Here is a 137,348-nt window from a genome sequence, read left to right on the forward strand (position 1 = left end):
AATATGGAATTACTGAGCTCAAAAGATATATTTTCATGTGATTGTTTAGCAACACCTGCTGAAGTGCACGCTGCTCTCAGTGATCTCGGCTATCCATCATTTAGACCTGGGCAAGAGGAGGCCATTATGAGGATTCTATCAGGTATGTACACACACACTCACACTGACACACTCTCTCATAGAGTCTCTATATGTTCTCTAGACTCATGTCTGTCTTTGTCTCTAGGCCTCTCCACCCTTGTAGTGCTGTCTACAGGGATGGGTAAATCGTTGTGTTATCAGCTCCCGGCCTATCTGTACGCTCAGAGATCAAAATCCATCACTCTGGTCATTTCACCTCTTGTCTCTCTAATGGATGACCAGGTAAACAAACACCATCTGCACGAGAGGACGGCATCCAGTGTCCTGCCACACTTGTTGATTATTCATTTACAACGTTGTGTTGAGAATTTTGTGTTTGTGTGTGTGTGTGTGTGTGTGTAGGTGTCTGGCCTGCCAGCCACGCTGAAGGCGGCCTGTATCCACTCCAACATGTCAATGAAGCAGAGGGAAGCAGCTGTAGAAAAGGTATCAGATGCAATATCGGTCTCCACCATATAAAATAGGAAAGCGCGGCCATGAAGTTTATGGAAAATGAAATTAGAATTTCCGACAACATCAGCATCATTCTTCACCCCTGATTGTGTCCTTTCTTTGTTTATCCAGGTGAAGTCTGGCGAGGTGTGTGTGTTGCTCCTCTCTCCAGAGGCCTTAGTTGGTGGAGGCGGCTCTGGCACAGGCTGCCTGCCGTCTGCTCAGGACCTCCCCCCTGTGGCCTTTGCGTGTATAGATGAAGCTCATTGTGTCTCAGAGTGGTCTCATAACTTCAGGCCCTGCTACCTCAGGCTCTGCAAGGTGAATGCATGTTTGGGTGTCTGCGTGTTTCTCCCCACAGACTGCTACCCTACACTCTCTGGTGAGAGAGAACGCTTGTTACATTTGGGTAAACACAGCTGTTTGTCTGGGACATTGCACACCAGATTTCTCTATGGCGTTTTGTCCATAGTGTAGACAAAAGCTCAGTGAGGGTCAGGGAGAAGCAGGAATTGGAACAAACTGCCCCTCAACTCCACAAACATGACGGCAAATACTGAGTTTTCTTAGTAAGGTCTTGAGTCAGACCTTGGATCCTTCATATCTTTAGGAACACGGGAGCCAGGTGCAAAGGGCAGGGCAAGTGTAAAAATAAATGACCTATACTTATCAGTCATGCTCTTCATTGTTTTTTGATGACCTATTACTCACAGACTCCTGCACATCTAAAACCTCTATTGGCAGAGAAGGACTCTGTGATGTTGGAGTATCTAAGGCAATGTAGTGCAGAGAAAACAAAGAGGATGTCACGAAATTGCTCAAGACTACAGGGTTATAGTCTCTAAGATAAAGATCAAAGGGTTAGCACTGATTTCAGGACTTAATATCCTGCATGGATGGTAATGTTTCCACATGCTCATTATCCTTGTGCTCATTTCATTGAACAGTCATGGAATCGGAAGTGTAGGTCATTTTTACGAACAAATAATGTTTCTCCTAATGACAGCAGCCAGTCCTTCCAAAAAGCAAACCTGCAGCACCATTGTTTCTACAGCTATGAGTCAACTGTCTCAAATGATCCATTTTTAAGAGGATGAGTGTGATGTCCCGTGTGTGTTTGTAGGTATTAAGGGAGCGTTTGGGTGTGCGGTGCTTTCTGGGACTCACAGCGACAGCCACACTCTCCACGGCTATGGACATAGCTCAACATCTGGACATCACTGACCAAGATGGCATTGCAGTCAGATCTGCCGCAGTGCCTCCTAACCTGCAGCTGTCTGTATCCATGGACAGAGAGAAGGATCAGGTGTGTTAGATGTTTCTCTATGTATCTGCAGGCACAAGGACTCAGGGCCAGTTGCCATGTGTTTCCCTGACTCTCCCTCTCCTCCCTCTCTAAGGCTTTGGTGGCCTTGTTGAAAGGTGATCGTTTTGGCTGTCTGGACTCCATCATTGTCTACTGCACCCGGAGGGAGGAGACGGTGCGTGTGGCCGCACTACTGAGGACCTGCCTGCAGGGGGTGCTAGTGAAAGAAAACCTCCAACTTAGCAGCCGTAGCCAGCAAAGCAACTCTGCAGGGCAGAGGAAGAAAGATCTAGGTGGGAGATTTATATAAAAGTGTTTAATTGAATGATGATAAAATACTTTATTCACTCATATTTCATCTTCATCTTCCTCTACCAGCCCGGAAGAAGATTCGTAAACCACTCAAATGGCAGGCGGAGACGTACCACGCAGGCCTGTCAGGGTCAGAGCGCCGGCGTGTCCAGAACAACTTCATGTGTGGGGAGCTGAGAATCGTGGTGGCCACTGTGGCCTTTGGCATGGGCCTGGACAAATCTGATGTCCGCGGCATCGTACACTACAACATGCCAAAGGTAGGGGGTGCTGGTGTTATAATTCAACTGAAACAGAACTGGATTTCATTACATTGTATTGTCTGTTCTATGTATTTGTTTTGTACTTTGTTATAGAATGCTTAAATGTTGTTTCAGAGCTTTGAGAGCTACGTTCAGGAGATCGGGAGGGCGGGGAGAGATGGAGATCCTGCCCACTGCCACCTCTTTCTGGATCCTGAGGTGAGACTCCTGGGTCCGAAACTTTACAGTTTAGAAATAATTTGCTCTATTTAATGGTTTATGAGAATGTTATGTGGGGTTTTTGTGTGTGTGTGCAGGGTGGTGACCTTCATGAGTTGCGCCGTCACATCTATGCAGACACAGTGGACTACTTCACCGTTAAGAGACTGATTCAGAAAGTTTTCCCACCATGCAAATGTAAACAGATACACCAGAAACAACAGGAGCTTTACAAGGTGATTCTTACTGCCTGTTTAAGTGAGGGGTGTGTTGTGTTTTCCACATAAAGATGCATAAAATATTCACAAACTCAAAATGTCTCTGCGTGTATGAAGGACATTGAAGACTCTGAGCTGCTGGAGTTGATGGATGTGTGTGATCAGGAAAGCGGCCTCTTCCCTGCCGCACAGCAGGAGGTGGTACAGTCCACAGAAGCTTCTACCACACAGGTGTTTATGGCAAATTGGTATTCATTACATTTGATTTATGGGGGACAGCTCTGACCTCGAATTTGTCCTGTATGCTGAAAATGAATGCAATGTCTTTGTTCTTGTTCTTGTTGCAAGGTCTCATCACTTTCTGACGCTGAGGAGGTGCAACAGAGCGCTAATGAAAGGAAGGAGGAGGTGAAGGAGGAAGAGCATGAGGTTACAGCAGAGCCAGATGATGGTTTGGTGAAACGGCCGGATGCGGAGACGTCCGGAGCCGGTGCTTGGCTGGGGAGTAAGGAAGGGGAGAGCAGAGGTGATTGGCCCCAAGAGCGGGTGTGTCACACCCATGAAAGAGCGATCCCCATCCAAGACACGGTGGAAGCTCTGGACATCACTGAGGAGGGTAAGAGGGAAAATACACAAAGATGAAATATAGACAAATCAAAACAGTATAGGCAGATATAGATGGATAGATGGTCTCTCTCTTTCTGTTTCTCTCTCTCAGGAGTGGAGACTCTGCTCTGCTATCTGGAGCTGCATCCTCAGCGTTTTGTGGAACTTGTCCATCCCACCATGTCTGTGTGCAAAATCAGCTGCTATCATGGACCGAGACAGCTGAGGAGAATCACTAAGATGTATGAGATGTCTATGTAATGTTTTCTGAAACTGAGGTGCCATCACTTCTTATACTGAGTTTTCTTCACTGTGATGACAGCTGCCCTCCTGTCGCAGTCGTGCTGGCCAGAATGCGAATGGCAGGCGAGCGAGTGGAAACTATCGATGAGCTGGAGTTTGATGTTGTCGAGGTAGCGGACACGATGGGATGGCAGCTTCCAATGGTGAAGAGAGGACTCAGGCAGCTACAGTGGAGCACTGACCAAGGTGTGTGTCTGGACACTGCGTTTGTTATGAAATCTGACTTTAACAGAACACAGAAAGTACTGATCAGGAGCTGTTATTTCAGGTGGTGGACGCAGCGGTGTCCAAGTTGAATTCTCCTCCCTGTCCTTCTACTTCCGTTCCTACGGTGACCTTAGCGATGAGGAAATGGACAGAGTGTGCCAGTTCCTCCATAAACGAGTGCAGGACCAAGAGAAGACGCAGCTTTACCAGCTCACTGCCTGCTTCAAGGCCTTCCAGAGGTAATCACACACACAAACACACACACACAGTCATCAAAAATGAAACCTGAAGTTTGCTCAAATGATCCTGATTGAAATGATAATTGTCACTGTGTGTGTTTAGTGTTGGCTTCCGCAGTGTATTGTCCTGCGTCGACGATTTAGATGAGAGTCGCAGTCTTCAGCTGAAAGAACTTCTGTCTGAGTACTTTGACAAGCGACGTGATGGAAACATCATGTCACTGCATTTGGAGGAGCTCGACAAGTATAAGGTAATTAACCCATTACAACCAGGAGTTTGGAGGGTTTTAGTGTCTTGTAAAAACTGAGGTGTGTGTGTGTGTGTGTGTGTGTGTGTGTGTGTGTGTGTGTGTGTGTGTGTGTGTGTGTGTGTGTGTGTGTGTGTGTGTGTGTGTGTGTGTGTGTGTGTGTGTGTGTGTGTGTGTGTGTGTGTGTGTGTGTGTGTGTGTGTGTGTGTGTGTGTGTGTGTGTGTGTGTGTGTAGCTTGTAGACTGGGAGAATCAAATCCGAGCAGACATAAGAAGTTTTCTCTCCCACCGGAGTGATGAGAAATTCTCTGGAAGAGCAGTCGCTAGAATCTTCCATGGTATAAGTGAGTACAGCCACAAACAAGCCCTTGTACAGATCACCACTCCAATCACATACACTATGCCCGTATTGCATGAATCTTAAAAGCCAATTTGGATCATTTTAAGATATTTAACAAGAATGAACAGTAACCTCTAGAGGGTGCTATAGGACAAATGGAGAAACAGTTCCATACACTGTGTGTAATCTGTGTTTCAGGCAGTCCCTGTTATCCTGCACAGACCTACGGCAGAGACAGACGCTACTGGAGGAAATACATCCAGTTTGACTTTAACCAGATCATCAGAATGGCCACCCAGGAGATCATTCGCTTCAAGTGACCGACCACATGACCAGAGTCGGCATATGTGTGTTTTGGCTGCATCACTACTATTCCATAATCTTGTCATGTTTTGTCATGTTTTAAAGATGTATTAACTTAAATACTAACTTTGTGTAAAACAGTCTGTGTTCTGTGAAAAAATAAATTGTATTTTTCTAGCTTGGTCTTGCTGTAATGTTTTTAATTGTATGCTTTGCCTTACAACAAGTAGCAAGTGAAGTGGTGTCTCAGATTTATTTTAAATTTTTATAATATAACATCAACTTCGTGAATTTAGAAACCTAAAAATGGAATCATGAGCTAAAAACAAACTCAATGTGCTAACTCCTCTGTTTGCTCACAGATTTGTCCCTTCAGGCTTCAGAAAGAAAAGCGATGAAAGACGTGACCCAGAGATGAACTGCAATGAGGAAGTAAAAAGAGAATAGTATCGGGAAGCGTGGCCTTCTCCCCCATTGTCAGTGTTTAAACATGAGATAAGAATATAAATATTGACCTATAGACAAATATTTGATGCTTAAGCACTCATTTACTGACACCAGTTTCCTCTAATGTGGGTCTGTTCTTTGTTTTTGTTTACATGGAGAGCGAGACGGAGGATGTGCCAACTCTGGACTTTTTGAAGCCGGAGTTTCCAGGATGTTGGAAACCAGACAAGACAATTCTTCATCAAACTCCTCCCTTGCTGATAAAGGTCAGGTAAAGATTCCTGACATGGATCTATAAAACATGAGCTGCAGCTTCCTTTGTGGCTAAAGGGTTAGAAAAGGGTGAAGGTCAAAACTGGTATTTCACTAGTGCTTGGTCAATAGGTTTGATTGATGTGTGACATCATTGGATCTTTCCATTCATGCTAAGGAATTTCTGGAGGGTTTCCTTGCCTTTTGAGATGAGTTAACCCCATGTAGTCACACAAACAGCCATTTACTTTCAACAACAGTCCAATAAGTCACAAGACACACTATTGATACTGTTCAAAAGGCTGCTGAGCTGTGCAGTTCATACAGTTTAAGGGCTCTTGTTGGTCAGTCAGCATGCAGGTTTGACCCACAAAGTGTCAGCTGATTCATTTATGGCTACTGTACTTCCCTCTATTTTGCTGTTAAAAGCTTTTCCATCTCTTCTTTCTGGCAGCACATGACAGCCTGACAAAGTCCTTTACCCACAAAGTTGAAGTTTATGAGCAGTTTATGAGACGTTTGTGCATCTTTCTAACTTTCTAGCTGGGTGGTAGCTGGGTGGTTTAGAAGTCTGGTAAAAGATACAGATAGTAATCTGTAATATATAAGAAGCTCAAAGTTCCAGGGTTAATGTGACCGAAGCACTCATAAAACCTTTGAAACTGTATTGTGGAATCTCACCCACATTAGATTAGATTAGATTAGATTCAACTTTATCGTCAGTGAGCAAGTACAGTTACAAGCCAATGAAATGCAGTAGCATCCAACCAGAAAGTGCAAAAGTGTACTATTATATATACAGAATACAGAATATATACAGAATAAACTATATACATTATATATACTATATATACTAACTATAAATATAAATTAATAAATATGTAAATAAATAGTGCAAGGAGTCTTAGTGCAAAACGGAAGTGAAATGGAAATGATCAGTGCAAACAGAAAGTTGTGCAAATTGCAGTGGAGTGCAAGATGATGCTAAAGGGAGGATGGAGTTGAGTGGGGGAATGGAGTAGAGTTCAGCAGGGTCACCGCCTCGTAGAAGAAACTCTTCCTGAGCCTGCTGGTGCGAGAGCGGAGGCTTCTGTAACGCCTGCCGGATGGGAGGAGGGTGAAAAGTTTATTGTTGGGGTGGGATGAGTCTTTTATAATGTTCCTGGTTTTGCCCAGACAGCGTCGACGGTAGATCTGTTCGATGCTGTCCAGTTGTGTACCGGTGATCCTTTGGGCATGACTGTCCACTTAGAAAACTTAGAAAAAAACGTAGAAAACCTTAAATATCTAAATGCTGAATCAACTGCTTTTCCTTCAGCAGCATGATACCACAATCATCTGTTTTTGTTGCAGGACACTTTGTAAAGTTTCACATTGGCATTGGGCATTATTTCAAAGACAAACTTGAACCAAAGACTGTCAACGTATAGTGGCTGAGTAAGCATACATACTGTATGCGTGATGAGTTGTCAGTGGACTCTGTCCCTGGAGAAGAGGCTCACCCAAGTCGAGAAGATTACATGAGGCAGATAAATGAAGAGTCCACTCCAGACCTTGTTCACGCAGAGACAAAGATCAGACTCTCATGTAAGAGAAGAGACGTTTCTTCACCAGCAGCATTAACTTCACACAATCCATGAGCCAAACAATGTCCAGGTTACATCAAGCAAACAGCTCAGTAAAGACGCCCAAATTCAGTCATGCTGTCCGTCTACATCACATATGTCAAACTCAAGGCCCGCGGGCCAGATCCGGCCCGCAAATGGCCCCCGGGATGATATTTAATTACTATTAGAACCGGCCCGCGGCTGCCCGCTGGTGTTTTGCACGCACCAGCGTAACACTACATTCCCCACAATGCACCGCGAGCGAAAGCGTTTCTGTGCGACATCACGAGCCATCTTAATGTAATGAACCTGCAGCTGCAGGGACGGGGGCGCATCATCTCTGACATGTTCAGTACAGTGAGGGCGTTTAAACTCAAGAGTCTGTGGGAGACGCAGATGCGGAAAGAAAACTTGAGCCACTTTCCGAGCTGCCAGACCATGAAAGAGAAGCTCTCAACCGCTGTTTTCCCGAGTGCACAGTTTGCTGATAAACTCAGCGTACTTGCCGCCGACTATCGACGCCGATTTGCTGACTTTGAAGCCCAAAAAAGCAGGTTTGAACTGCTCAGCAATCCTTTTGCAGTTGACATGGAAAGCGCACCACCAAACCTACAAATGGAGTTGATTGAGCTCCAGTGTGATGACGCACTGAAGGAAAAATATGAGAGAGTGGGCGCTGCTGAGTTTGCATGTTTCATCCCCGACACAATGCCCCAGCTGCGCATCCAAGCGGCTCAGACGCTCTCTATGTTTGGCAGCACATACCTGTGTGAACAACTGTTCCCTTTGATGAAGCTTAACAAAACATCACATAGGAGCCGGCTTACTGATGAACACCTTCATTCAATCCTGAGGATTTCCTCAACTCAGAGCCTGACCCCAAACATTGATGAAATTGTACAAAAGATGAAACACCACCAAGTTTCAGGCTCAGCCTCAGACAAGTGAGCATCACAGAGCGTTAACGTATTTTCAGTTTTTAATTCAGTTAAATGTTTACATTTGTTACTATTTTCTCATTTTACTATTTGAAAGCAGTGATTGGTGAGGATCATAGAGCAGTACAATAATGCATTTTGGGTTCATAATGCATGCAATTTCATTTCTGCATTTATCTTGTTATCTTGTTATGGAACATATTTTGTTTTTGAAGGAAATTTACTTGGTTGCTGTTTGCCTGTTGAAAAATGTTTCTGTTGAAATTACTGACAGAGCCATAAGAAAATATTGCTTGATTCATTAAATGATTCAATAATATACACTGTGTGAGGTCTTGGTTCAATAGGCTATGTGCAATCATTTCAATATGTTTTAATAAACATTGAACCAGTCCGGCCCTCGACTTGTAGCAAATGTAGTTTTATGGCCCTCTGTGTATTTTACTTTGACACCCCTGGTCTACATCTACAACTGTAGACAACAAAGGTGAAATACATACTAAATAAAAGTAGAACAATAGGAGCCAACAGAATGTATTTAAACATACTTTAATGACAATATAAAATATATGCCATACTGTATATACCAACACACACACCTTTACACACATTATCCCTTCATCATAATGGCTGTGATTTGATTTCAGACACAAATGTAAAATTTACAAATGGCCTCGCTTTGTTGTTGGGTCCAGATCATCTGCAAGTTCAGTTGTATTCAGAAGCACTCTCTCCTTTCGACAGTCGCCATGCCCACAATCTATGGCCTCAAAGCAGTTAACATCTGCTTTTCAAAGACGGTAAATCATAGGCAAAATTTCCTTCACTCTCAATTCACCTTGGTGCATCATGTTAGCAAATATGGACAAGCGGTTTCTTGTTACCATCTGTAAAAGCCCTGCAAAACCCACAATAAAAACCTTTGGCTTAAAATACTGAGCCAATACCTTTTCAATACTGAGGAAACAACACTTGGCTATTGATTTTGAAACCATTGGGGTACTGATTCTGGCATTATGTATATCATGACTATGTGCATATAAAGTGTTTTTCAGTGTTTTCATGTCTTTGTGCAAACCTCTAAATTACCTCCGGTACTTCACACAACCTTAAACAACAGTGTGCACATCTGTGACTCACAGGTTAAAGTGTTTTCTTCAGCATGTGTGTCTTATTGACTTTGCATTAAAAAAAAGTGATTTGATCTTCGTAAAGTGACAGCAGCAACAGAATGCCCCACCCGGTCAGAAGGCCAACATTCTGCAACAGAAACATCAGCCAGGGTCTACTGAATCTGATGTGGATCAAGGTGGGCAGCTGCAGGGAGAGAGCAGAGAGATTGGAGATGTTTAGGATGAAACGTGGGTTTGTTTGTTTGTTTAATCCTGATGCAAAGATCTGTGAACACACTCACCATGTCAGCCAATCCCACATACAGAAAGAGACCTGCAGTAATGGCTCCAATCCATTGTGTGGTAGCGATGTCCGTGGCTAGAGACAGAGCGATGTACAGGCCGATGTAAGAGGTCATGGCACTGCCAACGTTTAAAAGTATAGCCCGGCGCACAGAAAGGCCACAGTGGAGCAAAATGGCAAAGTCACCTAGAGGGAAACAAGAGAGACATGAAGATGAACTTTGTATCCTGGTGTAATATGATGTGATTGTGTGGGTGAACCAGTGAGTGTGTGTTCCTCACCCAGTTCATGTGGCAGCTCATGGCAGAACACAGCTACTGACGTGGCCAAACCGGACTTCCATGACAGGGAGAAGGCCGCACCAATGGCCAAACCGTCTGCAAAGTTGTGAATCCCATCGCCGATTGTTATCATGTAGGGCAGCAGGCGCTGTTCTACAGAAACACAGGGGCAGAAAGTTCTGGTGAGCGGATCGCTCCGCTGTTTTTATATACAGTATATTCATGTGAGAATGTCACTCACCTCTTGTGCGCACTTGAGGTGCTGAAGCTGCGTTTTCACTGTCGTCAAAGCTGACCTGAAGGTTGACATAAGACACAATGTAACACATAACATCACACTGAAACTCTTATCTCTGTGTGTGTGTTCTCTCACCAGGTCTGTTTTGGATGCCGACTGTGATTCTGCTTTTTCTCTCTTCTTCTCCTGATACATCTGTAAAACCCTCCCATGGTCACAGTGGTGAGGCTCTGATTCATCCTAGAGAGAGAGAGAGAGAGAGAGAGAGAGAGAGATGATTTTTGTTAGGACAAAACCCCATTCAATCTGAGCTCTGAGCGGTGATGTCGACAGTCCTTACTCCGTGTTGATGCAAGTGATTTTGATGACCGTTCTTCTGTGTGACCAGAAAGAAGATCGTCTCCATCAGGTAAAAGAAATAGATCCCACCAATCACGACCAACATCTTGTAAAGGTAGTCAAGACTTTCGCCGCCCTCCTCTTCGTGGTTGTGGTCACCGCTGTCAGCTGAGTGTGAGTGTAAGCCAAGAAACTGAAGACACGAAAGAAAGAAATGCTCACTACGCCCCAAGCACATAAGCACCGTTGGACAGAATGAAATGAATGAATGAAAAACGGAGCATATTGAAATTTTCATTTAATAGTTCTGTGTGGGAGTGCGTGTGTGTGAGGTGTGGTGTAAAGGTGGGTGCACCAAAGCCGTCACAATCAATATGATACATGATCTGAACCTTTCTTCTCGCTCACCATAGGCGTCAGGTGCAGCAACGCGTCGCCGGTCAGCGAACCTACAGCCAGACTGATGCAGAACTGGATACACAGCTGGAACGCACTGGAACAGGAGGTACACAGCAGCAGCCCAATGCCTAACATGGACATTAGGGTTATGATGGTGTTGGCAACGGTTGCGTAGATGTATCCTGAAAGAGAGAGAAAGGGAATTTATTATAATTCACACACACGCACACACGCACGCACACACACACACACACACACACACACACACACTTACTGTTAGCCTCGCTGAGGTTGTCTGGATGCACAGGTTCTGTGACGTGGGCACAGGCTCCGCTCAGGATCTGCTGGACGAGTGCCGGGCTGAGCCGAGCCAAAGCAGAGCTGTTCATGCCAGACGACGCAGAGCTGTTGCTCGCCAAACCGTGTATCAGGATCAGCTCTTCGGCCGAGAAACATCGCTGGGAGGGCGTAAAAAATGAGTGTGTTCAGAGGCGGTTAGTGTCCATGAAAAAAGTCTGTGACCCGGTGAAATCCGGCCTTCATACTTTCCCCGTTGTGTGTGTGTTTTCATGCGTACCTGCGCCCAGGTGTCATTTGTCTCGTGTCCCTCAGGGTGCCCATGGTTGCTCCTCTTCCACCTTCCACCGCCGCTGTGATCATGATCAGCGTGTTCATCAGCGTGTTCTTCTTCGTGCTCGTCCCCGTGCTCTTCCCCGTGCTCATGGTCGTGATCCGTGTCTGGTCCCAGTTTCAAGATTCCCATCAGAGTCTCCAAACCTACAACGCACAAACGCAAACCCCTTAAACAAAACATAGATGCGAGTCCTGTGCATCACCAGAACTGCTAACAATCCCACAACCCAACGGACCAATAGACATTTACCACTGAGGGTGGAATTCTGGGAGCCTAAACGCTCCATGATGTAGTCCAGGAAGAAACCCTCCTCAGGCAGAGACTGAGTGGTGAAACAGCGGCCCTGCAAGGCGTAAAACAGGATGCTTCCCATAACGGCACCGGCTTCTTGTCCCTGGCCAGCCCGCGAAGCAAAGCCCTCCGCCGTGATGTCAGTGGGGGATACACAGCTCTGGTTTCCATGGTAATAAGAGAGCAATGTCAACAAACAAAATACTTTTCAATACTAGGTTTGGAGAAGTGATTCAGTTTGGATCCTTTGTTTTACCTCAGTGTGTACAGGCTTGTAGTGATGCTCCAGCTCTCGGAGCAGAGCCTCTAACCCATGAGCTTCTATGTGCTCATGCTCGTGGCCGGGTTCATCTTCCTCACTCTCTTCATGGCTCTCTCCGTGATGCTCCTCGCGAGTGACGTTGTGCAGGAAGCTCTCCGTCTCCTCTCCCCACCTTCCCTCTGCCACGGCGGCGCAGACCAGGGCGGGAGACGTCAGATACAACACACAGCCAGCAGCCACGGCGGGGAAGTCAGACACACCAACACTTAGTTCTTCATCTGTGTGTCTCCATCTTCTTCTTCTTTCCTCCTCCTCATGCTTGGAGTGATTGCCGACGAGCTGTTGAACGCCTTCTGTAAGGTTGCACTACACACACACACACACACACACCCAGACATCAGAGCATTCATACACAGGATAATGACGTGCACATGCAAACACAAAAACAAAGAGTGTGTGTTTCAAACGTCAGGCCTTTTTAGATAAAACTAAAAATAGCATCAGTATTTTTCACAATGTGTTACAATATACGGTATTGTATGATTATGGTGACACAACGATGTTCTTCTGTCACCGGGGTGTGGTCGGTCACAGCCTCTCCAGTCCAAGCTGGATTGCAGCCATCTGTAATGAGCACGCACAGGATAAGCCGGATAAATCAATGTAATTAATGAGTGACGGGACTTTATTAAACACTAAGGAGGAGCGCAAAGGCCGCGGAGTTCAAGCACTATGTGTCACCGTGGACCCTTCACACTAAAGCTAACTATTTTATTGTTTTATTGAACCTCAGTCACGCTGTTCAAAGTGCTTTTGTTCAAGTCAGCTGATTGTTTCTTCTAAGCCTGCACACTGAGTGAGGTGCATCCACACAAACAGTACACTGATGCAAAATAAGCCTTTAGCGCTGCTTATGTCATTCATATGCAGTAATTGATTTCTATTTTGCCAGAAGTGCAACTTTCAGAAAACTTTGTGAACATATGCTCATCCCAGTAACCATAGTAACTAATAGACCAACATGTTCATGTCTTTATTGAACATTATCTGATGATGGAATCTCCTTCGTAATAACCTCAACCAAATGCTTCCTGAGGAGGAATTTTTGAGCATTCCCTATTTAAAATTCCTACATATTTATAATTACTTTCAGATTGTGTTTGTCTATTATTGTGACTTAAATGAAGGTAAGACCTCTGTGTCATACAGGTGTTGTGTATGGTCTTTGTGTGTTTTGTAACCGTCACCCTAGGTGCATCTGGGTTAAAATGAGATACAGGTTTCCAGGTACCGGTTCATGAGCAGAAGTAAATGACCCTTGTGGTTTTCCTTATCATGGAAGTTCATGTGGTTACGGCATTGTGAAAAGACACTCCTGTGTTCAGGCTTATCTTAAGAGGCTGATTACACACAGCTCAGATCAGCGGCAAATGCACTACTACAGTTAATTTGCATATCATGTATAGATGTACTTTGTTTGTTTGCAAATTCACGACCTTTTTTTTCATCAATTTCTTTTCTTTTTTTAATCCTGCTTTTTTTTTATTAAGACAACTGGTATTGGGTTAAACTTCAAAAAACAAACTTCAATTAACAAAACAGGCAGGTAGGGTGCCATTTAATCAAACAGGCAATATCAAACAATTTGATTGATACTAATGATAAATAATCAATCAAATTGTTTAATATTGCCCGTTTGATTAAATTTATTATCAAACAAATTGATGTTCAACCCAACACCATGGAATGCACAATTATTAAAAGAAAAACAGGATAAAAATTGATATAAAATACAAAAACGGTCATTTGCAAACCAACTCTTCAAATGGTTCATTACAGTAAAAATCAAATCAAGTCTGGAGTGACTTTTGACAGAACAAACGGTCAAATTATACCTTAAGAAAAAAATTGATTTACATCAGAAATGGTAACAACAGACAAACAACAAAATCCGTCAAAATGCCACACAAAACTATAGGAAAATTTGATTTTTTTCGAAGAATATCCAAACAGCAACTACAATAATGGACTAAAATGCCACTAAATAGACATAATATTCCTTAATAAGAAATCCTTTTTATGATTTGCAGTTTTTGGACCTCGACCCCTCCACGGTTCGCTCTAACTGCTCACGGCTCTGTGCAGAGTTAGGCCTAATAAAACTCACCTTTTCACACGACACTTCAGCGCACTGCACACGTTTCTCCAGTGTATTAAAAAGGAAGCGAAGCGAGTCCCCGCTCAGGTAGTCCTGCCCTGGAGACACCACGGTCAACACGGCCCCGAACGCTTCTGCCACGGCGGGTGAACCCGACGCGGAACCCCGGGCAGCCAGGTGCGAGAGGAGAAGTAGCAGCAGCGGCGCGGAAGAAAACATCTTAAATCTGTTGTCTCAAAAGAAGTATATATATTTATGTACAATTTATATTATACTGTAAGGAAATGTGAGTTAAAGGAGATCAAGAAGTGCAGGTTGGTTGTATCTATGAGTCCGCACTCAGACACTTTGAGGAGCTCGGAGCTGTTCTCGGTTTAAAACCACTGCAGCTCCACCGCACCTGCACTCTGAATTGTGATTGGCTGAGATGTGGTTCGCGCCGTCCTCCGCTGCTTCACATTCTTCTCACCCGTGCAGGCCGAACAAGTTGGACCGCTTCACCTTTGGGTTTACACTTTGCCGTCTTTCCGTTTTATTGGCATTATTTTTACACAATTTTGCCGTCCTCGAGTGCTGTCAGTCATTAATCATCATCACGGTGAAGTCGTTGACATTACAGGGCTGTGACTCTGTTCCTGTTTCTGGTTTTGTAACGTGGTACTGTCCTGGTTTAGCTCTTAGCTAACAGGTCACATTTAACAACACAAAATCGCATCTCTACTCCATAAAATTCGGCGTTCCATAGGGTTCTGTACTTGGTCCAATACTGGTAAATTGTCCTATTAGACGCTCTGAAACAGTAAATATCCTAAGCATAACAACACAATTCAAACTTTATAACTTGTTCACCGTTATTGTACTTTTTTAATATAATGAATATAAACATTACTCTTCTTTGATACTGAAATCATATAGTGCAAATATTACACATAATTATAATTTAGGAATTGATTATTATTATGAATGAAGAAAGATACTGTGTCTTAAACAAGAATAGTGAATCTATTGTGTAAAGCTGTTGTGTGTTCTTCTTGACTTTGTCCAGACAGCCAGGCAGGCACACAGTCATTTGATATGCTATGATGAGTGTTCATTAAAAATAGTAACAAAGTGTTGATGGGTATGTGGCACCTAAGATCCTTCAGGACATGTATAGACATGGTATGCTGGTTTTGAAAAGTCACATAGCCACATAGGAACAAAGCAGTACTTTCCTCCACAGCTTTACCGGGAAACAGAACGTCTGTCCTCAGACTTTATAAATGGTTCAATGAGGAAAATGTTTCAATATGCATAACCATCTATTCTACAGTACAGAGATTTATTTTTTTGTTTTTGTTTTTTTATTGTGCCATCTGGTGTATTGTGTACAGTGTGCACAAACAGAGATAGCCTTATAAATGTCAAACTGAACCAAAGCATAGAATAATACAGAACTTTCACCACCAACTGTTGTCTCTACTGAAGCACTTTTTTATTCTTTCCTCTTTCAAAGGCAATGACACCGTTTACCTGAGTCATTTAATTTTGATTGACAGTATAGTTCTTGACTAAGCGATCACGGAATGCTGTTTTGCATGCTGAGGAGAACACCCTGTAGTACTGTCCTGTGTATGAACAAGGAGGGCTATTGTTCTGCATCTATTTCATGTAACTTTGAATGACGGCCACATTTGGCAGCATTTGGCAACATTCTCGTAACTGTATAATTTCTCACAACACCACGAAATGCATACCAACAGTGACCTAACATGACCTCTACTTCCTGATGGCAATGACAACTGCTGCACTCAGATGTATTATACTGTCTGCATGTTGCTGTCTGCAGACAAACTGTGTCACAGTGGAGAAATAGTTTCAGTGTGAATTGACGCACAAGAAGTTTATATTCAGTTTTCCATCTTCACCACTAGATGGCGCCAACGAATTGTATCACATTTGGTATCATTGTTTACAATTAAATTGAGATACTCTTTGCAATTTTAAGCTTAAGATTTGCTTGATCTTAAATATATTAATTGAATTATAGATGTACAGCAAGATTTTTGTTTAAAATGTTTATGTAACACATTTGTCTCTTGTTCTCTTACTATTCTCTCCTTCTCAACTGTCCTGCTGTCTTATATTATTTGGAGTACATGATCTCTCCTGTTCTCCTGCTAACCAGCTCTCCGCCAGAGACTTAAACACTAAACTAGGAGCTATAAAGAAAATCCATCGTTTATTCATGTCAGGTGTAACTTGTTTGCCAGCTGACAGTGAAGGCGAGCTCCAGCAGTGCGGTTACCAGGTGGTGTGGCTCACTGAAAAACCCACTGACCCACCGTCTTTCTTTACTGATGAGTCTCACCACTCATGAATACTTCAGCACAGCAGAGCGATATGTTCATTATGGAAATGAGCTTTCACTGCTTCTCAGTCATCGCAGCTTCCTCCAAACCTGACTGAACAATGGCTGAAATTATTTCATCCTTGCAATTAAGACAGCACTTTATTATTCATTATCTCATCCAATGCTACTTGTGTCACACAAGCACTCATCCACATTCATGTAATTATGATTGGATTGGAAGGTGCTTGTGTTAATATGCCTGCCAGTCTGGGAGATTTTATCTTTCAGTATTTCTTGGTGACAAAGAGTGTGCAAAGTGTGAGAATTTTCAAAATCTTTCTTATCTTGCAATGATGTCTGGAATGGCCTTTGTTTTGTACACAGCTTTTGGACCTTTTCACTATGATTCCACTTTCATTTCAATGTATTATTAGCACTGCATGAACATTGCTGCTGTGTTTAATATTACGTAGAATTGTGTTCTGGTCCATTGTTGGGGTCTACGTCCACGCGGTTTGTTGCTTGGGAGACTACAGGTCTGACACAGTACTCCTCCAGTGCATCCATAATTTAGAAACAGACGAAACTTTTAGACGCTCAGTAGTTCCTGTTGACACAGCTGCAGCTAACAGCAAGTGTTCACAGGTGGGATCAAATTGGCAAGGATGTCCAAAAAAAGATGGGTGGAATTCAAGATCTGTCAGACCATAAGCTGTACTGCTCCTGTCAGCAGAAGACACCGAAACCCTTCTCCTACTGCTGCTGCTGCTGGTATGTTTTGATATTATTCATATTTTGTTAACTTCTGTGAATCCAGCAGGTTGTCAGAATCAATGCTGTGGAAGTTGGAACCATGAAGTAACAGGATTGTACCTGGTGAGAGTTTTAATTTAAAGATACATCGTTATACACCAATAGAAATAACTACTTCATGTGTACGCTATCATGTTATGTATCAGTTATTGCCAGGTGGGCATGTAGTACAGCTTTGTTGGCTAATATTCAATATTTTGATTGTGATTGACATTTGCAGACTGAAGTATGCATTTATTACAATCAACCTCATACCAAGCCAATATCATATAAGCGTTATAAGACATCTCAAGCAAACTAAGATCATCCCCAGATGAGAACTCTCTTAGATATCAGCCATTCTCTCCTCCATCGCCACCTCTATGTCCTGGAAACTGATGCCTCACTTCCATGTTGCCGCAGTTCCATCTTTTGCCGAGGAAGCTGAAGCCCTGCTTATCAGGAAGTAATGTCCCGATTGTCAGAAACATGATAAGAACAGCCCTGTTAAATTAATTTATAAAGTAAAACATTTTGCCTAACAGTTTAACGTAAAACAGCAAACACATTTTTTTTAGAACGAATTTTAGTCAGAATATTTGTATTGCTTTTTTGGGGAAAGAGGCATTTTTCTGATAGTCCGTAAAGGCAGCACGGGTGGAATTCACAAGAGGGGCGTGGCTTGGAAGGTAACTGCGGGACGTCATCACAGTTGAGTCTCATGTTTACGTGGAAAACATGGCGGCGAGCTTCCAACAAGGAGACAGCTCCTTGTGAAGGCGAGTGAGAGTCTGGCTGCAAGTTTGGGAGCCCGGCGAGACGTTTGGGTCTTGTAGGGTTTCCTCGCTGCTATTTCGTATGACGCAGTTGCCCTTTGGTTTCAGCCACAGGGACCGCAGTGATGGAAAACGAGGAGAGGCTAAAGAAGCTCGAGGCCGGCAAAGCAAAGGTAGGACTCCCAGTTTCTGTGTCCGCATAACTCACATAACATTGATATAATGTGTGTGAAGAACGAACCTCGCGTATTTCACAACTTATTCTCTCATGGCTCTGCTCTGTCAGCTCTTTTCGGTCCTCCCCTTCCCGTGTCTATCAGCTGTCAGCCCCAGTAAACATGCACCTGCTTTGACAGCCGAGGTTAGCGTAGCCACAAGCTAGCCCGCAGACTCCCTTGTCATGCTGGAAGCTTTCACCTCACTACATTGTTTGGTCTTGTGACGCCGGCGTTCTGCAGTGCCTTCACCGACAACTTACCCGCTTGTCAAACTCTCACGCCGTTATCAAACACCAGCTGAGGCGAGGTTGACAGCCTGGTGGAACAGGATTTTCAGGACAGCTCCCCTCTAGCTTCAGGAAGCTTTGATCCATATGGAAAATGCTGCAACCCTGGAATTTGTAATCGTACAGCATTCTTTGGTTGAGCTGAAGGCATCTAGTGTGTGTGATAGTCATTTTTGGAGTTGGATCTTCTATATTCAGTGCAGCCTTGACCCTGCAGCATCTGTTTGGTGATTTGTACACACACCTGACACACCTGCTTTAGATGTGAAACCTGGCAGTAAGTATGCCTGTGAGTAAGTTTAAACAGTATAATATTTGGCTGTGGAAGCCGGTCAGACGAGCTGGGGATGTGGTGCCCTCATATAAATCTCATGTAGCCTAAACACACAGACATTGTTCATTTTAGACAGGCAAGCAATGCAGTAACCTGTTTGTGAAATGCCCATGATTGCCACAGGCCTCACATAGAGGTGTTAAGTTGTGTTTGCATCTCAGTTATTGGCCTTCTCCTCTTCCTTCCTCTTCTGAGAGCTGATCCTGGGGGAAACATTTGATACACACATTCTGGTGTAATCGCCGGACACTCAAGATCTCATATTGAATCTTGTTCTCTAGCTTGTGTCTTTGCACAGTGGGACATCTCATGCAGAACAGCGATCTCCTTGGTTATAGCTTTGGTATTTGTGAAACGCCATGTGTAACAAAAGGCCCCTGTGTTTAGGTGGAGTTTCACCATTTATTCAATGTCCTGACACTCCGTGAGTAACATGCCATGATAATTTAATGAGTCGCATTAAGCCAAACTGCATTGCTGTAAGAACAAGGCAAGTATAAGTTTGATCTCAGAGAGGACCCAGTGTGATTTCAGAGCCTACATGTGTGTCCCTGAGGCCATTTGTTGGTGCTGACGTTGCAAATTTCAGGGATGAATTCTGCATACAGTCAGAAGATCAGGACACTATGGATCTTGTAATGGAGCAGTGTGTATGCAGTGTGTGTGCTCTGTTGTATCTGTGATCTGCCTCAAAGACATGCGCCATCAATCAGCCTGCTTTTCCTTCAAATACAAAACATAACACCATAATATAAAAACCCAGTAGATGTTACCCAGATGTTTGGTTATTATTTAACAGATTTTTAAAATCCCCTGTGCTTGTGTTAGTTTATTCAGACAGCAGATGGTGATACACCTACATTGTCTCAGTTTTCCCAGATGGTGACAGAGCTACTCAGGCTCCAGCGCTCCATATGCTCATCCAATGTTCCTGGGCCAAATAGGGCAGCCTGACATCATCTGGAGTTCATCACAAGGCTGGGTTACCCTAGATCACACACTGTCAGCAAAACCACCAGCTTCTTCATCTTGCAACTCTCTTCAATCTGATGCAAAATTGCGAAGTCATTCCTTCCTCATTCTATGCATTCTATATTTATTATTCTATAATTGATGGAATGGAATGATCCAGAAGATACAGACTGGAGGGTATATTGTGATTAGAGGTAGGCCATGTGTGGAGGTGTAGAGAGGCACATCAAAGTTCCTATGAGCATTTTGTCATGTGGTTTTCTTAGGCGGGGGTCTTGGCCGCAACTCCCACTCTCTGCTTTCCTGTGTAGGCATCTGCATTTGTGCGGCCCTGGCAGAACCATTTCAGCCAAAATATCATTTGTGTGTTATGCCAAATTCAGTGCTGCAACAGTGGCAGACAATATTAGAGGATGGATTTAGGAATCTGATCTCTAGACTTACATCAGAGAGCGTTGCAGAGAATTGGACTCACTTCCTGTTTGCGTCCATTTTGTTCGGTACACTTGACTGTTTGTTTTGACCCAGTAGTAGAAAAGAACTAGAAAATATAAAAGCAGAAAAATAACAAAATGTTCATGTTGAAAGTCTAAAGTCTATCCCTTAGATTGGTGCAGAATTCAGTTTCCAGGCTAATTAACAAGGAGCAAACAAAAGCTTTTGCCAATATCACTCCAATCTTGGCGTCTTCTCACGGGTTGTCAGTCTCCAAATAGGCATTATTAATTACACAGAAGGCCCTACATGACCTGGCACCTGATTGCATTACTGAGCCTCTAAGCTCCTGCTGTCCCCAGAGGCGTCTCACGTCAACCTGGATGCTTTCTAGTCCCTCTGGCTCTCCCAGAGTCAAGGATTTTTCCCGTACTGTCTTCTCCAATGTAAACACACTTTAACTGAGTGTGTCTTGCGTGATTATTTTCCCGGGATGGGCGCTTCCTATACAGGTGAGCTGGCATGATGGTGACGTCCATGGCAGCAGTCTACGTGTCACAGTGTTTGTGGTGTTACTCCTGTAGCTCATAGTGTGTACATAGTGTTAACCCTAACGACTTGAGTTCACAGTAGAGCATTATGTTATAGATGTGTGTGTGTGAGAGAGGGAGGGAGGTGAGGGATAAAGTAGGTTCTTCTTCTAAATGGAGGTTTGATTCAAGTGAATGGAACGGTCCCACCTGCATTCTGCTACTGTCATCACAAATATAAAAGAAGTAACAGAATTTACAAATGAATGCTTTCTGCGATGGATACGATTTTGTTTGCTGCCGAATGAAGCAAAGTGTCAAACTTGTAATTAAATGCTGTAATGTTATCTGTAATGTTTTTTTTATCAGTTCACATAGTTTAGTGGAATCCATTAAGTAGGGAGCTCCTGATAAGATTGACACAGCATGAGGCGTTCATGGTGAGGGGAGAGAGAGAGAGAGAGAGAGAGAGAGAGAGAGAGAGAGAGAGAGAGAGAGAGAGAGAGAGAGAGAGAGAGAGAGAGAGAGAGAGAGAGAGAGAGAGAGAGAGAGAGAGAGAGAGAGAGAGAGAGAGAGAGAGAGAGAGAGAGAGAGAGAGAGAGAGAGAGAGAGAGAGAGAGAGAGAGAGAGAGAGAGAGAGAGCACAATGTGAGAGAGAGCACAATGTGAGAGAGAGAGAGAGAGAGAGAGAGAGAGAGAGCACAATGTTTCACTGGAGTTAAACAAAACTATGTAGGCTTTAGGTGAGTTGATATGTGTTAAAGCGGAATTCTGGAATAAGGCAGATTGTTACCCTAAAAGCTGAGCAAATAAGTCAAATGAAGCTGTGACTGGAACTAGTGACTCACAAAACAAGAACGGCTGTTTGCAGAGGTGTTTTGAATTGAATTGTACGTCTGACTATTTTCTCTTCCCCTTTGGTTCCCCAGTTGGCTGAGTACCGTCAGAGGAAAGCGTACGTGGATTCCCAAAAGAAGCAGCAGAAGAAGAAGAAGAAAAAGAAGTCGGCAGACGACTCGGAGGTGGACTCCCAGGGAAGGGCGGATGTGGAGCCAGATCGGCCCGAGGGTGAAGAGGAGGTTTTGGGAGAAGGACGGGATGGATCGGAAGAAGAAAAGACGCGGAAAGACCCGTGCACCACAGAGTTTACCTTCGCCAAAACCCTGCGAAGTGGAGAGACGGTCAAACACGACCAGACCTACACCATAGAGGTAGAGAGTCACACGTTTAGCTCCTGGCACTGCATCAGCGTGAACAGGGAGCTTAATATGCAGATATAAGTCGAGTGTGTGTTCGTATTTGTACCGTTGGCCATTCTCCCACGATTTCTGTTTGTATTGTCTCCCTGACCTTAATGAACGCACGTTAGCTGTCATGACAACCAGTCCCTCTGGGATCACAGAGCACTTCTGCAGGATTATTCATCAGGATAGAAAGACATAATAAGACGAATATTTGTTCTTTATTCGTATGAAATGGGTTAAAATGTGAATTCATGACTCATCTGGAAGTTTTGTTTGAGTAACCAACTCATTCTGATCATTGGAAGTCCACAGTTTTGGAGTCGGGGTGAGAAGTGTGATTGGAGCTGAATTGAGATGAGCACATGACAACAATGTTTATGTTTAGATATTCAGATGTTTGGGAAAATAACAGATCTAGACCTTTCTCGCAGTTTTTCCATTCTATCCCTCTTAATACTTCTCTCTCTTTTATCTCCACTGCACATCCTCTTCTTCTGAACCCACTGTACAGTTCATGTGATAAATGACCACAAAACTACTAGTTGCCATGGGAACAGACGATTGCTTTTTAACAGGTTGAGCTGTCTTGGTCTGTGCGACCGATTCCTGTGGCCTTGCAGTGCTTTCAATGGGCCTCAAGGCTCACGGAATATATGAATATATTTTGTTATGTGGTTAGTTTTTCATCCTTGGGAGCGACCCACATCCTCTTTATGTCCTAAAAGGCACGGGGAGATATCTCTCAGACGCAGAGCTGCCAAGAAGATCGCTGTTATGAATCACTAACAAAGGAAACTTGTGATTTGTTTTCATAAGAGGCTGAGTCACGCAGCGTTCAATATCTGTGAATAATTTATTATGCTGATAAAATAGAGTTCGGCCGTTTTGTTTCTCTCCAAAGGTTGATTCTGCTATTTTTTTCTCACCACAATTTGTCCCTAACCAAAGACTAATTGGTCCGGGTGCCGGAATCTGCGCAGAGATTACGAGTGATTCAGTTTTGCTGGTTGCTGTGGAAACGTGACAGCATCAGAGTGCCACCGTCAAGTCTTTCACAGCTTTCTGAAAGAGGCTCAGATGTGTTTGAGATTGTGAAGAGAAAACTTTCAGGATGAACACATGCATCATTCAAATTGACATAAAACGGTCTCACATCACTAAGTTGGGACATTTGTCGTACGGCAGCCATGTCACGTGTTGCGTTCGTGTTTTTGCAGTCGTTTGAGTTGATCTGCGCTGTACTCAACCAACCCAGCGCTTGTCGGGTTAAATTTCTGAGCCATGAATTAACCTGTGAATAAACTGCAATCATGTCATTACACCGTGGGAGTGAGAAAGAGCCTGTGTGTCTGAAGTAGGTCAGACACATATTTGAATGCAGTCACAGGTTGTATCATTTTTATGTGGCATTACGCACGGCAGGTGTTCTAGAATTATAATGACAAATCTTTGTTACACATCTTATGTCATGTCTCGTATTTGCTCTCAGTTTTAGAGCCCCGGTTAATGAAACTCCTTTTTGATTTGTCCTCTGTTGCAGCCAGAGAGTGAGGTGTCCACCACTGCTGACGATTATTCCTCTGAGGTGAGACTATTGTTCCTCTAAACAGCCACTACGTCTTGTTTTCTCCCCAAAGCATTTTTTTGAGCTGTAGTTCACAATTTTCCCTTCAATCAAATCAACATTTACAAAGATTGACACATTCATTTCGCTGGACTGTTGATGCGCTCACTATCTGGCGTCATTCAACATCATTCAAGTCTTAACCTCTCGCTGACAGCAGGTCAATGGGTGCCACGAGATGACGGAGAACTTAATGAGGTCCTCCAAGGATTTTGTCTGGGTACAGTAATCCAATCCAAAGTTATAAATATTTGTTGGCTTTACTAGCATATCCACTGACCGCTGGACTTTGGCGTACTGTTGTTTGCTTGCACCTTGCTGTTCTGGAAGTTTCCCTGTAACCCACTAACCAAACCTCTTTTATGTTCTACCTCCTTTTGACAATTAACCATCTACTGCTCCTACATATTAGGTATAATAAGAAACGTGGACCCGGCGCAAAATAAGTCTTGCTTATCTATCCTAAACTGCCATTTTGAAAGCGCAAACAGTGCAGGAGTAGATTTGAACAGGGCTTTGTGACATTTTCAAGGTGTAAATTACTTTGACAGCAGAGGAAGAAACCAAGAGCGGGAGGGAGAAGAATAGACAAAGAAGAGGGAGGATAGTGAAGGACTTGCAAGAAAAAGACAGCGAGTTACACAATGGTGTGTTCTCTTTAGAAATGTGAAGGTGATATTCCCACAGAGGAGGCAGAGACCCAGACAGATGCTCACTAAGAGAGGGAAGATGGAAGAGACGTGCCGAATTAAATGATTCTAATTGCAAAGTCAATATAAACACCAAGGTCAGTTTTGGATGCATTTTTCTCCCGATGCTTGAATATTTTCCTTACCCAATGGGAGGCATCTGAAAGATTGTGAGACCTCTGCAGTATCTGAAGAGAAGAAACTGTCCCTTTTTCTGATTTTGCAGATTTGGGGGCGTGGTTTTGTGTTCAGACAGGCGTTCTGTTGTAATGTGAGGGAAAGAATAACGCCAATACTTGAACGTTGCCGTGAGTTCCTTCCTAAATGCACTAAAGGGCATCATGATTGATGTTTCTGATAAAGAACAGGACTGAAGTGCAGCCTGAGGCATTTCATTCGTTCCCAAATCAGTGTCAAGCGCACGAGCAGGTTTTGTTTAATAACAGATTCGCTCTCCCTGAAAGTCGGCAGTTTTCTTAAATGATCAATAATTACCTGTGAACATATAGAACCCAACTTATTGGGCTTATTTCTGATAGCCTGCTCATCCTTACATCTATAAATAGGTTCAAGTAATCAGTGAAGTTGGTTCATCAAACAAACTCATTACCACAGGTTCCTTCAACTAACTGCTGCTGCTGTTGGATGATGACTAAGTGCAAAGCTTACTCTTTAGACTTGTCTGACGTCACGGAGGCTTGATTGAGCGACACTAACTCCTACTTTCCCTGCTCAGGAGGAGGCAGAGTCCATACCACAGGAGACCAAGGGAGGCACAACGCAGGATATGGAGGAGGCTCTGGCTGCTAAGAGCCAGGCGGTGGATGAGCTCAAACAGGAGCTGGAGGACATCAGGGCCGCCTTCGGGACTGAAGGAATACAGCAAGTAAGTGTTGGGTTACAGTATTGCATAGAACGTTTGGCTTCTGCTGCACTTAAAAGCATCTTACATTTGAAGGTATTGATCAATGGGTGTAACACAACCTATGTCCCAACCCCGTCTTTCATTTGAACAACATTCTTAGCAAACATTCATTGCACCAGGATTCTGCTCTCTCCTCTCTCTCTTCTCTCTCCTCTGACCTGTTTCCGTTCCAGTTGATGCTCAAGCCGCACGCTGTAAACGAGTTTCTGTTTCCTAATGACTTTTTTGCCGTTCTAGCTCCAGGACTTTGAGGCAGCACTAAAGCAGCGAGATGGCATCATCACTCAGCTCACTGCCAATCTGCAGGAGGCGCGGGAAGAAAAAGATGAGATCATGAAAGAATTCCTGGAGCTCACAGAGCAGAGCCAGAAACTACATATTCAATTCCAGCAGGTGGGCTCTCAACTATTATCCTTTTTTACATAATCCTACATATGTGTCCTATATTCCACTCCTACATGTTTCAGCTATAACATTGTATCCATGTGCTCCATTACATTCAGTCTTTGGTTTGTGGAGATGAAGCCCTGATGTTTTGAAATAGACAGCTGTTATTGCTCTTCTTCTTCTGGTGCTTGACTACATTCTGTTGGTGTAACGATAAACACAGCTGCAGGCAGGTGAGACGCTGAGAAACACAAACCACAGCAGCACAGCGGCTGATCTTCTGCAGGCCAGACAGCAGCTCATCCAGTATCAACAGCAGCTGGAGGAAATGAATGTGGAAGCCAGAAGGTACCAGGAGGGAAGCAGCGAACAGCGAGGGCAGATCAGCCAGCTGCAGCAGCAGATCAGCAAGATGGAGATGGTAAGTGGTTGCCAGCATTTGTAGAATATTGTAGACTGTCACAGTTTGCCTGTTAGATATCGGCTCTTTTCCATTTCATTTCCAATACAGTAAATTGTTAACATTGTTCATTTATCATGGTTTTCTTTGTAGTCGGGGAGAAGCTCAGATGATTCGTACACTCAAAGGGCAAATGAGAAAGACCTGCTGATTGCTGAACAAGAAAGGATTATTTTGAGTCACGAACAGTCGCTAATTCAGCTGAGAGAGACGGAGGAGTCTTATGCACACACACTGAGAGAGAAAAATCTGCTCATTTCGGAGCAAACTACAATAATCACAAAGCATGAAGGATCGTTGACTCTGCTGAGAGAAGAATGTGCTCAGGCAGGCAGGACTGCAGAAGAAACTTCCATTAATGAGTCAAATGAGAAAGACCTGATCATTGCAGAACAAGAGAGAGTCATTTCAGAACGTGATTGCCTTGTTACCAAGATCAAGAATGACCTGGAGTCCTCTGCCCGAAGCCTTCATGACCTCCAAGAGCAGGTGGCTGCAAAGGAATCGGAGCTTGAAAGATGCCTGGATGAATGGGAGAGCACAAAGTCTGTCTTACAAAGCTGTAAAGGTGAAATGGAGAGCTGTAAACTGGAGTTAGATAAAGAGCGAACAGAGCTGGAGAACTGCAAGAGTGAACTTTCAAATTCCAGACAGAAAGAGCGAATGTCGTCTGCTGAAATCATGCAGCTCATGGGTACTGTGGAAGATCTGCAGAAGCGCTGTCACCAGGGCAGCTTGTCTGAGGGCGACGCCCTCCAAAGAATGGAGGAAGAATCTGTGAGGAAGCTTGCACTTCTCAGGGCGGAACTGGATGAGATGTACGGCCAGCAAATTGTCCAGATGAAGCAGGAGCTTAATTTGCAACATGTGGCTAATGTGGATCAAATGATTCAGCAACATTTAGCTGACATGGAGCTTTTAAAAGCTCAACATCAATCTCAAATATCTGCTGTTAGAATGGATGAGGTGGACACACTCGATGCTAAGGTGAGGGAGCTTCAGGAGACGTTATCGGAATCTCAAGCAATGCAGAGTAAAGTCAGACATGAACTCAGCCAGGTCACTCAAGAAAAACTCAACCTGCAGGCAAAGGTGGATCATCTCCTTCAAGATCTCCATTCTGCTAAGGAAGAAGTGGAGCTGGTCTCCCGCACGCTAATGTCTCAGGAAAGCAAACACACTGAACTGCACCACCTCCAGGATACTATTGACACTCTGCAGTGCCAGCTGGCTGCTGCAGAGGAAGACGCACAAGAGGCAGAGGCTAAACACGAGTCAGAGACAACCAATTACAAGATCAAGCTGGAAATGCTGGAGAGGGAGAAAGATGCCGTGCTGGGCCGAATGGCAGAGTCACAGGAGGCAGAGCTGGAAAGACTGAGGACGCAGCTTCTCTTCAGCCACGAGGAGGAGCTCACTAACCTGAAGGAGGAATTGCAGAGGGAGAACTTCCTAAATACAGAAAACCTCCTCAATGAAGCTGCTATCAAACACAAGAAGGCTTTGGATGAGCTGAGCGTTCGTTATGAACAAGAACTGCGGTCGGAACAGGGAGACAAGGCAGGTGTTGTCACCGAGCGAGATGAGCTTTTACATCAAATTCTTGCACTGAAAGAGGAGCTGAAGATGACTCTGCAGAGCTCCAAAGGGGATGAGCTCGTCGGGCAGCTACAAGAGCTTCAGGTGGAGGTGGAGGAACTGAGGAAGGGAGGAGAAGAACGGGCTAGAATGGAGAAAGAACTTCAGACGCTGTTGATAAAGACGGAGGAGTTAGAAAAACAGGCACAAGAGAAGGAAGAGTGTTGGGCAAATAAAGTGAAAAACAAGGAAGTGGAGAACAACATGTTAATAGAATCCAATAATGCTTTAAAAGAAGAGACGGAATCAACAAGTAGGAAAATTGAGACCCTCACAGCAGATAATATTAAAATACAGCAACAAGTAGAGGAGCTCAGCGTGGAAATGGAAAGGCAGAGGACCTCTTCCTCATTTGCTGAAAAGAATTTTGAAGAGACCTATCAAGAGCTGAAGAAGGACTACAAATGTCTCATTAAGGCAAAGACACAGTTAGAAGAGCGAACGCTGAAGGAGACACTTGAGTTTGAGGCGAAGATTTCAAGCCTTCAGTCGCAGATACAGAGGCAGGAAGAGAGCAGCAGAGGCAGAGAAATGGAGGACGCAGGCAGTAAAGCTGCGATGGAAAAAGATACTACTGAGTTAATGGAGAAGCTGACTGTTACACTGAAGGAGAAAGAAAGCCTGGCTGGAAGGCTTTCTGAAGTTACAGAGAAACTGACGGTTACAGAGAGCAAAGTGGGACAGCTGGATGAAGAGTTGACGAAAGCGAGGCAAGAAAACAAGACGGCCATCGCCCAGAACAAAAGCCTAAAGAAAGAACTGGAAAAGAAAAAGGAAACTGTTAAGCCGCAGACGAGAGGGAAAGAGGGGAAAGAGAGAAAAGCCAAGGTCCAGCAAGGAGAGAAGACCCCTGAGCCTGCAGCTTCAGTTGTTTCTTCAGAGGATCATCACCTTCGGATTCAGTCTCTGCAAGGAGAGGTGGAGGCTCTCCAGTCCCGCTTACAGGCAGCTGAGGCAGAGAGAGACGGCATACGGCAGACACTGGAGGTCCAGAGGCTTACGCAGACACCGGCTCCGTCTCCAGCAGCAGCAGCAGCAGCAGCAGCAGCCCCTTCCCCTGCGGAGGAACCTGTTGAAGGACGGTCCTCCCTGCAGAAACCCACAGCCTCGGCGTCAAGCAAGCGCAAGAGACGGCAGAGGTCAAAACAAGAGCGCAAACCAGGCATTGTTCCCTCACAGAGCAGGGAAGAGAGAGGAAGGGAGGAGGAAGAGGAGGAGACAGCGGTGGAAGAAGAGAAAGCAGCTACAAGTGTCGCAGAGCGGGAGTTGCCGGCTCAGATGGAGAGCCAGGTTACGTCGCAGCACAGGGCCGACACGCAGGACTCCACAGACGGGTGCCAAGGAAACGGAGACAGAGACCACATCAACAAAAGGGTAAGCACTCACATGAATCTGCTGCTGCAGCGCTCAGCGGTGAAATGGCCCCGCCGCCTTTTCTCTGCCAGAGTATGATTAGATTAAATGTTTGTCTGAGCCATTAAAGGGCTTTTCAATAACTGCAAGGCGGTGTGCGTGTGAAAGGAGTATCCTGCAGACGGACTTCTTAACCAGATAAGGCTTCACCGGTGCATTGAATAGGTCTAAGGTGGTTTAAGTGCTGAGATGATTTCCCTGTAGTGAGTGACGTTGTTGCTGCAAATTGCGTCTGCAGGCTCGTTGGCGACTGCTGTTCTAAGATAACAGAGCATTGTGTGTTTCTAAGTTTGGGCAGACTCATTGACGTCAACTAAAGAGTGAATGTGGGACATTTTAGTGTATGTAGAAGAAACACACACACACACACACACACACACACACACACACACAGTAACAGCCTGCACATCATCGTGGAATATTAAGACTCCATGGATATTCTCCTCAGTTCTTCCAGAGCCAGTATTTCGTGTTACTATACAATATTTATAATCTGCTTTCATTGAAAGTTCCGCGTCTTCACTCTTGAGTGGCGTGTCGGTTTTTGAGAAGGCACGGAAAACACAGATCCCAGTCTTGAATCAGAATCACTTCGTCTTTGAATCACTGCTGCTAGTGTGTGTGTGTACTGGTGAAATGTGTACATTCTAGTTTCTTTCCATCCTGCAGGGAGTGAAGGGTTTGAGGTGAGGAGCCACCCCCCCCCCCCCCCCCCCACACACACACACACCCCTCCCCTGCTCACTTCTATGTATCAACCATCTCAATGTCCAAGCTGTGTCTCTATTTGACAAGGCAAATGATATCGTGCCATTTCACATCTGTGTCACATATTCCAGTTGTACCTCCTGGGTTGGAATGCTTGACTTAGACTTCAGAAGTGAAACTAGATGCTTTAATGAGGAGCTGAACATCAAACCGTACATGCTGGAAACCCTTGTTTAAAAGATGGAGCAAACAAAAACAAATTTCCCATGTATTCTATGATATAAGTTAGAATCTAGGCAACATAATATTGTCTAGATTCTGATACTTGTTTTGGAGGAAATGTGATGGAAGCAGCTAATCTGGCACTCCCTCTCAGGATGTGATCCATTATGTTGCTTTTTGCCTTTCTATCCATCCCTTTTATCCGTCCTCACTCGTGCAGGCAGTGGCAGTCACAGGAATAACAGCCTCTTCCCCCCGCTTGTTTCTTAGGTGAGGGCAAATGGGACGAGGCGCCACATGGAGCCTGTGGTGCAGCCGGGAGCGGAGGAGGAGCAAGAGACTCCCGAACATGTAAATGTCACTCAAGCTCACATCCTTCCTGTTGATTGTCTTTTTCATAGTTACTTGTTACTTAGGTGCATCCGACAAAACAGCCAAGGCAGCATTGGTATTACAGATTTCAGTCTTTGCTTGTTCAGTAGGGCGAGCGTGTAAGCAGATTCAAAATAATTAATTTGTTTTTGTCCTGTACAAAGCAGCAACAGCACAAACAACAGCACAGCCGCGCTCTGTTTGTTAGGCACCGAGTGTCCCTTATCTGCATGTTCTAAGCAGCGTCGGAGTGATTACAGGACTGAATGGACTCTACAGTGCAGCGTCCAAGTGGGGATGGAGGGGAGATTGCATCATAACAAAGCGTATTGAACACTGCCTGATTCTAAAAACGGAGAGTGCACTTTCAAGGATCTGACATGAAAGGGAACCAATTGTCGTTGTGGCCGAACCAAATTTGTGCTAATACATAATGTAAGACTGAAAGAGGGCCGGACTATTCCTTTCATTCTCTCTCTCCTAATACTGACTACAGCAGCTGGCCATAGCTGTATATCAGAAGAAAGATGATTATTTAATTATTCATCTCCTCCTGAGTAGGAGATGGATTTACTTTGTTGCATAATTTCATTAGCAAAACTTATAATGCAGGCCTATAAATTCAACTTTATTTGCACTGCAATCTCAACATGTTTCATTGTCATCCAGTTTACTGATTCAGCTATCTTTTCTGTGTTAAAGGGTGACTGCCGGCTTCAGATGGAGGCCCAGCGCATCAGTCTGTCTCAAATCCACGCTGCCCAGCTCGAGCTGCTGCAAGAGCACACGGACACTCACACACACTCCCTGGAGCTGAAACTGCAGCACCTGAAAGAGCACCATGGCCAGGGTGAGCCTTTGTATGCGCCTGTGTTTGAGGCCTTTTGATCCATCATTCATACTGGTTTCAGTTGTTCCCGCTATGCCGAGGTAATACTAATCAGATAAGCCTTCTAGGATTCTAGGTTCATACTCCCAAATATAATCAACTATAGAAATGTATTGTTGCTTCTTACAAACATTGACAACTTTTGAAATGAATTCTGTACATTTTCTCTTTATAACAGATGAGCCAAGAATCTTCAAATACAAGAACATGTTACAAGCTGTATCAGAAGAATGCAGCGAAATCATTTCGGTAAGTATACAAGCAAAAATAATAATGGTATATTATTAATAAATAGTAAGTTGTATTGTGGCATTTGTATTTATGCGCATTTCTGATGTTTACCTAACTTGTGACCTTTCTCTGCTTCTTTTTCAGTCTTTTAGAAAGATATTTGGTGAGAATGTTTTGGAGAGTATTGAAACAAAACCTCAGCAGCCCCCTTCAGTAGAAGTCCAGCGACCCCCTACAGTAGAAGTCCAGGGATCCCCTTCAGAAGAAAGGCCAGAAACTAGTGAATGTCCATCTGTCTTACTTGAGGCCAGAGGTAATTAAAGCTTTTTTTAAACAAGTAAATGAGGTGACAAATCTTATTTTAGTAACATTTTTCCCTGGCCACACTAAAATGTCATGTATTATAGAATCTATGTTTATTCACACTGTAGCGCTGTACAAGGACCTTCAGCTGGTGAAGGACGGGATTGAACAGGAACATGAACGCCTCTCACAGCTTCAGATTCTGCTGAGAGCTGACGGGAACAAGGTCAAGATTGCCACATTTGTTGAACTTTGTTTGTTTTTAGGATGAAAATAGGAACAGAAACTCTCACTAGCAATGTTGTTCTCTCCTAGATGATGGAACTGCAGATGGCTTATGATGAACTGAAGAGAAATAGTGAGGAGATATCTGAGCTACGTATGCAGGGTGTCGGCCTAGGTTCTGCTAAAAGTAAAGGTAATCCTGTCTTCCTCTCCCTTCTGACAGAAAGTTCAATCAGCTCATGTGACAGATGTGTGGTAACTTCACAAGCTGGAGGCTACAATAACAGCCCTTCAAAAGTTTATATTAATTTAACCTTTGCCAATTTGTTATTCTACCCAAAAGATGTGTGTCTTTATTTTAAAAATCGTTTACATTTCCCTCTGTGTTGTTAGACCCAGAGGAGCATGCTGGTGTGCCGTCTACCTCCCAGTGTGAGGACTTACAAAGATTGAAGGCTGAAGCCCAGGAAAAGCAGCTCCAGCTGGAGGAAAGCCACAGACAACAAATGGAGCACCTGAGGGCGCACTACCAGCAGCAGGCTGAAGAGACCGAGGAGCGTTACACCACTGAGCTCCTTATGTTGGAGCACCGACTGCAGGAGGCCACAGGCACACACGCACACTTCAGGTGATCAGTCTGGATCAAACACATTGTGTGCCATTAAAATAACAAATCCTGCAGTCTGAGTCTGAGTAATGGTTAGTATGGCAAGACAAATAATTCAACTGTATTTGTCCCATATTCAAATGACGACTCATTAGATTACAGATCTGCATTTGAAGAGTACTTCCACTGCATATGTGCACCCTCCTGTATGTCATCTCTACAGGCAATCATTCCTAGATCTAATACACATAAATGCTGCTGTGTAGCATATGGAAGCTACCTGACCCAGGCCTGCTGACAACAAATCCTCAGCTAATGAAATATTCACCAGGCAGTTAAATGCATTATACATACACACTCTTACCAGCCAGTTAACCAATAAATTAGTTTTCATGTATTCCCGATGTGTTATTGAGATAAGTGCCTGATTAAAGTCGTGTGGTCAAGGACAGGAGGTCTTGTATTGGGGTCTTGTTCTGCTCAAGGTTTCTTGTGATCTTCACATTTGCAATCAAATAGCAAATAGCAGTTTCGTTCTCAACTCAGTGCATGAAATGAGAATTTAAATGCACAGCTAGTAAGTGAGGTTTTAACAGGATAATATACAACATAATGCGTTCTCATGTCATTACTCGTATCATAATTTATTTCCTACACTCTTTCCAATCAGACCATATGTGTGTGTATGGGTGTAAACATAGCTTCTACTGCCATCTGCTGTTTAACTTTATAAATATAGTTACCTTGACGGTATCAGTCTTACTATTCCTGCAGTGAACTCAACTCTCTTGCTGGTTGATTAATAAGTCTCTAAAAGAAAATGCTAGAAATCAAAGTGTATCGAAGAAGTGTATTAAAGTATTAAAATGAAGTCTTTGTTTGATTTCAGCCTGTCCAGTGTTCCAGAATCCAGCTCTGAAAGGGTGGAGGAGCACAGAGGGGAACTTAAGGTTTGTCTGCTAAGGTTTGATTTGGTTTCATGTAAGATCTTTCATGTCACACGAATTGTATCCAAGTTCAAGCTGAAACGTGTTTATGCTCAGTAGTATGGATGGAGGCGTGCAGGCATTTACAGCCTTTAGGCTACCATGTGCCCTGAATCCAGGACACTACATAACACACCAGCATACCACCGGAGTTGTGAATTAAGGAGACAAACTCTAATCCCGTGTCTGTATGAAAGGAGGATTTAGCTTTGCACGAGTGAGCTGTCATTCTGTCTCAGTCTAACATCCACACTCCCTCCTAACGTGTGTGTCCTCAAGGCTCTTATCTCTCCATAAGAAGAGTTAGAGACTTGGTATATAAGATGTGATGATATGTTTGATAAGTATGATATGTTTATTTAAAATGGGAACCTTGAAGAACTCTAACAAGAAGCTGGGTGATGCTAAGATAAACAAGACATGGATTCAGCACCAAACAGAACGGTAGTGTGTTAGTGCTGCGTGTTCGGGTAAAGCAAGGAATCTTTTTATCCCTTTATTGGCCCGGGGGGTTTCAAGAGAACAAAATGCTGTATTTATTACAGGATAGAGTGGGCAGGGTAAGATGGAGCAATAGAGACCCCTATAGAAACTGTTTATCACAATCTGGAGGAAATGGAAGTGTTGTTTACTTCATGTCTTGTTTGCTGATGCGTCATGCGTCCTGCAGTCAGGCCTTGAAAATATCTGTTTATCTTGTAGTTCTTCTCGTCCCTTTTTTCATCCTCTGTGTTTTTTTTCTCTTAGCACGACCTTGTAAAGGAGGGACCTTCAGAGAGATCTGCAGAGCCCCATTGGTCTACAAGGTCCGTGGGCCTGACAGCACAGCTGCAGGCACTGAGGAAAGCACTGTATCACAAGTACATCCAAGAAGTGACCGCTCTCAAGGCGCAGCACAGCACTGAGCCAAGAAGAGTGAGAGAAGACGGGGAACAGGTTAGGAAAACAGAGGAGGGTCAAGAAGTGGTGCTGCCCAAGCTGGAACAGGACCTCAGAGGGGACATCGCATCGGGACTCTCTGCTGAGAGCATCTGGGCAGGAGAGCAGGCTGAGCTGGAAGAGAAGAACTGGGAGAAAGTGGAGGAGGAAGTTGCTAAGGTAGGTGTTGTTGTTTTCAGGATCAGTGTAACACAGAAAGGTTAGTCTATATATATCTCAACTTCTATTTTTCTCTCAAGTTTGACTCGTATCAACTCAGATTCACCAAAAGCAGGAATAGTAGAGATTAAACAGTGCATCAATAACTTGGTCTTCCAAAATAAATATATCCGTTAGTGGCTGTATATTAATAGCAAGAGGAGGCATTGACTGCTATATTTGCTTGTTTGGACCCACAAATGATTCCTAAAATCTCTTTTTCTGACAGGCCATAGTTCAGATGTCGGTGGAGTTTGCTCAGCAGACGGAGCTGGCTCGCATCATCAGGCACTCCAGTCAGACCACCACCTCCATGCAGACCCAGTTAGATGAGGGCAAAGTGGAGAAGAGGGAGAAAGAAGCGCTGACTGTCATCGCTTCTGTCAGCACCGGCAGCTTTCTGGAGGAAGTGGTGAGGGAGACGCTGGAAAAAGAGCTGGAGGAGAGGAACACAGAGATCCGAAAGTTAAAAGAGCAGCTGCAGAAATCCAAATCAGCACCTGAGCAGGTCAGTGCAGCTGTCTTTTCAGTGTTGCATGAATTCCGAGAATTCATTACTGTTGTGTTGGTCTGTTGCCTGTGCATTGTGTTGAAATGCTTTGTGTTACCTGGTCTGGATTAAATCTACATTACAGTGTGCATTAATACCGCATGCCTTAACACAGTTAAAGCTGTTTGATTTCTCCTTGTTTGACTCATGGATTAAAACACGTTTGTTTGTTGCATGTTTGTTGCAAGCCTTAACATAGTTCAAGATCTCTCCTTGTTTGATGCATGGTTTGAAACATATTTGTTCAGTTTTTTTGTTACACTAATGCCTTATGGGTAGAGTTTGACCCAAGCCTCATAATAAGACTTTCAACCACAAGAGCTCAAATGCATGTGAAATGCACACTCACACTCAATTTGCACTTTTGTCTTCTACCTGCTTTGTTTTGAGGAATTATTGAGAATCTATTCATTTCCAAAGAAGCATAGAACACACACACACACACACACACACACACACACACACACACACACACACACACAAATATATGTATTTATATATATTTATTATTGATGTACCAGTTTATTGAAAAAGCTTGAACATACATGATCACAATTCATGCCCATGTTAGTTTATCCACCAGTTTCAAAAGGAGGTATTGGATGTGCATCTCTCTCCTCCCTCTCTGGGTCACGCACCGGCTTTCTCATCGGTCAGCCGGGCTTTCACCAACTATTTATTGCATCATTAAGCTTTTACTGTGATAGCAGTGGCTGTCAGATCCAATGTTCTTTGTGAAATGAGTTGTTCCAACACATTCTTGGTGCTGACACTAATGATAATTTAGTGATAAGGTTGCAGGAAGTGTCTCAGATGACTTTTAATATGAAAGAAGTTTAAGTTTCTGTACTTTGTGAAACAGTTTAAGAGTAAATGCGTATGAATCGTGTTTTTCTCTTACCAAGAGAATCAATGCCTGTGCTGCAGGAATCACTTTAAGATGTCTGACAGAATGTTATGTTATCATACGTGGATGAGCTAAAGGTGAAAGGTGACACTGTAAGTTATTAAGTTTATGAAAGGGGATATGAGTGGAGAGGTTAAACAATAAATAAAATACATTTTGGCATTTCTGTGTTGCATTTCATTGTTGGATTTGAGTGTTCCACCAAAATTATAAAAAGCAAAAATATAAATATTTACATTTACAATAAATATTACATGTTGAAGAGATATAGATTTTTTAGTAAGTAAGTTTTTAGTTTTTAAGAAAGTTTAGCTTTGTACGGCACCGTTTGTCTGTTCCTTAGACTGTAAAGCAGCAGCTTTCAAAGTGTACGCAGTGCTCTGCCCTAAAAAAAGCCAAACAAAGATCCTTTGACTCAAACCAGTGTCAGTTGTGACCCATCGGCAGTCTCCACGGTGACGCAGTTTTTACAATCAATTGACATTCTGTCTGGAAAAGCAGAGATGCATTTCTGTTGTTTCTCCAAAAGATGGAGCTACCTCCTCCTTCTCCACCACCTCCTGTGAGTCAAGCACACCTGTTGCCATAGTAGCACAAAGATACTAGTGTTTAACTCGGCACCAAGCAAGCTTGAAGTGCGTCTATGTTTTGTAGTCTGTGTGTTTGTCAAAAGAAAGTGTGTCTATGCACGCCTTGTTAATGGTCGCCCAAGAAGCCACAGCATCACTTGGTTTTCAGGAATCTCTCTAACCAACAGTAGCATTTCCAATGACGGGGCTGCTGTCTGTGTTCTCTCTCCTGCCTGTCCAGGCTTTACAGAAGACACAAGAAGGTCCAGAAGTTGAGGACGATGAAGACTGGAGCCGTGTGGACAAAAAGAAGGCTGGCGGACAGACGGTGTCCTCACAGGACGAAGGGGAATCCTCTGAAAAAGACGATGTCACCAGTGAAAGGTAGTGACAGGATTTGTATGCTTGTTCTACCCAAGTAGGGAAGTCACTTTTGTGTAGAGATACAAGTATTTCTAAATGGAAATTCTGAAGCTATGTGTATATATTAGGTTATATATTATATTATTGTGTATATTGGGTTTGCGCTTTCAAGCTAACAGCTGTATGTGTATGTTAGAGCTGTAGATTACGTAGATCACAAACATTCACTCAAACATTTTCTTACACACAATCACTAATCCTAATTTCTTTCCCCCTGCTCCCCCCCCCCCTGTGCGTTCAGAAACCTCTTGCGTAAGGCCAACGAGAGGCTCTGTCAGGTCCTGGGTGATGTCCTGAAGACCACAGCAGCTGCAGAGGAAACCATGGGCCTTCACATGCAGAGTCTATGTGACTCCTCCAGTGGAGAGCATCGGGACGGCACAGGGACCATCAGACCCCATGCTGCAGGCAAGTCACATCAACAACAGTGCTACGTCGCTAGTGTTAACACTGATACTGTTAGAAATACTAAATACTATCTGTTAGAAATATATTCATTAATTAATAATAACTTAAAACATAAATCTAAGGATTTGTAAGCATTTTAGGAAACTCCAGTTCTGTACTTAGGGTTTAATTTTCCATATTGAACTTAAAAACAAAGAAAATGGTTGTTGATTCCTTATAGGCACAAGATAACAAACTCAAGGGTATTTTTCCTTTGCTGTGGATATTTGCCAACAACAACACACTCCTCAAACTCAGTGGATGGTGACTGCTTATGCCTGTGTGTTACATGCTTGCATGCAAACGATGGTCTGTGCTTTTCCAATTGTTTACTAAAAGGCAAATGAGGGCGTGCAGCACAGGCCGTGCCTCCACTTCTGTACTTTTATGTAAATCAGCTTCAAATGAAGTTGGACAGCGCTATGTATTCTAGCAAAACTCGCAGGACAACATTTCTAGGAAGTACGGAACATGGAGATGAAGACCCACAATTGTAGCCAATATTCACATGTATGACAAAGAATACTATAAGGTATACAGAGATGACAATGGAAGTGGATGGTTTGGTCCGTGTCAAATTGATTCATTTAAATAATCTAAATAAATAAAGAACTTTATATTCGTATAACCCAGTATCACATGTAATGTAAAAACCTAAACATGTAAGGAAAAAAGAAGAAACCTTGTCAGTCAGTTCAAGGAGATTCCATGTCCCAGTATGGCCAGGTGTGCATAGTAGCATCAGTTGTGTGTGTAATGGAAAAGTAATTTATTTCTATCTGTTTTTGTGGATATGCAGGTGAATCCACAGAAAGATACCAGGGCAGCAGGACTCGCACAGATGATGTCAGCATGTGGTCCGGGGAGGTGGCGGCTGCCGAGGGTCTGGAGGTGTCCCGGCAGATGATGGACAGCCTGCTGCTGGGGGCAGGAACACGGCTGGAAAATGAGGAATATGTCACGGGCATCAGCAGTCGACTCCAGGCAGCTTTGGAGAAGATGCTGATGGCCATCACAGACACCACCAACCAGGTATGGACACCGTACTGTCTGGGTTCTCTGCATACTACTTCCACTTCCGCGGCTGAATTAATCCTCCTACCAATATTGTGACTGCAGTTCAAATGTTGACAGAGGTCAGCGGTGTTCCCTGACCCGTTCCTCACAGGACTTGATTGATGCACACTTAAGATTCTGCCTGACACGTGTTGGCTACCAACATCTCGGCCTTCTTCTTGTTGTTGTTGTCACAGTTTCGTGAACATGGGTTATAATTCATATTGCAGTTCTTGTGATTAGGAAAATTCACTCTTTCAGATATCAATTCCAATGTGAAAGCAATCAATTCTTTCAGGTTATTCCCTTGTGAGCCTTGCCAGCTCATCTTCTTACTACATGGTGTCTAACACTTTTTAGAGAGAAGTTGATATTTATCATCATTTGTCAAGGAAAATTATTCAGTTTCATGAAAACACACACTGCCATATATCAGCAAACAGCTATACCATACATTTTAGTTTTGATGCAGTTTGTTGGACTTTGTTTAGTCAGGTTACGGATCAGGAAGATTCTTCATGCCCAATCCTGTTTGTCTCCGCTCGGATGTTACACAGTAAACAGAAAAGTCTCGTGACATGAAGGCTTTGTTAACACACTTAAATACCCACACTTCACATTGTTTGCTTCCTTTTAGGTTTCTATGCTCGTTCTATGGGGGCATAATGAGACTGCAGAATGCGGTTAGCAACAAAGTTGGTCCGTCTAGAATTCACACACAAAAGCGCTGGCTCATTCCCAGTGGTTGCCTATAGATACAAGCTGTATTTACATAGGGCTTTTGTCTGATCGCACAGCCTATCGTGATGGACTAAGGCAAAACAACTCCACCCACTTTTAGGTCGTCTGTGCATTGTGGCCGCTCTGACCACTGACGCAGGTTCAGAGAGATGGGCCAAGCAAACTAGGCCACTCCGTGTGTGTGTGACGGTAACGGACTGGACGGCACATCTTCCCTTTGGCTGAAAGTCAAGCATCACTTCTGGTCCAGTGGGCTCTATCTTGACGCTCTAAAAATAGCTTTAGAGACATCTCAGGCCGAGCAGCAGCGTTGTTCCACCGTCCATTCATCTCTTGAGTACATGTCGGTCTGTGTTGTCCATTTTTTTAGATAATTACACAACATAACTTGAATACCTGGTACCTTTTTGCTTTGAGTGTCGACGCCTCTTGTGGAACTCCCAAAACATGACAACAAGCTTACATGCCGCACATTCCACATTTCAAAGGCGGGCAATTACAGCACCATATACTTGTAATCAACCAATCTTGTAGCGGTTAGCGTAATGATCTCCTCTCGTCCTTATTGATTCTTCTGTGTGGGCCGTGCCGGTTCATCACGTCTTGCCTGTAAAGCATTGGAGTAAACAGAGATTGATGTAACGAGCCGGTCAGGAATGTTAAGTGTCTTTGTTGAGTGTGCTGTGAATTATTTGCCAGGGGGGGAAGGTGTTGATTCAGGATTCTCTCATTATCGCTCAGTGAGACGTGGAAATTGTTCATGCATTCAGTTTGACACGGACAGACAGAAACGGGAGGAGGGAGCAAAGGAAGTACGACAGAAAGCCTAATCATTTCTTTTTGCAACCACGCAGGGAATGAATCCGGTTTGACAAGCTGGCTTGAATACATGAGACACAGACAAGATAGGGTGTGTGTGCGTGTGTGTGTGTGTCATCTATTTGCAAATCTACCTGGTTCACTGGCCCTCGAGGGCTGAAGCCACGCCTGCTTCCCTCCCACTTTGGTGAACAGTATCCTGCTATGTGGAATTACAGCAGGAAGTGGAAGAGCGTTCTGTCTACTAAGTGAGGGAAAGTGCTGTGGAAGTGTTGGATTTTCTCTTTTTAATAGTGATTGCAAAAAAAATGTCAGAAGCCTGCGTGTGGTGAGTAAATCATAGAGGAAGAGAGAGAGAGAGGAGATAAGTAGAATGAAGGAGAGCGTAGCATCTGACAAATGAGAGATATCAGGCGTGAATGAGTTGTATGAGCAACAGTCATGCGTGGAGAGACTGACAGCAAACCTTGGAAGGGAGTGAACAGGAGTGAACAGGAGACTCTGGATCTAACAACTGTCATTTTACCGTGGCTGCTGCTCGGACGAAACAATTAAAGGGGCCCCCGGGAGCTTCCCTGCAGGTCACGGTTGCTACGGCGGTGCTGTATTGTTAATGAATCTCCAGAGAGGGGGAGAGAGAGAGGGGGAGAGAGAGAGAGAGGAAGAGAGACAGAGAGCGAGCGAGCTGGGGCAGATGCGGGGGTGTGAGACATAGTATAGTTGCTCTCGGAAACAAGAGGGTCAGAAAGAAGACAGAGAGGTTTAGTAATCCTCAGATTGAACACCAAAGAGCAGAGAGAAGCGACGGGCTTTATGTTTACATACCTTCTGCTGTCACGCCTAGGAATGCCGTTTAATCCGCCAATCCCAAATGTGACTTCCACCTGCTGCCGACGATGCCATTTTTTGGTGCTTCTTTCTACTGCGCTGTCACGGAACGTCTCAACGTAGCAGGGCAGCTTCTCTATTTACCTGGAACTTTGCTCTGCCCCCAACCAGGCAGCATGTGATTGAGATGACGTCGCATGTCACCATCTCTGAATGTTGTTTACTCTTCTTGTGTGTTCGGTGAACACATAGAGACTGTTGCTTGGAGCTATCCTCAATGTTCGCCTCTTCAACCCCCGCTGGACCTTATTCCCTTTGGTAGTTACACACTCCAGATCGGCTCAGCCTCAGAGACGGTGGCAAATGGAAGCTACTTTTGATGCCTTCAGGAGAGGAACTTCACCGTAAAGAAACAAGCTAGGAAGTTCTCCCCCGCGTTCATCCTTTACCATGGATTCCTACCGCTCCTACTGGAGGTCCTCCTTGCAGACTAGCAAGTGGATGGAAGGGGAGGATCGGGACGTGTACGAGGTGGAATCCCGGGTGCCTCTTCCCCGTCCGTTTCCACTTTCCAGCCCCTTGAATGAGAAGAACTCCGTGGTGGTGCTGACTCAAATCTCACATGTCAATCACAGAACCAATGGTCACTTTCTTAAGGTCATCTCCAAAATCTCCCTTCCCACCCCTCCTTACACGGTAAGGTTACTCAGTGCTGGGTGTGTAAACCTACCACAATGCAAACAAATACAATGTGCTTAACACTTTTAACATGCTGAAGACCGGACGATGTCAGTTTATGTTTTACTAGTAGAATTTTCCGCAGCCTGTTTTGTAAAGCCACAGATATTTTGTAAACAGACACATGGCTTCTATTCCAAGTACAACTCATGCAGGCTCTCTGTGTCTCTCCTGTGGTTCACTCATAGCAGGAGGTAAAAGATTACACGGCATCTATGTGGCAGTGTCACACCTCCACTTCCTGGTTTACAGCGTGTGGCAGTAGGACCTTTGCTCCTGCAGATAAAGAAATCTATGAAAAGAACATAATCACGTTTCCCATTTATTGCATTATAACCATTTCACAGCTGTTGCACCAGGAAGCGCTGCCTTCTGTCATCTGACCAGAAGGCTGTAATAGACTGGGATGTCTTCTAAGTCAATTATTATAAAACTCAGGAAGGATGAACACTTTGAATGTATGCAGACATTGAACTGTGTTTCCACTCCATATTGTTATGAGGGAGTATTCAGGTTACACTTGAAGCTATTTATCAAAGTTATCAGTTTCCTCTCCTGTCACAAATCCTTTACAGAATCAAACATAAATCTGTGTCCTCAAGATTACTAACTCCCCTTCCTCTCCTCTGTCATATGGGTCAGGTGACTTAAGGTGTATTTATCTGCACCACTGCTGTCATGGTGATGAAAGATGTTTACAGTGAATGTCCTCATACAGGTCAAACATTTCAGATTGTGATATCGACCTGCTTTCTAAATTTCTGCTGCTTGTGCGACTCCATCTCTCTCTCTCTCTCTCTCTCTCTCTCCTCTCTCTCCTCTCTCAGCTCGAGCATGCCCGGCTGACCCAGACTGAGCTGATGCGCGAGTCCTTCCGCCACAACCAGGAGATGAGTGAGCTGCTGCAAAAGCAGGAGGAGCTGCAGGAGCGGGCGATGGAGGAGGCCCGGGCTCGGGAGCAGCTGGCTCTGGAACTTCATAGAGCTGAGGGTGAGAGTTTGAAATTGAATATAAAACTGTGTGTGTATCTTATCCAGGTGTATTGTTTTGTTGTTATTTTATAGGAATCATCATCTGGTTTACGTTTGTGAATGAATGTCTTTGATGTGCAGCTTTATATCTACGATATAAGGGTTAATTGATAGTCTGAAGAGCTTTTTCCTGCCTCCCCTGCAGCGGGAAGCACTGCAGTAAAACAAGCATATGGAAGTAAAGTGAAAATACATGTGTGTGTTTGGGGGAGGGGGTGTTACATGGAGTGATGAGATCAGCTGTTAATAAGGGAGCGTAAAACAGTGGGACACCATCTGTGCTGGGAAAACAAATGGTAAAATGTGTGTGTGAGTCTCAGATGATGTGTTTGAATGTGAGTACGTGACAACCAAAGTATGAATTTGTGAAAGAAAGGTGTGAGTATTTTCCTGTGAGGGATGAGGAAGCAGTTTAGATGTCGGTGGGTAATTCAGACTCTTGAGGAAGTGCCTTGTCAGATCATGTTGGGCCTCAGAGCTGACGTCTCATCCATGTCAGAGGCAGCTGGTCAATGAGCGGCAACTGGTACAACCACATCCATTCTCACACACACACACCAAACACACCCACTGGGCTCACACAACAATCACTTCTTTCTGGCTTTTGGGACACTCTGAACAATGGTGAGTTACCAGCCAGTAATTTATTCACTTAGTTTGCTTTTCAGAGTCGTATCCCTGTTCTATGAGCTTCTGCCTGTCTAGTAGAGCTGTTAAAGAAGAACACACATCATAAAATCACGTGAGCATAGTTTCACTGAATCACCCAAGAAGGACAGAGAGTAACGGCATCGATGTTAGCTTCACTGCACATCATTGATTCCAGTCATTAATGGTGATTCTGTGTTAGATGTCTTTCAAGATTGTGCCTGTTAGACATATACCACAGTGGCCAAATAGAAATAAATCCCCTCCCTTTTGTCTGGATGATCAACATAGGTACCAGCTCAGGGTGCGGCCTTTTAAAACTGGTTTTATATGAACACAAGAGTCCGCCTCCCCGTGGAAAGAAGATCCTCTTCAGTGACTGTCAAAGTGTTAGATGTCAGTGAAAACACTAAACACAAAGAGACATTTTCTGGTATTCTGTTCGCAGGAGAGGAAAACCCTGAGATCTTCCCTGAAAAGCTCCGTTAGTATTGTTGACTCTTTTGAGAGATGTTTTTTGAAGTCTTTTCCATCAGCTGGTAGCAAGCAATGCACTCCTGGGATGAAGGGGTTACATTTCTCCTGCCTGTTTCAGGGTAGTAGATATGTAGTGTAGCAGTCTTTTACAATAAAGTCTATTCATCAGTAACAGACATCTTTTATACAAACACAGAGTTTGCATTGCAGTCATGAAACAGATGTTGCTTGTGGAGGGATCCCTCCCTAGGCAAACTCACACACACCACTGGTTCCTGCTCAGATGTCGAAATGAAATGATCACCTGACAGAACAGTTGACATTTATCCCTGTCATTTTTATAATACAAACAGTTCACTGAGCCATTACAAAGCCACAAAGCAGCCCATCCCAAAGTTACAACTACAGTCAGGCGTACAGTGAATGAGCAAAACGACTCTTAGAAATACTTGCCTGCTGTCTTTGCTCATAAGTGATGTGAACGCTCCCCTTACTCATAATGCTCGCTGACCTGTGACAGAATTATACAGTAATAATAAAGCAAAGCATTGTGGTTAGCTGGGTCTTCCTGTCAAGCAAAATGGGTCATACAGGATCGCTTGTTGTTTTCCATACACTTGAATTCTTGTTTGTGTGGCTCAGTGTGTTTCCCACCGCTCATTTATAAGGACTGATGCATTGTGTGTGTGTGTGTGTGAACGAGTGAGTGAGAGACATTTTTTCTTTTAGTGCTGTTTTGTAACGGTCTTGTCACTTTCAGGTGTAATTGATGGCTACACTGGTGAACGGGCTGTGCTGGAGGAGCAGCTGAGACAGAAGGAGGAGCTGCAGCTGAGCCTTGAGCAGGACCTTCAGGTGAGACGCTGCAGCTGCAGGCAGGGGAAAAACAAATTTGTTGAATGAAATATAGTAAAACAATCCTCAGGGTATAGTTTTGCATTTTCATTGCCTTCTTATTTGGCAGCAAATGTATTGACTCATTGAAATCTGGCAGTGTTTCCTGTTAGTCATCACTGAGAAAAAGAACAAAAACCAACCATTCACATTTAAAAAGATCAAAAAGGTTTCACACTTCCTTCAATAACTGAATGTTATTGCTCCAAACAGGTGACAAGTAGCCGTCTGCACGAGTTGGAGCAGGAGAGGCTGCAGATGCAGGAGGAGAGGGAGCTGCTGTCACGGCAACAGGATGCCATGAGGGAACACGCCGGGCCCCGTGAGCTTCGTAAGTATCTCACAATTCCCAAACAACAACAACAAACTTTTAAAATACATAATATGTCCACCCTCATGCTTGAAAGTCATGCAGGGCGTTTTATTTAACATCTCAGGATTCAAATTTCCAGTGATTACAGAGTGTTGATTGCAGATTAAATGATGATAAAAAATGCACCATAAGATATGAAATGTTTTAGTTTCAGTGATGTCTTGATTAGTATGAAACATCTATCTGGAGTGTCCATCTAGTTAATGTAACTGAAGCTAAACATTTGCTACTGGTGCTTGTTCATTTCTTGCATCTCACCGTATCTCCTGTATTATCAAAAAGGTTTCAATACATTCTTTGCTTAAAGGGTAAGTATCCAGTATGTGGGGGTTCAAAGCGAGTCAGGCTCTTTCAGGTACTTCCTTTTGCTTTCACAGTTTTGGCTTCTCTGTGCTTTGGCAACACAGTCACTCTTAACCTAACACTGTGAGACGGAACGGAAACACTGCCATCCTCTCTCTCCCGTCTCTGTCCTTTTTTTCCTGTCTGTGACAGAAAACCAGAGCATGTTAAACTCCTGTGCTTTCTTATTCTCCTGTAGGCCTAGTTGAAGCTGCAATGGTTGCAGCACCTGAAGCAGGTGTGTCCACTTTGAGCATGGCTCAGTTGTATCTGTGTACATTGATTGTCTAAGCTGGGTGGAGGTATATTGATCTAACTTTAATCCAGCAATTCACCGGCACAGCTTTGAGCTTGCTTGCTTGCTATGGGCTCACACACACTCACTCAGTTTGAATCACTAACCTTTGCTTCCTTTGCTTCAGCTTTTCATTTGGACTGATTTTTGCTCTAATTTGTCCTTTTTAGAGCTCTTTTTTTAGCATGATAAATTAAAGTCATGTTTTTTTTGTATATGTTTCCTAATTGTCAATCATCTTCACGTGTATGAATCACCTCGGACCTATAGACAGCAGTTGTTTTGAGTGGGATGATTGGCCGTTCCGGAATTTCCCCCTCCCTTGCCTGTAAATGCTTATTAGGCATGGATATCGCAATGTATGGACTGTCCGCGTCTTTGATCCGTCATTTGCACTCTCACTCTGCTACTGTTGCACTAATCCTGTGGGGTTTGATCCTGGGTGAGTCAGTATTGGTTGGTTCACTGGTGGCAAAGACAGGGGTTAAGGGGTAATGGTGTTGGGTGATGGTGTTGGTAATGGTAATAATGGGGCAAACTGGTGGGAAGTTGACTGAGATGGTGGAAGGTCTGAGGTTTTTCCATTTAAGTGTAATCCATCTGTAATAAGGACCATATACTGTATTACTACTACTACTACATATTCTAGATTGATCAACATTTGCGTTGAATAAGACGGCTAATAAACCTCAGACTCTTCCTTGGTTCCATCTCAGCATTCCATTCCTCACCAAAAATCAAACCTGAGTTGCTCATAGCTGAAATCAACAAATCAGCTGCTTCTACCTGCCGGGCAGTCATAACATACCTGTCCTCCTTCATCACCACATTCTGCAGACCTCCTGGAGGAGACGGAGAAACTGATGAAAGAGAAGGTGGAAGTCCAGCGTCAGGCAGAGAAGGAAAACTCCGACCTCTTTAAGCAGGTGAAACTCCTGGAGGCAGAGTTGGAGGAGCAGGTCAACCGAGTCATAGAATTGGAACAAGCGCAGAGAACCGAGAGCGGAGACCTCCAACAGCAGATCCAAGCCCTGGAGAAACAGCTGGACAAGAACAGAAGATTCCTTGATGTGAGTGGGAGAGATAATTCTTACCTGATTCTTCTGAAATATCTAGAAATACAAATACAACTGTCTGTGTTTGACATTGTGTCTCTTATTTTGGTGTGAAGGAACAAGCAGTGGACCGGGAACACGAGAGGGACTTCTTCCAGCAGGAGATCCATAAACTGGAGCAAGAGCTCAAGAATCCCCAGAAGCTTCAGGCCGGCTCAGAAAAAAGAATCAAACAGGTAACAGGAGAAATCATTGTTCTCTGCTGGAGGCCAATGACGTAATGGAGATGCACATTTCTGAATATAAGAGTGTTGTGGCTACACACACACTGAGCTCAGAGACATGCGTAAGGACAATAGAGCTCGTAGAATTACTAGAAATTAACACCAAACCTGTCGTACTAGAAGTGCTAGGCAGATGAAAAAAGAGGAGGATTCAGTGTGTGAGTATTTATAAATTGTCTAATAAATAAAGAAAGAAATTCAGTGCAGTAAAACTCTTGTAAGATGGAGGAACAGCAGGTTTGTCACTCACTCACAGGAAATCTTCAGTATTTCACAACCCGTCTCGTTTACTTCCTCAGTGTCATCACAAAACAGCAGACTGTCAGTCCCATTCAGTATCTGCTGCCAGTATCAATCGTGATATGTTCCTGTTTGCTTTGCCTGTGCTTTTATTGTCGTGAGGGCATTACTGCATTGACTGATCATTTTTGTCTTTCTCATGATGTTGCAGCTCTTGTGACAGTCGTCCATTTATGTCCTCGGAACAAGGGAATCCTAAATCTCTTTATTGTCATGACATCAAAGAACTTATTCCCTTTTTAGATAAAAGAAAAGAATACAATAAACATTAGAAAGCATGTCATTGTTCTTTTCTCTTCTGGGATTGAAGCACTCAATGTATCAGACAGACGCCTGCCGTAGTCATCGTCATAACATGTTCTTCTTCCTCTTCTCTCTCCTCCCACCCTTGAACTGTCCATCCTTTGGTCCCCTGTGCTTCTGACTTTTCTCTCCTGTAGCTTTTACAGGTGGATGGAGTAAGCTTTAAGGTATTGCCTCTAGATACATGTAGAGAACCCTCGTCCAGAGTGCATTTAGTGCATTTTAGTTGCTCCCCAACCTCAAATCATTGTCCATTCTCACTGTTTCCTCCCCTGTGTCCCCCTGATGTGGCACCAATATATAACTGAGCATGAAAGATATGGATTGGGCTTTTGTGACATAAAATACAATTCACCCTCGTTTTCTGCATATTTTACCGATATTTTACCAAAATTGATTTGTGTAGTTAGGCAACGTAGAAGGATTCCATTCTGTGCTGATGTACTCCCATAAAGGCTGTATAGGACATTCTTAGTCCCTTCAATATTTAATGAAGGAAACCAGGTCAGCTGTGTTCAAAAGACACAAGAAAACCTCTCTTTTACTTAACTTTCATTTTGAAATGGAAATAACACAGAATCCTCACAATGCTTTTATCGAAAAAACATCAAAGATGGCATAAATATCTGTGAGATTTCTGTGACTCATTCAATTTTCTCTCTTCTTAATTAGATAAGAAGGAGGAATTGATTACTTTGTAAACTTGGGTGAATATTGGAGTGCTCTCCCTGATCATAGATTATCCTTAATGAACATTTCACCCACTGATCCCACTTTGTCCCCTCGTTCATCTTCTAAGGTCTCTGATAGAGAAGCTACCAGCCCTCCTGATTGTTACTCTCCTTTATTTTTGTGTCCCCATGAATGAAGTCTCACTCCGTCTGTGCACCTCATTTCACCACCGTCCCCCCTCCTTTCTCAGGTGGATCAGCTGACCTTCCAGCTAGCTGTGATCTACCAGCTAGCTGGTGGTGGTGTCTCATTGCGTGTCTTATTAAACATTCCCCCCTCTCTCGTGTTCCCCTCCTCTTTCTCACTACTAGGTGGACCAGCTGACCTCCCAGCTAAAGGAGAAGGCGGATTGGTGCAGTGAGCTGCTGCTCAGCTCGGAGCAGCTGCGTCGTGAGTTGGGGGAGCGTGACGAAGAGATTGACAAGCTGGAGAGCCGCATCCGTGAGCTGGAGCAGGCCCTGCTGGCCAGCGCTGAGTCTCTGGAGAAGGTTAGGAGGAGGAGGGGGAGGGGGGGATGTGGGAGATGGATGATGTGCAAGAGAGGAAAGCCAATACGGCAGGAGAGAGAATCAGTCTGAACAATGGCTGTGGAGCATTAGGAGAGGGTGTGTGAGAAAATGTAGATGAGCTGACATTAGGTGCAGGGGAGAGGGAGAACAATGTGTGGGTGGATCTACCACTGCCCAAGCAGATTGCATTCCGGTGCCGCTGAGTTGTGGTTAGAAACTGTCATGATTGCCCCCCTGTGTTGATGGAGGGCTGTGGTGAGTGGAAACATAGATCAGTGATTTAATGTGTGTCTATTTGTTCTGCTGCTGCTCAGTTAAATCCAGAGACTCAGCTGCACTCTGCAGGATGTGGAACTGCATGTGTTCATTTAAGCATGTTTATTTTTCTTCTTCCTTCATGGCTTTTTATATCTTGTGAATTTGCTGATCCAGGTTGTTTCTTACACATGTGTTTTGCTGTTTGTGTGTGTGTGTGTACGTCTCAGACTGAAGAAAAGAAGCAGGATGAAGCCGTCCCAGAGACTCAACACTCCACACTGGAGGCTCAGTTACAGACAGAGAGAGAAGCTTTGGATCGCAAAGAAAAAGAGGTACAGCACCTTTCAATTTCTGCTGTGAGGGAATTAATACACATTTTTATAACAATTATATTGTAATTTGAAGGTCTTAACATAATTAAATACATTAATACAAATGAGAATTGCACATACAAAGATATTGAAATCCTTAAGCTATTATTTGGTAGCACAGATGTTGGAGCCTGTGCTGTAGCTGTGTAGCTGAGCAATACTTTTGTCCACATCTGCAGGGCATTTTATTGATATGAAGATGACGTCTCAATCGTCTCAATCTGTCGTCTTTACCTCCTACCTCAGATCTGTAACCTGGAGGAGCAGCTGGAGCAGTTCAGAGAGGAGCTGGAAAACAAGAGCGAAGAGGTGCAGCAGCTTCAAATGCAGCTGGAGATCCAAAAAAAGGAGCTCAGCAGCCAACAGCAATACCTAGAAACCAGGGATAGCATGCTCCAGGTAAACAGCCATCTTGTAGAAAGACTACTTTCATCCTCACACAGCTGTATATTTAAAAGTCCTTATTCTTCACAACTATGTGTATATTTTCAGTCTCATTTCCTGTATGATTTATCTAATCTGTGGATTGCTTTTCACAATTCCTCTCTGAAATGCTAAAGATAAGCCTCTGTTTACCTGTGACTTTGAAACTCTTGAACTATGTCACATTGTACTGTACAGCAAATTCAAGTGCTCTGGCTTATTCACACAACTGAATACTGCTCCTTCAGACAAAGGGACAACATTGAAAGCATTTTTTCACTTGTTACAAACCGTAATACCACTCACATCTTTGTTTAAGAACTGCGGATAGCTCTTAGTTCTGTTGCTCTTTCCCTATACAATAAGCAATGAATACCTTGACATTTAAGTTTGTTCCTCTCAATCATGCCTTAGCCTTTGTCACTGCCAGCACGTTTCTTCTTTGACCCATTCAGTGAATTTAAAGTTGTTTGCCACGCGGCCGTTTCAAATTAAGTGTTTATTAATAGCGATCGCATTATAATCTCTGACTTTGAAGGTGATGGAGGAGAAGGACAGGCAAATAGCACTTCTTAATGAACAGATCTCTAAACTCCAACACACGGAAACGGCCTCAGATAACAAGGTAACACAATAAATATGCCTATTAGAAATGGGCCCAGCCTATTTCCAATACGCATAGGTTTGTGGTAGTGGATCATTGTGTGTGTTCTGTGGTTCCTTCCCCGCTTTTTATTTTTTTGTGAGGGTCCATTTGTTTGTTTATTTACGGGTTGTTTTTTCTGCTTGTTCTGTCTGGGTAAGTAACATTACAGCACTACCATCTATCATCTGCTGTCTGGGGTGTCAGTGTGCTCATATGAGGTGGCTAGTTAAACATCTGAGTCTCCTTAGATAGCTGGCAATTTGATCCTGTTCAGAAATTAAAGTAACAAAAAAAAATTTAACTGCTTGAAATTGAGGCCCCTAAAAACATTTCAAACCTCAAATGGAAACTCAGATGTTTGTAACAACATGTGGAATGGCTGTGGACTTTTCAAATCTGATTCTACTCTTGTATGATGATGTCTATGTTGTAATCTTTAGGAAATTGATGAAAGGGATGAAGTGATAAAGGAGCTGGAGTCCCGGGTGGAGTGCATGCGGAGCGAACAGGAACGCCTGAAGAGGAACAATGAGGAGGAAATTGACCAGCTGAATTCAGTCGTAGACAGATTGCAAGAGGAATTGACCAATATTGCGCCGAAACCGACAACGGAGGAAGATGAGGAAGCAAAGTGCGAGCCGGACAGCAGAGAGTGGGGTCCAAGTAAAGAGGAATATGATGAAATGAAACAGAGAATGAACCTAGCCACCAAAGAGCTTGATGTTCTCCAAAAGGAGCATAGCAAGCTGTCGGAGACGTATTCGCTCTTGAGAGACGGTGCTGAAGCTGTAGCTGAAACTGGAAAACTGGAAAGCTCAGATGGTGAACTTAAAGAAGCTCTCAGAGAGAAGACCGCTGGCCTGGTAGTCATGCAGGCCCAAGTACAAGCACTGGAACAGAGTGCCTCATCCAAGGTAGACGAGTTAAGTCACCGCATCCAGGAGCTTGAGGCTTTGCTGGGTGAAAAGGACTCTGAGTTAGCCAGCTGTCGCCCCCTGTTAGAGCAAACACAAAGCTTTGCAGATGGACTCCAACAGAAGGTCTCTAAACTGGAGGACAATCTAAGGGAGAAAGTGGCTGCAGCACTTGTTAGCCAAGCCACCCTGGAGGCTTTCCAGCAGCAGTCACAAGGGTCCAAAGAGGAGCAGGGCTGGCAGAAACAGGGCCGGGAGACGCAGGGCCGGGACACGCAGGGCCGGGACACGCAGGGCCTGGAGAAGCAGGTCCAGGAGAAGCAGGGCCGGGAGACACAGAGCCTGGAGACACAGGGATGGGAGACACAGGGACGGGAGACACAGGGACGGGAGACACAGGGCCTGGAGACACAGGGAAGGGAGACACAGGGCCTGGAGACACAGACAGAGCCACAGGTCTATGCCATTTCTGACTTTGGTTTTCCGCAAATAGATTTCAGTGGAATGGTACAGGCTAGACAAGTTTCCCCAGGTAAGGTGGTCCATCTGACCCAGAAGCTTCGTGAACTGGAGGTGGGTCTTAGTGGCATGCAGAAAGACCAGGAGCTCCAAAAGCAGCTGCTCTCTAGCTCTGAGGAGGAGGTGCTGGAGTACGAGAAGAGGCTGGCTGTGCTCATGGATTTGCTCAGTCAGATGACGACCAACACCAGAGTACACCAGAGGACGCCACTGTCTGCAGAGGTGAGATTACAGAGATTCAAACACCAACACTTTAACACACTGTGATTTTCTTCCTGTTTGACTCTTTATGACTCTTTTATCAGTTGCCATCTGATGATGACCAGCCTGCTGTGTCTGTGCTTCAGAAGGAGCTTGAGGAGGTCCGAGAGGAGGCCTCGGTCACCAAAGAGCAGCTCAGTAACTACAAGGAGAGCTGCGGCAGACTCGAGGAGGCGCTCAAAGTATGCGATGTAACACAGATTTTCAGTTTATTTAATGTTTCAGGTGATTGGTGACAATAAAGATTCAATGCTTTTCTTTCTAGGAAAAAACTGCAACAATAGAGAGACTCCGGGACCAACTTCAAACGGTAGGAAGTATAACCACAAACATCCAGTTTCTAAGCAGGCATTCACGCTGGCAAACCCGGTCTAACACATCAACCATGTCCCTTTAGGCTTCAGCTGGAGGCAGTGAGGAGACTGCGGTGTCTGAGCTTCAACATCAACTCAAGAAGGCTCAAAATGAGACGGCCTCCAACAAAGAGGAGCTGAACAGCTCCCGGGAGAGCTGTGAGAAGTTACAGGACTTGCTTCAGGTAAAGAGCCAGTGGGACGGCACATGGTTGGGCCCTCTTTCTTTCTCAGGTGTTGTTGTCAGTTAAATCTGTCAGTAGAACCCTGAGCGCTTTCAAAACATTTGTATTTGTGTGGGGTTTTTTTATTTCATAGGAAGTGTTCCGGACTTTCTCTGCTCACTTTTAGGTGTGTCTGTATTATTTTGTCTTTACTTAACATTTACACATATTTGTTTTTAAAGGAGAGAGAAATGACCATTGCTTACCTTAAAGGAGAACTTGCTCAAGTAAGTAGGACCCTATTCTTTCAATTGGTTAGGTTGTGTCTTTCATCTGTCTATACCTGTTTGACCTGCTGTCCAACCGTTCACTAGGTAACCGCCGAAGTGGAAGATGGCGACGTGAAAGAGCTTCTTCAAGAGCTGCAAGAGGTCAGAAATGATGTTTCTTCCACCAAAGAAGAACTTGGCAGCTACAAGCAGCGCTGTGAGAAACTTGAGGATGAGATCCAAATCCGAGAACTCTCAATTTCTAAGTTCAAAGAGGAGCTGGAGAAGGTCAGAGCAGATATGGATACCACTCAAGAGGAAGTCAAGCATTACAGGGAGAACAGTGAGAAACTTGAAGGCGAACTCCAAATCCGAGAACTCTCAATTTCAAAGCTCAATGAAGAGCTCCAGGAGGTCCGATCAGATATGGATACTACGAAAGAAGAACTTGGCAGTGACAGGTGGAAGAGTGAGAAACTTGCAGAGGAGCTGGACACTCGAGAACTGACCATTTCTAAGCTCAACCAGGAGCTCCAGGAGGTCAATAAAGATATGGAGAACACCAAAGAAGAACTCAGCAATTACAGGGAGAAGAATGAGAAACTTAGGGATGACCTCCAAGTCCGAGAACTCTCAATTTCTAAGTTCAAAGAGGAGCTGGAGAAGGTCAGAGCAGATATGGATACCACTCAAGAAGAAGTCAACCGTTACAGGGAGAACAGTGAGAAACTTGAAGGCGAACTCCAAATCCGAGAACTCTCAATTTCTAAGCTCAACAAAGAGCTCCAGGAGGTCCGATCAGATATGGATACTACAAAAGAAGAACTCGGCAGTGCTAAGCTCAATGAGGAGCTTCAGGAGGTCACTAAAGATATGGAGAACACCAAAGAAGAACTCAGCAATTACAAGGAGAACAATGAGAAACTTAGGAATGACCTCCAAGTCCGAGACCTCTCCATATCTAAGCTCAAAGCTGAGCTCCAGGAGGTAAAAAAAGCTGTGGATACCACCAAAGAAGAAGTCAACAGCTACAGGCAACGCTTTGAGAAACTTGAGGGTGAGCTCCAGGTCCGAGAACTCTCCATGTCCAAGCTCAAAGAGGAGCTACAAGTGACACGGACGACAGCGGTCAAGACAGCAGACTCGGCATCTCGTTCTCCAGCTCCATCTCCATCTCCTCAGCCTGTTTCCTCTGCTTCGTCTTCTTCTAACTCCGCTGCCCAACCTAAAAGGAAAGGAGGGAAACAGCCAGCTGGTAGAGGAGGCAGTGCCAAAGACAAATCATCTCTTTCCAGGAAGAACTCCAGCCAGTCTTCTGACAAATCAAGGCCCCCTGTGCTCCAGAGCGACTTTGGGCAGCAGCAGCAGCAGCAGAGGGTGGCATTAACAGATTCCTTCACACAAACAGAAGCGTTAAAAATGCCAGACCCTGGTGTGCACAGCAAGTCTGCATTAGCTGCTACCAAAGAGGAGGTGGAGGAGGTGATCGGTGAATTCCAGGAGAAGATTGTGCAAATGCAAGAGCTGCACGCCGCCGAAATCCTGGACATGGAGGCTCGGCACATTACAGAGAGCGAGACCCTGCGCAGGGACACACAAGCCCTGGACAACGAGTGCAAGGCCTTAAAGACGGTCATTGACAAGCTGCGCTCAGCTGAGGTGAGAGGAGTATAGAGATGGTTCACAAAACATCCACGTTTTGTATTTTATGGTTATTTTGATTGGTAATCCATAATGTGTGGAAATTATAACTTGATTTGTTCTTTGTTCTTCTTGTTCCTCACAGCCGCCTGCAGCAAGACCTGAGCACCTGTCACGACAGTTTAAAGATGGATACATCAGCGGTGAGATACAAACCGACAGCCACAGCTCCTGTTTTCATTTGTGCTTATTGTGACACATTTTTTCTGGTATTCTTCATACATCTTTTAATGTTTGATTAACAATAACAGTTAGCAGTCAAATTCCAGGAGGGAAGTTTGCTACTTTCAACTCAGGCCTCAGTCGCTTAGGGACATTTAGACAGTTTTCCCTGCAAATGCTGTAAACTCTGCTTAAATTTTACTGTCACATTTCCTTTTTTCTTTCCGAGCAGACAGCGGCTCAGACTACAGCCAGCGGACCGGCTATGACCTCCCCAGCCTGCAGCAGGAGTTCAGGACAACTCCAGAGGGAGCCAGGAGAGAGACGGATGATCCACTACCTGACAAAATCAAGGTACAGATGACACTTCATGTGAATGGATGGACAGGATATTGCAATACCAGGCTACTTGGTTATTGTATTGTGATTCTGTGTAAATGTCCTCATGTCTATGTGTGTGTTCTAGTGGTATTAAGAATATGTATCAATTATTTATTCATCAAAGTATGTACAGAATCCTGAGCCTCCTCCCTCCTCATCTCTGTCCTGTGTTTGTTTCTCTCTAGACTTTGCTCCGTGAGGTTCACCAAGAAGGCATGCAGGTTCTTTCTCTGTCAGAGCTTCCTGACTCTGGAGGCGAACCAGGCGGTCAGTTCCATGTTCCAGGCTGGGCCAAGGAAAGGGAGGCTTTACTTGCTAACGTCGAGTCTCTGAAGAACCTCATCAGCCAGATGCAGATCCACAGGGAAACACAGGTACTACTACCAGTTTTGTCAAGTGTGAGAGTTTAGCTTTGTGTGTTTGTCTGTGTGTTTACCTCTCTGTGTTTGTCTTGCGTGCTGCAGACCTCAGGCACTGGGGATTGGCGCGGGGCGCTCCTGGATGCAGTGCGGCTGGTGTTTGTGAAGGAGCGAAGTGTGCTGAAGAGCGCCCTCTACAGCCAGTTAGAGGTGATGGACACCAGCGACGCCATCGTCCATCTCAATCAACTGGAGCACCGGCTGGCTGAACAGGTTTATAATAAACACCGGCTTTGAACCTGATATTAAATGGATTAAGGATTTGCGTTGAGATTTTACCTGTCGCATTTCTAGTCATACTTGTTCTCTGGTTAACATCTGATTGGTGTTTGCGGTCATGCCAGGACGCTCAGCACAGAGAGGCAATGGGGACGCTCTACACTGCAGACAGAGCCAATCTCATCACAGAGGTTCATCACCTCCGCAACCAGCTAGAGCAACTCAGTCAAGGTTTAAACATCTGCATTATACCTGCATAACACAGAACACAGATACAAAAACATTCCATAAGGTAGTTTACTTCCTAAGTGTGTTGAAAATATGGAATTGATTGTGTTTTGGTTATTTCCCTCCAGGTGTCCAGCCTGCGGTGTCATTGGTGAGTTTACGGCAGCAGAGGGAGGGAGGAGGAGCTGATGGAGCAGCAGAGGCTGACGGGCTGCTGGTGGAGGAGCTGAAGGGAGAACTGTCCCAGACTAAACTGGAGCTGGAGACCACACTCAAGGCCCAGCACAAACACCTGAGAGAAATGGAGACGCTCAGGTTAGACCCGGTGTTGAAACAAGAGTTAGAACAAAATGAGGGACACAGTGACGTCGTAGAGTAAAAGATAAAAATAATGAGAACAGAGAGTGTGTAGTGTTTATTTCAGTGCGTTTGACTCAGTGAGATAATCTTTGCTTACAGGGCGGAGGTGTCTCAGAAGGCTGCTGAGATGGACAGAGTGAATGACCAGCTGTCTGAGGAGAGGAAGAGAAGCAGAGACCTCCAGTGGGCCATGGAGAAGGAGAAGTGTCGAACCGGGAGGAACGAAGAAACCAAGCAAGAGGAACTGGAGGTACGAGCCGCAGACAACTTCTTCCATGTCTTTACCACATTGTATCATGCAGGTGTTTGTGTAGTCATTGATAAAGTGCAGCATCATTTCAAACCCTATCTTCCTGCCAGGACCTGCGTCTTTCTCTGGAGGATGAGCAGAGCCGTGTAGCGGAGCTGACCTCAGCCCTTGAGCAGGAACGTCAGGCCTCATCTGAGCTCGTCCAGCAGACCGAGCAGGAGCGCCTGAGCCTGCAGAGACGCCTCCAGGAGCTCCAGGTGCAGCTGGACACAGAGCGAGCCAAGACCCTGGAGATGAGCAGCGCCCTGGAGAGGCAGAGGGAGCTGAGGACAGGCGTCTGTACAGATAGTGGCCCGTCCAATGAGGATGAAGCTGGAGAGGACGGGAGCAGGCTCGAGGAGGAGGAAGGGAGCCTCGTGGAAAGACTGCAGAGGGAGCTTGACGATAAGTACACACAGGTATAAGAGACTCTGCTGGAAATGTTTGAGTCATTCATTTAAATGCCTTGGATGTACAGTAATTAAACACATTCCATTAACCTGAATTAATGTCCCCCCCCCCCCAGGTGGTGCATCTCCTCAGTCAGGTGGAGGCTCAGAAGCTCGAGGTAGTGCGAAAGGAGGAGGAGCTGACTTTGGCGACTCAGAGGTCCAGGCGGGACGAGGAGGCGCTGCTGGAGGCTCGGGCCCAGCTGCAAAGCCTGGGAGAGCGGGCGGAAGAAGCCCAGGAGCAGCTGGAGAGAGAGGTGGAGCAGAGGAGGCGCCTAGAGGGAGAGAAGGAGCGACTAGAGGAGAGATTAACCCAGCGAGGAGGGCAGGGAGGAGGGGAGAGGGCTGGGAGCGGAGACGGCCAAAGTGTGAGTGACGAGTCCCTAATTCAAAGTCCACATTCAAAAGCTGTATCTCTCATCTTGCTTTCTATTGGCTGAAGCTGTCTTCATCACCTTCATGTTGTGTCTCTGAGCAGCCGGCTCCCTGGCACGCAGAGTCCCCCGATCGCACCAAAGACTGGGTGTTCCAGCAGAAGAGCGGCAATGCTCAGGTGGTCGGCACCAGCACGCCTGCAGGGCAAGAGGTCACAGGGTCAGGTCACACCGGCGCACCGCACCACGGCCCCTGGCACGCCATCGACAAAATCCTGGGCAAGCTCCATCTCATTTCCTCTAAGATCTGCGCCATGGCCAGCAAGACACCCAGCAGGTATCCAGCTGTGACTGCAGCCTGATGAAGCTCTGTTATAGATGAAGACTTTGATGGTTATTGGATTGGATTGGACCGTTGTGCTCTTTCTCCACAGATTGATGACAGAGGTTGACACTGAAGAGTTATCATGGGTGCAGTCCAACATGAATGAGGTCATCACTATGCTGCAGCAATCCCCAGGCCATCCCTCTGTTCCTGAGGTGACGTATGGGAGGAAATGGGATCAAAATAATTCCCCGTGTTCTCAAATGAGTGTATTCTGTTGAGTGAGCACATGTTGTGAGTCTTCATCAATGCTGCGTCTCTATGTTTCCCTCAGAGTTTGCCCCTGCTGGCAGGAAGCTCCTCAAGCTCTTCCAACTCTCTGACTGAGCGGCTGCTGAGGCAGAACGCCGAGCTGACGGGTTTCGTCAGCCGCCTGACCGAAGAGAAGAATGACCTGAGAAACCACTCGCTGCGTTTGGAAGAAGAGCTCCGATGCTCCCGCCAGACGAGGCTGAGCTCAGGAGACAGCGTGAGTACATCCAGGAAAAGCTGCTGGTGGGGCGGAGCAACAGCTTCCTTCCTGTCCTGTAGGTCCACCACCTGTCATTCTCTGTTGTATAATGATAATGATAGTATTTCCTTCTTCAGTCTGGTGGCAGGAGAGGAGGCGTCAGGTCGGACTCAGGTCTGCAGCTCTCCCAGGAGCGCGAGGCGTGGGTGAGAGAGAGAGTTCGCCTGGAGAAAGCCTTGAATCAAGCCCAGGCCCAGGTGGCCCGGCTCAGAGGAGAGATCAGGACGGACACCCTGAGAGACGTGACGGGTCCAGACCTGGACAACGCAGCTCTAAAGGTCAGCCTGTGACTGGGATTGAGCTTATTTTGAGTCCAGAAATCACAAATGATACAGAGTTTGACTTCTCTCTCCATCTCTTCCTATCCCCCAGAGGATTTATGGGAAATACCTGAGGTCAGAAAGTTTCCGAAAAGCTCTCATCTACCAGAAGAAGTACTTGCTGTTACTGCTGGGCGGCTTCCAGGAGTGTGAGGAGGCCACGCTGTCACTCATCTCAAGGATGGGCGGCCGTCCGCCAAACTCCAACATGGACTCCCTCAGCCAGCGGCGGCGAGGGCTGACGCGCTTCCGCTCTGCCGTCCGAGTCTCTATCGCCCTCTCCAGGTAGGAGGGGGGAGGAGTAAGGAAACCTGTTATACCCAACAAACGTATGTATTGTGATTGTAATGAATTTGTTTTTTGTCCCGTCTTCATCCAGAATGCGTTTCCTAGTGAAGCGGTGGCAGAAGACGACAGGGATGAGCTCTGGGATCTCAAGCGTCATCATCAAGAACGGAGCCGGACAGCTGAAAGGTACCAGGGGAGCCTAGGAGTGTGTAACCTCTGTATGAGGTCGTCTGGAATTTATAAAACAACTCTGGTCATCTGTCTCAGGTACGGACATGAGAGACTCACCGTACCTTCAGCCCGGGAGTGTGGAGGTCTACAGAGAGAGAGGAGGTGAAGGAGGAGGCGGGCTCTCCAGTAGCAGGGGGCGGAGCGGACGGGAATCTCCCAGATCAGCTGTTTCCTGCCCTCATCACAGGTGGATTCACAAACTGATCGCAACTCATGATCACTCACACAATTATTAATGAGGCATGAGACCATGTTGTTTAGCCTATAAACAATAATCAGAGCTTTAAAATATTTGTTTACAGGTTTCATTTGGCCGGGGACGCCAGCGCTCTGACCTGCTCTCACATGCAGAACTACGACCCCGACCGAGCGCTGACTGACTACATCTCCAGACTGGAGGCCCTGCAGAGGAGGCTGGGGAGTGTGACATCAGGTGATACACACACACACACACACATACACAGACACACACCTGTGCCGTTTGGAAAGCAGCTCCTTTGTCCCCCTCCTGACCTCTCTCCTTTTGTCCCCAGGTGCTTCTTCACACGCTCAATTGCACTTTGGTTTGAGAAGATAAATGCTGAGAAGTTACTTTGGCTTGAAGAAACTCAGTTGCCTTTTCTTGTGCTGAGCTGTTCTGCTGTTTTTCCATTCTTCTCCTGGTGTGGATAGATTTCCATGTGGACCAAAACGTTTTTTTTGTTGTTTTTTTTTAGTGTACGACATTTATTGTATTCAGGCTTTTTGTTGCCAGCACTTGAAAAAAAAAAACAGCAATGTTTGTAATTGAATCTGCCTCTTTGTTGTGGATGAACTACAATCATGTATATTTGTCGAATGCTAATTTAAAACCATGTGATTAATTTATGTGTGTGTTGTATGGGTGGAGCTTTATGTAGAGAATGTTTGGGTTTATTGTAATGGAGGCTGCTAATGGATCTCATACACTACACTGTGTGTTCTTTAGGCCGGTTTATGGAACTACAGAGGACATTTGTAGAGAACGTATTTTTGTAAAGCGTAGAGGCTTTGAATTTTCTGGGTATTTTGTCAAAAACTGAAATAAAGAGGAATACAATGTTCGGAGGATCAGAGTGTATTTTTTTGTTGTCGGAAGCAAAAATAATTTCTCAAATAAAATCAGAATTATAGATCAGAGTCTAGGAACAACTTAAAAACAGCAAAACAATTAAAATACTTAAAAAAAAAGTGGTTATACAAACACAAGTGTGAGGCTGCAGACAGATTTGTTTCTAGACCAAACAGAACAGAAAAACTAAAGAAACTAAAGAAAAGCCTCAATTTCTGGAACGACTAAACAAGTTTCTAATTGCATCAGTTTGAGTCTAACACAGCTCGTGACTCAAAGGCCATGGGGTCCACAGGAACCTGAGAGGGTTCCTTTTGAAACAAAACACAATCGGGTCACAAAGCCATTTTAATCAGTTTGTAGGAAGGTGACTCTCTGCCTGCCAGTGCTCAGTAACTTCATCAGATCCTTTTACTGCGGCGCCACAGTGCTGAGACTCACAGGTGGGGTTTACATGACGACATGAAGGTCAGACAGGCAGAACCATCAAGGCACTCTGTTAGTCAGATATTCACATTGTGAATATGATTATCAATGTTGAAAACGGCACCACAGAGCTCTGGAAACGCCCATTTTCAAAGTTAAATGTTTGATATTGACATACGACACAACGGTGCGACCTCGGGAAGGAGTCATGACAAACTAAAAGGTTTGACATCTGGACAGAATTCTACATTTGCCTAGATTTCCTAAATTGAAGTCCTAAGAAGTTGCAGCTTTATTTCAGGCACTCAGGATGTCTGACTGAGTCCTCGCGTCCTCGTTTCCGTCTCTCACAGTTTCCTCCGCTTGTATCTGATGATGGGTTCGTGAGGCGTGTGAATCATGGTGGTGTAGTTGATTGTAGGGAAATATCCGTCCACCAGATCAAAGTCAAACATCCGCAGCAATGTGGACCAGATGGTTTTGATCTGGACGTAGGCAAAGTTCTCCCCGATGCAGCGGTGGCGACCTGCAAACGCATTCAAGTTAGATTTGGTTTCACTGGGAGAAACTTTATTAAAACATTCAGTCAAGTCAAATTCTTCTCACCGGCTCCGAACGGCACGTAGGCGAACTTCTCCCCTGCTGCAGGGTTGTCGTTGAGATACCGGTCCGGGTTGAAATCCATCCTCTCTATCCAGGTGTCGTGCAGTCGGTGGTTGACGGTGGGAGAGACGCAGACCTGATGTCCTGCGGGGATGGTGTAGCCTGCAGCCGTCTGACAGAACCAGGGAAGAGGTTAGTGCCTCTGTTGCCGCACCAGACCTAACAAGTCATCATCGTCATCATCATCAACTCTTTGTCTGAGATGAATCCGTACCTGAGGAGAGCGAGCCATCCTCATCATGGTCATGATGGGCGGACGGAGACGCAAAGTCTCCTTTAAACAACGATCCAACAAGTTCAAATCCTTCAGCTGAGGATGACAGCGGAGAAACGAGCAATCAGTAAAGGACGAAGGCCTCGTTTAGATGATGAAACACAGATCAGCGCAGGCCTCACCTGGTCGTAGTCGAGCGGAGGCAGGTTCTCTCCGCACACGGCCGTCTGCTCGGCGTAGCAGCGCTCCTGCAGGTCTTTGTCTCTGGCCAGGAAGAAACCCATCCAGGCGCTGGTGGTGGACGAGGTGTGCTGACCGGCCAAGAGGAGACCGATCAGCATGCCGGCGATCTCATCGTTGTTCAGGGGACGTCCGTCTCTAGACAGCAGGGGTTGGCGAAGCATCTTTAAAACTCTAGCTCAGCAGAAACCGAGCTACTTTGTTAATGAAGTATCTGCTGCTGTGTCTTACTTGTAGGTGGCGTCGATGAGCGTCTGCAGGATGTCGTCCACCTTCTCCCCGGAGTTCCTGCGCTTCTGGATCACCTTGTAGAAAATGTTTTTGATCTCGATGTGAGCTTTGTCCCTCTTCCTGCACAAAACAAGAGTTAAAGGTCGTTACTCTCTTTACGTTACATCGTCTGAAACCCTTTAGAAATGCATGTTAGGCTCTAATCCAGCCGCCTCACCTGAAGCTGGGCAGGGGCAGCCAGCCGGGCAGGAGCCAGGCGGCGTGGCTGAATCCTCCGTCCAGGTCTGCGTAGAGCTGAGCCACCCGCTCATCCAGCATACTGCGGATCTCCTTCCCGTGGAGGCAGCAGCTCGCCGTCAGGATGATCAGCTCGGCCAGAGACTCGAACAGATCTGACACGGGGGCAGAAACTCAATCAGCAACAAGCCTTCGTCCACGTGGGGTAAGTTGCTTCATCAGCCTGATCTGTGTCGGGTCTTACCTCTCTCTCCGCTGTCTCCCCATCTCTGAAAGTACTCGATGGTTTCTGCCTCAATAACCTTGACGTGATCTCTGAAATGAGCGATGTTCAGTCCGGTCTTCAGCATCTTCTTTTGTTCCAGAAAGAGCTGAAACGTGGCAAAGAACAACGATTGTTTTTACTGGTCCGACCCTTTTCCCCCTTCTTTATATGGTGTTGATTAAATGTGACGTGTGTGTGTCGATGGACTCACTTGGTTGGGTACGTCATAGGCCACTCCTTTCCCAAACACCGGCGTGGTCAATCTGGAGTAAACATCCTCAGCGTTCAGGTCGTCATTCTTGCTGTTGAACATCAGAGTCGCCGCTTCGCTGCCCAGCAGGTAAGTGAAGGTTTTCCCCACCATGGTGAAACTGAACACGGGGCCATACTGTGGGTGGACAGCAAAGGGTTAAAGGTCAATGCACCTAAGTTGTAGCACAAGTGGACAAACTTCAGTATGAATCTTTTTAAAACCAAGAGGAAAAGGAAGTAAATGTGTGAATATAGAGTTTTTGATCTTGTAGAACATTCTATTAAATCTCCAATCATGCAAAATAAACAAACATCCCATAAGAACTCATTTAACCCAAACTTTGCTTACTTTATCGTACGCATTTTCCAGAAATTCAATAGGACTCTTCCCGAATGCGATGGCGTGTCCCAGGAAAGGGATGTTGGAGGGAATGTACGGTGGATATTTCTGCAAATAAAACCAAAGCATATTACCGATGACGTCTTACTTAATCAGACATAATTCCACCTCTTCAATCAGCTGTTTTCACTCACCTGGTCCTTGTCTGCGGCCCCGGCCTGTCTCAGCAGCACTTTGGACAGATACCCCAGCGTGAGAGTGATGGCCGAGGCTGCAAGCAACACGGAGGTCAGGTTGTCGTTCATTTTGCCCACAGTGTCCCCGAGCAACTTGGTGCTCAACTGGTAGAAATGCATCGACATTGTAGCGTTTCAAAGCAAAGTCACAGTGTTAAATGTCCCATAAGAGCTCCGTGTTTGTGCTCCGGGTCCCTAAAGCGGCGCTGTAAAGTGCTGTAGTGTGATGTTGTTGAGGGAGGATCTCTATTCTCTACCTGTCACTGCTGCTCCTGCCCCCGCCTGACACACCGAGACTTCCTATTGGCTGCTCGACGCGTGTCCGTCAAATATATGCGCTTGTGATTGGCTGCCGCTGCCTGAACCGATGTCTGGCTATATGATGTCACCGCTGCTGCGCCACTGTGGTGTGTGCGGGAGAGTTCAACAAAGATGAGGTAAAATGCGAGATAATACACTGATTTGTTTGATATTTGAGTCTTACTTTTCTTAAAAAGCAATAATTACAAGACTTTTCTGTCGCGAATAACCGAAAAATAACATACCAATAAAAAACAAGTAATAGATATAAATAAACTATGTAAATAACGTGAGCCCCTCTCTTTCTATTTTACATTCTATTCTTCACCTTTTTTAAATTCCGAAGTGCAATTTCAGGCTAATTTAGGCTTCGCTATCAGAACAGTTAATATTAATTTGTGTAATTTAATCCTTTATAATTGAGGGTTTACACACCTTATAATTCCACAACAATTACATTTTATTGCACCAAATTTGAACTAATTTCTGTCGACAATGGAGGCAAAGTAATCAATATATATCAGTAGTCATTTCTGTGGTATCTGAGCTCCACCAAACAACCATCCATACCTTTTATAGATCTTTGGATATACTGATCTCTTTGTATAACAGTTGAATAAGAGGCAAAACTCAATTGTACATCATTCAATTTATTAAAATAGAACATTAATATACATATTTACATTCACTGAAAAGGTATGACTACTCAAACACAGAATGTAAAGTTGTGAAAAATATCAGCATGTGTGTGAAATACATAGATTGATGTGTGTGTGTGTGTGTGAGGAGCGGCTGACATGGCTGCAGTCCAATGAAAGCCAGCAAGAATCAACCTGAACTGGGATCTTTGGCATCTTTGTCTTCAGCGGCGTTTTCATCCGTAAGCATATTTGTCTGATAAGCCTTTATCGTTTGGAGTCATCTGTCCACTCAGCTTCATTAAAAGCTTCACAATGAGGCCGGCCTATGAGGTAATACACAACGTTACACACACATACGAACACACTAACATTTCCAATACGTAGTAGAAGATATTGGTATTTGTTTATTCTACTTCCTAACCCTTCGTACAGCAGTTACCTGTTTTGTGTGCACAATGAAGTTCATTTTATTTTCCCCGCTGTGAATCTGGAAGTATTGATCCGCGTGTCCAAGCTGCCACATGAAGGTGCCGTACTCTAAACTGATGAGGAGGACCTGCAAACAAAAGACCGTCAAAGTCCTGACACTTCTCCAAAAACGAGAGGTACGACCGCTCCCCATTGTAAACACACACACACCTTGGTCTCCATATTCATGAGGTGCAGCCCCTTGGTGTTGACCCCCACGTACACCCGGATGACCTTGTGGTTGCTGGCGCTGGCCTTGGTGTAGACCTGGCCTGTGAAGAAGGCCGCTCCGTATGTGGGGATGTCCCAGCAGCTCTGCAGGAAGAGGCGCTGCAGGTGGTGCATCTCTTTACTCACTCCTTCACTGGTGCTCAGAGCCTGGAGGAGGGGCAGAGGGAGTCACACAGGGTCACACAGGGTCACACACACACACACAGCGGCAATGGCATTTCATTTAAGAGAGATAAGAGCTGATCTACTTTGTATTCGTGGAGGATCCTGTTGGTCCAGTGGTACGCTTTGCTCTTCACTTTGGATATCGGCACAATGGACTTCAGGTTCTCCTCACTGTTAACACGACAACAGAGAAAAGCAGCTCTCATACATCAGCTGGAAGATAATACAAAGTGTTTCTGAGTTTCCTACATGCAATCAGTCTCTTACTTGAGGAATCCCTGCTTGTGTTTCTTGCTCTCGTAGCTGCCGTAGATGATCTGCAGGAGGAGGCTGGCCAGTGTGATCAGCTTGGTGTCTGGAGCAGGAAAGAAGCCCTTAAGGAGGCAGTGACGAGCCTCATCGAAGAGGATGAGGATGGCCAGAGGATCCTCCACCTGAGACAGACAAACAAATCCACATGCTGTCAATATCTGATGCCTTTTCTGAACATCCTGGTCCTTAATAACTGTGAATCACCTTCTTCTCCACTTCCAGAGGCAGCCTGACGTCCCTGCGGAGGAAGAGCTGAGGGTTTTCCCTCTGAGGATCGAGCACCGTCAGGTCCGTCACGATCTCTGTCCAGATCCGCAGGTGCTGCAGGGGCTTGTGGTATGGCTTTAGCTGCAGGTCTGACACACACACACACACACACACACACACACACACACACACACACACACACACACACACACACACACACATGGTTCAGTTGATATCATAATAGTATCAAATGTTTCCCATAAAGTGCGCTGAGGAAGTGATGGTGTTTGCTCACACTTGGTTTGGTTTGGTGTGTGTGTGTGTGTGTGTGTGTGTGTGTGTGTGTGTGTGTGTGTGTGTGTGTGTGTGTGTGTGTGTGTGTGTGTGTGTGTGTGTGTGTGTGTGTGTGTGTGTGTGTGTGTGTGTGTGTGTGTGTGTGTGCGTGTGTGAGCGTGCGCGTGCACGTGCACTCGCTCTGTTTGCACTCACAGAGGTTTTCGGAGCAGATCCAGATGGTGAAGTACTGCTGTGTGTCCTGAGAGAGACGCATGCCCTCCATGATCTGCTGCACGGTGGTGTTGTTGCCGTGCTTCAGCTCCACTGAGCGGTACGAGCCGTCCATGCGGTAGATGCGCACCTTCTCATACTGTCACACACACGCAGGTAAGAGAGAGAGGGAGGGAGGGAGGGAGGGAGGGAAACCCAAGTGACACAAAGCCTGGACTGTTAGTATTAAAGACATGAAGAACAGAGGTCACCTACTTAGAACAAATAAGGTATTTTAGCCCTGAGCTCGGCCTCCCAAGCGTGTTGACTAATAAATAGCTACATTTACAATCAGGCCTATGTTTGATCCTGACACCGAGGTCACAGAACTCAACTTGTGGCACACTTTGTCTTATCCAGGAGGAGGTGGCACCATCTAGTGTTCAGGGTCAGTAAAGACCACAGAGAGAAACCCTACATTCTTACGTCAGGAGGAGGAGGAAGAGGATCCAGCATCTGTGCTTTAAAACAACTTCACATGAGACTCATAACGTCTTCATCATCCCCATCTCTTGGGTTGTGACTCACAGGTTTGCCGCTCGCTTGCTGCAGCAGCTTCACCGTCTCCTCCCACTCGTTCTGCTTGTTCTCCTCACACACCTGCAGAGGCGATCGCTTCTGTTGGTCCTCTATGTGCTGCAGGTGGGAATGGTGAGTTTAGTTTGACTTCTCCTGGGTTTTCACTTCCCCATTTTCCCCTGCGTTCCTTACCCGGTCGATCTCAGGGTGCTGCAGCAGGAGTTGGGCGATTTCTGAGTGTCCTCCTCTGGCTGCAAAGTGCAGAGGGGAGCTCAGCTGGCCGTTCAGCAGGTTGGGATTACAGTTTCCCTTCTCCAGTAACAGCTTGGTCGCCTCCACTTTACCGTGCCTGGGGAGGAAACAAGCAAATGTCCACTCTACACACAAGCAAGACGTAATCCCAGCGTGTAAGAACCTTTGAAGACGATGTTAGACTCACCAGCAGGCGTAATGAATAGGAGCCCAGTGGTCGCTGTCCAACTGTTTGACCGAGAAGCCACTGTCCAGAAGCTTGGAGAGCAACTCTGTGTCTCCCTCACAGGCGCTGCGGTGGAGGGGGAAGTCTTCCACCCACTGGTGCTCCCTAGGGAGACACAGGAAAGGAACGTATATAAAGGGGTGAAAGAGGAAAAGGGGGTGCTGAGTTCAGATTCCTGTCCTGCTGAGTAAGGAGGATGCTCACTTGTCTTCTGTGACACTGTTGGGACCGTGCTGCCACTTCTCCCTCTTTGGAATCTGGATCTTGGAATAGTCCGGCGCTCCCAGACCAAAGTATGGATTGATGATAACTTTGTCCACCTGTAAACAAAAGGCAGAGTGAGCAGACCTAACAAAGAGAAGGTCTGAAGGTCTAAAGGTCCTGAAGGTCTAAAGGTCTAAAGGTCTAAAGGTCTGAAGGTCTGAAGGTCTGAAGGTCTAAAGGTCTAAAGGTCTAAAGGTCTGAAGGTCTGAAGGTCTAAAGGTCTAAAGGTCCTGAAGGTCCTGAAGGTCTAAAGGTCTAAAGGTCTGAAGGTCTGAAGGTCCTGCCGTCCCTCACCCGGTTGGTGTACTGCAGATCGGAGCCGTAGAGCGGGTTGAGGATGCACATGTCTGCCTTCTCCAGTGACATCATCTTGCTCTTGATCTCTAAGGCAGTGTAGCCCATGTGCAGACCTTCGTCCGTCACTTTGCCCTCGCTGCCGTACGCCGGGTTGCTCACGTTGGTCTTCACTCGCTCCACAGGCGCCGGGCGGAACAAAGCGGGGATGGCGTGAGGCACAGTGTGTTGCTCTGCCAGCCATCTGTGGAGGTCAGAGAGGTTAGATCCCTCAGCTCGTCACATAAACTTCAATCTGTATCTGTGCTGGAGTCTCACTTGTCTAAGGCCAGGAGCATCTTGGAGGTGGCGGGGCAGAAGTGTGCGCTGGTCTCACTGCACACACGCATTATGTCCTGGAAGCAGAAGAAGCTGGGACTCCCTGCGCTGTAGATGGGCTTGCTGTTGTCTGTTTGGAAGGACTCATTACATTACTACCACATTAGATACAACCCTGAACATTACAGGTGGAGATGTGTTCCTGTCTCACCTTTCACACTGACTGGCACGATAAAGAGGGAGGCCTCTCTTCCTCCGTTGTCTCCATCCAGAGGGAACTTCTTCATATGCACCACACGCTTTCCTGGAACCAGACGACGCTCAGTTTCATTCCACTTCCTTCAGGAGAGACGCTAATGTTGAATGTGAACGTGAAGGCCATAACTCACCTATGAAGCCTTGGTTGTTGGATATCGGTCTCGTTGTTTCGTCGACGTAATCCAAAATGGATTTGGCTTTGTCCCCTCCCGATTGGATCTTTGTCGCCAGCAGGACCTTCTTTCTTTTCTTCTCCTTCCCCTCTAAAGGCACTTCTATCAACAGAATCTTAACAGGAACCAGAGAAAGATAGATCCATGTTGTTATGCATATGTTCTAACACACAGGAGAGTGATTTATGTCGAGGCTGGACTTGTCTTGTTCCTTTACCTCGTATGCTTTGGCTCTGTACTCCTTGGAGCTCAGGCTGACTTGACTCTTTGGGCGGATGACAGCCACAAACGCCTCCTCCAGGCCGTCCTCGTTGCCCATGGCGACGACTTTCCCCTTCAGTCCTTAAGACACATCCTGCACACGGGCCAAATGCTGTGGAGAGGCATGCCTGAGACAGCACAGGAGCACAGAAGAGCCATGAAGAACGTCTCCAGATCAAACTGACTGATCTAATATCCATATAATAATAACAATAACATAACACATCAATATCAGTAAGGTGATGCTTGTGGATGAGTGGTTTTATGCAATCTTCAGGCATCCATTCTTAACTTGATTTAGGAATAAATTCAGTTTTAATTGTTTATGTTTATTTATATTTCAACATAAAATAATACGGACATTATTTTGCTCTAAACCAGGAAATGAAGGCGCAAACACAAGAATACTTTGTACACCAAACGAAAATGTGGGCCTATCAAATAAATACTTATACTTTGTCGATTTATTTTACATACACGAGCCAAATGCAGCTGTTACAGTGATAGTAAATTATATTTGTATGATTATTATAGAAAGTGTCGTCTACTTTCGAAACCAAACGTTTGCAAAGTGTTATACAGAATGTAGAGAGGTAGAATAAAATACGGTTGATAAAACAATGACATAAGGACAATAAAAAAAAAAGAACTTTAGTGGCAGAATTGTAAAGATAAAGCAGATAAATTAAATTGAATAGAACTTGTGCGGAAAGTCACGCCCCGGAAACCACAAGCACCGCCGTCTTTAACTAAACAGTTATTACAAGAAACGGTTTTAATTGATTTAACTCCTAAGCGCCTGCAGTGTGATTCATTTCATTAATCGACTTGTTGATAGACTTTATCCAAACCGAACGGGGCAAAGTTTGTGTTGAGAGCCGCGGTTGTAGCAGAGATGCTACCGTCCACCGCCGCCTTTTCCGCCTGAGAAGCGGCTGAAACTTACCGAGAATGTCGCGACACATTCCGCTCTCACAACGGCGCCATTCTCCCAAAACTAGCGGCCCGCAGCAGGACTACGATCCCGGTCAGTGTTAGATGAAGGAGTAAGATGAAGTTTGAGGAGGCCTTTAACTTCAGACGCGACTGAACACAACACAAACAGAAGGGTCACATTACAGACGTTTATTTGGAAAACAGCGAACTCTAGCGGCCAGGGGGACTCACTGCAGGCTTATGACTGAATACAGAAATGATATGCAGCTCGTTTAATTCACTTTTAAAGGACATTATGAAACATTATACAATATTTTAAATTCAGAGCATTTCATTTTATATGCCAAAATGAGAAGCATTTGTCACATTCTTGATAGCTGCATTCCATTTGTAGGTGTCTGTCATGGCTGCTGACACGCCTTAATGGAATGCAGCCAGGCCATGAGCTCAATCAAGCATTAGTGGGTTTATTTATAGTTCAATTCATGAATGATCGGCAGCCCCTTCACTTGATTGCTGCTCAATTCTCCAGAGATTGCTAGTTTCGTGCTTTGTCTATTACTTTGTCTTTATTTCTTTGGCCATTTCTTCTTCTTGTTTTGTTTTTTTTCCTCCTGCAGCCATTTGGAGTTCCTTGGCCGAACGTCTCTCTCAGTGTTCTTAGATGCGGCTGGAGTGCAGAGAGAGCAGGTTTTTCTTGACAGGGTGTGATCACAGACAAATAAAGAATGTTGACAAAAGAGTGATACATGATTCGTTTATAATTTATAGCATTTCATGAAAGAGTTTGTATAAAACTTGGTCTGCAACACAAGCACCTGAAACATACAAACTCAAGTGGTCTCTTTAACACAAAAACAATGTACAGCATCCATACAATAACCTCAATGTTTCGAGATGGAAATTATGGCCTGATTTGACTCTCAGTGGTCCAGAGCTGCTCGACCAAACATTGATATTGTTCCCTAAATAAGTGCCACCAAATCTACAGCAATGCCACATTCAGTTCTCCTTCTCCTCCACCACCACCTTCTGCCCCTGCTGCTCCTCCTCTCTGCACTGACCAAGCACTTCCAGCATTTTCATCTGGATATCATCCACTCTCTTGTTCCACTTCTCCCGGACCTCGTCTTCATCATCTTTGGTAACAGCTGTGTACGCCATGTAGGCGATGAGGCCCATGTGGAACAGGTGGGCGATGTGTGAACAGCGCGACTCCATGATCTTCCGGTTGCCATTGCAGTGATCCAGGTAGACCTTCAGCAGGGGTCTCCCAAACAGGGCGTTGGTCCCCATCACTCCTCGGTAGTAAACATCCAGACTGAGATCACTTTTGTCTCTCTGATAAATACTCTCAAATATATCCATGCAGTCGCTGGTGTTCTCCGGGTCTTTCTTAATCGCGGCCAACATCGTGTTGAAGGCTTCGTATTGGTGCTTGATGTACTCCTCGTACTTGCCGAAGGTTTCGTTCACTTCATCTATGCGGATCTGTTTCAGGCACTGTTGGTTCTTCTTGGAGATGCTCTCCAGTTTGGTTGAGATGGCTTGGAAATCTTTGTCCAGAGGGTTGCTCTTGTCATTGAGCAGTTGCTTGTGAGCCACCCCGACTAGGGACGAGACGATGCCAAAGATGGGGTCGAAAGAGGAGGCGAAGGAGGTGACCTTCTCTACGCAGCACAACACGGTGATGGCAGTCTTCTTGATTTGTCCAGCGTCGGCCATGACTGCGTGAAGTGACTGTGGAGGCTGGAAAGATAAGAGAGGACAATGTAAACTTTCTATGCCTCATCTCAACCTCTTCAGGAAAGAGTAGAAAGGACCCGAGGAAGACTGAGCTCATCTTATCTATCATGTTGTTTTATGTTGTCTTCTGTTGTCTTTTTCTATATGTTATATGTTCGCACCCAGAACCACAGCAAATTCCTCTTAAGTGCAAACTTAATTGGCAAATAAAGTGATTCTGATTCTGATTCTGATCTTAGAAAGCTTTTGGGAAATAGCACCCATAGTCTTGACCAGAGGCTTCTCTGATGTTTGGTGTGGAAATGAAGTCCAACTCTCAGGTTGCCTAGCCGACAGACCACATGTCACAGGCCTCTTTGCTGGTGCGCCATAAGGAACAGGTGTCATCTTAAACCCCAATTTCATACCAGCATCAGGTCAGACAAGGAGGACCCGCATACAGTAAACTGAGCTCCAACATGTGACCAGAGGAGGAGAATGACCTCCACCATTACATATTCTATCAAATTTAAACAATATTGATGAATTAATGTGTTATTACTTTGTGCCACCACAGACACACATTGTTACTCTGCTTGCTCATAGTTTCGACAGTAATCATGATCCTGAGGAGGGACAGTGGGTGTGTCTTCATAGCAACGCACTAGAGACTGAAAATAAACACTAGTTACGCAGTTACATCCCTTATTCTGAACTCGTTTAACATCTAAACTAGCCCCCAGCAGCCATTTAACACCTTTAACTCCCATTCAGGATGTGTTACGTTGTTTGTGTTCGGCTCCTTTGCTTCCACTTCCTGATTCCCAAACCACAGTCATAAATCAATAAGCATTCATCGATTTTCTTTCCATCTGTCCATCTGATCTTGTCCTTATTCAAGCAAACGTTTAGGTCAAAGTAATGAGACTTCATTTACTCACCTAACGATAGAAAAGGCTGTGATCCCTCTGGCTACTGAAGCCGCGAACGTAGCTTTACTTCCATTATTTTTCCTCCGCCCCTTTTGCCATATAAGGTGAAAGATGAGGAAGTGACTCATCGGTGCTGGATGCTGATTGGATAATGGGAAGTCCAGAATATGCGCTGCCAAGTGTTGTGTTGAGTAAATATCATGGAAATGCTGGGGACTGAGCTTCCTTTTCTTCTCCTGGATTTTTATTGGTGGTTGTCGAACAACGTATTGGTACTATACCGCCACCAACTGGTACGTAGTGTGGATCGGGATATCTAATTAAAATAGTAGTGTACTTAAATGTTTAAAGATTATTATTTTTATTTAAACAAAAAACAAATAATCCCGTAGATCCTCTCATTGAGTTGCTTTAAGAAAATGAAACTAAATGATTAATTATTCATTTAAAAAATAAAATAAATCAAATTGTATTTTTCTTTTTTGAGCTTATGAATCACGTCTTCTTTCTTCGTCATACTTTTCATTTGTACCATAACATGCTTTACTGTTTCTTCTTGTCGACAGAATTTACATCTCCGTGTACCTGTCTGCCACGGGCTCCCTCGTCTTCTTCTTTACTCCAATTTTTGGTAGTGTGCATGCCAAATAATTGGTGCATTACCGCTACCATCTGGACTGGAGTAATAGAAATGGGGGTCGGGGTGGGGACCTTTTTCGTTTGGGGTACGTCACAGCCACACCTTCCATGACAGCGTGGGCTATCCAAAGTCACACACAGAGGTCATCTGAAGACACACAGGAGAGAACAACAAAGGAGCAGGGACCAGTTTCAGTGTCCTTGTGTGCTAAAGCAGGAGATCACCATTATGAACTTTTAGCTGCACAACATAATCAATACGCCAATCACTAGAGACCATAGATGTATCGTATGAATTAAAAAGCAAGTAACAGCACCGAGCTTTCACCTGGTTTCACCCGGATATTTGACAGCAAAATGTAAACAAACACAACACCCTCCTACTGTCAATCTAAACCTACTGTACCAGCTGCAATAGACTTTTAATAAAGACACACAAGAAGTAAACAGGCTTATATTCCAATTATGATCAGGTAATGTGTAATCTATATAATCAACCAATGACAGATCATGGCTGTGATGAGGGGTGCACGAATGTGATCTTCACACTCTGGGTATACACACTGTGTTAACAGCTGACCAAATATTACACTGCAGGCTTATGACTGAATACAGAAATGATATGCAGCTCGTTTAATTCACTTTTAAAGGACATTATGAAACATTATACAATATTTTAAATTCAGAGCATTTCATTTTATATGCCAAAATGAGAAGCATTTGTCACATTCTTGATAGCTGCATTCCATTTGTAGGTGTCTGTCATGGCTGCTGACACGCCTTAATGGAATGCAGCCAGGCCATGAGCTCAATCAAGCATTAGTGGGTTTATTTATAGTTCAATTCATGAATGATCGGCAGCCCCTTCACTTGATTGCTGCTCAATTCTCCAGAGATTGCTAGTTTCGTGCTTTGTCTATTACTTTGTCTTTATTTCTTTGGCCATTTCTTCTTCTTGTTTTGTTTTTTTTCCTCCTGCAGCCATTTGGAGTTCCTTGGCCGAACGTCTCTCTCAGTGTTCTTAGATGCGGCTGGAGTGCAGAGAGAGCAGGTTTTTCTTGACAGGGTGTGATCACAGACGAATAAAGAATGTTGACAAAAGAGTGATACATGATTCGTTTATAATTTATAGCATTTCATGAAAGAGTTTGTATAAAACTTGGTCTGCAACACAAGCACCTGAAACATACAAACTCAAGTGGTCTCTTTAAAACAAAAACAATGTACAGCATCCATACAATAACCTCAATGTTTCGAGATGGAAATTATGGCCTGATTTGACTCTCAGTGGTCCAGAGCTGCTCGACCAAACATTGATATTGTTCCCTAAATAAGTGCCACCAAATCTACAGCAATGCCACATTCAGTTCTCCTTCTCCTCCACCACCACCTTCTGCCCCTGCTGCTCCTCCTCTCTGCACTGACCGAGCACTTCCAGCATTTTCATCTGGATATCTTCCACTCTCTTGTTCCACTTCTCCCGGAACTCGTCTTCATCATCTTTGGATACAGCTGTGTACGCCATGTAGGCGATGAGGCCCATGTGGAACAGGTGGGCGATGTGTGAACAGCGCGACTCCATGATCTTCCGGTTGCCATTGCAGTGATCCAGGTAGACCTTCAGCAGGGGTCTCCCAAACAGGGTTCTGGTCCCCATCACTCCTCGGTAGTAAACATCCAGACTGAGATCACTTCCGTCTCTCTGATAAATACTCTCAAATGTATCCATGTAGTCGCTGGTGCTCTCCGGGTCTTTCTTAATCGCGGCCAACATCGTGTTGAAGGCTTCGTATTGGTGCTTGATGTTCTCCTCGTACTTGCCGAAGGTTTCGTTCACTTCATCGATGCGGATCTGTCTCAGGCACTGTTGGTTCTTCTTGGAGATGCTCTCCAGTTTGGTTGAGATGGCTTGGAAATCTTTGTCCAGAGGGTTGCTCTTGTCATTGAGCAGTTGCTTGTGAGCCACCCCGACTAGGGATGAGACGATGCCAAAGATGGGGTCGAAAGAGGAGGCGAAGGAGGTGACCTTCTCTACGCAGCACAACACGATGATGGCAGTCTTCTTGATTTGTCCAGCGTCGGCCATGACTGCGTGAAGTGACTGTGGAGGCTGGAAAGATAAGAGAGGACAATGTAAACTTTCTATGCCTCATCTCAACCTCTTCAGGAAAGAGTAGAAAGGACCCGAGGAAGACTGAGCTCATCTTATCTATCATGTTGTTTTATGTTGTCTTCTGTTGTCTTTTTCTATATGTTATATGTTCGCACCCAGAACCACAGCAAATTCCTCTTAAGTGCAAACTTAATTGGCAAATAAAGTGATTCTGATTCTGATTCTGATCTTAGAAAGCTTTTGGGAAATAGCACCCATAGTCTTGACCAGAGGCTTCTCTGATGTTTGGTGTGGAAATGAAGTCCAACTCTCAGGTTGCCTAGCCGACAGACCACATGTCACAGGCCTCTTTGCTGGTGCGCCATAAGGAACAGGTGTCATCTTAAACCCCAATTTCATACCAGCATCAGGTCAGACAAGGAGGACCCGCAAACAGTAAACTGAGCTCCAACATGTGACCAGAGGAGGAGAATGACCTCCACCATTACATATTCTATCAAATTTAAACAATATTGAGGATTAATGTGTTATTACTTTGTGCCACCACAGACACACATTGTTACTCTGCTTGCTCATAGTTTCGACAGTAATCATAATCCTGAGGAGGGACAGTGGGTGTGTCTTCATAGCAACGCACTAGAGACTGAAAATAAACACTAGTTACGCAGTTACATCCTTTATTCTGAACTCGTTTAACATCTAAACTAGCCCCCAGCAGCCATTTAACACCTTTAACTCCCATTCAGGATGTGTTACGTTGTTTGTGTTCGGCTCCTTTGCTTCCACTTCCTGATTCCCAAACCACAGTCATAAATCAATAAGCATTCATCGATTTTCTTTCCATCTGTCCATCTGATCTTGTCCTTATTCAAGCAAACGTTTAGGTCAAAGTAATGAGACTTCATTTACTTCACCTAACGATAGAAAAGGCTGTGATCCCTCTGGCTACTGAAGCCGCGAACGTAGCTTTACTTCCACTATTTTTCCTCCGCCCCTTTTGCCATATAAGGTGAAAGAGATGAGGAAGTGACTCATCGGTGCTGGATGCTGATTGGATAATGGGAAGTCCAGAATATGCGCTGCCAAGTGTTGTGTTGAGTAAATATCATGGAAATGCTGGGGACTGAGCTTCCTTTTCTTCTCCTGGATTTTTATTGGTGGTTGTCGAACAACGTATTGGTACAATACCGCCACCAACTGGTACGTAGTGTGGATCGGGATATCTAATTAAAATAGTAGTGTACTTAAATGTTTAAAGATTATTATTTTTATTTAAACAAAAAACAAATAATCCCGTAGATCCTCTCATTAAGTTGCTTTAAGAAAATGAAACTAAATGATTAATTATTCATTTAAAAAATAAAATAAATCAAATTGTATTTTTCTTTTTTGAGCTTATGAATCACGTCTTCTTTCTTCGTCATACTTTTCATTTGTACCATAACATGCTTTACTGTTTCTTCTTGTCGACAGAATTGACATCTCCGTGTACCTGTCTGCCACGGGCTCCCTCGTCTTCTTCTTTACTCCAATTTTTGGTAGTGTGCATGCCAAATAATTGGTGCATTACCGCTACCATCTGGACTGGAGTAATAGAAATGGGGGTCGGGGTGGGGACCTTTTTCGTTTGGGGTACGTCACAGCCACACCTTCCATGACAGCGTGGGCTATCCAAAGTCACACACAGAGGTCATCTGAAGACACACAGGAGAGAACAACAAAGGAGCAGGGACCAGTTTCAGTGTCCTTGTGTGCTAAAGCAGGAGATCACCATTATGAACTTTTAGCTGCACAACATAATCAATACGCCAATCACTAGAGACCATAGATGTATCGTATGAATTAAAAAGCAAGTAACAGCACCGAGCTTTCACCTGGTTTCACCCGGATATTTGACAGCAAAATGTAAACAAACACAACACCCCACTACTGTCAATCTAAACCTACTGTACCAGCTGCAATAGACTTTTAATAAAGACACACAAGAAGTAAACAGGCTTATATTCCAATTATGATCAGGTAATGTGTAATCTATATAATCAACCAATGACAGATCATGGCTGTGATGAGGGGTGCACGAATGTGATCTTCACACTCTGGGTATACCCACTGTGTTAACAGCTGACCAAATATTATCAATGGAACCGGGACAAGGCTGTTGTGTAACGTTTGACTTTTCTTGTGGCAACATGAAAAGTTCCCCTATCTCTATGTATCCCTCTCTCTCTCCCCCTCTCACTCTCTCTTGCCCGAGGCTCGTGGGTTGAAGACAATCCCATTCTGGTACCGGGGCTGAGCCGAAGCGGGGCGACAACAGCACATCAGCAGGTTTGACTAGGCAGCGGACGCTTTCATTCATTTTTGGGGGATTAGAAAAGTAAAGCCTGCCATTGAAAGTCCTGCAGGGGTGAAGTGAGGTCACACTGAGCCCACACTGGGACCAAACCACACCATGGTTTTGTAAAGGGATTGGCTTTGGAGTTCATTTGATTTGAAGTTAAACTATATTTAACTTTATTGGTAAGTTTGTGGTCTATTTACATTTTAGGCATTTGGCCTTAAATATAAACGTGTCCATCTTTGAGGCTCCAATAACCAAGAATGCAGGAATTTAAGCAACAAGAGACACTGAACAACATTTTCGACAGTGTTCTTCTTATATGTTTACATTACAAACAAACACCAATAGAACATGACTGTGCTTATACAATAGAGTGTATTACTGTATTGTCACATCTGTGTGAGACTTTAGAATTCTTTTTTACAACATGGACCTTCGTCTTCAATCTATTGAGGAACTTACTTGGTTTGTTGTTTTAACCACTTCTCAATAAAAAAGCTTATTATCCAGTTTATCATTCAGTTTGATTATTTTGAGTGATTACGTTAACTCCATCTGTTTTACTTTTGTGTGACTGACAGGTGAGCAGAAGAAGAAGAGGCCAAGTCAAAATGCATCAGATGTTCTTCCAGTTAATGGTCCTTGCCGGGTGAGTTCATTAATGGTCTACAGTTTATGTCTAAAGGTTGGTTGATAATGTATAAGAAGCTGCTTAAGTTTTCTGATGGGGCTGATATTTATGTTTAAATTTAAGTTTGTGTCAGAGTCACTGGTTTAAGTTGCAGTGCCATTCAGAGACCCGACTATGATGACACATCCAACCCAGAGTTCCTCAACCCGTACTGGATGTCTGGCATCCATGATGACCGGCTGCTGTCTGAAGTCACCATGCCTGGAAGTCACAACGCCATGGCCCTGTTTGGTGGCGTCTACGCTGAATGTCAATCCTGGAGCCTGCTGTCCCAGCTACGGGCCGGCATCCGCTTCCTAGACGTCCGTGTGCGCCACGTGAAGGGTAACCTCACTATCCACCACGGGGTGTCCTACCAGCGGGCGCACTTTGGCCACGTGCTGGAGGGCGTGGCCCACTTCCTGCAAGAGTACCCAAGTGAAACAGTGCTGATGCGGATTAAGGAGGAGCTCAGTGAGACGAATGACATCTACAGCGCTGTAGTGAGCTACATCCACCGCTATGCTCACTGGGATCTGCTGTGGCACAGTCGCCTCATGCCCACCATGGGCGAGGCCAGAGGGAAGCTCGTTGTCTTGCAAGACTTCCACGGTCCAGACTTGGGAATGCGCTACGGTTCCCTGGACATAGCTGACCACTGGAAGGTAAAGAGCCTTTGAGCAACATACTCCATTTTAAGTTGGCAGATACTTTATAAGCTGCTGTGAGATATGGATAGTATAATAAATAAATAAATGAACACATTGTAACTGTTAGTGGTGCTATAGCAACAATGACCTGGGAGGCACAGACTGGCATTACTATTTTCAAATGTATGATATTACAAGTTTTCTGTATCCTATAGGTGCCAACACTCCTGCATGTGCGGGAGAAATGGGAGAGCGTTCGTAAGCACCTGGGGGCTGCACCCACAGGGAGCGAGTCCACGATGTTTCTGACCTTCAGCAGTGGAGCCGGTTTGTTTGCATACCCCAAAACCGTCGCACTAAGCATCAATGAGAAACTCTATCACTACTTGATGGCCCAGTCAGGGCAGAAGCAGCGTTATGGGATCATCACCATGGATTTCCCAGCTGCTCCTATTATTCAAATGATCATTGACTTCAACTAATAAAGGTTTTAAACCCCTTTTATCCCAGATCATCACCGCAGACACAACATAAAGTAAACTTTGGTTGCTGGAATGGTGAAGTACAACCTACAAATCTGGTCAAATTGTTAATGTATCATTCATCCAATGCAGTGAGAATGAATTATCAATAAATCAGCTCTGTAAATGTTCTGGTCTGATGATGTCAGCATTGCAGCAAGTTCAGTTCAGACAAGAGTGCAGCCAAACCCTCCATGATTCATCAACATCTGCTCATAGGTCACATCTGGATTAGATCTGGATCATCATAGAATTATTGATTTCCATTCACATTTCCCAAACTAATAAAGATACAGATATCATCCAAGTTGGTGACGGTTAAGGAATCAGCTCATAAAAGGTTTGAGGCTTTCTTGTGATTACAGATGTTGCTGTCATTAAGTGGTGATGTATGAATATTGACGGCTTATTGAATTTCTGAAGTTGCAATCACTAATCTGCATATCTGTATTCTATCTGGCTTTAAAAGTTGTCAGCAAAGGAAATGGAAACAGGAAAACACCATCGGCCTGCTCGCTGGTTGAAACCACGGTTACACAGATAGCAGTAAACGATTTTTATCACATTTCCTTAAAAGCAAGAGGATATTGCAAAAGAGTTGCATGGTTACTTTGTATGTAAATGCATGCAGATGATCCGCAAACGCTCACACTTGTTTGCCTCTCAACTAAACTGAGCCTGCAGACACATTCCATGCAACTGAGCCACTGCCTGCTGCCTCTCTGCTCCAGAAGCCTTCATTATGATTGGTGTTAATGGCATGTATGATCATTTGTTTACTTCACACCCTGGATCTGCACAGATGGAAGTCAGACCGCAAAGCCCGACTGTGATTTCAACAGCTGGTCAGGCCTCATTTCTTAATAAATTTGAAGCTAGAGTGTTGTTTTGGTGTTTTGCTCCTCTGCAAACCTCTTTGTCTGTCTGTCTTTCTGCTCCTAGTTGTGGTGAACATGATTTGGTGGATGATAATGATCGCAGCCATCGGAGTGGGTACGTTTACTTCAGTTTGAACAATGTTAATGTAAACTTTTCTGCCATATGTTTCTACATTTGTTTGCTTGTTGCTCTGTGTGAAACCAAGCAGCTGCGGACTCGTATGGTGACTTAACCTTCTTGGGAAAGTTTGTTCATAAATGTTTGTTTATGTTTCCTTTTTGTTGATGCTTATCACACTGGGATCAAACGTATACTCTGGTATAATCACTTATAGACATATTTACATTTTAACACCAATGAGAAATAATTCAACCTCTGTTATGTCTCATTTTCAATGTGTAGTAAGACGTCGGGATGAGTGGAATTAACAGGATTCCATTATTTATCCATTATGTTCAATTTCTTGTGTAATTGCCAGTATTTCAATACAAAAAAAAATATGAGGCAGATCTAAGCTCACACAGGGGAGCTACAGGTGATCAAAGAGAAGGTCAGACCTTTAAACTAAAAGCTTGAAGCTGCTTACCAAACAAAGAGGAGGAAATGGGGACAGTGCCAGTGTACACAAGTCAATGTTCATGAGACTGCAGAGGTTGTTTACAGGTAATGGAGGAGCTGAGAGGTAAATGAAGAAGAGGAGACCTGTAGTCTGAAACAATGTTGCTCTTTCTACCACAAAGGTGAAGAGAGTGGATGGAATTTTGCAAGTTCTAAACCGGCTTGAGAGATTGCTTTTAGAAGTACACAATCTAGGTGTGTTACCATGACATCCATGTATCCCTATGTAACTGTCCAGACTTCACTAACTGTTTACCAATGATCCTGTAGATTACAGTTTTCTTTGAGAAAGTCCTCCAAAATCCTACAATTCTTCTATAATTGTCAATTATTATTATATTATTATTAATTACACGACTCTGACACAAGACAGCACAACCACATTTAGTATGAAATTGAAAGTGCTGATGCATATATTAACATTATTGGGTTATAAGAGAATAGAACAAAATCATGAACCAGAAGGACAGCAAAATAAAAGGAACAGAAACACAAATGTGAAGATATTTGAGGAAACAAATCCCCAGCATACAGAGGACTCTTCACTAATATGATCATGTTTTCCTGTCTTGTTGTGTTGCATCATAGGGGCCATGCATCTGGGCAGCTGTCCTGTTCAACCAAACATCCCCATCTACCTGATAGTGTTGGGCGTGTCCAGCCTCGTGTCTCTGTCTCTGACCTACGTCCGCATCTACACCAGGGAGGGCGTCGCTTTAATCCTGGTCTCAGTCTGCGTCACTCTTGTGCACCTGTTCACCTTCTGCTGGTTCATTGCAGGTAGGACAGGTAGGGTTAAATTCAAGTACATCATCACAAAATTAGAGGACTCATATCAGATTTCTTCATTCAAATGGCCTCAGTATCTTGCAGGCGTGTACAGGAGATGTGTGTGGTGTGTGTGTAACTTCTCAATGTCCTGTCTTTTTACCTGCAGGCACCATCTGGGTTTATTCTGTTCATTTTCAAAACAACTCACCTGGAACAGACCATTTCTGTCATAAAACCACATATCAGTTCGCCTTCGTCATCACCACCGTTGTCTGGGTTCTCCTCAGTCTCGTCTTCCTCTGTGGTGGCTGCTTCCTTCTCCTGGCTTGTTGTAAATTTGTTACACCTGTGTTGTCTGAGCACAGCACCTCCTATGGGGGGACGAGTTCCCTTGCTGGTGGTGTGTGATTGTCGGAATGTTTCCTGTCCTTTTCATGTCAAGTGTGGATGATTGTGGAGGAAATTTAAGCTAAATATTATTAGTGATGATGATTGTGCTTCTGATGCTGTTGTCATAGCAGCTGCCAGTGAATGTGTTTCCTCTGCAGCAGTGATCAAAGCTGTGAAAGCAGGAGGATGGGTGTTTACATCATTTATGTAGATTTTTTTTTTTTTATATTTTTATATCAAAATACCAAATCAAATCTCATTATAGTTGTGTTGTGTCGTGTTTTACTGCTGGGAAAGCAGAACTGTTTAACCTCTGTTCTTACATCACACTTTCTCTGTGTCGTAAATAACAATGTCAGATCAATAAATCTGTTCATCATCTCACAACTGATGATGCAATGAAGCAAAGACGTCTTTCATTGTCAAATACATTCTTTCAACCAAAGTGACCTACAATTCCAAATGAGGATAAAATCATAAACAATAATAATATACATATAAAAACATTGTACTGTACGGATACTTCCTCGATTAACAGTTCAAGGTAAGATCATTTAATCATACATGTTTTCATGTGAACGCGTAATTATTATCTAATTATGTCACAAATGCTAACGATCATGTTGGGTATGGCGGATGACACTCGTGTAGTAACAGCCCATGACCACATGATGGCAGTTAAGGCACTGACAGCAAATACTCAGCACATGGGGCAGACAAAACAAAACTTAAGTCATATTACATCGCATATTATCTGTTTATATTTTAACATACTACAAATCCAACAGATAAGTCACAAAGTCACTAAAATGAACTGATACTGTCTGGTACTGATTTTCTTTCAGGCTATTGTCGGGACTCCTATTGCGACTCGTGGGGTCTTTCAGACGTCACAGCCGGTGGATTGCGCGTGAGCTGTGTTGCGTCTTAGCATGTTAGCTTAGCAAAGTGATAAACTAGTGACAGAAGACGCCGCTGTTCGTGTGAGCAAAGCAGCGCGTCACTGCGGGGGTTTAGTTGAACATAAGGCGACTCAGAGGATCCGGAGTCCAGCGAGAATGTGGAGCTCAGGCCGCCGTGTCCTTCAGGAGCTGCTGCTGCTCAGCCAGCCCGCCGCCCGGAGACTGAGCCTGACCGCTACACAGGTGCGACTGTGAGACCTATGTCTCATAGGGTTTGACTCTCTGCCTGTCTGTCTCATAGGGTTCGACTCTCTGTCTGTCTCGACCTGTTTGACTCTCTCTCTGTCTGTCTGTCTCACCCTATTCGACTTTCTGTCTGTCTCACCCTATTCGACTTTCTGTCTGTCTGTCTGTCTGTCTCATCCTGACTCTCTTTCTCGGTGACTTTCACTCGCTGTCTGTCTCTCTGCCTGCCTGGCGGTCTCACTAACTTCTTGTCTCACTGCCAGTCTTTTTGTCTGTCTTTAAGCTGTTGCGCAATTATCGTGATTTCAACTATACTAAAATAGATATGTTCTGTTTTAAATGTCTAAATGTCTCACATGGACGTGCTGTCTTTGTCCATCTGTGTCTCACTGTAGAACACTGTAGTGGTGGAGCGCTGCTGGCACGTCCCCCTGTCTAAAGTGGACAGCCCACCCAGACTGCACCCCCGAAGACACCGCATCTACAAGCTGGTTGAAGACACCAAGAACCTCCCGCAGCAGAACATGGAGCTCATCCTGACCCAGACGGTGCCCAGTGAGTGTCTCCCAGCCCGGATGACATCATCAGCTAGAGACTCTCATAGAGGAATGTCAACAAAATGTGTCCTTGTCCTCGTCAGTTAATCATGGGTGGTCTTGATCCCGCAGAGCTCGGAGGAAGAGGAGACACGGTGTTTGTGAAGAAGTCTGTCGGCCGGAACAAGCTGCTTCCCCAAGGCCTGGCTGTGTATCCATCACCAGACAACAAACAGATCTTTGCAGAGGAGTTAAGAGTGTGTACCACATGTTCATACTCTCTTTCCTTTAATATCATTTCTTCGCTTGTGATTACATTTCCTCATACTTACCTCTCCCCTCCCAGCTTCTACGTGAGGGGAAACCAGAGGACAGGATCCAAACACGCACGGGACAGTTGGTGAGTTCTCCACAGACATCAGTGTGTTGTGTGGTGTGACAGACGAGCAGCTGTTCATGTTTCCTGCTGTTTGTCCTGCAGACGGTGGAGTTTCTTAAACGCTTGAAGCTGAAGATCAATAAAGTTCCTTCAGATGAATTTCAGCTCAGTAAAGAATTAGTTTGCAGGCACTTTCTGAAGAAGGTATGTGAAGTCCATTCAGATGTTGTTGTTGTTGTTGTTTTTACCGAACTGACTGATTTTAACAAATACTTTCCTTAGTGTGGAGTTGTTGTGCCGTCTGCAGCGTTGAGACTTCCAGACGAGCCAATCAGTGATTTAGGAGACTACTGGTGTGAGGTCACGGTAAGATCAAAGCAGATGATGGATCCTCTCCTTACAAGCATAGTAAAGGGTTCCCCCCATTTATCAAAACCAATCTTTTGCTTTATCTCCCAGGTGAATGGAATAGACACGGTGCGGATCTCCATGTCTCTGGTGCCGTATGAGAACCCCTCAGCGAGTCACCAGAGGCTGCTGAGGGCTCAGAAGCTGGAGCAGGCAGCCGCAGACGCTTCAGGAGGAGTCACGCTCGCCACGGTGGAGGCAGCGTCTTTGCCTGAAGCTGCGTTTGAAGCTGAAGAAGTGACAGTCAAGGCAGCGTCTGTGCCTGAAGCTGCGTTTGAAGCTGAAGAAGTGACAGTCAAGGCAGCGTCTGTGCCTGAAGCTGCGTTTGGAGCTGAAGTGGAGGCAGCGTCTGTGCCTGAAGCTGCGTTTGAAGCTGAAGTGGAGGCAGCGCCTGTGCCTGAAGCTGCGTTTGAAGCTGAAGAAGCGACAGTGAAGGCAGCATCTGTCCCCGAAGCTGCATTTGAAGCTGAAGAAGCGACAGTAAAGGCAGCATCTGTCCCCGAAGCTGCATTTGAAGCTGAAGAAGCCACAGTCGAGGCAGCGTCTGTGCCTGAAGCTGCGTTTGAAGCCGAAGAAGCGACAGTGAAGGCATCATCTGTGCCTGAAGCTGCGTTTGAAGCCGAAGAAGCGACAGTGAAGGCATCATCTGTGCCTGAAGCTGCGTTTGAAGCTGAAGAAGCGACAGTGAAGGCATCATCTGTGCCTGAAGCTGCGTTTGAAGCCGAAGAAGCGAAAGTGGAGGCAGGGTCTGTGCCTGAGGCGTCAGTTGAAGCTGAAGCCAGTAAAGACGCTGTGAGTTCTCCTGACGAGGCCTCAGAAGCTGATCCACCGAGGGCTCAACACACCCCGAGTGACGCCCCGAAAAAAGACTGAAAGGTTTTTGGGAACAACTTCTGTCTGTCAATTTTTACGTGTATCAGAAATTAAATATGCACAAGAACAACTGTCAGTTGAATTGATTTGATGTGGAGGAAATGGTTCAGCAGGTTAACAGTGTGACCCTTGTTAGGGAAGTGTGACACTAGTTACACCAAAATAACAGATCATTATTCAGACAAAGACGGTAAGGAAAGGAAATTTATTCAATTTTAATCAAACAACACAAATGACAAAGGGGAAAGTAAAGTGTTTCCCCACAGCTCCTGAATTTGGAAGGTGGGAGCCAAATAGTTCCTCAGGTTCAGCTTAAGCTTGGTGCTGCTCTCATTTCTTCTTCGTCGTGCGAGTCCCAAGTAGTACAGTTGAGCTGCGTTGCTATGGAGAACTTTTTGTACAACACTTGCCTTCAGTCAGTTTAAAAAAAACAATACTTGTGTTCAGATTTCAAAGCTACCTGGGGAAAAAAAAAAAGGTGTCAAATACTGCCAGTGCCAAACATGTAGGAGTGAGACGGACACCAGAGCTGAGAGAGGAGAGGAGAGGGATGAATGTCCTTGGACCGCCGCTGTGATGGAGTTCTCTGAGGAAGGTTAGTTTGTGCAGTTGTTGGATAAAGGCAAAGAGCCGCTGATCCGTCACGTCAAGCCTCAGAGATTGAAGCCGGCCTCTGAGCACGTTCCTGATCCTGGAAACGGTCAACTAAAGGCTGGAGCTTCCTCCTCCAGCTACTATGATGTGTGAAGAGCTGAGACTGAGATACAATGTTTGTTCTCTGGTAATTTATTAAACTCTAAATCTATTTAGGACTCGTACACATGAGGTCACGTGTGCCGAGTGTGTACAATGTAAAGAACAAGGGGGGGGGGAAAACAGGGAAATGAGGAATAAGATGGTCACATTCACACAGAAATGAAGAACTTTTCCTAATCTATAGCTTCTGTAAAGAGAATCATAAGCAACCATGATACCATTCTATCACCCTTGATTTTAAAGTTGATTCCAGCGGTGACTTAAGCAACATTATTCTGCTGATACTTATGTGGATTACCAGACAACTGGTAACTATATTTAGAGGGAAAGTCCATCTGTCATACCCAACATGGAACACACGTTTAAAGGAAAATATTTAGAATGGTCACGATACCGTCTGTCACAATATCTGTTACACACTGACAGACCAAAGGTTCCTAAACACACCGTCACTCTGTAATGCAGGTATGGAGCCATAGAAGGAAGTCTTGTGTTTAACTGCATAAAGGAGACTAAAGTATAACGGCTGACCAAAAGAGCTACAAATACAAGATGGGAGAATATGGAACAAAAGGAGAAATCTGTATTAAGGTTGTCGTCTTCATGACCAGTGTTCCTTCTTGCGTAGGGGGAAGCTGAGGACAGATGGGACCGTCATCTCACAGGAGGCTTCAACGTGCCGAAAAGTGTCCACATCCTGACTTTTTAGAAACCGTATTTGGCCTGCGTCTGCCGGCGTGTCAGCTTGTTATCCGCCCAGTTGTTCTTCAGTTCCAACTCGCGTTCCTTTGCCTGCGAGTGAGAAAGAGAATGAGGTAACATCTGCTGTTGACTCTTTCTGCGACTGAGCAGTTTGTTGTTGTCGTTTTGGTTTGGAATACACCAATTTGGTTGCAGCTGTGATAAAAACGCTAAATTCTCAAACTCAAAGGCGCAGCACTCACCTGGTGTATGAGATATGTTATCTGGTGTTTGCGTCGCTGTTGTCCAGTAGGTTGTTCTCCTCTTTTCTGCAGCGAGGAGAGAAAGAAAGTAGTAGTTTCATTACCTGGTTTGCAGTAAGGTGTTAGTGCGTGTGTGTAGTGTGTACATGCAGGAGAGGCAGATGAGGTGTCGGAGGTCCAGCTCACCTTGCTGAAGGACTGGCGGACCTGCTTCTCCTCAGATATGCTCTTGGTCATCCACTGCTGGTTGCTGCTCAATTGGTCGTCGCCTTTGATCTCCAGGAACTTCACCTCCTCTTTGCCTCGGTTCCTTTTCCCCTGCAGCCTCATGAACTGCAACACAGGAAGGACAGGTTGGCCTCAGTTACATAAACATGTTCTACCTGGCTGACTTGTTGTTTTCCTCCGCTGCCGGCCCATAATTTGCATATTTTCCAATTTAGACTGTTGTGAAGAGAACACCGACACATCAGTGAGAGAAAGAGGGCAGAGCGTCACACAGGTCTGCTGGCCCGGTTCTTACCCCTTCATCATCGATCATGGCAGAGTAGCCCGGCTCTTCGGCCTCTGCTGATCCAGGGGTGGGTTCTTGGTAGTATGGCTCATTGTAATATCCCTGCAGACCAACAGAATGTTTGGCATGTCAGTAAAACGTTACAGCATTTACTCATGCATTAGTGACTGCTGCTGGCAAACCATTCTGCTGGCATGTGTGTGTCGTCCTTGGTTACCTGAGGGAAACCTTCTGGGCCTGCTGTGGGCTGCTGATACTGTGGATACTGACTTCCCCACGCACCCGCTCCCTCACGGTTCGCCCCAAAGTCGAGGGGGGCGTCCGACTGGCCAGGCTCGTCGTCCGCGGGTACAAAAGAAACTGGATCAGCTGCAGGTGCTGGCGCCGGCGTGGGTTCGGGGTCTAAGCTCGGGACCACGGCGGGGGCGGGCTGGGAGCTCTCACACAGGGAGAAGTAATTCTGCGGGGTTATGTCCTCCTCATCCTGGTCGTCGGTGGCGATCTGTCGAGCTAACTGCAAGGCTGCTGACTTTGCTGCGGCTTTGATTGCAGATGGAGACGCACTAGAGCCAACGAGACTCTGGGCAGGGGTTCCGGGCTTGGGCCCTTTGGGTTCTTGGCGCTTGGTGAGCGTGTGAGGAATAAGGGCTCTGTCCATCGCTTTCACTATCAGGTTTTTGGGCTGCGGCAGGAGGGAGGAGAGACCTGAACCTGCACCCTGTAAGAGGCACAGAGACACGAGGGAGGGACATCATGAGGAGGAGGTACAGAAATGGAGAGACTGGATCCTGTGCTTCTGAATGATACTTACCTGAGTTTGTACTTTCTTCCTAGCAGGTTCATCATCATCGGAGTCTGACTATTTGGAGGAAATGCATTGATCTGATTAGATTAGAGTTCAGTACAAGCAGGAATTTAGGATCTCTAGATGAACAGTAGATGGACTCATACTTACATCCTGTCTCTGGATCTGTGGTACGGAGATCCTGACGGGCTCTGTTCGCTTCTTGGGCTTTGGCAGACTCGAGAGTAAGCAGCCCCTCGCTTGCTGTGGATCTAGGTCATCGCGTGTCGAGCTGTCCCGGGGCCAGAGGTTTGCTTTAGACTCCCTGCTCGGCCCCTCGGTTCCTCCTGTCGATGAGCGGGACTTCTTAGGTGCAGGCAGGCGTGAGAAGAGCCCCGCGCTCGGTTTGCTCTCCGGTACGACTGCGGCTCCTTCTGAATCACTCTCGTCACTGCTGCCATAAGCGACTAACGACATGGTCTCCGGTGTTGTTAATGATAATTACTCTGCAATAACTGGTGGACATGGATAACTTCTTCTCTGTGTTCGCTTTTACAGAGCCGCACTCGCGACGGCTTTCCGTTCTCGTGCGTCGACTTCAATCTGAGGTAAAATAATCTTTGGTGGACACCGAGAAAGAAACCATACCTGGAGGCGCTGTTGTTGTGAATGTCGCAGCAGTGGGCTTGTGTAAATAGGAGAGCGGTTCCAGTTTTGTCAATCTTTCTTTTTCTAGAATGTGTTCCTTTATAAACATAGAGCCGAGCAGCTAGTCCTTCGCCTTCATCAAAACATTCGCTTCCATCATTCGTTTTGAAGAATGACTAAGTGCGCAGCTTTCTGCGCAGCTGGTTCTTCTTCTACTCTTTATTAGCAGGTACTTGGGGAGAAACAAGTGTGCAACAGAGCCCCTAGTGGACTTTTTCCTGCATCGCTACACTATATTAGTCATCCTAAACTGCATGGCATGTATGGCACTGATGTTCATTATACATGGTTATGCCGTATAACCATATATAATGAACATAAGTGCCATATATTCATCCCTTTGGAAGAATCTGTATTTAAAGTATCCAAAGCATTTAAAGTGTTACAATGTACTGTAAAATTAATGAGGGTGATAAATTATAGGTACCCAGAAAAAAAGCCTCTTTGGGCCCTTAAGGCATTTCTACCTTTTCATGTCAGCCCTGCCGTGACATCATCACCTTGATGGTTCACACCAGCCTTATCCATCACCCCTTACCTCAGCCTCATTGTCGTACATGATCAAGTGTTTACTCTGCAGATAATTGTTACATGACTTTTGAGATTTGTTCACTAGATCTAATCTCTGGTGTTTGTCATTGCAGCTTGCCAGCTACATTGATTGCATGATTTCCAGTTTGGGATCAATAAAGTATATCTATCTAGCTATCTATCTATAATGGTTCAGCTTTGGGAGGGAATGGGACTTGTATTTGACTTTAGAGACGTTCTCCGACGTGTTCTCAAACGTGTGGTGTCAACTGTGGCTCCATGTTGTCATTAACAACTGGGACATCATACATGATGTCATTAACAACTGTGACATCATACATGATGTTATTAACAACTGTGACATCATCCATCATTATGGAGGATCCTAGAGTGGTTCCAGTCATTTCTCCCACATACCATGATGTTTCGCAACTGCCCATTTTGTGTAAATGAAATGAAGAGTCGCATATTATTGTGGTGTATAAATAAATATAAGTAATACAAAGTAAGAGATTGTCTTCCAGTGCGAGCATCGGGCCAGCAGGCGGCGCTAACAGTGCAGCTGCCTCTGGCGCTTGGGGGCGCGTCTGAGAGGGAAACGGGTTTCAATTTCAAACCCAAACACACGGACGGAGAACACGGTGGATATCGGGACCGAATGTGGCGTTTTCCCGCGTAGATAGTGACGTTATTTGAACACACACACCGAGCTGAAGCTGTTATTTATTCCGCTCAACGGGCTCTGCGTAAAAAAAAAAAAAAAATCCCCGGCCGCTCCGCTCGTCTTCGCTCCGGTTTTCCGCGCCTGGTTTGTGTGTGGATGTGTCAAAGCGACGCTCGGCTCGGTGCTGCAGGTGGTGACCGACACTCACACTGTCACGGATTCTGACATTTTATCGCCTCGTTTTTTTTGACACAGCGACATATTTCTGCGAAGAGAAAAGATGCCGAGGTCCAACAGGCAGAAGGAATACAAACCCGGCGATCTCGTGTTCGCTAAGATGAAGGGGTATCCACACTGGCCTGCGAGGGTGAGTATGGACCGCTGAAGGGGTTTTGATCTTCATCTTCACATTCGTCATCTTTTTCGCCTCCTCGCGCCGCTTGTTTATCCGCGCGAGGCCTAACGTTAGCTACCGTTGGGTTAGCGCGCGCGTTAGCTTAGCCTCAGGCGCTTGTGTGTTTGGATGACAGCTCGTTAGCTTCCGAGGCTAAATGAGAATGTTTTTGTTAGCTGGTCACTCTGGCTGCCTGTGTCGTCTCCTAGCTTAGCGCCTCTCACGGGAGCCATGTTTAGGCCGAGCTTAAGTTGCGGTTGAACGCCGCCGCTGTGAAACACAAAGCCAGGCTAGACTAGAACACACAGTGGGCGTCATGAAAGAGTTAATGGTACGTTTCATACTCCACGGCCTAAGCGTAACCTCTGACCAGCAGCTAACACCGAGCCATCTGAGGACACATACACACACACACACACATGCTTCAGGTCCCACCGTGACGATTGATTATGTACTTTATTTAGTTAAATAACATAACAGACCCCAAAACATTGTGTTGTATTTAGCTGGTTACAATGTAATAACCACACATATACAACATCATAATATTAGCATTTGCCTCTATTCGTTAGAAGCCACGTGTTTCTTAACCGAGTTTTTGAGTAGAATCTTCTTAGTTTGATCTTTAACCCCCACAACAAGTGAAGTAAGACATTGAGGTCGGCGCTGATGTCCACCTTTCCCTCCATTCCTCATGTATCATTCATGTCTGTTGTCAGCAGTGCAGAGCTCAGACCCTGGCCCACCCCCTGCCCCGTGGTCCTATCTGGTAAAGCCCAGAGGCCCATTTGGCAGAAGGTCTGGTGGTCAAAATGACACCATACTCAGTAAAACCTCTGCTGTGAAACTATTGAAACACGTCTCAAGTATCGTGATGCAGCCAAAAGTGTAATCTGTGATCCAAATGTCAACAAAACCAAAGCCAGATAACCAAATTCAAAATACAGTTTTGTCAGGTCATCCTGTTAGTACGTCATTTGACGTGTGTGTGTTTGTGAATTTAGCTTAGTTAAACATGAAAGAATGAGAACTTTTAAGTGGAAGCCTCAACCTGCACCTCATAAATGGCTTGAGTTTCCCTTTCTACAGCTCCAATCTCCTGTAACTAATGAGTGCTGACTGAAAGCACATATTTATCTTAGGGGTTTCTGTGTGGGTCCAAATGAAGGGTCAGCACGAATGGCTCTTCGATCACGGACTGTGCTGCTCTTCATCAATGTAATGTAATGCAATTAAATTAAATACTATAAATGTTCTTCTGGGTTTTAACTCGCCAGTCAAAGTTAATGACCCTTTTTAAATCCAAGCTTAGGTTTGAAACTTACAGTCTCAGGCTGGTCCGTCTACTTTTGGCTTTGTTTTTTACTTCATTGCTTTTTTAATTCCTAAAGTGTAATATTTAGTGTTAATACGACTTTTCAGCTATGTTTATGTCTATGCTGCCTGTTTAATCCACAGATTGACGAGTTACCTGAAGGAGCTGTCAAGTCCCCGTCTAACAAGTATCAAGTGTTCTTCTTTGGAACACATGAAACGTGAGTAATTAGTTTGATGATAACAAATTGATGGCACATATTCATGCTAAGGTAAAATGGTTTATTTGACATCTATCATGTTTTAACACCACAGGGCATTCCTGGGGGCAAAGGATTTGTTCCCCTATGATGAATCAAAGGAGAAGTTTGGGAAACCAAACAAGAGGAAAGGCTTTGCTGAGGGACTCTGGGAGATTGAGAACAACCCCACCGTCACACATGAAGCCTATGAGGTGTGTAGTATAGAGACTAGGTATACATGCATGTTGTATTTCATGTACATATGTTTTCCTGTATAAATCTATTATGGGTCCAGAAACAGTCATGAAAGAAATACGTAGTATTGGATTCAAATACAGCTCTGGTCATCTATTCCATGTCTTGCAGTAACATGTACATCTCTACCTTTAGACTTCGAAGAAGGACGATGGATCAGAAGATGCAGGGGAGACCGCTGGCTCAGAGAAAGCAGACGCTGAGGGCAGCAGCGATGAGGACGAAGGGGCGCTGGTCATCGATGAGAAGAACGAAAGAGGCGGGAATAAACGGAAAGCTGAGGAGGCCACAGAGGTGAGATTTGCTCCACGATACGAGAGTGTCAGTCTCATTCATAGATGTCCAAGTCTCTGTGTGACACCTTCCTCCTACCTTGGCTAGGCCTCCCCCAAGCGACTGAAGGACCCTGAGGGGGAAGGTGACTTGAAAGCTGACGGCAACAAGTCTAACACAGAGGCCAAGCTCAATGATGTGGCCGGGCCCAAGCCAACCGCTCCGTCCTCACAGAGCGAGTCGAGGCCAGATGCCCAGGAAAACCCCCCTGCAGGGGGCCAGCTAAAAGCAGACAAGGTGAGACATTTGCTTGACTCTGTTAGCGTGTTTATTACCTTGGCAAGAAAGTGTATTATGAGTCATTGCGGATGGTGGTTTTGTATGTTTTAGCCCAATAACTGCAAATCACATGTGCAGAAGCTTTTGAAGAAAGTACCCAGAGTTTAGCCCAGGCAGCTTTTGGTTTCAGTCTCAAACGGCTCCTTAAATCCGTTCAGTCAATCACATTATAGCTGACCTGAGGGTCTGAAACCTGAATACAAACAACAAAACAAAAGTGGATCGGTGAAAATGATCATCGCTTCACAAAATGAAACAGCAGCTGTTTTGTAGTCAGCATGTTAGGTGATAATCCCTGTTCACTGTTTCCCTTCCAGCCTGTGACAGACAGCGCTTAACAACAACTGAGAAGAAACCCAAGAACGTTTGATGCTTCTCTCCGGAATTTAACCATCAAACCAACGACCTGCAGGATGCCAGATTTCAGCTTTTTAATTAATAGGAGAATTTTAAATCCTACATGTTTGTATTGAGAGACAAACAAATCTTCATTTGCCATTCTGGGATATCATATATCCCAGAATCAAAAGTTTGCTAATCTGATTTCAAACAATTAAAGGGAGCACTTTAAGGCTCGTTTATAAATGTGATTTTGGTGTGTATATATTTTTTATTTCTAAGTGCAATTACATAATTAGAAACTCGGAATGCTAGGTGTCAGACATTTTCACTTTAGAGGGACAAATACGGAATATATAACGGAATTTAAAAAAAAAAAACTAGAAGAGAAAAAGAATCTTTAAACCACAAAGCAATTTTGTTGGACAAATACTCCCATCTGTTGGTTTTGAAAACTGATATTGTACTGAAAAAGAATACATTTTCCTGTATGCTCTCAGCTTTAATAGTGTGTATAGTTCATAAATGACATTGTTCACATTTGTTTCTAGCCTTTTAGCTTGATCTTAAATCATGTAATAGATCTTCTGATACATGATGGGTTGCACTTTTCTCCCATTAAGTGTTGTCTAGTTCATTGTAGAAAGTTTATATGCAACACAGGTTTTGTTGCTTTGTTGTAGTGCACACTTGGAGGTGACCAAATTGTGTAATTACCAGATCTGATATGTGGCCTATTTATGTGTTCAATATTTAAGTCCCAGAAATCCAGCTGTCTAATTTCATTCTCTTATGACATTTAGCTCTCATATTACTGCCATGGCCCGATACTGGAGATGCACAGTAACTATGAAGAAGGTTTAAATTGCATTTGTACCAAAATATTTCTTTCTCAGCTCTGAAATGTATCACTGGCACAGATTGTTAATTCCAACATACAGTATTGTCTGCACAAATAGGGATTTTTGAAGAAATTGAATTTTGAGACAACTGAACAGTGAAACCTCTGTCAAGCAGCTCTTAACTGGAACATGGATCTTTTGAATATATTAGTCTTATTATTCTGGCTGTGGAACAAAGTTGTGATGTTTTGAAGTGTTATTCAGAAATTTATTTAGAAAATGCTCAGTGTGTGTGTGTGTATGCGTGTGTGTATTTTTCCACCATAGGCAGTTTTGGGGTGAACTGAGTCTTCAGGTTCAAAACGTTGGACCTGTTCCTTCACTGTTCCTATAGTCACATTTATAAGATTAGGTTCAAAGTCACATTGACCCAATCCAGATTCATTTGTATAAAGTTACCGTCTGCAGATTTGACTTTTCATATATACTTTCCCTGTTATCACTTTTCTTTTGTATATGTGTTGTTAAGGGTTTGAACTCCCCCATACACAGTTCTGGAGTTAATTCCAGTGGATAATTTGGCATTAAAATGTATTACTTGGTTTTCTCTGTTACTTTCAGGAGCTGCCACTCATTTCTACTGCTTCATTTGACCATTGTAGTTACTTCAGTCAATTTAATAAATATGTTGATTTAAAAATGTGTGTTTGTCCTGTTTTGGTTCAGTACGTCTAGGGAACACCTACATGACATCTTGCCTGAACATATAAGTATACTTCTACATCATTTGGTTATTTTCAGAACAAAGAAATTTGATTCACTGCAGATAAATTCTCCTCATATTTGGCTTTGGATATTTTTTTCCCTCCCGATGTTGACTTATAAATGTGCAGTGTTGCAGCTGGTACATCTGCTTTACATGATTAACTGCTTCATGCTTGTGTTTGATTGCAGCTATTAGAAATTGAAGCATTGTGTCTTCTGGTATGTCTGTTGTTGTCTCTGTTGTGTGGAGGCAGTGGCTCAGTGGATAGTGCTTCCGCTTGGGAACCGGAGGGACGCCGGTTCGAGCCCCTACCGAGGTGCCCCTGAGCAAGGCACCGACCCCTCAATTGCTCCCCCCTCTGCGAATTGTGGTAATGTAATGTAAGTCGCTTTGGATAAAAGCGTCTGCCAAATGATCGTAATGTAATGTAACATAATTTCACTGCAAACCAAACAAAGAGCAAGAAAAGAACCTGCAGTACATCTTGGGGAAATGGCTTTAATATCCTACATTCAAACAGGAAATCACAATAAAACTGCGAATGAGCTTAACAATAACAAATGAACCGATTTTTGTCGTCTTCAGTGCCTGCGGCCTGCTTTCACAGCCAGTGCGCATGCGCCGAGCAATGCGTCACCCTCCTGTCCAGTAGGAGGCGCTGCTGTACATCATTGTTAATGTTGGTGGTGGTGTCGGTTGCCTGCTACATGTGACATTGACATCAAGTGAGGTGAGAAGTTATGTCGCTAAGTCCCATTTCACTATTTCTAACATAACAGTGGCATAATATTAACTTCTGTTAAGATGTGACGTGTTCTGTTTGGATGTATGTGCATGTTACTGGAAATAGTTTCGGCGGTGTGTCTTTAAATGATAGCTACCACACAAGCTAGCGTTAGCCAAGGCTAATGTGACACCATTGTTTTCAGACGGAGCTGGGCACTTTAGCTTAGCTTTGCTCTTCCTTCCTTGCAGACAAATGAGGCTCACTGCTCTCCTGTCGATGGCGGCGAAGGTCGTTGCGCCCAAAAACTACCGTTTCGGCACCAACAGGCCCTGGACTGTGGCTGCTAAGAGACGGAATCCACCGGGGAAGCAGCGGAGGAAGGTGTTTGTGGAGCCGGTGACGGAGTGGTCAGTGCTGCGGGGAGACACGGTGAGTCAAACACACACACACACAACAACCATCTATTCACTGTGTTTAACCTTCAGTAATGTAGAATAAAACACCTTAAAGTCCTTACGAAGAACTTTTAAATAAGAACTCCAGCCTTCAGATGAATGATGTTTTCTTTAATCTGGTGTGTTCCAATAATTCACCATTTATTAGTGCTTTAGTGTGATATTAAATGTTCCAGCAGTGTCAAATTAATGTTGATACCAGTAATATAGAGCTGTAGTCAGGACGATTATGTTAATATTGTCTTGCAAAGTCAAGTACTGCACAGTGAAACATCCATTGCTTTACACTGTTATATTGACTTCTATGGTGAAGTGTGGCTGGATGTTGTTATGTGGTAGATGTCAGACCTAAATAAGAATGAACTTCAACAACACAGTATTCAGTGTCTGTGTTTGTTTGTTTGTCGTTAAATGTCACTCAGGTTGAGATCCTCTCAGGGAAGGACAAAGGGAAGCAAGGAAAAGTGATCCAAGTCTTCAGACACAGAAACTGGGTTATCCTGGAGGGACTGAACACGGTAAGGATTGTTTCCCTAACCCTAAAGGAAAGAGTCTCTATTATGAAATCATTGAGAGCGTTGTTAGTTTGATGTCATTCCTGTCAAGCAACTGTTGTGAGGGTTCTACATCATGGATTGGTTTTGTTTAGTCCACTAGAGGGAGCCATAATGCTTCTGATGGAACTTCAGGTAGATTTGAGGCAGACAGTCAAAGTGTTTTCCTCTGTTTCAGCATTACAGGTACATTGGAAGGACAGATGATTACCGTGGGAACTATATCGCCAGTGAAGCGCCCCTCCTGCTCCAAAATGTTGCCCTGGTTGAGCCATCGGACAGGTAAACAATCAATAAGTGTCGCTTACAGGGCTTTCAAGGGTCTGTGTGAGCAGGAGACAAATGTGTGGGTGTACGTTCCTATGTGGCTCTAAAATGAAACGCCCTTTAATGCCCCAAAGTGCATTCTGAATATAGAAAACACAGACTGTGACACACTGATCTTCATCATCCAGGAAGCCCACTGAGGTGGAGTGGAGATTCACAGAGGAGGGCGACAAAGTGCGAGTGTCTCTGAGGACAGGACGAATTATCCCCAAACCTGTTGTGGAGCGGCGGGATGGCATTGTGCCAGAACAGTGGAAAGGTGTGTGTGTGTGTGTGTGTGTGTGTGTGTGTGTGTGTGTGTGTGTGTGTGTGTGTGTGTGTGTTATGTGTGTGTGTGTGTGTGTGTGTGTGTGTGTGTGTGTGTGTGTGTGTGTGTGTGTGTGTGTGTGTGTGTGTGTGTGTGTGTGTGTGTGTGTGTGTGTGTGTGTGTTATTGTGGCTTTGCATTTTGCCCACTGTTCTACAAGTTGTCAGTTTTTGGATGTTATACGTTTCTTCTGTCTCAGATGGTCCCAAAGATACCAGCACAGAGGACACACTAATGAAGACCTACGTACCGTCTCTGAAAACCCTGGAGGAGGAGGTGATGGAGAAGCTGGGCATCCAGGAGAACAGGAGGCAGCAGACGACCTACTGGTATTGACCAGAGAACACACACAGCTCTCATATCCCAGGCTCCAATAGCTGCTTAGCGGCGCTGCAGGAGGCATCAATGAAAGCTCATGTTGGTGGGACTCAGCTGAACCATGTTTGAAAAAGGATGAGGTGAGCAAAGAACAGACTTTAAGACGCTGCTGCACATTGAGACTATAGAGGGAAATCATCATGGACCTTAAAACCCTGGGTGTTTGCTGACTGGGCTCAGTTTCAACTTCAGTGTTCTGTATTTAAGATGACATCATGTTTTTGATATTTTTGAGTTTATGAATAAATGTCACATGTCAACGATTTTGTCTCCTGAGGCAATAAGATCAATTAGTTAAATGTATTGTGAGATGGTTTGCTGTAGAGGAATAAAGGGATTAACATGGACAGAGGTCACGGTTCTGAAACCTGATGGATCAGAATCAGAACTCTCATTTTGTTCATAAAGCAAATACATATATTCTTAAGTTCTAAAAGCTTCTGAAAGCAGCGCTGCAGCTCAGATGGCAGGGAGGAATCTCTGCTCACATTAACGTTAGATTGGCAGAATGCAACACACACACAGTCCAAGAGAGAATAATTCCTGTCACCATATACCCGTAGAATGAATACAGTTTGTGGAATTGGAAGAGTCCATTATTGTCGGTATCGGTTGTTCTTACCACCAATTTAGATGATTCAAGAGGTTTAAGAGCATTATATTATTACCCAGAAGCCCGGGCAGGCTTCCACTCTGTGAGACAAACCAGTCTTCCTTTCCAACTCTTCTGGGGAAAGAGTCTGCATGAAAATAGAAAAAGGAAATGACTCAGACTGGACCAAGTTCTCCCTCGCCTCATTTGACTCTCTTATAAAGCAGCATTGTCTGTTATTCCAGTAAACGGTGACAATTTGTGCGTTGGGATCCAAGTTTGAGCTCCAGCCTCAGTAAAGATGTCCAACTGAGCCTCATTCATTCAGGGACACTTTTATAGAGACTGCTAAAGTGTTAAAGTCATTCACTTTCTCCACTTTACCCAGATGGTTGACGCATTAAAATTTCCAACATCAAAGGTTTTCATTTCTTTCTCCCAAATCCACAGATTTAAATAGAATTATGGAAAACTAATTAATCACATTTACACGAGGTGAAATGTCCCCACGTTTCTTTGGTCTTCTGCGTTCTATTATAGTGGACATGTGTAATGACACATATGACAGAAAACAGGAAGCTGTGATTGGTGGTTAGAATTAAACTCTAATCCTGCCCTATCAAGTCATTGGACTCAATCCCAGTCTGCATTCCTGCTTTAAACCTTTACACTGCTTGACACTGAGCATGGCAAAGAAGCTTGTGTCAGTCCTCCATTGACCCTTTTTGACCCCGATTGCAAACAGTTGGTAAGTGTGTATGCATTGCTTCCTGTAGGGTCAAGTAAGTTTGCTTCCTATTTTTGACTCAATAATAAATAAAAGTGAGTTTTCTTTTTAGTTGCATGTCATGATGTTCAGTTCTATCCTCTTCATTCTAATTGACACTGTTGGGAGTGGTTTCTGGTGTGTGTGTGTGGTGGTTTGGTGTCTGTGTGAGGGATTCCACTTTATTGCCGTGTGCCAATGGGTGAAGGAGCTGCTGACTGAAGGCAGGTGAGCCTCCACGCCTCCGTGTTCCTCTGTGTGCACTGTCTCTCTGTTTCAGCCCGAGGTCTACTTTCTTCCCCGAGGCTGAGGTCGATGCTGTCCTTGTCTAAGGTGAGTCAATAGTCTGCCATCCAGATGTTAGAAGGCTTGACCTTGTTCTGACTCTCTGCCCCACTTTGCAAGTATTGACTGAGCTTTCACCTCTTGATTCTCGCAAATTGCTATTTTTTTGCAGTTAAGGATCTAAATTATTGTTCCACTCTGTTTTGAATATACCTTTAGAATAATAAACTGATTTAAGCAGCTTCTCCTGTTTTGGGGCTTGGTTGGTCAAGTCGGGTTCCTGTAGCCCCCTGGAAGCCCTGCAGTGGGTGTGTTACACTGCATCCTTGATTATGTATCTGAGCTTTATGTGGAGCAGACACTGACACTGTGCAGTCGTACTTCTCATAGATTCCAGCAGAGGGCAGTCACAACTCCCCCAGAATGCAGCAAACAATTCCTTTCATCACGTCCACATCTGTCAGACGGTGTGCGAAGATCACTTCACTGAAAACGGCCCGTTATAACTCTAAATCTAAGCTATACCTTTTGATGGAATATGTTTTTAATAATGATCTGTATGTTTAGCAGCCAGGCTGAGCCTCAGTGACACATGAAGAGGCGATGAAGTCTCTAACTTTTTCCTCACTGGTTAACCACTACTATTAATTTACCCAAACCTCTCTTCCTGCCAGGTCTCCAGCTGTGGAAGCAACTAGCCTCATTGGCAGGCAGTGATACGAAAAATGATGTGTCACAAGTAATATAATTGGGTCAAATTTGAACTGTGGCTCTCCGTGCCCTCATTCTGGCTGGGTGCAGTAACATCATGCTAAAGGCATGGCAGGTTGGTTTGGCTCAGCCTGCAGACGAGCGAATGAGTGCTGCCTTTTTTTTCCCCAGCCTCTCTTCCCGCTGCCCAGCTTCTCTGCCACTTTGATCCAAGACGGACTGAAAGGAGCCAGTCAGCGGAAACTGGGTTTTGAGGTTTTTGCTTTCATGGGAAGAAAAAAATGATTCAGATGTTGCTCGTCTTTTTCCCATCGTTGCATGAGGGATGGATAGATTCCAGTCTGGGATTTCAGCAAGGTGGAGTGTCATGTTGGTGAGGTGGAACCTTCTGCTCCTGTGTGATGTTCCACTCTATTTTGGCTCCATTTTTCCCCATTTACACACTTATTAAGGCAGTCTTAACTTGTAGAGCGAGTTTAGAGAATCTTGTAATCTCTTTTTTATGGTGCATTCACAGACATGCTGCTAACCCGGTTAAGTTGAACCACAGAATGAAGACAAGCTCTGTAATTTTGCTGAGTCAGCTAGTTAACCTAATCAATCCCATGTGTGTTTAGGCTGGAGTTCACTTCCTCGTTACACTTCCCATGCTGGTGTGTTCTAACTCCCCATGAAGTTTCCATCAAACATGTACATGACTGATGATGAGCTAAAATGTTTCACTGACGAAGAACATTTAACTCCCTGAAGATCTGCAGAACATCTGAAGACACTTTTAAAAAACCCCAATTCTAGTTCTGCTGCTGAGTCACATGATGACCAAAGCTCGACTGCAGTATAATGATAACGTCTAATGTGTGATTATAGGCCCGTTGCTGGAAAATGTAATGTTGGGTTGTACACAGGTCTGAGTCCTGGTTTGCATGCATATTTGTTTTGTCTAATTTAGTGAACGGGGTGGATTCTTGCACAACCTCATTATGTTGAGGACAGATGTAGGACCGGACTCTCTACTGTTCACATTACCACCATTTTAGTCCTTCTAACACACATCTGGCCCCTAGTGTCCCAAACACTCCCCTGATCGCTAACCTCTGGACGTGAGTCATGGCAGCAGAGGCAAATCCCCTCAGACTGGGTCGATGTGATGCTCAGTCATATTGGATCAGGGCACAGCTGTGAGCTCTGTCTGGTCTCTGCTCCCCCCCCCCCCCCCAGACCATCCTACTCATATGTGGTTGTGAGATTCCTCAGGTGAGCATTGCCAAAGCACTGCTGAGTCATGGAGCGGCAACAAAGCACCATTCAACCAAAGACGCAGCAACTTTTATGAGAGTTAACATTTGTTACATAATGTTCACATCGTTCATATTCCTTGTTTTTGCTACTTACAACTCTATATGTTTCAGAGGGACGTATACTTTTTACTTTACTACATTAATCTAAAATCTTATTCTCCAGATTAAGTTCACATTTGAGGCACTTGTAGTTTATTTGACCTATTGCAGATTTTACACCAATACATTTATAATATCTGACTGCATATGAAGCCTTCAGGGCCGGCTCCAGCATTTTGGGGGCCCTAAGCAGATCTTGTGCCCCCCAGCATGACGTTGCAATCTGCATTAGAGGTGCACGCTCTTCACTTCCATGGTTAAGGTGATTATGACTCGACCTTTCACATCCTCAGACTTTAACAGGCAAGAAGCCAGAGAGCAGTGAAGCAAAGAGTCTGTTACTGCTGACAAGAAGAGAGAAGAGGCAGCCTCCTCCTCATCCTCCGCCAGCATCACTGACTACTGCAATAACTCTCTACCTGCAGCATCATCAGCAGCTGACACACACTCACACACGCTGCCCCTCTTTGACAGACATGCGCCATCTCTGTCCCAGTGTAGTCCGGGCCTGGAAAAGTGGGCAGATCTAGGTTTAGATATTGGTCCGAATGTGCTCGGGGACTCCCTCCTCTCTCTCTCTCTCTCTCTCTCCCAGCCTCGGAGTCGCTCGGGTCGCCGTCGGTACCTGCGCACAGCCGCTCTCTCGCTCCCCCGGCAGGCAGGCAGCACAGACGCACTGCACCAAGCTGAGCAGCCGGACAAGCCAGAAGAAAAGAGTTTTTCATCACACAACTCAGTTTATCCATCATCATCTGAGATGCTGCTCGGGAGAATTCGGTAGGTTTTTTGTTTTTGCGTTGTTTTACGTCTTTTTAGACTTTTTTCGGATTTATAATTCATTTATAAAAAAGGATGCTGTAACTTCTGATAATGACTTTTTCTTTTTTTAAATCGTTAAACTGCATTGTAATAGTTGCTGTCCGAAGTGGAGGTCCTGAAACTGCGACGTCAACCACGTAGATTTGTCATTTTCCGCTGTTGACGCAGTTAATGAACGCCGGTTTTGTTGTCAAATACGGATAATTAATGTCTCATACTTTTTCTCCTAAATGTTTCTGAAATGCATATCCATCTTTCCATATTACCCAGAACATTCCTCCACATTTCCAAACGTGTAGAGGATTTTTGATTTGCATATGCAGAACAGTTTTTGTGTGTGTTTATTGAATGATTCTGCTCTGTATGAGTAAGAAGGTCTGAAATGTCTTTGCTTTGCCCTGCAGGAGATGCAGAAAGCTTTAAAGAGAGAGAGAGAGAGAGAGGGAGAGGAAATCTAAAGTGCATCATGCTTCAATGGAGAGAGGGGGAGAGAGAGAGAGAGAGAGGGAGGGAGAGAGGGAGAGAGGGGGGTGCAGTCCTCCACTCTTTTATGTTTATGTAACGCTCTTATTTGTATCAAATCAAACTTTCATATTCCTATTATGGTCATTTCTGAACCATATCTGCACATTGGGCACCCAGTCCTAGGTGATGATGTCATGCATGTGGTTGCCTAATAAGTTGTCTCATGGTTCAATTCTGCATTTATACAGGCTGACCCAGTTTTGCTTTTAAACTCATTATGTAAGTGACATCTGACTTGCAATCAGATGTATGTTTACATTGCTTAATGTCAACAAATACAAAAAAGTTTTGTTTGGTGTTGGTCTCCTAAAGAAGACACAAACTTGGCTGCCTCGGGCCTTGACTGAGGTAAGACTACATGAGAAGTTTGTACTCAGGTGGTCCAGGCACTGATCAGTGTTGGTTGGATGGACTTGTTGACACCAGGTGTTTGGTTTTGGTTTGGTTCTTTTTCTCAAGGTTGTCGGGTTCTTTTATTACTAAGTAGTACTTGTAAGATTGAAGATGTCTGCAGAGACGGCGTGGGCGACGTCTCTGATCTGAGCCCAATCCTTTGAGTAACTTCGGTGCATCGGATGTGTGGAGGTGTTGTGGTGGCTCTTGTCAGAAGTCAGAGGCGTGGTGTTGAGGGGAATAACCCCAGTTTGGGCGTCAGGGTCGGGTCGGGTTGCCATGTTGGTAGTAGTCATCAGCATCCAGGATCTGAGCTTTAATCAGTCTTAATGAACACTATTAGTACGTTAGGTTTGATTTTCAACTTAACATCCAGACTAAGCTGCAGGATTGTAAAGATTTTTTGTAGTTTTTTGATCTTGGACTTATTAACAAAGCCATTTCAAGCCCAGATCCTGCAGGAGCTTCCTGTCTTGACCCAGGCTGAATTGGAGCCAGGAGTCATTTTCCAGGTTGCTGGGCCAAACTAAAGATCAAGTAACAAGGCTTTAGATCAGTCCTACTTGTTCCTTTTTTAATACTTCTTTGCATTTAAAATAAGGTCGACAACATGAAGCATCGAGGCTGGAAGTGAATTTTCCATTTCTTATCCTAATGCTCCGAGTTTTTCTTCCATTGACGACGCCCAAAGTGCAGTCAGTCAGCTGATCCGTCTCTGCTCGGGGATGAGACTGGATATGTTGTTTCAGTGAACTACCAGCTTGACTCGTCTTTTAAAATGACCTGGTGACAATGAAGCCAAAGTCCCATCAGCATCACCAACCCTCCGGGGGGCGAACACACACACACACACACACACACACACACACACACACACACACACACACACACACACACACACATATTTATGTATGACAGTTGAAACATTTCTGGACAGTGGCCTTAATGTGGCCCGGTTCCTTTTTGTACACAGTGATTCTTAGTGGTTTTAAACTTGAAAAGAGCAAAAGAAAGCAAGAATAAAAAGCGTGTAAGTGTGCCAGCGCTCTGTCCTTTAATTTCACCCGAGGCCTTTTGTGAGGCAGCGGGTATGAAGTGAAAGCTCAGTGTGCAGCTGTCCTCCTGGACCACTGCTGGCTTTTTGTGCGACGTCCCCTTGTCAAGAATACTAATAGTGACACCAGCCTGTGGAGTCCAACCAGCTGGCCGGGAAACAGACAACATCTATAACTACCAACAAAGAAGAAGAAAGAAGACCATTTAATATGACAAGTTTGTGAGCGATGTTTGTGCCGGCGCTTAAGAAGCTGTTAAGCTGTTTGATGTGCTGAGGCAGCAAAGTTGGATTTAATTAATGCTTATTAGACGGCTCCACTTTGACTTAAGTACAAATGAACAGGAGCAGTGACATCATTAATTGTGTGTGTGTGTGTGTGTGTGTGTGTGTGTGTGTGTGTGTGTGTGTGTGTGTGTGTGTGTGTGTGTGTGTGTGTGTGTGTGTGTGTGTGTGTGTGTGTGTGTGTGTGTGTGTGTGTGTGTGTGTGTGTGTGTGTGTGTGTGTGTGTGTGTGTCAGAATTACTGAAAAACAATATTAGAGGGAAGAACCTAGATTATATTTAGCTGTCAATCTCCATAAAAGGGGCGGAGCCAAGATACTTATTTATTTGACTTATTTATTAATTTCTTCACATTATGAGATGGATGCAAAAGTAATGATTAGTAATGAAAAAGCTTTATTTACACCATAATAGGCTTCTGTGTCGCCTTTTCTGCCTTGGTGGCGGTATGTGAATGAGACAGATTGCAGTCTGATGTCATAAGAACAAAGAGATTTTGGTTAAATTTGGGGGCAAAATGTTGGAAATTAAGCAAACTTAATGTCCTTCCTTCCTCATCTCCTTCCTTTTCTCTAAGTCTCTCCATTTCATGGTTCAGTCTCTTTCATGGTGACGTTGCTCTCACTCCCTCTCTCACTCCCTCTCAGCTGTAACGATGAGTCGCTTGGTTCACCGTGACACTATGAGAAACATCTCCTGCCAAAAAAAGCCTAGATGAAACACAGCGACACCTCTTAGATTCTATTTCACTCTAGACGACACTGAAAATGCCACACAGTGCTTCACACACACACACAGCTTCACACACGCACTTCACAGCGATGATCGAAGGTTTCCAGCTTCACCGCGGCTGCTCCTTGGAGGTTGAGCGAGGTCACTAGAAACGGTCTGCCATGTCTGCTGGCTAATGACAGGGCCAGACGGGTGACGGCGAGCTGGCAGGACGCCGCTGGGCTGAGGGAGGCGTGTTATTAGCTCATGGAGGAGATGAATGGCCTGTGGTCCGCAGCTTGTGCCGCACACATTCCCGTCGAAAGCCGCAGATGCGCCTCTCTTGTGTTCGGGGCCCAGCCTTGCGCTCGTGTGTGTGTGTGGGTAGCGATTCCTGCATTTGAAGAGCTATTACAGAAATTCCAACTGATCCCTTAAAGGTTTGCAAACGTTCTTCCCACTGAGCATCACAAGATCAAAACAGATCAAATGTTGACTGTAACTGCGTCAGAATCGTATAAACGGCTGAAGCTTCATATCGACTGACACTATTAACCGCTAACAGAATCACTGAGGCGCAATAAGTGGACGAAGCAGAAGCGTGTAGGTCGCGACCTTTACATCTTCCAATCAATCAGTGTGATAAGATGGGCGGCTCGTGGTTCTCTAATGGCTGAACCAACTCAATACACCATGTAGGGGTTTCACGTCTCGCTTCGCCTATTAAAGGTTACATCTGCGTGAAATTGGAAAGGGAACAGAGGAGAAATCACTCGGTTGCTGTCGTTTTTATTCCTTTTCTCCCCCGAGTCGACTTCGGAAGGCGATGGATTGATCTCCGCCCCTCTCGTGTTTTATCGTAACCTTTCCAAATGACATAACTCTTAATGCGTTTGCCTCTTCATCTCCACAGACACGCCCGGATTCTCCCTCTACTCTGTGCCGTCTGCCATCTCACCCTGGCCTTTCCCGCCCACAGGCCATCTGAACTTGGTACTTCTACTCTTACTCACGTTATTGAACATCAGCTCCTGCTTTTCCTCCACTCCTCCTTCTCCTCTTACTCCGTTTCCCCTCTTTTTCCAGACCATGTGAGACATCTGCAGGTGAAGATCCCCCTCTCTGACCTGGTTTTCGCCCCACTTGGCAGCTCCGTCACCATTCCCTGCTCGGTGTCTCTGTCCTCCACCTCGTCTCCTCTTCCGCCGCGTATCAAGTGGACCATGGTGTCCAAAGGCGTGGAGACGCAGATCCTGGTGGCGCGGGATCAGAGGGTGAAGATCAACGATGTCTACCGAGATCGTGTTGCCCTGCTAAATTACACATCCTCCCCCGACGACCTGTCGCTGTGGTTGGGTGATTTGCGGTCCAGCGACTCGGGCCATTATCGCTGTGAGGTGCAACAGGGCCTGGAGGATGCCAGCGACTTCACACAACTCAAGATCAAAGGTAACGAGAGGGAAGGCTTCACGTTTACACGCAGCTAAATTTACAGTCTAGCACAGGATAACTGTCCTTGACAACAACAGATTTGTATACACGACACGCCATCAGCTCCAAGCGTGAGGCACTATTTAATATTTTAGCTCCTAGACTCAGATTACATTGGGTGTGAAATGAGATCAGCTCCTTCTGTCCACAGTTTGTGTTGAGGTGAAGGAATAACATCAGTGTGCAGACTATTAGCCTCAATTGCAGCAAAAGTGTTCAACTATTCATCAAATGTATGTGATGTTCTTGTCACAACGGCGCCCCAGACTACTTTAGTTTCCCCTTTGTTGTTCCAGGTGTTGTGTTCCACTACAGAGATGCGTTGGGTCGGTACGCCTTCTCCTTCCAGCAGGCCCAGACGGCTTGCGAGGCCATCGGCGCGCACATCGCCACTCCGGATCAGCTGCTGGCAGCTTACTATGACGGATACGAGCAGTGTGACGCCGGCTGGCTGGCGGATCAGTCAGTCAGGTAGATGACATCACTGTTTCCATGTCTGAGCTCTTTGCAGTTTCATAGATTTGGTTTGCGTCGTGGTAATCACTTAGAAAATGCAGTCTGACCTTCAGCCAAAGCCACAATAATGGACAAATACGTTCTGAATGGATGGATGAATGAATGAAATATTAACAGTCTCTGGTGATGGAGGTGAAAATGGATCTCAGGGAAGAAATGCAGAAATGTTTATAACTTACTGGAGTCTCTTGAACTAAAACGGTTTTCTTGGAAAGACACGGTGGCTGAAAGTGCTGCTCTCCAAAATAAACATTTACTGCAATCCTCCAGTTTCCACAAGACCACCTGGATGTTCCACCAGGCCTCTGGGACAATGTGGTCTGTGAGACAAAACCGACTGAACTGTTTGGCTTTCATAGTCAGAATTCAGAACCAAAAGTCGATCCCGCCTGTGAATGGTGAAGGGAACGTTGTGGTTTGGGGCCTGAATGTGTTTCAGCCTCTTAGGGGGACAATGAATTCACAATTGTACTATTTGATGCAATAAATATAGATCTGTGCAGAGGGATGTATAGAGTTTCTGTTCAGTTACAGAATCTACAACTGTTTATGTGATGTGAGGTCAGACAGGTTGTGTTTGTGTCTGTTGACTCAGATGCAGATCAGATTACATTAATGGGTAAAATCCATAAATAGTTTTCCACTCCATCATCTACATCTGATTGTTCCCTTTTATATTAAATTAGGCTTTATAGATCTTAAACTGAGGGAAAATTCATCATCATTTTATCCCCAAACTTTGAGACTGTTACTAAAGTTTAACCTTTTGCTTTTTACTGAAGGAGGCTGTAACAATGAGACACTAGTTTACTTTATATTGGTTCATTTGAGCAGAAATTGGAGTCGAGATGTTTTCATAGTGTATCTTGTGATGTAGGTACCCGATCCAGGTGCCCAGGGAGGCTTGCTATGGAGACATGGACGGTCGACCAGGAGTGAGAAACTATGGAACGATGACTCCAGAGAATCTATTTGATGTGTATTGTTATGTAGAGCACATTGTTGGTACGTAATCTCAACACCTTCACCCTCTAACCCTAACCCCCATATTTCCTCTTCCACCTCTGAAAAGCTTTGTGTGTTTTCCAGGTCAGGTGTTCCACGATCCCGTCCCGCAGCAGTTGTCCTTCGATGAGTCCCGGTTGTACTGCAGAGCGTTGGGTGCAGAGCTGGCCACCACAGGACAGCTGCACCTGGCCTGGAGCGAGGGGCTGGACCGCTGCAGCCCCGGCTGGCTGTCTGACGGCAGCGTGCGTTACCCCATACTAACCCCCAGGGAGCGCTGTGGAGGATCCCTGCCCGGTGTGAAAACCGTCTACCGCTTCAGCAACCAAACAGGCTTTCCCGAGAGATCCAGCCTCCACGATGTCTACTGTTTCAAAGGTGCTTTCAAGTACTACAGTACTAAGTGTAGTGAAATCAAGTTGTTTACCTTTCTACTAAACTGTATTTGTCCTCTACAGATGATGGACATCCTCACACTGCCTCCCCTGTGGACTACGCGGCCACAGAGCCTGAGGACATCGGACAGGATGTTGTCATTCTAATGGAGACAGACGAAGAACTGCATCTGAGCCAACATGCAGAGCAGGTAGAGCGAGAGGCTCAGAGCGCTCTGGAGTCTTTCCCCATCTTCCACTCCATCAAGGAAGTTCTGCTTGGCACACAACAGACCGTTATGACAGATACAACAGATTGGACCCTGAACGCCACATCTACATTAGACCTCCTGCAGTCCTTTGATGAAACATCTACAGCTGCAGAGCTGAGCCACAGTACCCAGCATGCATCAGCATCGCTCCCCACCACCACAACACCTCCCGCTGAGTCACCGACCACTAGCGCCAATACAGAAACAGAATTCCCGCACAACTGGAACGTCAGTCTTCCCCAATTCAAGCCTGAAAACACGACGGGGGTTCCTGAGTCTTACACACAAAACCCAACATCAGTCACACAACCTGAAGAGCACACACACACATCTGAGAGCACAAATCACACACGAGAAACGCCGCAGATCACCTTGGGTTTTGACAAATCGGAATCTAATCACACTGGGACAGTAAGCGTTCCTACCGCAGAGGCAAACATAACGCAGTCCACCGCCGTGACCCTTGACCCTGCACTCAGGCTGAGGCTGGAGGAGACGACGACGGCAGCAGAGGAAAGTGTGCGGACGTCTAACACAACACATGCACCAGGAGAAGATGAAATGGTAGAAGAAGGCAGTGTGCAGACGTTTAACACAACACAGGCACCAGGAGAAGACAGAGAAGAAGAGGCAGTAGAAGTAGAAAGCATGCAGACCTCTAACACGACACACACACCAGGAGAAGAGGAAACAGTAGAAGAAGGCAGTGGGCAGACGTTTAACGCAACACATGCACCAGGAGAAGAAGATGAAGCAGTAGAAGAAGGCAGTGTGCAGACCTCTAACACAACTCAGGCACCAGGAGAAGAAGATGAAGCAGTAGAAGAAGGGAGTGTGCAGACCTCTAACACAACTCAGGCACCAGGAGAAGAAGATGAAGCAGTAGAAGAAGGGAGTGTGCAGACCTCTAACACAACTCAGGCACCAGGAGAAGAAGGGAGTGTGCAGACGTCTAGCACAACTCAGGCACCGGGAGAAGAAGATGAAGCAGTAGAAGAAGGGAGTGTGCAGACATCTAACACAACTCAGGCACCAGGAGAAGAAGATGAAGCAGTAGAAGAAGGGAGTGTGCAGACGTCTAACATAACTCAGGCACCAGGAGAAGAAGATGAAGCAGTAGAAGAAGGGAGTGTGCAGACGTTTAACACAACACATGCACCAGGAGAAGAAGATGAAGCAGTAGAAGAAGGGAGTGTGCAGACGTCTAACACAACTCAGGCACCAGGAGAAGACAGAGAGGAAGACGCAGTAGAAGTAGAAAGCATGCAGACGTCTAACGCGACACACACACCAGGAGAAGACGAAGCAGCAGCAGTAGAAGAAGAAAGAATGATATACTATTCAACACATTTACAAGGAGAAGACAGAGAAGAGGAAACAACAACAGTAACAGAAGAAGAAGAAGAAAGTGTGCTAACGTCTAACTCAACACGTTCACCAGGAGAAGACAGAGAAGCAGTTACACAAATAACCGAGACCACCGGCTCTCCCATCCTGGAGCTGACGTCCCTGTGGATCCCTCTGGAGGCGTCTGGAGATCTCTCTCAAGGTATAAACATGGTCGATATCTCCATCATAACAACTTCTGACCTCAATCTCACATTTTCTGCATCCTAACTTCCAATAACGTTCATATTTTATATTTTCCAGAGATCAACCTGGACATTGAGACGTTTAGTTTTCTGGCTACGTCAGAATCCTCCACATCTGACGTCACCACCCCGCCGTCACCTTTTGCTGTGTCCGTCACCGTCGTTCCCACTGAGCCTCACACTGATGTGCCACATCCGAGCCTCCTGTCTGGGACGCCAGCTACAGAACAGCAGAGAGTGGATCTGTACTCCACCGCCCCTCTCTTGTGGGAGACGTTTGATTCCAGACAGGAGGGCAGCGCTAGTTTAGAAACCGAAGACGCCATCGCAGGAGAACATGTGTCCGTAGGAGGAGAAGAAGAAGAGGAAACGCTGCGTCCGACAGCCCCTGAAGCTTCTTGGACGAGTGTAGCTCCTACTGAGGCTCGAGTCGTGGCCAACACCACCCAGCTGAGCCTCGAGGTCCACACAGGAAAAGACCCTACATCAGTTTATCAGATGCATATCAATACGACAATCACTCCCAATGAGGAATCAAGTGGCCAAGAACCTGCAACAGCTGCACCAACCCTCCAAGAAGTAGAAGAAGAAGAAGAAGTGATGGTTTTCCCTCTAGAGTCCCAAACTTCTAACTGGGCGCTGACATCCACCGACCCTGGACTGCAGGAGTCCTTAGACGACCTTGAGTACGGCGGGGTTCCTTCCTCCGTCACGCCGGCAGAACCTGACCCCTCCAGCACCAAACCCGCCTCCGAGGTCGGCGCCGCTGCCGCCGCCACCACACTCTGGACCACGGCTCACTGGTCCACACGCACCTGGAGTCCCACCACCGCCGCGGCTGCAGGCTCCAGCGAGACGACGGACGCGCAGAAGGCGACGCCCCTCATTCCTCCAGTGGATCAAGGTCGGGCGGACGTTGATTTTAGTCTCACCCAGTCACCCACCCTGCTTATCAAGCCCAAAGAGCGGGCTGCAGTAGGCGGTACAGGGAGACTCTCAGGTAATGTTCAAGCCGTTCTCATCAGCCTAACCGCCCTCCTCTTGCTACTCAACGCAGTGATGTGCTAAACCCCTGGTCCTTTCCTTTTTTTCGCCCCAGCCTCCCTTTTTCCATTTCCTGTTCCCACGCCACTCCTTGTCTCAGCGAGCCCACACTCACACACCCTTCTGACTCTTCCCTCTCCACTTTAAAACACTCCTCACCTCTCTCCCCCACCTGAGATACTCACACCTGGGACTTATGTCAACAAACCAGCCTTCCTCTGCATGCTGTTCTCTTCCTCATCCAAAGATTGACTTCTGTGAAGTACTGCATTATATTGGTGTTTTTTTTTGGTTTTTTTTGATGAGCGAGCGCAAGAGTGACGTTCGAGTTTAGAGAGCAACCGTGTTCAAAAATAGAATTTGCTCGCTCCCACACCGCGCAACTGTGGTTCTATTTGTCCCTGACTGTTCTTCATCATCACTTTATTCCAGCTGGTAGCGGCTGGATAAGCGACTCTCCTCTCCTCCCTGACTGTAACAGTATCTGTGTTGATTGTAAACAGCACTGACCAATGGAATTACAAGTCATGTTTTTATAGCTGATCGTGTTGAACAGATGTTTAATCCATGTCTGCTCATCCAATGTTAAAAACTGTAAAGTTTCTATTGCAATTTTAGACTAGTTAGTCTAGAAATGAACGCACAGATGATTCTATATGATTGTTATACGTTTGTAAGCACAAGAAGTGTTCCGTGTTGATTTCATGTGGGGGGGTAGTAGTTGTTGTTGTTGGTCTGGTATGGCTCATTAAATGTTTCATACTCACGATCATTTGTTTAATCACGATCTTTGTAGATACAATAATGATAAAATCAATGAACCCCTGTTTGTTTGTGGCCTGCTTATCAGTTGATTAATCTGTTATTTATATATTATATTTTTTTGTTTTCTGTTTAAATTACATTGGACTTTATTGGACATGTTATGTGGAGTTACACACGCGTGTGGAATAACACGTTACTGCAATCTCCTTAATCCTCCTCAAATGTAACCCCACCTTTGTTTAGTTCTACAGTTACTGAGGATGATAGTGGGTGGAGTCCTGTGTGTTGCTCCGCCCCCATGTGTAACCCCGCCCCCAGGACTCAGGAGGGATAGTGTTACAACTCCAAAGAATAGTTCCTTCAGTCGTCTGTCTATAACTTATATCAGCAGCTGCAGATAGTGCTGAATAAGCATGAATGTGACTATGATTAAGACAGATGATTTTGCCAATATAAACTCCCGAATGAATCCAGGGGTTTTGCTTTCATTCCCGTTGGGCAGTGACAACGTCCAACTTTCTCCTCAGAACGCAGAAGTGAGGATTATGTTGTCATGCACAGTAAACCATGGCTGCACTGGAACTCAATTCACTCAACACTTAATGATCTTGTTGTTGTGCCTGGCAGCGATGTCTTAATAACTCCCTCAGTGGTTACGGTCGTCTAAGTTAGTGGTTGTTTCCTGATTCAACTGATTTCCTCTCAGAACTGGCACTTATAGATTAGAAATCACAAATGCAAGAAAACTATGTGAATGAAATAGTCTTATTTATATTATTAAGAAACAGCTTTTTAATAAATATTTTTAAACCCACTAAGGACATTTACAGTTTCACTTTGACTGAAGTCAGCAATTTCATTCCATATATGGCAAATTCACTCAGTTATACAGTTTGACTTTGTTTGCTTCTCTCAGATGTACAGTAAACGCATCATCACACGATCGCTGCGGTGCTATTCATTTATTATTATTGTTACATAAAATTGAAGCGTGAATGACCCTGGTTGAATCAGAGCTGAAGACGAGAGGAATCAAAGGTCTCACAGTGGAGTTTAACCTGCAAGAGGTTCACTGAAGAGGAAGGACTCCTGAAGTTGCTCCTCTGCTGCCATCTAGCGGTAGAAGTGGATTACAGCGCTTAAATGTCTCCCGGAGCCTCTCAACCCAATGATACTGTATCTTTATATATACTGTATTTACATCATATAACACACTTTGTCTCATGAGAGGGATGTAGAAATGATTATTAAGTATTTCAATATTGTTCAGTGTTTGCTTCTCTTTTCTTCGTGTATCTTTGCCCTCTAGGCCTCTTGAGTCTTTAAGCATATTTTCCGTTTCTCTTCCTTACATCAGTGAACCACATGCTTACAAACCCACACACTCTGGCCTGTTCTCTGCTGCAGAATAATTCAACCCGGTCCTCTGTTGTTTCAGATCTCTGTCTGCAGGACCCCTGTCTGAATGGAGGAACGTGTACCGAGCAGAGCGGGAAGGTTAAATGTCTCTGTTTGCCCACATACGGAGGAGACTTGTGTCAGGATGGTGAGCTGCCTGCTGTTTGACTCTCTAACCACCATTCAAATGTCTTTCTGTGCATCCAAAGTATAAAAGAAACTGACAAACTCTACAACAAGAACGTCCTAAAGCTCCAAGTGCCGTCTCCTCCTCTGACGCTTTCAGACCTGGAGCAGTGTGAGCTGGGCTGGGATAAGTTTCAGGGCTTCTGTTACCGACACTTCAGCCAGCGTCTGAGCTGGGAGGTGGCAGAGCAGCACTGTCGCATGCTGGGAGCTCACCTGGTGTCCGTCATGACCCCTGAGGAGCAACACTACATCAACAGTAGGTTCAGGCTGCAGTGTGTTAACGCAGCTGATGGTCTGTATTCAAATTGCACATGTCAGTTTTTGGGGTTTTGAACGGAATGTTATGTCCTGCTGTCCTTACCAGCCAACTACAAAGAATACCAGTGGACGGGATTGAATGATAAAACAGTTGAGGATGATTTCCGCTGGTCTGATGGGAAGCCACTGGTGAGAAATAGCTAAATCTTCCTTCTTATGGTCTTCAATCTTACACAAAGAGGATCTAAGCACTGTTAACATTCTCTCCTGATACCTATAGCTGTATGAGAACTGGTACAGAGGGCAGCCGGACAGCTACTTCCTGTCTGGAGAAGACTGCGTGGTGATGGTGTGGCACGACAACGGCCGCTGGAGCGACGTGCCGTGCAACTATCACCTCGCCTACACCTGCAAAAAAGGCACCTGTGAGTGATCTGACACTGAACACAGAGCTACAGAGTCACAATATGAGGTTGCCAGTTGCACTTAATGTTTACAAGTTGTTCAGTCTGGAAGGTGAGTGTCCCTATTGTCTCATCAGAGGACCTTCCTGATCCGTTAACCCAAACTGAAAGGACATTAGTTCCCATATCAATGCAAAAGCTACAGTTTGCATGATTACAAAGTGATGCTGTGACTTCAGTTTGCCAGATTGTGAGCGTCTCTGCCTCTTCCCCCAGCCTCGTGCGGTCCACCGCCCAGGATCCAGAACGCATCCATATTCGGCAAGGTCAGACAGAGATACGACACAAACGCGGTCGTGCGTTATCGCTGCGCCGACGGCTTCCAGCAGAGGCGGAACCCTCTGATCACCTGTCTGTCAGGGGGCGAATGGGAGCGGCCGCAGATCCTGTGTATCCCAGGTGAGATCCGAGCGGAGCGCCCTCTGACCTTTGGTTTTAACCCTGAGGTGCTCACTCTGCCTTTTCCCCTTTCAGAGGCCGGAGCGCAGCACCTGGAGGTGATGTCACCCACAACCAGCAGGCTGGACTTGACAGAGGACGAATTTAAAACCACACAGGAGCCACTGCAATACTGGGACATCAGGTTTTAGAGCTCACATCACCTCTCCCTCCTCTTCCTCTTCTTCTTCTCTTAAATTCTGCTGTCGTAACCTGAACCTGAATTGAATGTGTTTCCGTTGTTTTATTATTGTCCAGACCTTTTGTAAAAGCCAAAATCAAGCTTCTTCTTCTTCACATCAGAGGCCTGAGTGCAAAGAAAGAAGGGCCCTATTTTCACCAGAGTCAATGATTCAGATTTTTAATATCTTTTGCTGTGTTTTGCTCAGTTTGGTGTCCAAGTCCAAACCTACACCAACCACTAATCACTCATTTCAGCTTTTTTAAATGCCAGGAACTTTTACAAAACGGTGCTAATCTCTTCTACACACCCTTATATCTAACCGAGAATTTTGTTTTCACTCTAATGCAGCAACGAGAATTGAGTTTATTGCTTTTATTTACGGGAACATTAAACTCCACAGCACAAAGCCAACAGTGCTAGCATCCCAGAAATCAACCCGCACAAACACAAACAGGGTTTCAAAATCGTGACGAGTGTCCACATCTTGTTTGGATTTGCTGCAGACACTGTTTTGTTCGTCAGCTTTATGTTGTAATAAAGTTTTGTGGAACAGAGCAAAGATTAAATCCTCCTGTGGTTTTACTCCCCGTGTTTGTTTGTTTCATTTGGGCAAGCGGCAGACAGTTGCAGTTCTCGTTACGCCACCAGGTGGCAGCCTTGTAACGTGATTCAAAAGGATGTCCGGTGTAAAATCACTCCAGACTTGCACTTCATTAAAAAACAATTGTTAAGATAAATATTAGTTAAATTAAGTGTTTCGGTGTACTTTCAACTTCTACTCCAACACGTTTCTCTCTTTTCTCTGCATCTGGTGTGAATTTTCATGTCTAAAATGTCACATATTGGAAGAATTTCTAATTACACTGGTTCTTTTCACGTTTCAGTATTTTTGTATCTTAGTCGTGTTTTATATTCGTGACACAACTTAACTTGCCATTATGAAAGTGTTTTAACGATAAAGAAGTCGTTGTAGTGCAGAAGGAGGTGTGTGTAAATCTTCAACTCATCTCAAAGCAAGAATATCCACAATTGTTTGGTCCTAACTGAAGCTACAAGCCACTAAAAGCTTTTTTATTCTTAGAATTAATCCATATTTGAACAGGGTTCTTCATAATTAGTACTTTTACTATGCAGAGAGTGAAAGTACTTGTTTACTTCTGCATAAATAGAGCTGTAATTGCAGGATCTTTTCCCATGCATATTACTGCCATTACTTGAGTACCGGTTTCAACCTGGTACCTGCAATGTGCCGCTGAGCAAGGCAGCTGGAGCCAATCAGATCCAAATTAGTGCTGCTCAGTGGCCAAAAATACAGGATTATAGTTTCTCCATGCGGCTCCCCTGGTGTGAGCGTGTATGTGTGCGACCCTCCCTCTCTCTACTCCGACGCCGCCAACAAAGATGGAGCCGTATTAGCCGGGACCATCAGAGGCCAAAGTTGAATTCATAAAGATGGGGCGGATGTTCACAGTGGTGGTTCTGATGGAGCGCGGCCACAGTTCTCAGGCCCTCAATAGCGTCACACGGCTCGGCCTGAATGCAGAGGGTCCGTGTCCGTCCCCTTTGTCATAGAGCCGATAACACAGATCCAGATGGGGCCGTATTGTGGCCTGTGACCCTGAGGTCACGGGGTCGCAGCAGAGTGAACAGAGGCCAGTGTTTGAAAGCTCTTTATGGAGTTCCTCCTCTTTCCAAAGGACGTGTGGCTTGTTAATTGAGGGCTGGCTTCCACAATTGTCTTCCCACCTCCGCGTAGTCCAAGTGCGAGGTCCTTGACATGTGAAGATGACCAGTAACAATGAACTACAGGGACAGGAGACAAGGAAAGGAGGCAGTGGTAATTAACTGATCATTATATTTGGCTGTATTCTTTAACAATCAAGCCTTTATCAAGTCAAATAATTGTTTGATCAGATATGCCCAAATTAAAGTTTTAATTAAGGTCCAGGTTGGAGCCAAGATTATCGCACCAATGCTCACAATGTTTGATTGTTGATTGATTGAATTCTGTTCATGATCCATTTTAGATTGCAGTGATTGTAAGGACTTGTGAAGACATTTACTCCTTAAAATGAGCTGAATTTAAGGAGAAACGATGGAGCTTCAGGCACATTGAACTTGATTATCCGAGGTTGTGTTGCTTACATGGATGTTAACAGACTTAAATCAAAGTCTTTGTCACTACTCTTGTCGCCAGGTTGTGTTTTGTTGATATCACATCGACTCCTGCTGTATTCTCTTGTGTCCCACTGGCAGCCTTTTCAAAATTCATACAGGGTTTTCGTGGATTTTCCCAACCTTTCAAGGAAACAGAATTTGTTTAATTTTGAAATAATAAACTGTATATCAGAATAATTGGACAACGGATCTCTAATCTGCTCTTCCGCACCTTGAAAAGGCAGAAGAGTGAGAAGTTGAAAAGGCGTTGCCAAGTTGGCTGGGAACCTTACCAACAAGCTTTACCCACAACCCTTCACCCCACCGTCGCCACCGACTGGGATACAAACAACCTTTGTGGTTCCTCCTCTGCATTCCAATTTGGCCAAATGCAGATTGCTTTTTGTTACCGAGCAACCTCCCATCATCCTCTGCTCCTCTACAGCTACATGGACGTATAGAGAAAGTGCTGCCGTTTCACTGAGTCATATGTATGAAATGTAGATAATTCAGCGTATTTGAATGAATATAATCCATTTTGTAGCGAGGTTTTTTATCATAAATGTGAACAATAAGGAGGAACTGAAATGTGGCTGATAATAAGAATCACATTTCCTCATTGAAACACACATAATTGTAAGTAAAATTACAAAAGAAAGGAAGATAATTAATTTCTCATTTTGTTTACTAGTCTAGATTAACTACGGGTGGTGACCATGGTAACCGTTTTTGGGGTTCAGGTTAGATCTTCTTGTTTGAGGAAATGCGAATAATAAAATAATGATGATGATCATTTTCACTTTTCTATATTGCATATGATTCATGATACAAGATGTTTTTGGTTGATCCTTGAAACAGATCAATAGTATTGATTTACAGGATAGATATAGAAGAGATAACTGACCTTCTCTTTATCCTAAATCTGCAAGTGTGTGTGTGTGTGTGTGTGTGTGTGTGTGTGTGTGTGTGTGTGTGTGTGTGTGTGTGTGTGTGTGTGTGTGTGTGTGTGTGTGTGTGTGTGTGTGTGTGTGTGTGTCCGCGTCCGCGTCCGCGTCCGCGTGTGTGTGTGTGTGTCAGGCTGCAGGAAGAGGCTGTATCAGTTTCTCACCATGAAGAAAGTGCAGACTGCCTGCAGCCTTCATGTTATAATGGCTTCTTTAATCTGAGCCAATTAGAGCCACAGGGCAGGAGAGCGACTGTTTTCACACTGCACCAATTTGCACCAGGGGAGGGACGGCTGATTGACAGGCCGTCGTGAGAAAGCACAGAGACAAATGGGTTCATCTGAGCCTGGAGAGACGCAATGTGGAAGATCCAAGCTGCAAAATGATTCACAAACAATATTTGACTCACCTTTGATCAAATCAAACAAAGTGATTGTAATCTAGTTTGCAGTTACCTGTTATTGATTTACTTTTATGGCAACGTTTTAGAGAGCAACGCAAAATATGTTTATTTGATGATAACATATTGCACTATTCCTTATTATTACTATTTCCTTTTTTCAGATTTTTTAAATTGACCTTTTTTTCACATGGATACAAATTTTTTTATTAAACCCCCAAAAAATGTTCTGTACTGTGCAGCATTTTCCTCAACTCTTCCTCGAAAGCATGATTTTAAAATGACTTAATACAAAGCATAAAATAGGCTTTGATTTGAGAATAATTCAGGTTTTGGTCACATTATTTTTTTGATATTACTGAACCTGATTTGACAAAGACTTTAATAAAGTGGCACTGCTTCAGAAGTCCAGCAGGGGGCGTATTGAGCTCAGGTTGTGCCAACTAAACGTCTGCATCATTTCATATTCAGGCCTCTGAACATAAGGATTTCTTAAATTAACACCTTAAGTGTAGTTGTTGTGCAGACTAGAGATTAAGCATCTAAAACGAGGAAACAACAAACCTCACAGCAGCACAGAAGCATTTTAATATCATCACATTATTGTAGACAAAATCAGCTCCAAAGTCCGTAGAGTTGACAATCTGTACGGTTGAACTCGTGTTAAATTCCCCCCTTTATCAGGATTTGATGTATAAACGTTGAAGCTTGAATTAACCGTGTGAGGGATGAATTTATCAGGTTATTCAACGTGATCTCTCCTTCCAGTCGGGTGTGATTTCCTTGGTGCTTGGTGAGAAAAATGGCTCCCATGGGAACCTTTAGGTGTCAGAACTGTAAGGACTCAAAGGGAAAATACAATCTGTTACATTTTGGCTTTGTGATTGTGTTGAGGCAGATTTTGCATCATGGAGTCATTAAACACACGCAACCTTAAAAAATCCAATCCAATTTAAACTTAAATAATATAATTGATTTAAAATGATCAAATATAAATGTTATTGTCTCTTGGAGTGTCCACTGCTTTGGCTTGAATACATATTTTAGATTTTTTTTTACATTTATTCTTCTTCATATTTGCCATATCTATAAAACATGTCTGTCAAAAAAAAAATTTGATGGCAATTCAATGAAGGTTGCACTTAAACAAACAGACTATCCTGACAACCACATAATCCCCTCTCTTATGAGACTCAGATGAATTAACATGTGAAAGCCTCTAGTTCCTGTGAACCTATTTGACCTTTGGCCTCTCCTCTATGTCTCGCAGACAACAAGTATCTGCGGCTGCGATGGGAAGGTTCCCCATTTGGTTCTCACCCACGCTGGGGTTTCACTCACTGAGCCGCGAACCCATGACAGACCTCGGATCAGATCGAGCCGGATAATAGGATCATGATGTTTCTCACTCATTCTCACCATTCATGACTCTGAGACACATCCTTCGCCTTCTGACACACACATCGCATAACGATTCAAAGCCTTAACCATATTTTTTCTTTCATCAAAAATTTGGTAGATCATCAAATTTGATTATTCCAAAAAAAGCAACAGAACTGAACAAAAAGGAATAACTGGAATCAATCAGCAGTAATTAAACACACATACATTTGACATTAAGGTGTAACTGGACAGAAGTGGATTGGTTTGTGATCTCCTGCAGGGGGCGCTCTGAGTGCCATGAAGATGATGCCAACAAAATCATATCAGCATACTGGGGAAAGCTTATGGCTCAAAGAATGTATCCTCAATTCAAACGGTGAATTTCAAACTCAGCAGCCAACTGTGATCAATAACTTCATATTGGTCATAACTGCAGCAGCACAGGAAGTCTAAATTTTACAAACCAAACAAAAGCAAACAGTGGGGATCAGTGGGGTTAGATTGGAATCCAAAAGAGGACAGAAATGTGACAGTGAGGGAGTGAAACTGAAACTGAAAGGAAATCTCAAGAATTGGCATTTTAAATTGTGAAGAGTTGACACACACGGGTCGATTGCTTATTTTAGGAATCAAACCAAATGCTGAGATTTCTTATTAAACCAGTCAGTGTTAGGTTTTCTTTGGAGATTATTTGAATCTGTTTTGAATACAAATCAAAAGAATAGAATTGTCATATGATCCACGTCAGATTGAGTCCTTCACCGTTTATTTTGAGGCAACGTTTGTGATTTAAAAGAGGGACAGAAATGGGAACTTTTGTAGTTTAGACAGTTTTGAAAATCTTCTAATTCTGAAGTACTTTGATTACATCTTTAATGTTTTTCCTCAGGTCAGATTGTGTTTTTGGTGAATATTTTGCTTGTTTGTGGACATTAATATTATTATTTATTGACCATGGACTTTTATAATTCAGTCAAGCTGTCTGTCAAATCCTGAGCATCAGCACCTTGTCTGTCCTGATGATGAGCAACATGTGGCGTCCGCTGCATCCTCATCATCCTCATCATCAACTATCAATGCAACAGTTTCATTCATCAATTCAACACACACTCCAGACGCAGACGCATTCCTAAACACACATTTAGACACAGACCGCGAACGGCCTCACGGACTCAGACATGCAAACAACACAGTTATACGCTTTCTCACACCGCCACCCAGACACACACACACCCACAGTGTGACGCAGACAGTTTGAAGGGCCTCATCTCGCCGGCTTTTCTTTGCCTGTCTGCTCCGTCTGACCCGTCTTTTTATACGTCTAATTAAGTAGTCAGACCCTCCAGCGTGCCATGACACACTCACGGCTGATTTCTAGCCATGTTTTGTGCCTGTGTCCTCATGTGGATGGATTGGTTTATATCACACACATCTATAAGATATTGTTTTCACATCAAGCTCGGTGCCCCCTTTGCTCAATGGTCTGGGAAAATTTGAGGAATAATTCACAAAAATGTTCAATAGCAGCCACTAGATGGGTTTTTGTGGGAAAGCAGCGAGAGGATGACTTTTAGACCGAGGAAGAAATGGAAGACAATGTTCATTTGTGAGCTGAAGTTCAACTGAGCATTCCCAGGCGTGATCTTTGTCTCATATTCAGCCTTTCAATTAGGAGCCTAAACAATGTGTGTGTGTGAATGTGACAACAGGCAAAAGTCAAGGAATCTTTCCAATTGTCTGTGTGTGTGTGTGTGTGTGTGTGTGTGTGTGTGGTCAGACTTTTGTTTTGTGCTTGCAGACAAAGTTCCTCTGCATCTGTCAGCGTGCACGTGTGTGTGAGAAAATAAATTTCCTGGCCAACGCCGCGATGGACGACACACTTCGCTCTCCTGGCCGGCCGTCCGCGGAAGACTTCCCATTGACCTCTCACGACCTCTGAGCTCCCATCAAAAAGAAAAGGCCAAGGGGTTAAACTCAGCAAAACTACCAGGTCAACAACCTCTTTATCCAGCCTCGACCTCTGTTCCGCTGGTTAGGAAGGACGAGTCAGAGTTTCTCCCACATCCGCGTTCAACACATTTTAAGACCAAGACCAAAACATCCATCCGACTTAAACACAGTAAATGTACTTATTTACTCTATATGTTTTTCTCGACATGTATTTTATAACTTAAGAAGGATATGAGGACAAAAACCATGCAGGTGACCTTACAGGTGGGGAACCCAATGAAGCAACAGAGCAACAATGGAAGGGATCAAAGGTCATGTGACTTGTGGGTAGAAAAGGCCACGGAAAGAGGGTCACACACACACACACACACACACACACACACACACACACACACACACACACACACACACACACACACACACACACACACACACACTCACACACACACTCACATAAGTCAATTGAGGCCTGAGTACATGGCAAATTAAGGAGGAAGTGACCATTGTCCCCTTTGCCCTGAGGTCAGAACTCTTCATCTGTGTCTCAAACCGGCTGTGGACCTTCTGTAGTTATTATTAAATATAGACTTGGTTAAATCTCAAACAATAATAGGACAAGTCAAGTACAATATACAATTAAATAGCTAGGATTTAGCAAAATATGACACAAACATGTTATTAAGTGGCTGTACATCTTACTTATTACTTTAGTAAAACTCTCCAGATCTGGAGGATGAAGAGTCTTCAGCAGAGGCACAGTTTACATTTATTGCTCTTGGAAAAACCCAATATCATGAGTTTTATCTGCAATATTCAGTGTGTTTATGTGAGATATGATCAGTTGTTGGCTCTGCATGTTTATGGTTATTGTTTGGGTTACAGTCACACACTTGGGGACTGAAGTTAGACGGCTCCATTTAGGTTTCATGGCCCCAGCGTGCAGACAGGGGCTTTGCTCTTGAACTTGAACCCAGTCCCCTCACGCCGCCCGATTTCATGGACCCCCCCCCCCCCCACACACACACACACCCATCCCTCCTCCTCCTTCCTCTCCTCCGTCCCCCCGCCAGCACCATGCCCGTCTTTGTGAAGCTGTCTTCCTTGACTTTCTGTATCCCCCGTCTGGCCCTCTGCAACCTCTCTCCCATCTATACCCCCTACAACCCTCCCCTCCCCTCCCATCCAGCCATTCTTCAGCTACCCCGGGTGTATGCATGTGTGTGTGTGTGTGTGTGTTGGGGGGGAGGCTCAGGAGGAGACGGGCCTATGGGGACGTGCAATCCAGAATGCTAATCAGGCTCTTGGCGGCACTTCCCACGATTTCCCTCCCAGACATCGGCTTTTGTTTTGTTATTGATTCCATTATAATCAGACGTTCGCTGTAACTTTCTTGTGTCTGGTCTGCGGCTTTGGGCCAACCTGTCATATGGCGCTTTGCACGTTTGTTCAAGAGTTAATTTTGACATAAAGAACCATCAACAATACAAATTCTCATGTTCACAAGAGTAGCAGGGGTGTGACAACCTTCTGCAGATTCCTCCATCACAGAAATCTGCCTGGTTTTATATATTTCTATTGTCTTTCTATCCATCTATATTTTTATCAATGCTACAGTTTGCAGGTAATTCTGAGTTCCAACAAGCAGAGCCAGTTATCAGTGTGAAAATACTGCCATTATATCCTCCAGACATTTATGTTAAGTGATGTTAAAACCAAATCTAAACCAGTTACCACAATAATCCCATGCATATGGTGCCTGACAAGAAAATCATATTACAGTAAAACAACAGCTTGACAATTGTTTGTAATGGCATCTCTGGCAGTGTAAAGCCCCAAACAAACAAACACAGCATCCCGGGCAATATCAAACTAAATGTACTGCAAATAGGCAAATTGAAAATTAGAAAATTAGAAAATAAGTGAAATAAGTATGAGAAATCTGAATTGGTCCCGGAATGCCTTACATGTATTTTTTTTTAAATTCTATGAACTAAATCTTAATCTTTGTCCACTGCTGCTGCTACACTTGATTTTGTCCCGACCTCTTCCTAACGTGAAAGTGGCTTTATCGGAATCTATTCAACCACGGGGCGAAAAGTTCACATCAGCTACAGAAGATGAAGATGCGTTTAGAGATCATGCTGAGGAATAATTCGATATTTCAAGGCTAATTCCAATAATCTATGGGAAACGTCTGTATTGTTGTTCCTTCATTCCTCACAGAGTAACAATAATCTCCGTTACGGGCTGAGAATTGATGTGCGGCGTAGAGTCGTAATGTCACGAGCGTGTTTGTGTTGGAGGAATAATGGGACGTAATGGAAGTCCTAACTGCTGCTTTATTAAAGGCAGGTGCATGGGAAAGGTCAAGCAGTTAAGCCTAAAACACAGAGCCCCACTTTAATTGTAAAACAAACTCTCCGCTACACGAGTCTCATTAGAGCCAAACAAGACATAAATCCTTCCCAGTTAGAAATTTGTCATTTTAAAATAAATGTAAATGTCACAAAACTTACACCAGAGTGTGTTCATCTTCATCTTCATCTTCGTCTTCGCCGTCATCGGCAGCAGCGGCGGTGTTCTTGACATTTACGCTGCCAACTGAGATGTTTGCTAATAAGTAAACATCCTCCGTGTCCCAGACGTATTTGTCACATCTGTAACAACCCCCGAATTTTGGATCCTCTTTGCTAGATGTGACCTTTGACCCCGCCCTCCCGTCTGTGTGTTTACTGAGCCGAATGAGGAGCCGATCCTTCCAGATGCTGCAGGCAGGCAAGGCAGGCAAGGCAGCAGCTGGATACACACACACACACACACATGCACACACGCACACACGCACACATGCTCGTACATGATCCGGTTTCTCTCTGTAATTGTGCAGTGTGTATAAAGATTGATCAGTGATTTGTGTTCAGCACCTGGTTCACTGTTTGTGTGTGTGAACTTGAGCAGCTACAGATACACACAGATTTCCCTCCATGTTGTGGAATAAAGTAGCCAGAGCAGAAAACTAACTTTGACTTTTGATCCTGAATTTATTTACATTGAACTGAATTCAAATTTCACACAATAAAACACACAAATCTTCCTAATTTCATCGTTCTGTCTTTTTAAATCCCTAAAACTCTGCTGAGACACAAACGCACAAAGAAAGCAACACACCGAATACATCATCACTGTAAACATTAGTACTTTTATTGACGTTTTCAGCTGTAATGTACACACACACACACACAGTTGCGTAGTAATTCTCAAGGGTCGTGTGCAAATCCAGCCGGTACAAACTCTCCTTCCCCCTCCGCACTAATTCATCCTGATTCATATTACACTTGCATAGCATCATTACAGAGCGTTCAAGCCACATAAAACATATTGCACATCATTCTTACTCGCCGTGACATAAATCCCGGGCGGCGAGTGGTTTGCATTAAATCATCACATCAGTCCATCAAGAGAAAGTTGAAATGTAACTAAATCATAAAGATCAGATCGACTCCTGCGACTCTATTGATTAAATGCAGCTCTCCTCTAATGAATTTCAAAATAAAAGACTTAACGGGGGACTTATTGCACGTTTGCTCCTATAGAATGTACGAAGCTTCCAGTGTGCAAACTCTCAAATAACATGCAAACTCAACAGTAACGTGAAAACTTAAACAATAGTGATCATTTGTACAATTAGTGCAAACGTAAATTAAAATACATGAATCCCGCGGAACGTGATTAAAAAGAGAAAATGTTACTTCTTGATTGTGCAGGAAAACATATAGATTACAAATGAGACGAGAACCTTAATTGTGAAAATATGCAATATGATACGTGCAATTTACTGCACACACACACACACACACACACACACACACACACACACACACACACACACACTCACACAGTTTCAGCCCCTAATCCTCTATCAGCATCTTCTGTCTTCCTGTTGTGTGTGTTTCGCCATCACTCATGTCTCATTGCAGGAAGTAATAACAGTGAATTATGGATCCAATACGGGCTTTAAGTACTTGCAGATGGCTGCTCCAACATTTCGATATATGTATTTGATCAGCTGCTCATCATAAATCATCTCCTGCTCTCGGGTGTTCACTGTGTGCGCGGAGAGGAAGGTGATCCGCCGCTCCAGACTGGCAGCTATGGGGAGAAGAAGAAGAAGAAGAAGAGGAGGGTTAAGAACAACAAATTGCACAATCACATCATTCAACAATTCATAATTGAGCACAAAATTCCTAATATTACGTACAGATTTCCGATTAAAAAGATGTACACATGTAATTTCATTTCATTGTGAACATTTCAAGGCCTCTAATTTCAGTCTCCAGTCAATAACTAAAATGTAATATTAGTCGCATTGTTTACTGTTAATTTCTATTCACTGCCATATGTAGCCAACACACACACACACACACACACACACACACACACACACACACACACACACACACACACATACTAGGTCACCCCTCACCCCCCAAAAACCCAAACTCTACAACAACCCTGTCACCAGTCTAGACACAAGCTGCTCTCCCAGTACACCGCCATCACTCCTCTCCTCTCCTCTCTCCTCTCTCCTCTCTCCTCTGCCCTACCCCCCCCCCCCCCCTCCCTCCCCAGCATTGTCTGAGGCACCAAAGTGTTTTTTCCCACGCTTTATTTTTATCCGTCCTGTTTGTGACCAGTCGAGGCGGGAGGGGGAAGAGGAGGAGGAGGAGGAGGAGTTGGGAAGAAAGGGGGGGTGGCGGCGGCGGTGGTGGTGGTGATGGGGTCTCCATGGCAACCCCACATTGGCATGCCCCTGATTGGAGTACGTGGTGGCTAATTATTCAGTGCATATGCTTAAAAAAAACAATAAAGTAGGACATATTGAGATGCAGAGCCGAGCGTTGTGTGGTGTGTGATTAACATACCAGCCTCCACGCTGCAACCCAAGAAAGAAGCGTCTCCACACGGAGCAAACACGCAATGCGACCCACTCCCATTTGATACAAACTCTCAATTTTGATCTAGACACTAAATACGTGAACGCGTCTCTAAAAGAATCGTTTTCGTAATTTTATTTCTTTTTTTATTCACTTGATCTTTTGTGTGATGCAATGCTACACAAACTAATAATGGATAATGAATAAATAATTGTGGCATCTGTTAGTTCTCAGCCCGTTACAGTGAAGCTCGGAGATCTAAAATTGCTTTCTAAGTGGGTGGATACAGTGAGAACGGAGCTGAGGCCTCTGAGCGCTGGCATGACAGACAAATTGAGTGTGTGTGTGTGTGTGTGTGTGCATCAGAGGTGGTTGGGATGGAGGGTCTCTGTGTGAAAGAAAGCAGTGGGGTAGGGGAGTGTGTTTGTGTGTGTGTGTGAGGAGGAGGAGGAGGAGGGGAGCATGTTAACAATGGCCGGCATTGTTTACCAATCTCCCCCGTCCATTAATCAGGACGATCCGGCTCTAATTGGCATTTTGGTTAAGCTGGTCTCCAGACCCCCGGTCCCTCCACTGGCCTAAATAATGGCGTTACGCCACAAGTGCCGCCACACATTGGCGAGGACAATGTGCCGCTTGTCTGAGGGCCCAGGATAGGATCCCCACCCTCTCGTCTTCCCCTCCCTTCTTAGACCCCCTACACCCCTAAAGTAAACCTCACACAGAAACACAAAGAAGGCCTCTCACAATTGAGACCTCACTGTCGCGGGCTCCCTCTCTCTCTCTCGCTCTCTCTCCCTCCTCGTCTGTCTGCCCCCTCCTCCTCCTCACTCATTCACTCTCTCTATCTCTCTTTCCTCTCTCCTTCCTCCCAGGACTCAGCTCAACTATCTCAGGTGGGTCCTTCACGAGGTGCAGGCAGGTCAAAAACCTCAGACAGTGAGAGGAAGTGATCATAATCCGGTCTAAACTCCCCGAAACTCCACTCCTAACTTAGAATTTAGACTCTTTAACATTTCTCTTGCTCCCAGCTTACACAGTTCTTTGACGATGACGTGATAGAGGTACAAGAAAACAAGATATGAATTATATGAGGTTCTTGTATCGCTATTTCCAGGTAGATCTGGAATTTTAGACTCTTGAGAAATGGTTCAATCTTAATCTGATTTGATGCTTTAACTCTACATCACATTTACTTCTGGAGCATAATAGGAAGTTTACTGCAACTTCTGCCTGGATGTTATAAATCTGCTCCGACGCATTAAAGAAAATGTAGCTTTAATGTGCCGCGTGCAAAGACAACGCCTGTGTGAGTTCAAATTAGAATGCCGCATGATTTAAAAACCCCGCAACGATCTGATTAACGTCACGTAAAGCCGAGTCGTTTAAGAGAGAACCTTCTCCCGGTGTCTTTGCAAACAAAATGGATGATCGTTGCCATGTGCGCCGCGACAACGGGCACAATGAACCGCAGCTGCCCTTAAAAATGCCAGCTTGTCGACACTAAAAGCTAGCGGCTCCACGTTTTCCCTCCTATCTCATCCCTCTGCGCCGGTCTCTTGGGGCGATCTCTACAATTAACACACTGGCAGTAATTAACACTGTCTTGAGGCAGCCAATGGCGCGGAAAGGATGCGAGCCAAACGCGGCGTGGGGGGAAGGTGCTGCACTGGCCATCCATGTTTCCCCCTTTTTTTTCAGCTGCCATTTTGTGCCAGTCTTACACCTAAAATGGTGGCAGGACTGTGACTTGCCGTGTTGCGAGAGGAGGACAAACTGGCAAGGGAGGGGTAGGAGGAGAGAGGAGGATTATGGGATTGAGGAGGTGTCTCTTATTTTCATTCTTCTGGTGGGTGCGATGCTGAATGGTTACCAAGACAGAGGAGAGGCAGGCGGCGAGGGAGCCAGAGAGGCATGATCGTCAGATTGCTGCCCTACATGCGCCACACACACACACACACACACACAGACCAGAAATACTCTCACACGTCAACACACAAACTCACACTTACACACATACACACCAGACAAACTCATGCATGTTTCTTTCTTGTTGTCAGGAGGCAAGAACAAAGTCAAGTATTTGTATGTGGGCGCCAAACAACACAGTGTGATGGTCTGTTTGTGTTAAAATTTACATGTGCTTAATATACACCACACAAGTGCTCACTCACACACGCACACACTCACACACACACACACACACACACACACACACACAAACAACACAGCCAACACAGCCGTTCTCATGCTATGGTCTGCCCCTGAGCATGCAAATGACATTCATTATGCAAATGCACACAAATCAGAACCAACCATCTGAGAATCCAAGCTGGGAAAAAAAAAAGGAAAAGAATAAAATTAAATGAATGAGCGAAACCGTAGAAAAGAAGAAGAAAAAAAAGGGACGTGCATGTCGGGGAGGTGTTGAGCGGAGAAAAGTACGGCGTCACTCTGGGGCAGCGGAGAGGCAGCTGCACGCAAGACACACAAAATAGCTTCTGGTCGCATTTATCAGGAGACAAACGCGCTTTGTGCAATTAAAAACATAACCGTGCAAGAGAGAAAAGAGACTAAAAATAAACCCGAGCGCAGCTGTGGGTGTGAGCGAGCTGATGGGAGGCGACGTGCAGCTAGTTTGGCCATTGATTCAGTATTAATCAACTGCAGCTGAGCATCATCAGTGGAGATGCTCCACATGATAGCAAAGTGCTGCTAATTGCCTCTTGAAGTGTTGTTGTTGTTAATTTCACCTTGCTGCTGCTTGGGTAAGTCATTCTCTCTCCAGAACGCTATTAGAGCTGCATGCACAACACGGAATAGAGACCATGAGCTAAACTCTGGTCAGGTGCAGATCAGGTGTGCTTGTATGTGGGGAGGAAGAGGAAGGACTGAGGAAGGAAGGAAGTCACATAGAGGAGGAAGGGTCGAGGTTTCAAAATCTGTAACTAAAAGCTGAGATGACGATTCTATTCATCCGCTACAGGTTTCAACTCGTTCTTCACTCATAACAGATTTGTTCCACGGTTCTTTGTTAGAAACCCCAGAGGAAGACTTTAATCTGATTTGTGATCGGTGGGACAAAGGAGGAAGGCCAGAAAGCTCAGAGGATGCTGCAGCGAAGGGCAATATTTCCTAATTTCATGCTTTATATTAGTCTATTAATTAGTTTGGTGGAATTAGCAGCAGCCAATAAAATGTACCTGAGGCCATGTAGGGAGCTTTTCATGAAGAAACGGAGCTGAATAAACCGATTTTAGGTCAAAACATAAACAGCTCCAGTGCTTTAACCCTGCAGGTCACAACATTAAAGCTACTGTTATACCGCATTTCCACACATCACGCTCCCTTAATTTGATGCATTTCCTGCTTAAGAATAAACCGGAACAGGACATAACTATGGAAGGGATCGGTCCACATTCTAAACCAATAGGAGCTCAGTAAAGGAGTAGAGATTTGGGGATTATTAAAACGTCGGATGAAGGTTCCACTTAAGGGTTAAGCACTCCAGAAAGCAGAGCAAATTTAAAAAGTTCAAGAATACAAGAATGAAATACAGGCCCTCTTTCATTTGGATTGACCAACACTCACACACACTCACTCACACACACAAAGTCCAGGCGTTACATAATCACACACACACACACACACACACACACACACACACACACACACACACACACACACACATCTACGAGAGAGCTGCAGCAAACCACGATGCTGCAAGCTTTTAGACAATAAGCACGTTTGATGTGTCTTGTCACTGTGGACACTTAACGCCTAAACACGTCTAACCCTCTGAACATACACACACACACATACACATACACATACACATGCAGTAGCTTTACAACTCCTTAGGCAAGACGTATAGCATCATACCTTTGGATCGTGTGAGTCCATTCCTCTCTCCTCTCTGCTGGTGTGTGTATCTGTTGTTGTTTGTTGGTTTGCTTTCTCGTCCTTCCAGGCATGTAATGGGATTCTTGTTACTTTCGGTTATCTAGCTTTATGAAGAATGTACGTCACTCATACAGCTAGATAACCAAAGATAACAGACAACCCCTCAGGCCTGCCAGCAGCAGCAGCAGCACCGCATACACACACACACTCACACACCAGCTTAGGCACACCTGTAATGATAAAGAGAAATCGTAATGGGATAGTTCATCAAGACGCAGTGCTAATGCATGCACATATTGTGGACTATTTAGCAGATATTCCTGAGCTATATTTGTGGTGAGGTAATGCAGATGATCTATCATATGGCGTTAAAATGGTTTCTGTGAAATGAGATGAAAAACAAGCAGATTCACAAAGTGCTGGGAAGTGCTGCTGGGAAAATACATTTGAGGAGCTATTAAGTGTTTTTATATGATTGAAATTTGAATGAATTTTGGAGGAATACATCAGCAAATTACAGGCACTGAAGCAAAGAGTACAACAAAGCATTTATGAGGGCATCGCGGATTGAAGATAATGGAAGCAGTGAGGGAGATGAGTGGGGAAAATGTTCCTTTACCATAACGCCAATTATTCATTTTTTGTCTAATCTGAAATTAACTTCTCTCTGTATAGATAATTAAAGCCTCTCTCTAAGTTAACAACATCATCAAAGCTCTCACTCAGTATACCCCCCCGTCCCTCAGTGGGGTCTACTTTAACTGCAGTAAAAGTGTCTTCAGTGCAGCATGTGTGTGTGTGTGTGTGAGTGTGTGTAAGCAGGCCAGTTATTGACAGAGGGAATTAATTCTGATAAATATGCTGAGACAAGGACGTGAATATTATCAGCTAACAAATACATGTGGTTACATTTGAGAGTGTATCAATAGGAAAATTAATATTGATGGATTTTGAGCTCTAATTTTTAGGTTTTTCCTTTATTTACCTTTATAAAGCAACATTTAAATAGTAAAGAGTTAAAATATTTGACCCCCCATATCTGATTTGAAGCTGAGAGAATTTTCTTAAAATATTTGTATAATTCAGGATTTTATTTTTATAAGAAAATGCATTCAAATATGCAGAAAACAAGCCAATTAAATCTGTGCCTCTGCCATGATTAAAGGAAAAGCCTTCAGTTATTTTCCATAATCGCTTTTAGGGACGTGACGTCACAAGCATCGCTGCCTTTCAATTAGTGCGTTTGCAGAGAGGTGTGATACCTAATTAACACACACGCACACACACACACACACACACACACACACACACACACACACAGGCAGATGATGATGAGCTTCTGGTTCCTTCTTGCACAAATCAGTCAGTAAAAATAAATAAAACAGACATGTGTGAATGTGTGTGTGTGTGTGTGTGTAAGAAAAAAGTCTCAGCTCAGTGCACATAGGAGATATTATATTCAAATTAAATACGCTTTACGTGTTATTTTACAACCAAGTCTTTGTGTAAATCAGCTGAGGGTGAAATGTGCAGCGTTGGATCTTTGCCAACAAATTAGTGAGGAGATCCCTTAGCTGTGGTGAAGCTGGAGGTGGATTGACGCCGTGTGTGTGTGTGTGTGTGTGTGTGTGTGAGAGAGAGAGGCTAGTGTTTACACTGTCTCAGCCCCAGTGTGTGTGTACAGTATTTTAAATTGAGCTTTATACTTTTAGATATTAAATTATTATTATATTATATTATATTATTATATATCGTGACGTACAAATTGCAACATCATTTTTCTTTGCTTAACGCAGGATATCAGACGCACGTTAAAGTGCAAATTTACGTTACACACACACACACACACACACACACACACACACACACACAGGTCACGTATTCCTCGCGTTATTATTTGATATCATAGATTCAACCAAAACAAAGAAACGATCGTTTAGTTTCCCCCGAGTCTCTGTAAATTACGCTGAGTTCTCGTCGAGGGGAAACTTGGCTGCAATGCAATGAAAAACGTTATAGTGTAATAGATTGTCGAGACCATAAAAGGCTTTCCTGTAAATGGCACCAAATTTGAGCGGAACACAGTCGCGTCGACAAAAGGATCCCGAAAGGATTTTAAAATGATTTCCAGGAGTAATCAATTAGTTCCACACAGCGTGATGCGGCTACGTGGCTTCATTTCCTTTAATGTGTGTGTGTGTGTGTGCGTGTATGTATGTGTGTATGAGGTGTTGGACAGCGTTTCCTTTCCTCGTTTGCATCCACTTCCACTCACGCAGAGACTCGCATGAGCTCAGCAGATGGATTTGAGGTGTTGAGGTGTTGATGGCTAATTTAATCTCGCTCATATTCACCTGCACAGGAGGCGGAGGGACTCTTGATCTTCCCGTCATGCTTTGGGGACTGACGCTCTAGAAAAACAAGGGAAGGAAACAAGACTTGTAAGTAATCACAACACGTCTGCAGGCACAATACATGTCCTTTAAAGACACTCAGGTAAATCCCTGTTAACTCAACATTCTACCCACCCCCACCCTTGGGTGCCTCCGTGTGGGAAATCACTGGAAACACCCTACCTGGGGGAATCCTCCCCACTGTGTCACTGTTAGAGCCCCCGAAAAAGTAGTTCATCCATTTCTAAGTATGGCTTTGTTCCACTCAGCCTCCACCTGCAACTTCACTGACTCTGCACAATGTGACGCTGCCTGCCTGCTCTGGTTGTGAAGGAGAAGGTGGGTCAGTGTCTCTAATGTTGGGAAACCCTTTAAAAGTATTCAATCACAAATAAGATCAACAACAACTCCTCTATGTTTAACCATCAAAGAAGTCACAGAATGGATCACAATGGCTCCCACAGCAGCATGCGGCATATGCAGTGAATATTAGAGGGAATATTCTGATTAGGATAACAGATTAGAGAGAAAGAGAGAGAAGGGTGGAGAGAGAGAGAGAGGTCATGCATTCCCTCACATAGATTACAGGCCTTATGTAAGAGCGCCGTGCTGCTCTATAATCCGGGGCTGCAGGAGCTGTGCTGCCTCATGCTTCTGTAATCATCTTTGCTGTTTTGTGCATACAGTAATCTGGGACCACAAACAGCCCCCAACACACACACACACACACACACACAGGCGCACACACGGGCAAATGCAGTGTATAGGATCCATCCACCCACTGCTGGTGTGTGATACACTTAATGAAACAGCTGCATCGCCTCCAGTTAATGAACTTGACCCGAATTTCTGCAGTATTTTGATTAGAGAAGTAGTTATAATGGATCATTCCATAGTTCTGATTGTTATTACTCGTAGTAATTGTGCACCCAGGCTGTCCGTTGATGAGATTTCACTAGAAAACGCAGAACACATCTGGCCCAAACATTCATACAAAGATTCATTACAGGCCTTAATGATGGAAGTCAGCATGAGCGTCCTCAAACGCCATCGCTCAGATTGACACCAAAGTCCCATGCAGGCTTCGGGACGAGATGTTTGCACCCGCAGCCACAAGTGCAACTAAATAGTATATAAATGCCCCTCCGTCACGTTCGGCTCAGATGATGCACACACACACACACACACACACACACACACACACACACACACACACACACACACACACACACACACACACACACACACACACACACACACACACACCGTCCACGCCGCCTTCAGCCTGGACTGAATGGAGGACAAGTCAAACTGGACTCAAACACACAATCAACTCCAACAAAGAATTCAGACTTAGCAAAGGTTTCTTACTTACTCATTCCTCAGGGGTGACGCCGGGTGGGTGGGTGTGTGTGTTGCACCGGGCACAGTGATGAGCTCTCTCCTCCCCGGTGTCCCTGCATGTGGTTCTCCGGACGCGCAGCATGCTGGGAGCCAAAGGAGCGCGTTCACGAGCAGAGCGTATACTGAGCTTTTGTGGCTGACGGCGGCGCACGGTGACGTCTCTCTCTCTCTCTCCCTCTCTCCCCCCCACCACCCTCCTCCAACAACGGCTCCGTCCATTTTGATCAAAAACGGGTCCGGTTGTGTGCCTGTGTGTGAGTTCTCTCCCCTCCTCACCCCCCGCGTCGTCACACGGCTTCCCCTGCACATCCTCAGCGGCTGGATGGAGCTGCCCAACCCCGGCTGGCCGAGTCGTTCCCCCCGCCGGTGGCTTTACATCTCCACCGCTGTCTCCAAATGGTTCCACGTCTCATTTGTCCAAAATCATATATGCACGTCCAAGTCCCGCCCCCTTTTCCGAGGCGGTGAGGTAACACTATGTCTCCACCCTCTGAGATTTCTGATATTATGCAAGGCGACCAATTTAATTCTAATAAGGAACCGTGGCAGCGTCTCTCACGCCCCCAACAGACGCATGGAGAAGTACACACACTGTCACTCCTTCAGCCAAACAATGCTGCCATTCCTGTGTATGTGTGTGTGTGTGTGTCTATGTGTGTGTATGAGGCAGAGAGAGAGAGAGATTCAACATTTACAGTTTTATCCCTATATCAATATCTCTATACTCACCAATATTCACTAATTGATCCAAAGCCAATTAAGAGGAGCAGCATAGGCCTGTAACTTTGTCTTTGCATATTATTCCATGTGTGTGTGTACATTTACAGACTCTAGTCCACATGCAGAAGTACCCCACGCCACACTCAGTGATCATATAGTAGTAATATATATATTTTTAATATAAAGTATAGGCTATTCCTACAGGATGGAGTCTGGTTTATTATAGCCTTTAAAGCAGGCCATAAAGGGACAGGCATTAAGGTTTCCAATAATGTTCTGCACAAAGTTCTTCACACATTATCAGGGCTTCAACAAGGGAGATATCTGTATTATTTTTTTACGATGTGAAACATAGAAAGCAGTTATGTGTGTGAGTGCAAAGCTGTTGCTGTGAACCTGCAGATGAGTTTAGTTCATTAACTTCATCATCTTCTTTGTTTTGTTTGTCTTTATTTGTGAAGAAATTCATTTGACCAGGCTGCAGGGTTTGTATCTGTAGATTTTGTGAAATGGGTTCACACTCTATTCTTCTCCTTTGGGATCATGTATGTATATCAGAACATGTGAGTATACAGGAGTTAGAATGCTTTAAGGTGTAAAATGATGCTGGTATTCTGTTTGTAGACTAATCAGCACTGTGGGATGACGCAATATCTACAAATCAACTCCAAATTACGCCTTGTTGCTTACTTTCTTTTTGAGTATCTGACACTTTAATCATCAAATTAAATCAAAATAAACAAGTGGCTATATGGGAAATAAACCGTCTCGAGCCAATATCAGCTGTTTATTTATTAATTGAAATCCAAACTGAGATGTATTTGGATGATAGAAGTGAACGCATCCCAGCTGGCGTCGCCACTCTGCAGTGTTTGCGGTAAACAGCTCAGCTCCTTCTGTAGTTGTTTGGGCCATTGTGATGCGTTCGAAGCCACCACAGGCCGTGAGAAGCAGACAGTGGGCTGGCTGCTCGTGGGTCTGGGTCACTGTCTGCCTCATGTGGAGCTATACCACACGCACAACACCAGCCCCTTTGTCTTTTAGACCCGGTGTGCCTTCAGACCACAGCAGCGAAGCCTCCACGGAGACACACTCTTGCTTTTACGCACGACATCCAGGATTCACCTGTTATTTCC

The 137,348-nt window shown here is 44.7% G+C and overlaps 14 protein-coding genes and 1 long non-coding RNA gene across 20 annotated transcripts in view; 9 read left to right on the forward strand and 6 right to left on the reverse strand.

Annotated features, from left to right (window-relative positions):
- Window positions 1-5,257, forward strand: part of recql4 (RecQ helicase-like 4) — a 9,563-nt gene extending 4,306 nt beyond the window's left edge. The window contains exons 11-27 of the mRNA XM_076139654.1: window positions 50-142; window positions 227-363; window positions 484-567; window positions 706-894; window positions 1,697-1,879; window positions 1,974-2,172; window positions 2,258-2,451; window positions 2,569-2,652; window positions 2,751-2,888; window positions 2,988-3,101; window positions 3,219-3,486; window positions 3,589-3,718; window positions 3,799-3,965; window positions 4,048-4,225; window positions 4,329-4,476; window positions 4,709-4,817; window positions 5,012-5,257. Coding sequence (XP_075995769.1) covers window positions 50-142; window positions 227-363; window positions 484-567; window positions 706-894; window positions 1,697-1,879; window positions 1,974-2,172; window positions 2,258-2,451; window positions 2,569-2,652; window positions 2,751-2,888; window positions 2,988-3,101; window positions 3,219-3,486; window positions 3,589-3,718; window positions 3,799-3,965; window positions 4,048-4,225; window positions 4,329-4,476; window positions 4,709-4,817; window positions 5,012-5,133 — 2,537 coding nt within the window. The 3' untranslated portion in view covers window positions 5,134-5,257. The remainder of the gene's footprint in view (window positions 1-49; window positions 143-226; window positions 364-483; window positions 568-705; window positions 895-1,696; window positions 1,880-1,973; window positions 2,173-2,257; window positions 2,452-2,568; window positions 2,653-2,750; window positions 2,889-2,987; window positions 3,102-3,218; window positions 3,487-3,588; window positions 3,719-3,798; window positions 3,966-4,047; window positions 4,226-4,328; window positions 4,477-4,708; window positions 4,818-5,011) is intronic.
- A 3,636-nt stretch (window positions 5,258-8,893) lies between these two features.
- On the reverse strand, window positions 8,894-14,814 carry slc39a4 (solute carrier family 39 member 4). Its single transcript, XM_076139048.1, has 12 exons — window positions 14,388-14,814; window positions 12,215-12,586; window positions 11,917-12,118; window positions 11,611-11,810; window positions 11,308-11,491; window positions 11,043-11,215; window positions 10,636-10,827; window positions 10,431-10,535; window positions 10,299-10,353; window positions 10,058-10,210; window positions 9,775-9,962; window positions 8,894-9,677 (listed from the first exon to the last, which is right to left on the reverse strand). Exons 1-12 carry the CDS (start codon window positions 14,595-14,597, stop codon window positions 9,546-9,548), a joined length of 2,166 nt encoding a protein of 721 aa, XP_075995163.1. The 5' UTR covers window positions 14,598-14,814; the 3' UTR covers window positions 8,894-9,545.
- A 3,412-nt stretch (window positions 14,815-18,226) lies between these two features.
- akap9 (A kinase (PRKA) anchor protein 9) lies at window positions 18,227-61,012 on the forward strand. Its single transcript, XM_076139190.1, has 55 exons — window positions 18,227-18,451; window positions 21,984-22,265; window positions 23,839-23,883; window positions 24,083-24,142; window positions 25,348-25,497; window positions 25,774-25,929; window positions 26,147-26,344; window positions 26,477-29,395; window positions 30,635-30,715; window positions 31,439-31,586; window positions 31,804-31,874; window positions 32,001-32,169; window positions 32,288-32,385; window positions 32,475-32,577; window positions 32,778-33,012; window positions 33,881-33,941; window positions 34,725-35,075; window positions 35,344-35,622; window positions 37,382-37,524; window positions 37,805-38,004; window positions 38,810-39,042; window positions 43,020-43,182; window positions 45,109-45,203; window positions 45,456-45,573; window positions 46,157-46,195; window positions 47,090-47,322; window positions 47,424-47,543; window positions 49,238-49,414; window positions 49,921-50,025; window positions 50,311-50,463; window positions 51,026-51,112; window positions 51,574-52,788; window positions 52,872-53,009; window positions 53,093-53,137; window positions 53,225-53,365; window positions 53,587-53,631; window positions 53,719-55,272; window positions 55,400-55,457; window positions 55,709-55,830; window positions 56,043-56,231; window positions 56,322-56,489; window positions 56,621-56,726; window positions 56,852-57,038; window positions 57,183-57,333; window positions 57,444-57,791; window positions 57,899-58,189; window positions 58,300-58,532; window positions 58,630-58,735; window positions 58,855-59,049; window positions 59,169-59,369; window positions 59,464-59,696; window positions 59,791-59,885; window positions 59,967-60,117; window positions 60,233-60,363; window positions 60,464-61,012. The coding sequence occupies exons 1-55, from the start codon at window positions 18,404-18,406 to the stop codon at window positions 60,505-60,507; spliced, it is 13,467 nt and encodes a 4,488-aa protein (XP_075995305.1). The 5' UTR covers window positions 18,227-18,403; the 3' UTR covers window positions 60,508-61,012.
- Window positions 61,013-61,355: 343 nt separating this feature from the next.
- cyp51 (cytochrome P450, family 51) lies at window positions 61,356-64,384 on the reverse strand. Its single transcript, XM_076139187.1, has 10 exons — window positions 64,083-64,384; window positions 63,898-63,996; window positions 63,508-63,684; window positions 63,276-63,402; window positions 63,012-63,186; window positions 62,795-62,914; window positions 62,506-62,701; window positions 62,324-62,419; window positions 62,053-62,221; window positions 61,356-61,972 (listed from the first exon to the last, which is right to left on the reverse strand). The coding sequence occupies exons 1-10, from the start codon at window positions 64,248-64,250 to the stop codon at window positions 61,794-61,796; spliced, it is 1,506 nt and encodes a 501-aa protein (XP_075995302.1). The 5' UTR covers window positions 64,251-64,384; the 3' UTR covers window positions 61,356-61,793.
- Window positions 64,385-65,063: 679 nt separating this feature from the next.
- On the reverse strand, window positions 65,064-70,668 carry krit1 (KRIT1 ankyrin repeat containing). The gene is made up of 17 exons (XM_076139159.1): window positions 70,506-70,668; window positions 69,516-69,687; window positions 69,257-69,413; window positions 69,079-69,171; window positions 68,868-68,997; window positions 68,550-68,793; window positions 68,196-68,311; window positions 67,953-68,096; window positions 67,706-67,862; window positions 67,523-67,630; window positions 66,938-67,094; window positions 66,446-66,597; window positions 66,197-66,363; window positions 66,013-66,100; window positions 65,705-65,911; window positions 65,505-65,621; window positions 65,064-65,388 (listed from the first exon to the last, which is right to left on the reverse strand). The coding sequence occupies exons 2-17, from the start codon at window positions 69,615-69,617 to the stop codon at window positions 65,299-65,301; spliced, it is 2,229 nt and encodes a 742-aa protein (XP_075995274.1). The 5' UTR covers window positions 69,618-69,687; window positions 70,506-70,668; the 3' UTR covers window positions 65,064-65,298.
- Window positions 70,669-71,037: 369 nt separating this feature from the next.
- On the reverse strand, window positions 71,038-73,242 carry LOC142989590 (protein rapunzel-like). The gene is made up of 2 exons (XM_076139160.1): window positions 73,162-73,242; window positions 71,038-72,244 (listed from the first exon to the last, which is right to left on the reverse strand). Exon 2 carries the CDS (start codon window positions 72,218-72,220, stop codon window positions 71,498-71,500), a length of 723 nt encoding a protein of 240 aa, XP_075995275.1. The 5' UTR covers window positions 72,221-72,244; window positions 73,162-73,242; the 3' UTR covers window positions 71,038-71,497.
- Window positions 73,243-74,895: 1,653 nt separating this feature from the next.
- Window positions 74,896-76,904, reverse strand: LOC142989592 (protein rapunzel-like). 2 transcript variants are annotated; one of them, XM_076139161.1, is made up of 2 exons: window positions 76,819-76,904; window positions 74,896-75,901 (listed from the first exon to the last, which is right to left on the reverse strand). In XM_076139161.1, the coding sequence occupies exon 2, from the start codon at window positions 75,875-75,877 to the stop codon at window positions 75,155-75,157; it is 723 nt and encodes a 240-aa protein (XP_075995276.1). In that variant the 5' UTR covers window positions 75,878-75,901; window positions 76,819-76,904; the 3' UTR covers window positions 74,896-75,154. The 2 variants fall into 2 exon arrangements, with proteins under 2 accessions (XP_075995276.1, XP_075995277.1); XM_076139162.1 differs by lacking the exon at window positions 76,819-76,904 and adding an exon at window positions 76,661-76,806.
- A 1,253-nt stretch (window positions 76,905-78,157) lies between these two features.
- On the forward strand, window positions 78,158-80,175 carry LOC142989791 (1-phosphatidylinositol phosphodiesterase; the record flags this gene model as incomplete). Its single annotated transcript, XM_076139478.1, has 4 exons — window positions 78,158-78,232; window positions 78,827-78,894; window positions 79,010-79,580; window positions 79,781-80,175. Coding segments are annotated over 4 exons (981 nt in total), but the record flags the coding sequence as incomplete, so codon positions are not given.
- Window positions 80,176-80,714: 539 nt separating this feature from the next.
- On the forward strand, window positions 80,715-82,972 carry LOC142989805 (transmembrane protein 272-like). 2 transcript variants are annotated; one of them, XM_076139494.1, is made up of 4 exons: window positions 80,715-80,931; window positions 81,029-81,079; window positions 82,172-82,372; window positions 82,521-82,972. In XM_076139494.1, the coding sequence occupies exons 1-4, from the start codon at window positions 80,829-80,831 to the stop codon at window positions 82,760-82,762; spliced, it is 597 nt and encodes a 198-aa protein (XP_075995609.1). In that variant the 5' UTR covers window positions 80,715-80,828; the 3' UTR covers window positions 82,763-82,972. The 2 variants fall into 2 exon arrangements, with proteins under 2 accessions (XP_075995609.1, XP_075995610.1); XM_076139495.1 differs by having other exon boundaries at window positions 82,172-82,363.
- A 653-nt stretch (window positions 82,973-83,625) lies between these two features.
- mrpl9 (mitochondrial ribosomal protein L9) lies at window positions 83,626-86,165 on the forward strand. The gene is made up of 7 exons (XM_076139641.1): window positions 83,626-83,889; window positions 84,288-84,447; window positions 84,561-84,685; window positions 84,775-84,828; window positions 84,910-85,011; window positions 85,090-85,173; window positions 85,267-86,165. The coding sequence occupies exons 1-7, from the start codon at window positions 83,803-83,805 to the stop codon at window positions 86,086-86,088; spliced, it is 1,434 nt and encodes a 477-aa protein (XP_075995756.1). The 5' UTR covers window positions 83,626-83,802; the 3' UTR covers window positions 86,089-86,165.
- Window positions 86,166-86,588: 423 nt separating this feature from the next.
- On the forward strand, window positions 86,589-87,511 carry LOC142989644 (uncharacterized). The gene is made up of 2 exons (XR_012960704.1): window positions 86,589-86,683; window positions 87,473-87,511. It is a non-coding gene; the product is annotated as an uncharacterized LOC142989644 (long non-coding RNA).
- Window positions 86,859-90,764, reverse strand: prcc (proline rich mitotic checkpoint control factor). The gene is made up of 7 exons (XM_076139255.1): window positions 89,258-90,764; window positions 89,114-89,161; window positions 88,520-89,020; window positions 88,312-88,404; window positions 87,975-88,121; window positions 87,789-87,854; window positions 86,859-87,636 (listed from the first exon to the last, which is right to left on the reverse strand). Exons 1-7 carry the CDS (start codon window positions 89,561-89,563, stop codon window positions 87,550-87,552), a joined length of 1,248 nt encoding a protein of 415 aa, XP_075995370.1. The 5' UTR covers window positions 89,564-90,764; the 3' UTR covers window positions 86,859-87,549.
- Window positions 90,765-90,893: 129 nt separating this feature from the next.
- On the forward strand, window positions 90,894-95,689 carry LOC142989642 (hepatoma-derived growth factor-like). 3 transcript variants are annotated; one of them, XM_076139256.1, is made up of 6 exons: window positions 90,894-91,356; window positions 92,842-92,918; window positions 93,013-93,151; window positions 93,330-93,488; window positions 93,576-93,764; window positions 94,124-95,689. In XM_076139256.1, exons 1-6 carry the CDS (start codon window positions 91,270-91,272, stop codon window positions 94,142-94,144), a joined length of 672 nt encoding a protein of 223 aa, XP_075995371.1. In that variant the 5' UTR covers window positions 90,894-91,269; the 3' UTR covers window positions 94,145-95,689. The 3 variants fall into 3 exon arrangements, with proteins under 3 accessions (XP_075995371.1, XP_075995373.1, XP_075995372.1); XM_076139258.1 differs by having other exon boundaries at window positions 93,339-93,488; XM_076139257.1 differs by having other exon boundaries at window positions 93,013-93,150; window positions 93,335-93,488.
- Window positions 95,690-96,372: 683 nt separating this feature from the next.
- Window positions 96,373-98,847, forward strand: mrpl24 (mitochondrial ribosomal protein L24). Of its 2 annotated transcripts, none has more exons than XM_076139189.1 (6): window positions 96,373-96,483; window positions 96,729-96,909; window positions 97,358-97,453; window positions 97,668-97,771; window positions 97,945-98,075; window positions 98,322-98,847. In XM_076139189.1, the coding sequence occupies exons 2-6, from the start codon at window positions 96,733-96,735 to the stop codon at window positions 98,456-98,458; spliced, it is 645 nt and encodes a 214-aa protein (XP_075995304.1). In that variant the 5' UTR covers window positions 96,373-96,483; window positions 96,729-96,732; the 3' UTR covers window positions 98,459-98,847. The 2 variants fall into 2 exon arrangements, with proteins under 2 accessions (XP_075995304.1, XP_075995303.1); XM_076139188.1 differs by having other exon boundaries at window positions 96,412-96,483; window positions 96,683-96,909.
- A 3,385-nt stretch (window positions 98,848-102,232) lies between these two features.
- LOC142989602 (brevican core protein-like) lies at window positions 102,233-116,597 on the forward strand. The gene is made up of 14 exons (XM_076139186.1): window positions 102,233-103,028; window positions 106,951-107,030; window positions 107,124-107,486; window positions 107,825-107,999; window positions 108,922-109,049; window positions 109,134-109,427; window positions 109,508-111,244; window positions 111,346-112,287; window positions 114,535-114,642; window positions 114,781-114,939; window positions 115,048-115,130; window positions 115,222-115,366; window positions 115,622-115,804; window positions 115,880-116,597. The coding sequence occupies exons 1-14, from the start codon at window positions 103,009-103,011 to the stop codon at window positions 115,993-115,995; spliced, it is 4,533 nt and encodes a 1,510-aa protein (XP_075995301.1). The 5' UTR covers window positions 102,233-103,008; the 3' UTR covers window positions 115,996-116,597.
- The last annotated feature ends 20,751 nt before the right edge of the window (window positions 116,598-137,348 follow it).

This window comes from Genypterus blacodes, unplaced genomic scaffold, assembly GCF_046128005.1.
Source record: "Genypterus blacodes isolate CSIRO-AG114 ecotype Tasmania unplaced genomic scaffold, CSIRO-AGI_Gbla_v1 ptg000438l_1, whole genome shotgun sequence".
NCBI lineage: Eukaryota > Metazoa > Chordata > Actinopteri > Ophidiiformes > Ophidiidae > Genypterus > Genypterus blacodes.

Excerpts from the sequence above, each read along its gene's own strand:
- slc39a4 (XM_076139048.1), bottom strand. The coding sequence starts at position 14,597 with ATGTTTTCTTCCGCGCCGCTGCTGCTACTTCTCCTCTCGCACCTGGCT. Across the intron at positions 11,811-11,916 it reads CCAGAATTCCACCCTCAGTG|GTTTGGAGACTCTGATGGGA; the intron begins GTAAATGTCTAT and ends TGTGCGTTGTAG. Across the intron at positions 9,678-9,774 it reads ATGTGGGATTGGCTGACATG|CTGCCCACCTTGATCCACAT; the intron begins GTGAGTGTGTTC and ends CTCTCCCTGCAG.
- akap9 (XM_076139190.1), top strand. The coding sequence starts at position 18,404 with ATGGAAAACGAGGAGAGGCTAAAGAAGCTCGAGGCCGGCAAAGCAAAG. Across the intron at positions 45,204-45,455 it reads GCCTTGAGCAGGACCTTCAG|GTGACAAGTAGCCGTCTGCA; the intron begins GTGAGACGCTGC and ends TGCTCCAAACAG. Across the intron at positions 59,370-59,463 it reads TGGACAACGCAGCTCTAAAG|AGGATTTATGGGAAATACCT; the intron begins GTCAGCCTGTGA and ends CCTATCCCCCAG.
- cyp51 (XM_076139187.1), bottom strand. The coding sequence starts at position 64,250 with ATGTCGATGCATTTCTACCAGTTGAGCACCAAGTTGCTCGGGGACACT. Across the intron at positions 63,997-64,082 it reads GGGCCGCAGACAAGGACCAG|AAATATCCACCGTACATTCC; the intron begins GTGAGTGAAAAC and ends TTTTATTTGCAG. Across the intron at positions 62,915-63,011 it reads CTGCCCCTGCCCAGCTTCAG|GAAGAGGGACAAAGCTCACA; the intron begins GTGAGGCGGCTG and ends TGTTTTGTGCAG.
- krit1 (XM_076139159.1), bottom strand. The coding sequence starts at position 69,617 with ATGGGCAACGAGGACGGCCTGGAGGAGGCGTTTGTGGCTGTCATCCGC. Across the intron at positions 69,172-69,256 it reads CAACAACCAAGGCTTCATAG|GAAAGCGTGTGGTGCATATG; the intron begins GTGAGTTATGGC and ends GTCTGGTTCCAG. Across the intron at positions 65,622-65,704 it reads TCATGAATATGGAGACCAAG|GTCCTCCTCATCAGTTTAGA; the intron begins GTGTGTGTGTGT and ends TTTTGTTTGCAG.
- LOC142989590 (XM_076139160.1), bottom strand. The coding sequence starts at position 72,220 with ATGGCCGACGCTGGACAAATCAAGAAGACTGCCATCACCGTGTTGTGC.
- LOC142989592 (XM_076139161.1), bottom strand. The coding sequence starts at position 75,877 with ATGGCCGACGCTGGACAAATCAAGAAGACTGCCATCATCGTGTTGTGC.
- LOC142989805 (XM_076139494.1), top strand. The coding sequence starts at position 80,829 with ATGATTGGTGTTAATGGCATGTATGATCATTTGTTTACTTCACACCCT. Across the intron at positions 80,932-81,028 it reads GACTGTGATTTCAACAGCTG|TTGTGGTGAACATGATTTGG; the intron begins GTCAGGCCTCAT and ends TTCTGCTCCTAG. Across the intron at positions 81,080-82,171 it reads GATCGCAGCCATCGGAGTGG|GGGCCATGCATCTGGGCAGC; the intron begins GTACGTTTACTT and ends GTTGCATCATAG.
- mrpl9 (XM_076139641.1), top strand. The coding sequence starts at position 83,803 with ATGTGGAGCTCAGGCCGCCGTGTCCTTCAGGAGCTGCTGCTGCTCAGC. Across the intron at positions 84,686-84,774 it reads TCTTTGCAGAGGAGTTAAGA|CTTCTACGTGAGGGGAAACC; the intron begins GTGTGTACCACA and ends CTCCCCTCCCAG. Across the intron at positions 85,012-85,089 it reads GCAGGCACTTTCTGAAGAAG|TGTGGAGTTGTTGTGCCGTC; the intron begins GTATGTGAAGTC and ends TACTTTCCTTAG.
- prcc (XM_076139255.1), bottom strand. The coding sequence starts at position 89,563 with ATGTCGTTAGTCGCTTATGGCAGCAGTGACGAGAGTGATTCAGAAGGA. Across the intron at positions 88,405-88,519 it reads GCCCAGAAGGTTTCCCTCAG|GGATATTACAATGAGCCATA; the intron begins GTAACCAAGGAC and ends GTTGGTCTGCAG. Across the intron at positions 88,122-88,311 it reads CCATGATCGATGATGAAGGG|TTCATGAGGCTGCAGGGGAA; the intron begins GTAAGAACCGGG and ends CCTGTGTTGCAG.
- LOC142989642 (XM_076139256.1), top strand. The coding sequence starts at position 91,270 with ATGCCGAGGTCCAACAGGCAGAAGGAATACAAACCCGGCGATCTCGTG. Across the intron at positions 91,357-92,841 it reads ATCCACACTGGCCTGCGAGG|ATTGACGAGTTACCTGAAGG; the intron begins GTGAGTATGGAC and ends TTTAATCCACAG. Across the intron at positions 93,489-93,575 it reads AAGCTGAGGAGGCCACAGAG|GCCTCCCCCAAGCGACTGAA; the intron begins GTGAGATTTGCT and ends TACCTTGGCTAG.
- mrpl24 (XM_076139189.1), top strand. The coding sequence starts at position 96,733 with ATGAGGCTCACTGCTCTCCTGTCGATGGCGGCGAAGGTCGTTGCGCCC. Across the intron at positions 97,454-97,667 it reads TCCTGGAGGGACTGAACACG|CATTACAGGTACATTGGAAG; the intron begins GTAAGGATTGTT and ends CCTCTGTTTCAG. Across the intron at positions 97,772-97,944 it reads CTGGTTGAGCCATCGGACAG|GAAGCCCACTGAGGTGGAGT; the intron begins GTAAACAATCAA and ends TTCATCATCCAG.
- LOC142989602 (XM_076139186.1), top strand. The coding sequence starts at position 103,009 with ATGCTGCTCGGGAGAATTCG. Across the intron at positions 111,245-111,345 it reads GTCTGGAGATCTCTCTCAAG|AGATCAACCTGGACATTGAG; the intron begins GTATAAACATGG and ends TATATTTTCCAG. Across the intron at positions 112,288-114,534 it reads CGGTACAGGGAGACTCTCAG|ATCTCTGTCTGCAGGACCCC; the intron begins GTAATGTTCAAG and ends CTGTTGTTTCAG.